Source organism: Coregonus lavaretus (genome assembly GCF_964263955.1).
Source record: "Coregonus lavaretus genome assembly, chromosome: 4".
Taxonomy (NCBI): domain Eukaryota; kingdom Metazoa; phylum Chordata; class Actinopteri; order Salmoniformes; family Salmonidae; genus Coregonus; species Coregonus lavaretus.
Window position 1 is genome coordinate 73,165,116 of NC_139991.1, and position 144,179 is coordinate 73,309,294.

The window sequence follows — 144,179 nt, forward strand, 5'->3', positions numbered from 1 at the left end:
TAATCTCTTGAGAGGTAGGCTGGTAGTCTTTTTCTGAAATCATTATTTTCACCTGATTTACAGTATGCCTGTCTTAACTGAAATGGTGCTCACATAACTTTCATTAGCTAGGTAAGATTAGCATGCTGTCTAGTTATACTGACAGCTGTCAGTCAGTGCTTTATTTGTTATAAACTGGGTGTTTCGGCCCTGAATGCTGATTGTCTAAAAGTTGTTTCTTATTGTCCAAGAAATACTAAAGAAAACAACTGTTCTTTAAAACAACTGTTCTTTATTCAAGTTAACCGGAACCATACAAGCATCGTGCATTGAGCTGGGATCTCCCACTCTTCTACGCGGGTTTCGCGTCCGCTAAGTGGTCACATGGCCTCTGTCGTAGAAATTCTAATCAAAGGGAAGAGAGACTGCAAAACAGATATTGGTCAGGAGAAATGCAGTATTATCATAAGGAGACGTATACTTGGATGAATGAGGAGGAATGGAGGGAAAAGGAGAGGCAGAGGATGTCTAAGAGAGAGAGAGAGGGAGGAAGACTGTGAGTTTGAGTCGGTAAAAAATGGCGGGGAAAAGGGAGAAGTTTGTTAAAGAAGAGTGGTAGGAAATGTAAGCAAAGTGAGCTGAAGACAGGAGTAGAAAAGGAAGAGGGTGAAGTATCGGAGGTGGTAGGTGTTGTTAAATTGTGTCAATTCAAATCTGGTATTGGGAACAAAAGAGGTGAACACACGTCTTCTAAGATTTACTAGTATTTTAATTAATGCAAAACACTTCAATGGTAAATATGATGTTCGTATATACGGGTCCACTGAAATACCACGCAGGGCACTCAGAGAACTGGTCCATTGTTATAAGTTCTTCTTAAAATACTCTGACAGAGATAGTTCCCGCTCCCTGCTGGCCTATCAGAGTAGAGACTGAGCGTGGTTTAGACTTACTCAGCCTATCGTTGGCACACAGGCTGGTCCCAGCCACTTTGCGCTTCACTGTTGCCAGGTGTCTAGTTGTTTTGCAACTTGTCCAGAAAGTCAGCTCTTTTGCAGTACACGTCCTCGAGCGTTCTAACAAAGAGGCTGTGTTTGTGTATGTGAGAATCACAAGTCTGTCTCACCCTACTCCCTAACATTCCTCACATTAATCACAGCTTGTTATATTAAACAGTCTATATCAGTACAGCACAAACCTTTTATGTTTAATCATTAATGCTTTCTTATTAAGCTAACAGCACATCTAAAATATAAGAGAATAATTCCCCACAATCCCCCTTTTCACACCCACTGGGTGTGAACCCAAGATAAGAAAACCCAAAATAAGACATTTCAGGGAAATTTAGGATTCCCCATTTTGACACCCTCTAGGGTGTCACTCATTAAAATACAATACAAACAAGAAGAATCACACTTTTATTAATAGGCAATAATGATAATAAAAAGGCCTTCAGTCCTTCCATCTACACCCAACTTGTACTAGGTTGGCTACCAGCCACCCAGGAACTTTAAACCTTCACATAAGGAAAGACAAACATTCACAATGGTTAACTTGATTAATAAAGCATAAAACACAGGATTAATAGAACACAAAACACAAGATTATTAAAACATAAAACACAAACAGGGAAGTAAATTTTGGCCCCCTTTAGACACCCTCTAGGGTGTCACTCCACCACCTCACCAATAGCAAACCAAGGGTCATCTTTTGTCAACCCCAGTTTCTTCCGAAACCTAGACTCAGTGTCTGCATCCCCTTCTTGAGCCCCTAGGAGGGGCATCATACCAGCCGTATGCACGACATCTGTAACAGACTTTCTCAGACAAGGAATTACACAGGCAGTACAGCACATTAATATTAGAAACACAACTACTAGGGTCAGAAATCCAGTAACCACCATAGTTGAATACTTGCCAAATCAGTCGTTCAACCAGGAGAACAGCCCACTACTTTCCATTCCAGCCATGCTCTTCATTTCAGCTGATAGTTTATCTAAACCAACTAGGGCTTTAGAGATACTCCCGTCAGGACTGTTAAAACTCCTCCTACATCTGTTTAATCCTTGGTTTCTGGTGACTAATTCTAACTAGCTGAACCAGTAGAACCAGGGCGCATGTATCTAGCCACCCCTTTGGAATTCTCTGCCTTACACTGCCTTTACTGGCACACGCCCACCACACATCGGTTACAGGGGCTGTAAGGTTTAGAATTCTCTCCTGTGCTTCCGAACTTAAGTCTCCAATTGATAATTGGTGATGTCTTTGTTTCCCTTTACCCCCCCTGGATGTTCAGTCCCCCTCGGTCTCATATCCCCATCCCCAAGTGTATTTAAACCCTTGAGTCTAGGAACAATCCGCCGTGGGGGCCGAACACGAATATAATAGGATTTTATAATCCCAATTTGCTTATTGACATGTACCCCACCCATTGGCTACATCCCTAACCCTTATTTTGAATCTGACAGTCTGCCCTTCTCTGACTCCCATTTTGTAGGCCACTCGTCCTTGACGGTCAGTATGTCGGGTCGCTTCTCTTCTCTTTTACTTCTTAACAATGGTAAGGGCATAGCATAATTGGTGGTGGATCTTGACATATCAAGACCATTGCCGAGACTATGATGCAACCCAAGTTATCCATATTCCCAAAAACCGCCAACCCTCTCCTGTCCTCAGTCTTTCTGCTTGGTACTACCCCATACTCACACCTCTATAAACACCCCACAGTGATGAAAGGTCGGGGTAGGGGATCTTCGTTAACAGAGTTTACCCCCAGACCCTATTGGTTCCAGTTCTTCTCTTTAACTCTGTGTGTGTTCAACGGTGTTGGTATGTGGGCCTACCTTTTTGCAGTGGGTAACGTTGACCCAAGTGGCTCTCTCAGCTATTCTAATGGCAAAGGCAGTGACCAATATAACCTGATAGGGCCCTTCCCAACAGGCCTGCTTCCAGTTTTTCTTCTTTAGGGACTGGATGCTCACCAGTCACCTGGTTAGATAGAGTGGGTCACCTTCTCCTTTAGTTCACCTGTGGGGCACAAAACCTCTGACATACGGGTGTGGTTAATAAACTACCTTCTCACATGTTCAGCTCTCAATTTCTATTTCTGACTTTTTTTTTTCTAGACTATCTAAACAAAATTTTTTTAAAAGTATTTTGTCCTCTCCTTCGTATATATTTATTATTTAATCCTACCATCTCCTACCATCCCCATTTTGACACATGATTTGCCCATGTGTCAATATTACCACCTACCTAAACAATCACTTAGGTAATATTGGTAATTTATCATCCAATTGCCATCCCTTATTTATTTTTGAGACTGTCCCTTGCTTCTTTATTGCTCCTATCTTCCTGATCTCATTACTAAATAAATGATCTAGGTAATAGCTGTTTCGCATTAGATTGTGCCTTCCTCTGATTACTGCAGCTCATTGCATTAATTTAGTTTCAAATACCAACTTGTTGTTTATTAAAGCATACTAAAAATGAAATTTAAATGACAACATTTGATAATACCTCAATTTACTTCTATCCAGTAAAAGTAATCCAAGATTAGTACAATTGACTAGCAACAGGTATCCCTCATTCAGGGAAAGCTCTCTCTCTCTTCTGTTATTTTATGGTTCAAATCATATATATTATTACCAAATTATAATCTTCTTCACACCTTTCACAGTATTATAAATTACCCTCAATTTAGTAAAATAAACTATCTTAAAGTCCTCCTCTCATGCCTTTAGAATTTACTAGTGTGGATGATTAATTAACACCAGAAAGTTAAAACTGTTCCATCCCATAGTATACCAAACATTACCATTATTCTAAATATTTCATAAATGTTACTTATCCCAAGTGTTCATTAAGTCCTCATGACATTCATTCTCATAAGAAATCATATATACCCCAAACTCAGCCAAAACCGAAAAACTCCATAAAATTCACTGTGCGTGCTCCTCCAAGACCTATCACCCTTGACCTGCTGAAAACCCCCCAAAATTGAAACAACAAGGCTTTATAAACATCATACTAGGTGTGTTGTTTTTTATTTGAAAAACCCAATTTGAAAAACAACAACCACAAATAGCCAGGCCTCACTTGATTTGGTAGCTCACTTTTATGACCTAAATACTGCCTAACTTCACTACTGCTCCCCCTAGCCCTGGGCAACATTCCAATGAGATAAGCTAATTATCTTTCTCCTGGTTATAATTTTTGTTAACCTTCAATTACCATCAGTAATCTAAAGATGGTAGTACACACAAAACATGATACAGATATCCCCAGTCCTAACCCATCAATAATTATTTGTATCAATCTAATTCCTCATAACTAATCCATAAAACCACTAAAAATTCCTCGAGAATACAATGATTATTTAATTGATTACCCTAAATCTGCTACATGTGATCTCATTCAAATGATCCATTATCAATTATTTGATCAACCCCCTAGGAAAATCTGTCTCCCCTTCTATTGTTCCTGTCCCCCCTGTAAATGTCATATTTCATTTTTTAGCCAATACAATCACGGTTACATCAAATGTTCCCTCCTTTGGCCATGATAATAACTGTAATAACTATTAATAATAATTGTAATAACTATATCACATTAAATTGTGCCTTTTTCTGATAATGTTATAATTGTAGCCTATTGCATTACTTTAGTTTAAAATATAAGTTTGTTTATTTAACAAATCTAGAATCCACCACAGGCTGGCGCTATTCCCCCAGCACAACAGCCAAAGCCACTTGCATCCCCTGGTCCCCGTAACGAAAATAAATTATCGTTCTAGAATTCACCAACTATTTGCATACACTACTGGTGTTAAGCAACCTATCGAATAAAGTAATAACAATTAGAATTTATCAAAGCACTGCCTTCCAGTCAAGCATTCAGACCTCCACTTGAAATCCCACAGCTCAACCCAACTCGCTTGACTGTCTCTATTTTTTTCTCCCGCTAACCAGAGCCATAAATTATTCTCCTTTGTCCTCAACTCAATTTTCACAGCTCTATCGCCATTTCAGTTTGCTATTCAATTTCTTTAACTGTTCTCTCTGATTAGGCCCTAATTAATAAAACAAATACTTGCTATCGTTGATAAGCATACATTTAATGATATTCCTATCATTTGAACTCTCTCACCCCTCCCCTTGCTCCTTCCTACACAACGGGGAAGGCGCGGGGACCTTGTAACACATCCTCATAGACCTTTCTAGAATACTTCTACTTAAGCTATCTAATTCAACCTTTCACATTTCTCAATCCACGTAGTAATCTAGGTCTATAGCCCCAATGCGAAAGCTTTACCCACTGTCCCTACCTGTGTTCGAACCAGAGACCCTCTCCATACATTGCCAGTCACCCCACACATTCCGCGATGCTTTCAAAGCACGCCAAACAACCACTTCCATGTCGCACAACCAGCCACGTCATCACTCCCGACTAGCCAGCCCTTTCATCTCAAACACTAAATCCCCTAGTAGCAAAAATAAAACACACTCTCAAACAGCGTTCTGTATTTACCTCTATCATCGGGTTTAAAAACTAACGTAACAACATTAACCATCCTCTATTGCTGTAGTAACGTCATGTTTGGTTCGGTTTATTTATTACGGAGTGTCCATAATACTATAATAATACATAATCGAATTCCCCTCATACATACAGATTTCACCTTATCCCATTGAAATGCCAAATAAACCATAATAGTTCAATGGAGCCCCCTATTGGCTCTCCACTATTTATACATTACTTCCATAACCACACCAGTTATGGTCCGATCACCCATCAAACCCCATCACATGATCAAACAACGGTATAACCTTAAACTCATATTCTCTACTTTCTCACCCATTACGTACGTCTACGTTCGGGTGAGCAAGTTCATACGTATATATCGTTAGAAATGTATAGGTACCTCTCAAATAATCACTTCGTGGTGTTTTTAGCCAATTCTTAATCGACACAAATCACCCCCTAGTCCTTCCTGACTCTCCAAAAGCCACACTCTCGCTGTCTCCAGCCCCTCCCCTCGCGGCTCTCCCTCCTGTGTCCAGTCAGAACAGGCCCCGTCTGTTCCTCGATCCTAATTTGTAATATACGTCCGTTATTTAATTATTTAAAGTACGTCTATCTATTTATTTAAATCAAATTATTCCCACCTAATTAGTTAAAGTCTGTGCATATTTATATTTCAACGATAAACCAAATTATTTCTGTCTAATTATTTAACCAGTATTTTGCAGGGTCAATCATCAACCGTTAAATTAAATAATAAACCAAATAGCTTCAACTTAATTATTTAAAACCAGTATTATGCTATGTCAAACATCAAATGCCACAGTTCAATCATATCAGCTCAAACGTTTCAGTTCAGTCACACTAGCCATTCATCACTTTACCTTTATGTTCCCAATTGTTATTAACGGGTTATAGGGTTTAAGCAACCACAAACCCAACAGTTATTCACAAATTATACAGTTTGGACAGCCACAGACGTCTTTAATTCCTAATTAGTTTTCTATCAAGGTATACAGGTTTATTAATTTTAGTAACCCGCATTCACTCTTTTATTTCGTCTGCAAACACTCTTTTATTACACTGGGATCATTCGCACTCTCATTCACACAACACCCCACACTCCAAGTGTCCCTCTGATCCTAGCCGTACCTAGCCCCCGGGTACGTGTCAGTAGTGCAACACTATCTAAAATTGTAAGTGTCCCTCTGATCCTAGCCGTATCTAGCCCTCTGATACGTGTCAATAGCGTAACACCTTTAACCAATAATTCCCTACGCCTCCAGTTCTCACCACTTGTGATCCTAGCCTGGAGTCGACTAAAATTTAAGTGTCCCTATGATCCTAGCCGTATCTAGCCTTCTGATACGTGTCAATAGCGTAACACCTTTAACCAATAATTCCCTACGCCTCCAGTTCTCACCACTTGTGATCCTAGCCTGGAGTCGACTAAAATGTAAGTGTCCCTATGATCCTAGCCGTATCTAGCCTTCTGATACGTGTCAATAGCGCAACACTTTTAAGCCAATAATTCCCTGTACCCCCAGTTCCCACCCCTGGTGGTCCTAGCCTGGGGATTTCAGTATTTTTCCCGATCCTAGCCGTACCTAGCCCTCTGGTACGTGCCGGTGGAACAATACTTTATGGTATCAAGGTTTAACATCACATTCACCACAGGTTTGCATGTCACAATATGGTGCTTATCTACTCATAATAATTTGTATAATAATTCATAAGTTAGTTCACTTACATCAAACAGGTGTTTCACAAAATTAATTTGGATAAAGCCAATGTGCAGAACTTTAGTTATATAACAATAGGTGTCTGCTTACCTGTTTTTAGTAGTCCGGACTCTTTGTGAAACACACCGTCCAATGACAGAGATGTCCAATGGGCCGGACAATACCCAGCGAAGTCCCTTCTACCAGATCACAGTCGGTGGTCACCAATTGTTAAGTTGCGTCAATTCAAATCTGGTATTGGGAACAAAAGAGGTGAACACACGTCTTCTAAGATTTACTAGTATTTTAATTAATGCAAAACACTTCAATGGTAAATATGATGTTCGTATATACGGGTCCACTGAAATACCACGCAGGGCACTCAGAGAACTGGTCCATTGTTATAAGTTCTTCTTAAAATACTCTGACAGAGATAGTTCCCGCTCCCTGCTGGCCTATCAGAGTAGAGACTGAGCGTGGTTTAGACTTACTCAGCCTATCGTTGGCGCACAGGCTGGTCCCAGCCCCTTGGCGCTTCACTGTTGCCAGGTGTCTAGTTGTTTTGCAACTTGTCCAGAAAGTCAGCTCTTTTGCAGTACACGTCCTTGAGCGTTCTAACAAAGAGGCTGTGTTTGTGTATGTGAGAATCACAAGTCTGTCTCACCCTACTCCCTAACATTCCTCACATTAATCACAGCTCGTTATATTAAAAAGTCTATATCAGTACAGCACAAACCTTTTATGTTTAATCATTAATGCTTTCTTATTAAGCTAACAGCACATCTAAAATATAAGATAATAATTTCCCACAGTGTGGTGAAGTACTCGGAGCCAGAGGCTTGCGCAGACGGTCAGGATAAAGATGAGTCTGTGACAGTAGGAGTGAAGTTTGTGGAAAAAGTGGATCCTTGCCTTTTGGCTGATCCATTTGTGGTTTCAAGATGGGTGAAAAAAGCGTTGGGTATAGTGGAATCGGTGATAATTGTTTGTTTTTCTGTTGGGCAGAGGGAGAAGGCGCTCAGAGTTAAACAAATGGGGGAAATAATTGTGAATTGTTTCGCTATTAAGAAAAGGGCGCCATTGAGAGGAGTGATTACTGGGGTAGCAGTAAATGTAAAAGTGGATCAACTGAAGGGGAAGATTCCCGGTGTGTGTGATGCTTGTCGTTTGGTGTGACGTAAACAGGGTGGCGAGAGTGGGGAAACAGAAGAGTCATTGTCTGTTCTTTTGACTTTTGAAGTTGAGTCTTTGCCTGATAAAGTGAAGTTAGGATATACAAGTTAAAATAGGGGGGTGCAAATTAAATTTCATCCATTAAGTTATCCTGTGCGAGCTTATGTGCCGAGTACATTACGATGTTACAGGTGTCAAATTTATGAGCATGTGGCAGCAGTATGTAGGAGGGAGATTCCAAGGTGTGAGAAGTGTGCAGAAGGGCATGAGACAAAGGAGTGTGAAGCAGTGGGGAAAGTGGTGGAATGTGCTAATTGTAGGGGTGGCCATGGGGCTGGGGATCAGACATGTCCAGTGCGAGAGAAGCAGGTTGAGGTTTCCAGGGTAAGAGTAGAGAAGAAGTTGTCATATGCGGAGGCAGTGAAGAAAGTAGAGGAAGAGGGGTCAAGGGGGGAGTGGTGAGAGTAGTAGATATGTACCAGTACAGTGGGATAGGCAAGCAAGTGATATATGTTTCAGTAAGATTGGGTTTTTAGTGTTTATAGCAATGGTTATTAATTGTACTGCAGGGATGGAACGCAAATCGAAGAAAATTGAGGTTGTGGTGGCAGCTGCAGAGAGATATTTGGGTGTGCGAGACTTGACAGCAGAAGAGTTACAGGGAGTGTTAAGTGGTGATGTCCCATCATTTCAGGTTAAGGGCATGAGGTTGGAGTGAGTATATTTAAATAGTGGAGAAGGGTGGGGTTAATTATTAATAGATGTTTTGAAGTTGTGAGTGTAGTGTTAGATGGTAGGATATTTCTTTGCTTTGTTTTATTTTATTTTTCAAGGAAATAAAAGGGAGTTGTACTCCAGTCTAGTAGGTGGCGGTAATGCAACAAATTGGATGCCAACCGCTGTTAAACCTCATTGAAGAAGAAGAAGAAGCTGCAAATTATTTTTGCTTGTGTCTTTCCGGAGTGATTATTTGTTATAATCTTTGCTAAATAAATAACGGAGGAAAGTGGAAAGCCTACTTGAGCGCACACGAAAAAATGTGCTGAATCAATCTCTATTTTTAATCTAATTTTTAATGGATGATGCGATGGAACTATCAAATTATTCGGAATTGTTTTTGACTTCCCAGAAAAGACAGTTGAAAGTTTGATTTGTTCAGCAAGTAAAGAATCGTAACGTGTAATTACCTCTGCAAGCTGCTTGTAGTTGCCCTTGTTTGGCGGAACTCTCCCTCTCGTCGTGTCCTCTAAAAGCAAATTCTTGCATGCCCAAAAACACAGTGGTGTTGATAAGCCACTTGAGAACATCCCTGTTTCTTCTTACTTTCTCGTCGTGTTGCGCAGTTTGAATACGCAGACCTTCGTCATAATCGATGCAGCTTTTTTCCCAGAAGCTTGAATCTGATGTGGGCATTTATATGCTCCCTGCTTTTGTTTTGCCGTTTATCTGAACGATCGATGTTCTTCAGGTCCCTGTACCCACCTTTCGACCAAGGCTCAGACTTTCCAAAAAGCAGGCAAGGCCGGCAACACAGGCGGCTTGATGAAAGGCTCCCTGTTAACCAGCTATACTGTTGATACCAGTTGGTATTGAACAACCTCACCTTTTCATCCTTCTTCATGAAACTGACCTCAGGCAGAGGTCGACCCTCGCTTTTAATATGCACCTTTACCGTGTACCCCAGAGAATGAACAAAAAGTCCACAACATTTTCGGCAGCGTTGGCCATTCTACCATTCTGGTGGAGAAAACTGCACATTCGAGCTGGTAGCTAGCTAGCTACTGAAGTTAGCAAGGCAAATTTAAATAAATTGCACTAACTGGACACAAAAATAAAGTTCTAAAACCAAGAAAACTATTTATAATATACTTCCTCCGTCTCCTGTAATTTGAAAAAACTGATTTGAATTGAATAATATCCCAAAAATGCTCAACTATCACTCTCTCTTAATCTCTATCCAACAATGTCACCAAGCTTCTCAACACATAGAACCCCCATAATGCTCTGTGGCACAACACACTAGGTTTGTTCTCTGATCTTAATTATATGATTGGATGGACAACATGTGTTAAGAGAATGTATTAACTAACAATTTCAGTGTCTCTGTGCGTCTCCCAAAAGGTTGTAAGGCTTTTGGATCAAGAAACGGACAGAGCTCCCAGTCTGCAATAGTCAGAGATCTTTATTCATTGAGAATTCTGTTATCACAATTTCAGAGTCAATCTTTTATACACACACGTCATACAAAAATCCCACCCGCTTTAGGCGGGCTGTAGTTTTCCACTGGAAAACTGCTCTCCTGACCATCTGGTCACACACACACACACACAAACAAACACACACACACACACACACACATACATACATACACACACACACATGTTCTTATCATAATCTACAACCTGCTAGGGCAGGCTGCATTCCAAAGTTATCGCCGTTCTCACAATATCCTGCAACATGTTTAACAGTTCTCCTTCTTCGCCGTCCGGCCCAACTCCCACTCACATTGCTAAACAGCAACACAATGTAATCTCAACTTGCCCTATGCTCACACATTACCAGGTAGTAGATTCTAACACATCTCACACAGTTTCGGAGTGTAATAATTAGTCCCTACTAAGAAAGTACTAATCATACTTAAAACAAGAACATTTCACAACTATATTTAAGGGTGGAACATTTAGTCATTACTTTTAACCTGTATATATTTTAATTTCTATATCAACATGTCAGTTCATACTGCAAAAGCTTTGATTGGTTGGAGGACGTCCTCCGGAAGTGGTCATAATTACCATGTATGTCTATGGAAGGAAGTAAGGCCTACGAGCCTCCTAGGTTTTGTATTGAAGTCAACGTAGCCAGAGGACGGAAGCTAGCTGTCCTCCGGCTACTCCATGGTGCTACCCCAGACAGTGCTGTTGAAGTTACTGTAGACCTTCATTGCAAAACAGTGTATTTTAATGAATTATTTGGTGACATATTAATATATTTAGTATAGTTTTATATAAAAAGGATAACTTTTTAAACGTTTCACTATTTTTATTGTTATAAAATTTCACTGAGGAGGATGGTCCTCTCCTTCCTCCTCTGAGGAGCCTCCACTGGTGTGTTGGTGTGTGTGGTAAAACGTAGGACAAAAACAAACAAACAAATGGCCAGACCTTACATATCTGGGAGCTCCCTTTAGGGCCGGATACGGATACCTTTATACATTTACATTTTTACATTTTAGTTATTTAGCAGACGCTCTTATCCAGAGCGACTTACAGTTAGTGAATGCATATGTATTATTATTATTATTTTAAAATATTTTTATTTCTTTCATACTGACCCCCCGTGGGAAACGAACCCACATCCCTGCCGGCCAAACCTTCCCTACCTTGGACGACGCTGGACCAATTGTGCGCCGCCCATGGGTCTCCCGGTTGCGGCCGGCTGCGACAGAGCCTGGACTCGAACCAGGATCTCTAGTGGCACAGCTAGCACTGCGATGCAGTGCCTTAGACCACTGCGCCACTTTATAAAACTGCAGAATTTCACTAACTGCTCTCCCAAGATAACAGTTTCGGAAACATTTCAAAGAGAGAGATAATGACACACCATCCTCTCCTGGAAGAGAAAGTGTACATTTCGGTAGTATTCACTATGCTACATCTTAATCAGCAACACAAAAGTTGTAATTCCAAACCAAACAAAATAAAGATAAGTCCACCGTCCTCCCTCCAATCATTAATCGTTTGTTTTAATCCACCCTAATGTTTATGTACCCTTAATTTAGCATGTACAGTTGTGGTCAAAAGTTTTGAGAATGACACAAATATTAATTGCTGCCTCAGTTTTTATGATGGCAATTTGCATATACTCCAGAATGTTATGAAGATTGATCAGATGAATTGCAATTAATTGCAAAGTCCCTCTTTACAATGAAAATTAACTTAATTCCAAAAAAACATTTCCACTGCATTTCTGCCCTGCCACAAAAGGAACAGCTGACATCATGTCAGTGATTCTCTCGTTAACACAGGTGAGAGTGTTGACGAGGACAAGGCTGGAGATCACTCTGTCATGCTGATTGAGTTAGAATAACAGACTGGAAGCTTTAAAAAGGAGGGTGGTGCTTGAAATCATTGTTCTTCCTCTGTTAACCATGGTTACCTGCAAGGAAACACGTGCCGTCATCATTGCTTTGCACAAAAAGGGCCTCACAGGCAAGGATATTGCTGCTAGTAAGATTGCACCTAAATCAACTATTTATCGGATCATCAAGAACTTCAAGGAGAGAGGTTCAATTGTTGTGAAGAAGGCGTCAGGGCGCCCAAGAAAGTCCAGCAAGCGCCAGGACCGTCTCCTAAAGTTGAATCAGCTGCGGGATCGGGGCACCACCAGTGCAGAGCTTGCTCAGGAATGGCAGCAGGCAGGTGTGAGTGCATCTGCACGCACAGTGAGGCGAAGACTTTTGGAGGATGGCCTGGTGTCAAGAAGGGCAACGAGGAAGCCACTTCTCTCCAGGAAAAAGATCAGGGACAGGCTGATATTTTGCAAAAGGTACAGGGATTGGACTGCTGACGACTGGGATAAAGTCATTTTCTCTGATGAATCCCCTTTCCGATTGTTTGGGGCATCCGGAAAAAAGCTTGTCTGGAGAAGACAAGGTGAGCGCTACCATCAGTCCTGTGTAATGCCAACAGTAAAGCATCCTGAGACCATTCATGTGTGGGGTTGCTTCTCAGCCAAGGGAGTGGGCTCACTCACAATTTTGCTTAAGAACACAGCCATGAACTTCTCCCAACCATCCAAGAACAGTTTGGTGACGAACAATGCCTTTTCCAGCATGATGGAGCATCTTGCCATAAGGCAAAAGTGATAAGTGGCTCGGGGAACAAAACATCGACATTTTGGGTCCATGGCCAGGAAACTCCCCTGACCTTAATCCCATTGAGAACTTGTGGTCAATCCTCAAGAGGCGGGTGGACAAACAAAAACCCACAAATTCTGACAAACTCCAAGCATTGATTATGCAAGAATGGGCTGCCATCAGTCAGGATGTGGCCCAGAAGTTAATTGACAGCATGCCAGGGCGGGTTGCAGAGGTCTTGAAAAAGAAGGGTCAACACTGCAAATATTGACTCTTTGCATAAACTTAATGTAATTGTCATTAAAAGCCTTTGACACTTATGGAATGTTTGTAATTATACTTCAGTATACCATAGTAACATCTGACAAAAATATCTAAAAACACTGAAGCAGCAAACGTTGTGAAGACCAATACTTGTGTCATTCTCAAAACTTTTGACCCCGACTGTACTACCCTTACACACGGCGACATTTATCTCGCCACCGAGTCTAACGATTTACTCCCGTATATGACTGGTCTCTCTCTTCCCCATGATTTTCCGTAACCACCGCACTACAAAGCCCTTCATGTTCATGAACAACCATTTTAAAAGGTAATTTTAGGTTTGGTAACCCCAATGATGTCGCTTGACAGAATTGTTTCTTTCAAAAGTCTACTAAAAATTACTCACAATATTAACTCCACTCTTAATTTCTCGTGACCCCCTCCTCCCCCTCCTCCCTTTCGTCAATTCTATAAATCTATTTCAGAATAAGAATAAATAAAATGCCTCACAAGATTTAAAAAACCTTGGTGCACATTTAGCCTCTTGTTTTGATAGTTGTGCTTTCTCATATGATGCTTCATGATTTGCTCTGCCACACTCATTTTTCCAATCACTACTTTCTCACCTATCGCCCTACGCGTCGGTATTCTTCTGCTACCCCTGCAATATTCGTTTTGATAACAGGTTTCAAACCTGCTATCAAAGCAGACGTACCCATTTTATCAATGTGCTCTGGCCAAGGAGCAGGGTTGATCTGAGCGTTCTGACCTCACAACAGCAGTCAAGCACCCATTTACATTTTTAGTCATTTAGCAGACGCTCTTATCCAGAGCGACTTACAGTTAGTGAATACATATTTTTTTATACTGGCCCCCCCATGGGAATCAAACCCACAACCCTGGCGTTGCAAACGCCATGCTCTATCAACTGAGCTACATCCCTGCCGGCCATTCCCTCCCTTACCCTGGACGACGCTGGGCCAATTGTGCGGCGCCCATGAGTCTCCCGGTCGCGGCCGGCTGCGACAGAGCCTGGATTCGAACCAGGATCTCTAGTGGCACAGTTAGCACTGCGATGCAGTGCCTTAGACCACTGCGCCACTCAGGAGACACCCAAGCTAACTGGCTAAAGTTTGGCTAGCTTGTTAGCTACTTCCAGACACAAATGAGAGAACACCTCATTCTGACCATTTTACCGCCCTAGCAGAGCTGGTTAGGCTGTTTTCATATTATCCAAAGCGTTGGTGACTATAACTGTGCTGCTGGCAACAATTTAATACAAATTAAAAAATCCAAGGTTTACTGACAACGGCCATATTCAACGGGTGTTGAGGGTTCGTAAATTCAACAGTTCCTCTGTGCCCTGGCACATTCAGACGAGTGCCTTGAAATCGGAGCAGATAGCCAGAGCGAATTTACGAAGCACCCGCTTTAACAATGTCCATAGATAACGCACAATGACTATACCATTTAGCTAAGCTAAGAATGACGTGAATAATTCTGTCAATAAACGTTGGGTAGTTGGATAGCATATAGTTAATATACTAGCAAGTTTGGGATATTAGTAGCCAGCTAACATATATTACCGGTACATACTACTGCAATGATATGCTATGCGGTTCATAAGGATGGCGTAACTAACAAATTGCCAGCCAAGTCATTACTTTATTACATTGCTCAACATTTTCTTAACATTTGTCATAATTAGTTAAAGCAATGAATTTGTATCTATAACCAATAAGCATACTACATACTCAATTTACGTCACAAATAGTACGGTTAGTGCGGTTATGCTGAGTACTAATTTTGGTTTTATCAGTTTTTCTTTTCTGTTGATAACATCAAAACGCTGGTGTATTGAGCTTTTGATTGTTATTTTATCTCATTGTGCCAACTAACAATAGCATCTCTGAATTCTATATTTGATTGGAACTTTCCGTCAGCAGGGAAATGCTGCCCAATTTTATCCATGATTAGATTTATTTTATTATATTCGAGACGAATTGGTAGAATGCCCTTGCGCTTTTTAAAATAATAATAATAATAATATGCCATTTAGCAGACGCTTTTATCCAAAGCGACTTACAGTCATGTGTGCATACATTTTTACGTATGGGTGGTCCCGGGGATCGAACCCACTACCCTGGCGTTACAAGCGCCATGCTCTACCAATTGAGCTTTTAATGCTTAAAGTTTACCTCTACTATGATGGTTATTTCTGCGCCTCTCTCAACGGTATCCAGAGTTTAGATTTCATCACTCATGGTTTTAATATATGCCCATTTTAAAAAAAATCCAAGGTAGTGACACCCACTTCCCCGGAGAGTAGTTATGGTATTTGTGACTTTTAATTGGTGACGGCACCTGATACCTTGTATTAGAACCAGTACTGAAGCTCTGCCAATTTACTATTGGAGAATATGGGAGACCTAATGTCTTATACCAGTCTCACGCTTCAAATATCACTGTTGTTGACAACACATATGAATAAATCAAAATTAGGGTCCATCGTCTGTCCATAACATAAATGTCTTGTCAATGGTGAGAAATTCGCGGTGCAATGTAAGCCAGTCTGTGACACAAAACTGCCTTTGTGTTTCCAACAACTGCGAGCAGTTGAGAAAATATATTGTACGTCCCATGCATAGTACCAATCACATGTAATCCCCAATTTACAGAGAAGATCTCTTCCTGCCAAATATACAGGACAACATGCAGAATAAATGAATTTATGTTTTATGCATGTGTTATCAACTTTAACAGGTAGGGGCATCGTGAGCAACTCTTTCATAGTCACTCCCGAGGCTCCGACAGTGCTGACTGACTGATTCATTTGACATGGGAAGGTTTGGACATTAGATTTAGATGTTAAGCGCTTCTGTCCGGCAACGGCGTGGGAAGTAGCTATCTAGTATCAGGGTGACAGTCACACTGAGCACACGCATACAATGCATGAAGCAACACAACGCATGAAGCAACAGTACACCCATCATCAATACTTAAATCAAAGATAAACAATCGTCAGTTTTATAACTGAAAATGTACAATTATTTGTGTAAAACTAACAGTGAAATACGACTCGGACTCTGGCTTAAAAACAGAAGTACGGTAGCTCAATGTACGGTAGTTGCATGGTAAGAAACTGAAGAAAAAAAACAGCTGTCTATAGCAGAACGCTTTCGACACACCCACTACTTTCCTTTCGACACACCCACTACTTTCCTTTCGACACACCCACTACTTTCCTTTCGGCACACCCACTCGCCCATACTCAGGTCGCCATATTGGGATGCAGCTACCCCCTTCTCCGAAATAGGTGCAGCAACTTCCTCTGAGGTGGGCCTTTTTAAGGGATGGGATGCATAGAAATTGTGCACATAGAATGGATCTACCGCATATCAGACTTGCTTTCAATGAGAATGACAGATCTGTAACTCTATAACATTTGGTCTGTCGCCCACAAAGGACCTTTTTAAAAGTGCAGAGTGAAGGAAAAATAAATAACCTGCACTTGTCCTTTCCTACTAGAGCTGACTTTGCTGATAACGTCTTTATTGAGAAACATTTTACTTACTAGGACTGTGATATGTCTCACCTACAGTTGTAGGATCTTCATTTTATCGCCCTGTTGTTGCAGGAAATGCAAACTTAGTGTATTCAAGGTTTAAAAAGGCTTTTTAATGTTAGTAATTTCCACTTTACATGTTCAGACATGATTTGCCCTAACAAATAATGTATCAACCCCTACAAAAATGTAAATTGAATTACACTCCACACAATAATTCACATTTCATGTTGCTGCAGGATTATTTTACTGCTGTGAGAAACTGGTCAAATCAAGATCCTACATCTGTAGTTATCTTAAGATGAATGTAAGTCACTCTGGATAAGAGCCAGTGGAAAGATTCTAGTATGTTCTACTAACAATATGGATGTGTTCATGTTCTTTGCTCAAATTATATAAGTTTACATGTCACAGACTACTCACCTGTTTTTGGTTGTTTTAGGGAACCACAATGCTACCTGCTAAGGAGCTGCTGCTGGCCACTCTGGAGGAGTTGGCTGAGGGAGGAGGAAAACTGGAGCGATTTCAGTGGTTCTTGACTAGTCTGCTGCCCATCTTTCCTCCCATCCCAGAGAGCCAGCTGGATGACCCTGACAGGCAGGACACAGTGGATGAGATGGTGCAGAGCTTCGGCCCTGAGGTTGCTGTGAAGATCACACTGAGGATCCTGAAGAATTTAAAACAGTTCCATCTCGCAGAAAAGTTAGAGATAAACTACGGACAGGTTACGCCATTCTTTAAATACTTACTGACTTCCCCTGGAGCAAGTGGAGACCAGGAGACCTATGATGACATTGAAGAAGGTGCAGGTGAAGAATATGACGTCATGTGCTATGATGACCTAATTTCGCGGTCAACACAAGCTCACATAAGCGTTCCTGAAGGAGAACATGAAGAATATGAGATCTGTGATGTCATAGACATTACCTCCACTTCAGCGCCACCGCACATAACCATTCCTGAGAGAGGAGCAGGTGATGAGCATGAGATCTATACTAACATACACTTTTGTCTGTCATTCAGCTTTATTTTCAACTGCTGAAATAGTATTTTATTTCTAAAACACCATATCCACCTATTTTTTCATCAGAAATGATTGCATATGGGTAACTTTATGTGTGTGTAAAATATTACTGTTCTTAGATCTTTAATTCAGAGATTTTAGATGTGTATGAAAACAAGTTTTTTTTGTTGCAAAACGCTATAGATCCATTGTGGAATGTTTGTATCCTGTATATTTGACTGTGATGTGGTTGTCTCACCTAGCTATCTTTGAAATAAATGCACTTACTGTAATTCGCTCTGGATAAGAGCATCTGCTAAGTGACTAAAATGTAAATTGTAAATGATTTACATACAGATCTCATTTGTACATTTATTTATAAAAGGTTTAGTTATTTGTTACATTTTACTGTGTAAAACCTAGCAGTACTACTTATTTATCCGAGAGTGAGACGGATATATATCATTTAGCAAAAAACATGATTATTTGTCTGTCTGAAATGAAACCATCAAGTGATAAGATTTTAAACAAATACATGTCTGTCATTGAATAACCCCATGCCATGATTTCTACTGATTATTCAGTAAGAAGACAGCTACTGTGAAATGATAACCTGTTCTCACTCTCTTTCTTGCTCACAGAAGGCCTTTACCCCGATATCAAACCTAAACTAAAAGGGATGTTGAAACGCAGTCTCTCATTAGACGATCTTCAAGTCAGAACACCATCCTCGTCTCACAGAGTTTCCGATGATCAAGGGGAATACATCAACATGAGTTCTTTGAGCCCCACAATGCCAACTGTTCCAGATCTGCTCCTCGCTACTCTAGAGATGCTAAACGCAGAAGAGTTTAAGAGATTTCTGAGTCACCTGGCTCACTGCCTGCTGTCCATATTTCCTCCCATCCCATGGAGCCAGCTGGAGAATGCTGACACAAAGGTCACAGTGGATAAAATGGTGCAGTGCTACAGCCTCGAGTATGCTGTAAAGATCACCGTGGTGATCCTGAAGATGATGAAGTGGTTTGATCTCGCTGACAAGTTAAGGAATAATTACAGACTAGGTAAAACAGCAAGACAAACCAATCTGTGCATTATGAGGACATTGTTACCAGCAAGCAACATTTGGCATAGGATGTCATGAGTGATTACAAACAGTTCAGAGGGAACAATCAGAAAATATGGAAGTTTGTAATTGTGGTAGATTTGAAGAAAAAAAAAAAAATCGCTCCTTTCCTCTTAAGCAGTAGCGAGAACCTCAAAACATCAATCAAAAAGGTTGGGGGGAATACTAGTCAGTTGCACAACTGAATGCATTCAACCTAAATGTGTATTCTGCATTTAACCCAACCCCTTTGAATCAGAGAGGTGCAGGGGGCTGCTTTAATCGACATCCACAGCACCCAGGGAGAAGTTTTTGGGGGTTAACTGCCTTGCTCAAGGGCAGAGCGGGAGATTTTTCCAACTTGCTGGCTTGGGGATTCAAACCAGCGACCAAGGGTTTTACTTTATTTTTACTATTTTCTACATTGTAGAATAATAGTGAAGACATCAAACTATGAAATAACACATAGTAGTAACCAAAAACGTGTTAAACAAATCAAAATATATTTTATATTTGAGATTCTTCAAAGTAGCCATCCTTTGCTTTGATGACAGCTTTGCACACTCTTGGCATTCTCTCAACCATCTTCATGAGGTAGTCACCTGGAATGCATTTCAATTAACAGGTTTGCCTTCTTGAAAGTTAATTTGTGGAATTTCTTTCCTTCTTAATGCGCTTGAGCCAATCAGTTGTGTTGTGACAAGGTAGGGGGGGTATACAGAAGATAGCCCTATTTGGTAAAAGACCAAGTCCATATTATGGCAAGAAGAGCTCAAATAAGCAATGAGAAAAAACAGTCCATCATTACTTTAAGACATGAAGGTCAGTCAATATGGAAAATGTCAAGAACTCTGAAAGTTTCTTCAAGTGCAGTCACAAAAACCATCAAGCGCTATGATGAAACTGGCTCTCATGAGGACCGCCACAGGAATGGAAGACCCAGAGTTACCTCTGCTGCAGAGGATAAGTTCATTAGAGTTACCAGCCTCAGAAATTGCAGCCCAAATAAATGCTTCACAGAGTTCAAGTAACAGACACATCTCAACATCAACTGTTCAGAGGAGACTGCGTGAATCAGGCCTTCATGGTCGAATTGCTGCAAAGAAACCACTACTAAAGCACACCAATAAGAAGAAGAGACTTGCTTGGGCCAAGAAACACGAGCAATTAGACCGGTGGAAATCTGTCCTTTGACTGATGAGTCCAAATTTGAGATTTTTGGTTCCAACCGCTGTGTCTTTGTGAGACGCAGAGTAGGTGAACGGATGATCTCTGCATGTGTAGTTCCCTCCGTGAAGCATGGAGGAGGAGGTGTGATGGTGTGGGGGTGCTTTGCTGGTGACACTGTTGGTGATTTCTTTAGAATTTGAGGCACACTTAACCAGCATGGCTACCACAGCGATATGCCATCCCATCTGGTTTGCGCTAAGTGGGACTATCATACGTTTTTCAACAGGACAATGACCCAACACACCTCCAGGCTGTGTAAGGGCTATTTGACCAAGAAGGAGAGTGATGGAGTGTTGCATCAGATGACCTGGCCTCCACAATCACCCGACCTCAACCCAATTGAGATGATTTGGGATGAGTTGGACCACAGAGTGAAGGAAAAACAAGTGCTCAGCATATGTGGGAACCCCTTCAAGACTGTTGGAAAAGCATTCCAGGTGAAGCTGGTTGAGAGAATGCCAAGAGTGTGCAAAGCTGTCATCAAGGCAAAGGGTGGCTACTTTGAAGAATCTAAAATCTAAAATATATTTTGATTTGTTTAACACTTTTTTGGTTACTACATGATTCCATATGTGTTATTTCATAGTTTTGATGTCTTCACTATTATTCTACAATGTAGAAAATAGTAAAAATAAAGAAAAACCCTTGAATGAGTAGGTGTCCAAACATTTGACTGGTACTGTATGTTATGTTCAAGGTAAAATTCTATGAAAATAAGTGTGTATGACATTTCAAAATGGTGCTGCTTTTGTGTGTGGTTGACTACCAAATGTTGCCTTTCCCACTCCCACTTACCTGTTATTAAATTGTTGTTATTATTGATACCTCTCTTCTGATACTACAGGAAGAAGAAGAGAGCAAAGTAAGACAGCATGTCACACGTCATCTTTGTCCAAGGGTAAAGAGAAAGAGGAGGATCTTTTTGTTTCTAGTCCCTCTGCAAAAAAAGAGGAGCAAGAAAAAGCTATTGCAATTCATAGCAACAGAGATGTCATGGTGAGAAGGAAAGGTGATGTTTTTGGTTCACAGACACAATCATACCTGGTTCTATCATTGGAACTCATGTATGCAGTTAACTTGTTATTGTGTGCAAAATATGAATGATAATACATTTGGTCTTGTCCTTTAGGCTCTGCTCTTTGGGGTGCTCCCCTCTTTGGGGTGCTCCCCACCCGAGAAAGATTCAAATCCTTCTGTTGTCTTTTTTTATAAAGGGACCCACAAAGCTGCCTGTTGCAGATCTGCTGCGGGCCACTCTGATGGAGCTGAGCAAACAAGTGCGGAGGAGATTTAAGTTTTTCCTAACTAGCAGCCTGCTGCCTGGCTTTCCTCCAATCCCAGCCAGCCAGCTAAGGTACGCCAACATAGAGGTCACAGTTGATAAAATGGTGCAGATCTTCGGCCCTGAGGGAGCTGTGGAGATCACACTGAAGATCCTGAGGGAGATGAATCAGCATAATCTTGCCGATGAATTAAAGAGAGAACACGGCAGAAGTAAGTGCAGGTTCTTAGTCAGTGTGTTCAAACAAAGAGTGCCTGAGCTTCTTTCATTGTCATTATAGAATGTTAATGAAGATGTAATGTTTATGCTCCAAGTTCCTCCTTGATAATGCATCTCAGAAGCACAGGTTTCACTTCTATAGAGGGTAACTACAGTGTTTGTAATTTAGAGGAAATGCGAAGTTCCTCATGTCATCATCCTGTTACCTCAGTTGCAGACTAATAACTAACTAAATGAAATGTGCACTCTTTGCTATCTGTTTGTAGATTCTCCTCTCTTCCTGAAACCCAAATATTCCTCTGTAGCCCTGTCAAGCCTTCCCAGTCGTCCCTCAACTAGAGAACGATCAAAGGAAGAGGAGAGCGAGGAACGTATCGAAGTCAATCCGTCTCAAAGCTTAACTGATACCAAGGAGCAATTATTAAGCAATGTATTCGGAAAGGTCGGCCAAGCTATGTGTATGACTGACCCTCTCCAGGTAATATACGATCCTCACTGGCAAGAAAGAAAGAGAGAAGTTAAATACATACACTACCGTTCAAAAGTTTGGGGCCACTTAGAAATGTCCTTGTTTTCCATGAAAACATACATGAAATGAGTTTGAATAGGAAAAATAGCAAAATGAATAGGAAATGTAGTCATTGACAAGGTTAGAAATAATGATTTTTAATTGAAATAATAATTGTGTCCTTCAAACTTTGCTTTCGTCAAAGAATCCTCCATTTGCAGCAATTACAGCCTTGCTGTCACGATCATTGAGAGACGGGTCAGACCAAGGTGCAGCGTGGTATGCGTACATGTTTATTAAGACGAATAAACACTTGACAAAATAACAAAACAACGAAAACGTGAAGTCCTATGGGCTATACACACAACAAGCCTAACAGGAACACAAACAAGATCCCACAACTAAGGTAGGCAACATGGCTGCCTAAGTATGATCCCCAATCAGAGACAACGATAGACAGCTGCCTCTGATTGGGAACCACACGCGGCCAACATAGAAATACAAAACTAGATATACACATAGAAATTCACACCCTGACCAAACCAACTAAAGACAACCGGGCTCTCAAGGCCAGGGCGTGACACTTGCAGACCTTTGGCATTCTAGTTGTCGATTTGTTGAGGTAATCTGAAGAGATTTCACCTCATGCTTTCTGAAGCACCTCCCACAAGTTGGATTGGCTTGATGGGTACTTCTTAAGTACCATACGGTCAAGCTGCTCCCACAACAGCTCATTAGGGTTGAGATCCGGTGACTGTGCTGGCCACCCCATTATAGACAGAATACCAGCTGACTGCTTCTTCCCTAAATAGTTCTTGCATAGTTTGGAGCTGTGCTTTGGGTCATTGTCCTGTTTTAGGAGGAAATTGGCTCGAATCAAGTGCCATCCACAGGGTACGGCATGGCGTTGCAAAACGGAGTGATAGCCTTCCTTCTTCAAGATCCCTTTTACCCTGTACAAATCTCCCACTTTACCACCACCAAAGCACCCCCAGACCATCACATTGCCTCCACCATGCTTGACAGATGGCATCAAGCACTCCTCCAGCATCTTTTCATTTGGTCTGCGTCTCACAAATGTTCTTCTCTGTGATCCGAACACCTCAAACTTCAATTCGTCTGTCCATAACACTTTTTTTCCAATCTTCCTCTGTCCAGTGTCTGTGTTCCTTTGCCCATCTTAATCTTTGATTTTTTTTGGCCATTCTGAGATATGGCTTTTTCTTTGGAACTCTGCCTTGAAGGTCAGCATCCCGTAGTCGCCTCTTCACTGTTGACGTTGAGACTGGTGTTTTGCGGGTACTATTTAATGAAGCTGCCAATTGAGGACCTGTGAGGCGTCTGTTTCTCAAACTAGACACTCTAATGTATTTGTCCTCTTGCTCAGTTGTGCACCGGGGCCTCCCACTCCTCTTTCTATTCTGGTTAGAGCCAGTTTGTGCTGTTCTGTGAAGGGAGTAGTACACAGCGTTGTAAGAGATCTTCAGTTTCTTGGGAATTTCTTGCATGGAATAGCCTTAATTTCTCAGAACAAGAATAGACTGACGAGTTTCAGAAGAAAGTTATTTGTTTCTGGCCATTCTGATCCTGTAATTAAACACACAATTGCTGATGCTCCCGATACTCAACTAGTCTCAAGAAGGCCAGTTTTATTGCTTCTTTAATCAGCACAACAGTTTTCAGCTGTGCTAACATAATTGCAAAAGGGTTTTCTAATGATCAATTAGCCTTTTAAAATGCTAAACTTTGATTAGCAAACACAACGTGCCATTGGAACACAGGACTGATGGTTGCTGATAATGGGCCTCTGTACGCCTATGTAGATATTCCATTAAAAATCAGCCGTTTCCAGCTACAATAGCCATTTACAACATTAACAATGTCTACACTGTATTTCTGATCAATTTGATGTTATTTTAATGGACAAAAAAATTGCTTTTCTTTCGAAAACAAGGACATTTCTAACCTGACCCCAAACTTTTGAACGGTAGCGGATATTTCAACTATGGGTTCAATATCTACTGGTGTTGTTACATTTTAGGCATTTCCTGATAACTTGGAAACAGAAATATATGACGAGAGCAGGGGAGCATACCGGTAACCTGTTCTTCTTTTCCATTTATGAGAGGATAACATGTTGAAATTGACACTTTAAGAATGTAAAATGAACATGTCATGATGCCACGTCATTGTCATATGCTCTACACTAGGTTCAAGTGCCCCTGTGCAGGTCTGTTCCCAAGTGGTGTAACCGGCCTGGGGTTTGGGATGGAGGGGGAGGGGGAAGTGCTCTATTGGACAGTCCCCTGGGACAGGAGGCTTCTAGCACAGAGAGGCAAGAGGCCTGCAGGACCCCTGTTCAAATTCACATGCCTTAAAGGGTCTGTCTGTCAACTACACCTCCCACACTGTGAGCTTCATTCTAGTGAGTGACGCTTTCATGAAAGTCATAGTGCTTCAAGACCACTGTCATTTCGAATGAGCCTGTCATAATTTATTGATCAATCTCATCATTTAGCTATTCTCATTACTAATCATCGATAATCAAGTCAGAGAAATAAGCTCCGCATGTTGTCTTTATTTCCCAGAGGGTGGATGTGACTTCCTGTCTGTAGCCCATGTGATGGATGACAGTTTGGAGTTTATCCGTGACGTTCAGATAACAGACAAACATGTCATATTAAACATCACTGGATTCTCTGCTTATGGCGTCGTCAAGGAAGATGACTCACCCACTGTTCCTATACGTGCACTTGTCTTGTTATTCTACAAACCCCCAGTTGTTCCTAAAAAGAGGTCCATCCTGAATGTGTTGTTGCTTCCCAGAAATGTTATGATCAGGGAGGTAGGTAAGCAGATCAGAGATGTCAAACAATACTTTGGCGGGAATATACTAAATGCATGTTTTGGTAACGTTATCACTCGGATAATGTTTTATAGTTTAAACATTGGATAACCAAAATGTGCTTTTATGAAAACATTCAAAGGTACAGGAGGAGTGGAAGAGAAGGAATGGAGATGAAGAAATCTACATTGAAACTAATGCTCACTGCCAACTAATCCCAAAGCAAGAATATACCCTCTCCACTGATCTTGTAGATGAACATCAAATAAGACCAAAGGTGATGAGTTAGAGAAAAATAATTAGATGAAAATCTATTTGCACATTAAAATTCTATAACCGACTAACTGTATTTTTCACCAGGATGCAGCATTCGTGGATTTCGAATCCTATGAAAACTACATCCCAACATTTCAGTTGTTCTTACAAACTGTCGTTGAACAAGTTGATCTCCTCCTGAAAGAAAATGGCGGTGCAGAGTCTGTGTGGGACAGACTTGTCTGGCTTCCAGGTAACACAAAGTTGGAGTACTAGTATTGCAGTTGTTGTTACTGAATTAGTATTATCTTTATATCATAAGTATTGGTTATAATGAACGCAGTCTTATATTAACGTTAATCAGACGGTCTTCTTTTCTCAGTCACAGTTTCACCAACAGAAGTCATCTCTATAGGTAACTTGAGATTCCTCTGAGATTTACCATTATAAACCTCACAATTTAATGATTTCACAATAATAAAAGAAGACATTATTGAAATAAAGAAATCTGATTCGTAGTGCTCCTGTGTAGTAAAAAATCATATTGACTTGAGGTCATAATTTATCTTCGATGTTTAGCATACATCTTGAGTTTATCATGCTAAACTGTATTTTAAAGATAGCATTTTCCCCTCTCTCAGCTTCCGGCCCTCTCTCTGTAGCCCCTCCTGCCGATCCTCCTACTCTCTCAGGAGAGAACTTCATAACAAAACAAAGAGTGAAACTGGAGGAACACATGGGTGAATTACAACCTATACTCCTCAAGCTCCAGGGATGTAAAGTACTGAACGATGTGGAGAGAGAGAAGATTGACAACATAAGTTCACGGGTCCAGAGGAACAAGGCCCTTCTGGAAATGGTTATGAGGAAGGGACCTCGTGCCCAGGAACAGCTGTACCAGGCCATAAAAAAAGGGGACCCTTACCTGGTGGAATACCTGGAAGAGGAGACATCCTGACCATAGATTGGTGTGTAAGGTAATCCAACGGTTCTGGACAAAAAATGACAACAAAGAAGACGTGTAAATGGACCAGGAGCCTAGAGACCGGGAAAGTGTTGCTATGCAACTCCAGGAAAGTGTTGCTATGCAACTGCACTGGCTGCAAACAGCAAGCTCAGGGACTTTGCTATTTAATGGCGTTATATATGTTTTGATCTCTGTATAAAATATATATGTAGATGGTAAGTATATATTTCCAAGCATTTATTTACGTTTTCATATGAGTATTTTATCCATACACATACAGATTTATGTATCAGTCATTTCTATAGTTGATCAATGTCGCTGCTATCCATGAATTTCTATCTGCACACTGATGTTTTTATTTGTCTCTTATTGTGATGGAGAGATGCTTGTATAAAAGGTTGCGTCACTCTTGTCCATATAGAATGTACTGTATGAAAATGACCAAAAGCCAGGCCTAGTCTGTTGAATGACATAGCTGTGGTCAAGAGATCAATGCTAAGTGGTGGCAGGCACCCTGTTCTACAAAACAAAAAATACAATGACAGTGTGAGGGCAATGTTCAGTGTTCATAATGCTCAATAGTGTCAAGTTATATTACATTTGATTAAACCTCTCTAGCTTATTTGAGTTGAGCTACTCCCCCCCTGTGTCAAGACATCCGGGGTGGGTCATGTTTGTATTGAATAGCAGCTCTACTTTAGCACGTTGTCCCTCGTTCCAAAATATAGTTCACACATTGAGGGGCCGCTTCCGGAACACAGATTAAGGGCTCTATTCATTCCGCGTCGCAGAGATTCATCTTTACAGCGTGATTGAAATTTAAAGGCAATGTTCCCGCTTTAGCGGAGTATGCGGTAAACGATGCCTAAGTTGGCTCAATTACCTTTACATTTCAATCAAATAAAATGTTATTCATCACATGCTTCATAAACAACAGATGTACACTAACAGTGAAATGCTTGCTTACGGGCCCTTCCCCACGATGCAGAAAGACAATAGAGAAATAATAGAAAAGTAAAAGACGTAATAATAAAACCGATAACTTGGCTAAATACACGGGCACCAGTACCGAGTCGATGTGCAGGGGTTCAAGGTAATTTAGGTAGGTACAGTGCCTTCAGAAAGTATTCACACCCCTTGACTTTTTCCACATTTTGTTGTGGTACAGTCTGAATTTTTTAATTGATTAAATTATATATTTTTGTCACTGGCCTACACACAATACCCCAGAATGTCAAAGTGGAATTTTTACAAATGAATTAAAAATGAAAAGCTGAAATGTCTTGAGTCAATAAGTATTCAACCCCTTTGTTCTGGCAAGCTAAATAAGTTCTGGAGTAAAGCTTTTCTTAACAAGTCATATGATACGTTGCATGGACTCATCTGTGTGCAATAATAGTGATTTTTGAATAACGTGATTTTTGAATACCTCATCTCTGTACCCAACACATACAATTATCTGTAAGGTCCCTCGGTCACGCAGTGAATTTCAAACACAGATTTAACTACAAAAATAGGTTTTCCAATGCCTCGCAAAGAAGGGTTCGTATTGGTAGATTGTTTATTTTTTTTAAAGCAGACATTGAATATCCCTTTGAGCATGGTGAAGTTATTCATTAAATTTTGAATGGTGTCACTACAAAGATACAGGCGTCCTTCCTAACTCAGTTGCTGGAGAGGAAGGAAACCGCTCAGGGATTTCACCATGAGGCCAATGGTAACTTTAAAACAGTTAAAGTTTAATGGCTGTGATAGAAAACTGAGGATGGATCAACAACATTATAGTTACTCCACAATACTAACCTAATTGACAGAGTGAAAATAAAGAAGCCTGTACAGAATAAAAATATTCAAAAATATGCTTCCTGTTTGCAACAAGGCACTAAAGTAGTACTGCTAATAATGTGGCAAAGCAATTCACTTTTTGTCCTAAATACAAAGTGTTATGTTTGGGGCAAATCCAGTACAACACATTACTAAGTACCACTCTGCACATTTCCAAGCATAGTGGTGGTTGCATTATGTTATGGGTATTCTTGTAATCGTTAAGGACGGGCATTTTTCAGGATAAAAAAGAAACGGAATGGAGCTAAGCACAGGCAAAACTCTAGAGGAAAACCTGGTTCAGCCTGCTTTCCACCAGGCACTGGGAGATGAATTCACCTTTCAGCAGGACAATAACCTAAAACACAAGGCCAAATCTACACTAGCGTTGCTTACCAAGAAGACAGTGAATGTTCCGGAGTGGCCGAGTTACAGATTTGACTGAAATCTGCTTGAAGATATATGGAAAGACCTGAAAATGGTTGTCTAGCAATGATCAACAACCAATTTGATAGAGCTTGAAGAATTTTGAAAAGAATAATGGGCAAATGTTGCACAATCCAGGTGTGGTAAGCTCTTAGAGACTTACCCAGAAAGACTCACAGCTGTAATCGCAGCCAAAGGTGATTCTAACATATATTGACTCGGGGTTGAATACTTATGTAAATTAGATGTTTTATTTTTCTTAAATTGTTTCACAAATATACTTTTTCTTCCCCTATGACAGAGTATTTTGTGTAGATCGTTGGCAAAAAAAATACTATTAAATGCATTCAGAAAGTATTCAGACCCCTTGACTTTTTCCACATTACAGTCTTATTCTAAAATTGATTTTTTTTTTATTCCCCTCATCAAGCTACACACAATACAGCATAATGACAAAGCAAAAACAGATTTTTCGATTTTTTTTGCAAATGTATTAAAAATAAAAAGCTGAAATAATACATTTACATAAGTATTCAGACCCTTTACTCAGTACTTTGTTGAAGCATCTTTGGTAGCGTTTACAGCCTTGAGTCTTCTTGGGTATGACGCTACAAGCTTGGCACACCTGTATTTGGGGAGTTTCTCCCATTCTTCTCTGCAGATCCTCTCAAGCTCTGTCAGGTTGGATGGGGAGCGTCGTTACACAGCTATTTGTAAGGTCTCTCCAGAGATGTTCGATCGGGTTCAAGTTCGGGCTCTGGCTGGGCCACTCAAGGACATTCAGAGACTTGTCCCGAAGCCACTCCTGCGTTGTCTTGGCTGTGTGCTTAGGGTCGTTGTCCTGTTGGAAGGTGAACCGTCGCCCCAGTCTGAGGTCCTGATCGCTCTGGAACAGGTTTTCATCAAGGATCTCTCTGTACTTTGCTCCGTTCATCTTTCCCTCGATCTTGACTGGTCTCCCAGTCCCTGCCGCTGAAAAACATACTTACAGCATGATGCTGCCACCAGCATGCTTCACCATAGTGATGGTGCCAGGTTTCCTCCAGACGTGACGCTTGGCATTCAGGCCAAAGAGTTCAATCTTGGTTTCATCAGACCAGAGAATCTTGTTTCTCATGGTCTGCGACTCCTTTAGGTGCCTTTTGGCAAATTCCAAGCAGGCTGTCATGTGCCTTTTACTGAGGAGTGGTTTCCGTTTGGCCACTCTACCAAAAGGCCTAATTGGTGGAGTGCTGCAGAGATGGTTGTCCTACTGGAAGGTTCTCCCATCTCCAGAGAAACTCCGGAGCTCTGTCAGAGTGACCATCGGGTTCTTGGTCACCTCCCTGACCAAGGCCCTTGTCCCCCGATTGCTCAGTTTGGCCGGGCGGCCAGTTCCAGGAAGAGTCTTGGTGCTTCCAAACTTCTTCCATTTAATAATGTTGGCGGCCACTGTGTTCTTGGGGACCTTCAATGCTGCAGAAATGTTTTGGTACCCTTCCCCAGAGCTGTGCCTCGACACAATCCTGTCTCAGAGCTCTACGGACAATTTCTTCGACCTCATAGCTTGGTTTGACATGCGCTGTCAACTGTGGGACCTTATATAGACAGGTGTGTGCCTTTCCAAATCATGTCCAATCATTTGAATTTACCACAGGTGGACTCCAATCAAGTTGTAGAAACATCTCAAGGATGATCAATGGAAACAGGATGCACCTGAGCTCAATTTCAAATCTCATAGCAAAGGGTCTGAATACTTACAGTACCAGTCAAAAGTTTGGACACACCTGCTCATTCCAGGGTTTTTCTTTATTTTTTACTATTTTCTCAAAACTATGAAATAACACATATGGAATCATGTAGTAACCAAAGAAGTGTTAAAGAAATCAAAATACAGTGGGGAAAAAAAGTATTTAGTCAGCCACCAATTGTGCAAGTTCTCCCACTTAAAAAGATGAGAGAGGCCTGTAATTTTCATCACAGATACACGTCAACTATGACAGACAAAATGAGAAAAAAAAATCCTGAAAATCACATTGTAGGATTTTTAATGAATTTATTTGCAAATGATGGTGGAAAATAAGTATTTGGTCAATAACAAAAGTTTCTCAATAGTTTGTTATATACCCTTTGTTGGCAATGACACAGGTCAAACGTTTTCTGTAAGTCTTCACAAGGTTTTCACATACTGTTGCTGGTATTTTGGCCCATTCCGCCATGCAGATCTCCTCTAGAGCAGTGATGTTTTGGGGCTGTCGCTGGGCAACACAGACTTTCAACTCCCTCCAAAGATTTTCTATGGGGTTGAGATCTGGAGACTGGCTAGGCCACTCCAGGACCTTGAAATGCTTCTTACGAAGCCACTCCTTCGTTGCCCGGGCGGAGTGTTTGGGATCATTGTCATGCTGAAAGACCCAGCCGCGTTTCATCTTCAATGCCCTTGCTGATGGAAGGAGGTTTTCACTCAAAATCTCACGATACATGGCCCCATTCATTCTTTCCTTTACACGGATCAGTCGTCCTGGTCCCTTTGCAGAAAAACAGCCCCAAAGCATGATGTTTCCACCCCCATGCTTCACAGTAGGTATGGTGTTCTTTGGATGCAACTCAGCATTCTTTGTCCTCCAAACATGACGAGTTGAGTTTTTACCAAAAAGTTCTATTTTGGTTTCATCTGACCATATGACATTCTCCCAATCCTCTTCTGGATCATCCAAATGCACTCTAGCAAACTTCAGACGGGCCTGGACATGTATGGCTTAAGCAGGGGGACACGTCTGGCACTGCAGGATTTGAGTCCCTGGCGGCGTAGTGTGTTACTGATGGTAGGCTTTGTTACTTTGGTCCCAGCTCTCTGCAGGTCATTCACTAGGTCCCTCCGTGTGGTTCTGTGATTTTTGTCACCGTTCTTGTGATCATTTTGACCCCACGGGGTTAGATCTTGCGTGGAGCCCCAGATCGAGGGAGATTATCAGTGGTCTTGTATGTCTTCCATTTCCTAATAATTGCTCCCACAGTTGATTTCTTCAAACCAAGCTGCTTACCTATTGCATATTCAGTCTTCCCAGCCTGGTGCAGGTCTACAATTTTGTTTCTGGTGTCCTTTGACAGCTCTTTGGTCTTGGCCATAGTGGAGTTTGGAGTGTGACTGTTTGAGGTTGTGGACAGGTGTCTTTTATACTGATAACAAGTTCAAACAGGTGCCATTAATACAGGTAACGAGTGGAGGACAGAGGAGCCTCTTAAAGAAGTTACAGGTCTGTGAGAGCCAGAAATCTTGCTTGTTTGTAGGTGACCAAATACTTATTTTCCACCATAATTTGCAAATAAATTCATTAAAAATCCTACAATGTGATTTTCTGGATTTTTTTTCCTCAATTTGTCTGTCATAGTTGACGTGTACCTATGATGAAAATTACAGGCCTCTCTCATCTTTTTAAGTGGGAGAACTTGCACAATTGGTGGCTGACTAAATACTTTTTTCCCCCACTGTATATTTTATATTTGAGATTCTTCAAATAGCCACCCTTTGCCTTGATGACAGCTTTGCACACTCTTGGCATTCTCTCAACCAGCTTCATGAGGTAGTCACCTGGAATCCATTTCAATTAACAGGTGTACCTTCTTAAAAGTTAATTTGTGGAATTTCTTTCCTTCTTAATGTGTTTGAGCCAATTAGTTGTGTTGTGACAAGGTAGGGGGTTATACAGAAAATAGCCCTATTTGGTAAAAGACCAAGTCCATATTATGGCAAGAACAGCTCAAATAAGCAAAAAGAAACAACAGTCCATCATTACTTGAAGACATGTTCAGTCAATATGGACAATTTCAAGAACTTTAAACGTTTCTTCAATTGCAGTTGCAAAAACCATCAAGCGCTATGATGAAACTGGCTCTCATGAGGACTGCCACAGGAATGGAAGACCCAGAGTTACCTCTGCAGAGTATAAATTCATTAGTTACCAGCCTCAGAAATTGCAGCCCAAATAAATGCTTCAGAGTTCAAGTAAAAGACACATCTCAACATCAACTGTTCAGAGGGGACTGTGTGAATCAGGCCTTCTTGATCGAATTGCTGCAAAGAAACCACTACTTAAGGACACCAATAAGAAGAAGAGACTTGCTTGGGCCAAGAAACATGAGCAATGGACATTAGACCGGTGAAACTTTGTCCTTTGGTCTGGAGTCCAAATTTTAGATTTTTGGTTCCAACCACTGTCTTTATGAGAAGCGGTGTGGGTGAACGGATGATCTCTGCATGTGTATTTCCCACGTGAAGCATTGAGGTGTTATGTGTTATGATACACCATCCCATCTGGTTTATGCTTAGTGGGACTATCATTTGTTTTTCAACAGGACAATGACCCAACACACCTCCAGGCTGTGTAAGGGCTATTTTACCAAGAAAGAGAGTGATGGAGTGCTGCATCAGATGACCTGGCCTCCACAATCCCCCGACCTCAACCAAACCAACAAGTGCTCAGCATGTGGGAACTCCTTCAAGACTGTTGGAAAAGCATTCCAGGTGAAGCTGGTTGAGAGAATGCCAAGAGTGTGCAAAGCTGTCAAAGCAAAGGGTGGCAATTTGAAGAATCTCAAATACAAAATATTTTGATTTGTTTAACACTTTCTGGTTACTACATGATTCCATGTGTTATTTCATAGTGTTGATGTCTTCACTATTAATCTATAATGTAGAAAATAGTAAAAATAAAGAAAGGGTCTCGTGTAGCTCAGTTGGTAGAGCATGGCGCTTGCAACGCCAGGGTTGTGGGTTCTTTTCCCACGGGGGGCCAGTATGAAAAAATGTATGCACTCATTAAGTCGCTCTGGATAAGAGCATCTGCTAAATGACTAAAATGTCAATGTAATGAGTAGGTGTTCTAAAACTTTTGACCGGTAGTGTACGTACAGTCACTGTGGGGACGACGTCGTGGATGCACTTAATGAAGCCGGTGACTGATGTGGTATACTCCTCAATGCCATTGGACGAATCCCGGAACATATTCCAGTGTGTGCTAGCTAAACAGTCAGTTTTACAAATAAATAAACCTAGTGTTGGTCTAATAAGCTCTTTTAAATAACATGTTTTTTAGTCTAGGAATAGTGGTTATGGTGTGTGAATTCATCTACCACTTGGTGAAGGATAACTCATTGGCACATGAGTTGGTCAAATGTGTCCTATACAAGTATTCGGTATAAAACTGGTGATTAAATCAGTTTGACAGTCCTCACCATCATAAAGTAATTTATACTTCGGGAGGATAACACAGTGGAGGCTCCTGAGGGGAGAACGGCTCATAATAAATGGCCAGAACGGAGAAAATGGAATGGCATCAAACACATGGAAACTATGTTTGTATTTGATACCATTCCACTGATTCCGCTCCAGTCATTACCCACAAGCCCGTTCTCCCCAATTAAGGTGCCACCAACCTCCTGTGGAGGATATGTGCATGACATTGAAACATGCTAATATCAGGTACTTTGACCTCCATTATTTATTGGTTAGAAAATGCTCAAGTTAGCTGTTGTTGACAGTAGCTAGGTAAACAAACCCAAATTGTGGATTGTATTCTCTCATAGTAAGGAAACAAAAGTAATTTGTTATTTGGGTGAATTATCCATTCAAAAACGACAGGCATGCCTCCTGTAGCTAGTGATAGAGCAACCACAGCTTTTACGCTGCCCTGGTCCATTGTCTCTTAAAATGGGTTGAGGGAGAGATGTATTCTGGGTCATAGCTTACTCCATTGTAAAAAACTGGCGACCACTGTTACCCGAGATCGTCTTTAAACCAAAGACAAAAAGGGGGATATTTGTATCCAGAATTCCAGTATTGTGACATCTGCACCAACACGAAGACCATTCCAGATTACAAGGGAGTACAGTGATTGAGTTTAATGACTTTTATAAACTATATAAAACAATTCTTAAAAATCCATGCATTTTCAGTGTAAATTCATTTTGAAATATAGAGGAAAATCTATGTACAACTGTGAACCGTAACAGCAGCTTCACTGTCAGGCTGTTCACCAGAAATACACTTGGCTGCATAGAAGATTTGACATTATTGCCTAATGTAAAAAAAAAAAAAGAAAAAAATGATTTCTGTAAAAAGACTAGTTTATTTGAGATCTTACAGGCGCTTGTATTTGATAAACCCCCTCTGCTACATGTTGTAGTAAAACTTGAGATCTTTCAACTCGTCGATTCTGACACGTATTCACAACAGAATTCACAAAATTAACAGAAATAAAACGAAGTCGCTCTAGAGCCCTCTAAACTCCACTCTGGGCCTCCAAGCCAGTTCCACTGCATTTTTTAAATTGTTCCCCTCTAATCAAGACTGATTTAGACCTGGGACACCAGGTGGGTGCAATTAATTATCAGGTAGAACAGAAAACCAGCAGGCTCTGGACCTCGTGGGGTATTGAGTTGAGTACCCCTGCTCTAGGGGAATAATACGACTAATATAATAATTTCCCCCTGTTTACCAAAGTTATTCTGAATAGCATTTATCATTAAAGTTAAGTGTCGTACGAAAACTGACTCATTTAATACAACGGACAAAAAAGCCTGAGTTGATGGGGAAGAGTTGTAATAACAAACCCAAGAGCCTGAGAAGAAAAAGCCCATTGATTTACTATTTTACAATAATTTACAGTAGTATAATTCGTGAAAAGGGACATTTTAAATTGCTCACAAAAAAAGAAATCCTGGTTATTTTTACAGCGGAGACAGAAATTAAATAATTAAAGCATGATACGAAAAAGAAAGAAAAAAACAGATCGTCAAGGTGGTCACTACAAACACTGTAAACGAGGTACTTTGGAAAGTGAACCCAAGTCATTCAGACTGCTTTTTGACGAGACCCTTACATCCACTCTTAGCATGATTATGAGAGAAATACATAAATGTTACTTTTCTTCTTGATTTAAACACTTCTTTAAATAAACGTGAGAACCACATTAAACGTGAGAGACAAACAGTCAATAGCAGGATCCAGTGTTGTGGGTTGGTGAGACAGCACTCGAGGGTATTTGTGTCCGTTTGAGTAAAAAAAGGCGTCCATTTTATAAAAATAATAAAAGAAACTATGCTGCGACACCTATGGCACAGTGCAGCTTTTAACTCTTAAATACAAAAATATGCAATTTGTCTGCCATCCCAACCCCGCTCCCACTGCCATCGTTCCTGGGATGTGGTCCACCGTTGGAGATAGGACACCACAGGTACGGTGAGGCCACAGATACAGTGCGCAGTACAGCTTTGTTGTCCTCCACAGTCCCCATAAGGCATTTCCTGTGTTCAACGCGAGTCTATGGCTGATACTCTGGTCGCTAGGCTAGCGCCTCCAGCCAGACGCTGGCGGTTATGTCTTGCGGCTGCTCCAGATCTGCTCCGGCGTGCTCTTGTGGTCTGACGAGTACTCGAAGGGCGACCGGTGGCCCAAAGGTGAGCGTCCGTCGTAGGGCGAGCGCTGGTCGCGTGGCGAGCGCTGATCGCGCGGCGAACGGGGCCCGCTGGCCGACGCCCGTTGGTCCATCTGCCAGTCTGCATGGTAGCGGTAGGAGTCACCTCGCGATAACGACTTGTGGTGGCCTGACGAGTAGTCGGAGCCCGAGTGGTGATCGGAATGGGAGCGGTGGTCCGAGTGGTGTTCGGAATGGGAGCGGTGGTCCGAGTGGGAACGCTCCTTGCTGTCCAGCCGTACATCTCGGCCTGACCGGTGCTCGTCCACCTTCCTGTGCTTACTGTCGCTGTAGTATCTGATTAATAGAGAACACCATGAGCAAGAGTGACTAACACAAAAACCAATATACAGAAATGATTAGTTACAGAATTAGTTGATCCACAATGGGACCAATTTGTTAAGCATCGAGTTGCACTAGATTCTAGAACTAATCAGTAGAACAATAATCCAGTCAGTAAAATAAATCAACATAAAAATGTCCCTTAATTGCCACCAACTTGAAAGGAACCCTTTACTAAAAACAGGGAAGCCTTTAAAGACGATATAGGTGGTCTTACCTGCTGTCCTGCCGGTCTGACCGATAGTGGTCTCGGTGGTCTTTGCCGTTGCTGAAGGACGAGTAGGGTCTCTTCCTGGAGTCCCCCCCGCTCCCCGCCATCCTGCTGTAGGGGTCGGAGGTGTGCCTGTCCCGGCTGTCGCGGTCCTCATGGTAGCGCGACGACGAGTGGTGCCTTTCAGAGCTGTAGCTGTCCCTGCTGCTGTCGTCGTGGTGAGAGTTGTCCTTTAGCCTCTCGATGTCTGGGCCAAGAGGAGAGGAGGAAGATCCGGGGTAAATAAGGCTACATAGAATTGCTTTTATCTCATTGGTCATTAATATTTGTTTGATGTATTCCTTCATTTAACCTGGTTAAATTAATGTCATTAAGACCCCCCCACCCCCCCCAAAAAATAGAAACTAGTGAACAAATAAATAAACAAAATAAAGACAGACTAAAATGGCAAGTGAAAGTTCATACCTGCATGCTTAAAGCCATGGGTATTTACAGTGCTAGTGATCACGTCCGCTGCCTGTAAAAGAGATCATCATAAAACACTGGCATTCAAATTATATTTGGAAAGGTCTGAAATGCAATCTACATTTGTATCACTTTATTACCAGTTAAACCTTCATGGAGTGAATTGTATTTTCATTTCCCCGACGCCCCGGAACAGTAACTCTCATCAGGGCTTATACATACCTGAGCATTCTCTTGTCTTTTCTTGATTGCGTGCTTATACAATTTATGCAATTTTCTTGCATCAAATTCTGTAAACTTTGAAACAAATATCCACAGGTTTCTGGAGAAGAGAAAAATAAATATACATTTAGGTCAACACTGGTCATTGATACAATGAGCCCCATAACACAGCCCATCTGTAATTAGCCCACCCAACTACCTCATCCCCATATGGTTATTTATTTTGCTCATTTGCACCCCAGTATCTCTATTTGCACATCATCTTCTATCACTCCAGTGTAAATTGTAATTATTTTGCACTATTTATTGCCTTACCTCCATAACTTACTACATTTGCACACACTGTATATATATTTTATATTGTGTTATTGACTGTACTGTTTTGCTTTATCTTGGCCAGGTTGCAGTTGTAAATGAGAACTTGTTCTCAACTGGCCTACCTGGTTAAATAAAGGTGAAACAATTTTTTTAAACAAAAATTAAGTAATGGTATGAATGCAGTCAATGGTAAAGGTACATAGCCAGCTCAGTTTGATTGCTAAAGGACATACATCTACATTCCCTGAGCTGTTGTTTCATAACCCCAGTGTTATGAAACGTTACATTCCGTCAGTTTGCCAAGGCCAGGCCTGTCCTATTTCCAAGGATGGGATGACCTCCAATGTTGTTTGTACTTATAAACAGCATTCCAGCCTGTGTGTATCTGTAATGGATAATCAACGAGGGGCTATGCGTTCTCTGGAAAATAATGAACGACGTGGAAGGTGTGTTCCACAACACGCTAAAACATAGAGCCCCGAGTTGATTATCCCCTTTTGGCTATAACTTAACACATTTACCACTAGAAATGTGTTCATTTGCCGGTAGAAATGTGTTCAACATCCACTGAAGTAGCTAGCAAGTTTACTAGACAGCGACAGTAGTTGCCGTGGTAACCAAACAAATAGTTTAGCTAACCAAATCAGTCCTAGCTTGCTATTATGAAAATCGAATTCAACAATGCCAATAATGTTTTCAATTCGACTATTGCTTTCAAAAGCAGCTCAAACATATACATTTGAACTACAGCCATTGAATTCTACCATGCCAATCGATATACAGTGTGTTATAGGGAAATAATGCACCGTCTAGAATGCCCTTCAAGCCAATCAGAACGAGTATTCAACAATCATGGTATATCAGACATTAAACTGGGTGGTTCAAACCCTGAATGCTGATTGGCTGACAGCCGTGGTATATCAGACCATATACCTTGGGTGTGACAAAACATGTGTTTTTACTACTCTAATTACGTTGGTAACCAGTTTATAATAGCAATAAGGCACCTCGGGGGTTTGTGGTATATAGCCAATATACCACAGCTAAGGGCTGTATTCAGGAATAGCCATATACCAAACCTCCTCGTGCCTTACTGCTTAAATATACCACGGGTAAATATCAGTATCATATACAGTTTTTCAGAGAGCTTGATCTTAAATCAGCAAATTGATTGTAACAAAACGTTGAATGTGAACTAATATCGAGCTCCTTACTTTCTCCACTGTTTGATCTGCTCGGGGTTGGAGTACTCCTTCAGACACTCGGTGATGTGGTCTCCGATCTTAATGAGGCACTGGCGCGTGTGCTCCAGCTGCTCGCGTTCCGACAGGCCCTTCTCTGGCCGGTCCAGCTGCTTCAGGGCTGCCTTGACCGGTCGCATCCTCTCCTTACACTGAGGAACACAGACAGGACATACACAGTGAATGGAGGGTCAACATTGGTAAGACAGTATTTGAGTTACCGTCTCGACCCGACCCCTAGACGTCTCGACCCGACCCCTAGACGTCTCGACCCACTGAGTGGACTTATTTGCATCACTGACACTATGACCAACTCGGTGTGACTCACCACACTGAAGGTCTTCTGGTCGAGTTCCTCCGACTCCTCCGAGATGTTCTCTCCCCCTGCTGTGATGTGGACCGGAGTGTCCGAAGTCTTCTTCACCTTCTCCCGTACCTCAGCCTTCACCTCGCTCGGCTGCAGGCAAAACAGTCACAATGAATGAATGACAATTGTTAAGATGTTACGTAGAGACATTATAAACCATCAAAGATCCTCCATGCTTACCACAACTAATAAAAGCATAATACATTTAACTAATAGTGCACAAAAATGAGTAAGAACCGCACACGGAAAAAGACAGGTGACCAACCTTGACTTTAGTGCTAATTAATTTTTCATATTTGCAGTGCAACGAACTGCACTGTACGTTTTTCAGTCCCTTCCAACTATTCCCAACTGGCGAGGTCTTACCTAGTCATGGCTAGAAGGGATACAGCTTTTGTCACAGTGTTTCCCCTACATTCATTTAGCAGCGGCGGACTGTTAAATTGTTTCCACCACTCCCCCCCCAAATGTTTTGGTTTTACCCCAACATTTTTTTGGGTCAACTTAAATAACTAAAACCAGATATAAAGTATATAGAAAAGATAATGGAGCTACATATTTTTTTTAAAATAAGATAATCTTTGAGAACTAACAAATCATCAAAATAAAAACTAGACAGTCAGGGAGAATCTAAAATAAAGAAAATGTGACGGCATTGGGCACCCACCCCCCTATTGATTTTGTTAGAATATGTTTGAGTCGCTCAGATAGCGAACATGGCAAAGGCCATGGCAAAATGTTTAGAATTGCAGGAAATTTGCTTTAAAACAGCAACATTGTCTATGCTGTCAAAAATTGGTTTGAGACTGAGCCATTCGCCACACCCACTACCTCACCCCCTCCTAACTTTGCCACCGCTACTGAAATAAATCTTAGGGGCAACACTGTCAAATTAACGTCAAACGCATTTTAGCTAACCCCAACCCCTTTCCTAACCTTAAACACATTTTCCTAACACGCTACAATAATTCTCCTAACCCGTTGTGTTAATTCTCTTAACCCTGCTACGAACAACCTAATCTTACAAAAGCTGTATCCCATCTAGTCAAAACCATCTTACCTTCTCCCCTGTGACCTCTTCCTGTTCCTGTACTGGCTCCACAGGCTCCTCCTCTTTCTTCTCCTTTTTAACCTCTTTCTTCATCTCCCTTTCTTTGGGCTCCTTCTCCTCAGGCGGCTCAGGCTCCTCCTCCGGCTCAGGCTCCTCCTTAACCACCACGCGCTCCGCTCGGCCCCTTCTGGGTGGCGCCTTTACCGGGACCACCTCCTGGGAGGTAGAGAAAGATGGTTAGAATAGCTAGACTGCCTCGATGCAAAATTACCTTAAAAACAGAATTCTGTAAGTATGCTTGTGGGCACATGGGTTTAATCACACTGCTATACAGAGCAGGCAATAAGCTTAACGTGCCACAGTACTGTAGGCCTAGTTATCTCTCCCTAGACAACTGATATATCCAAGGTGATTTTCAGACTGGGCCCATTCATTGAGTTTAGTTGACTGATTACTGAGGTTAATTTAATCTCTTACTCATTGCTATTTTATTAAGGGATCCCTTGTCTACTATCCACGGTGATAAGGAGCCTCCGATCATAGGGTAAAGTTGCCCCTAGATGCTGATCTCTGTTCCATTTGGCCTTTTCCCCACTAATGGTTAAGGTTAGGATTGGGGGAGGGGAGGCTGATCCTAGACCTGTACCTAGAGGAGCATCATTGTTCCACATACCTTTTCCTCCTCAATCTCGTCCTCTGAGGACTTGTCTGAGGGGGGCTCAGAGGACGGACTCTTCACCACTTCGTCCACCTTGGCTGGCTTCGCAGCTTTGGTCTTCTTACTCCTCGGTTTCCTCTTCCTCCAATTGGCCTACAACAACAACAACAACAAAAAAGGGACTTAATCTTTCTTTGCAACTAATTGAAAAAACACGTTGGCCAACTAAAAAGCGTGAAGAACAAGGCTAACCTTCTCCGCTGTTTTTGGTCCTGCAGCTATCACGTTGTTGCAGAGTGAAGCGCACCAGATACGCTGTCGGAGAGCGTCGTATTGTCTCGTGCTTCTCATATCGCAACAACGTATAGCTTCAAACCACAGTTAAAACTATACATTTTGATCTAATGGACTGTCAGTTATTGTATCTTGAGCACAGCCTATGAATTTAAAGAGCTACTATTCCCTCGCCTCATCTGTTTACCAAAACAAACAAATGGCAAGGCAGCCACTTTGTTTTTAGAATCCTAGACGGTAGCTTTAATTCTGGACTTTTTAGGTGTAAATTCGAGACTGAATTCAACACTCCACACATACCTGCATATAGCTAGGAATGAAGACAAAGGAAATAATAATCTTATTACAGTGGAACTGCCAATAGGAAAGGAGATGCACTATAGGACACAGACTATGTATTCACCTTACGTCACCTGGCAACAAGGGCGCATGCAATGTGTTGCAATTGTTTTCCTCCTTTCAGGTCCATTCAAACAAGCAAAACATTGTTAAATCCGAATAAAATTGGTCAAAACTTAAATAACGCGCACATAACTTGAAAAGGTATGCTAGTTCTATGTTGGCGAAAATATTAAAACGTTTGTTTTTATGTAGTATAAGCACTCAGAAGCCCACGTTCGTTAGCATTAGCATTCTTATAGGCTTTGACTGGCGTCGTTACCTAGTTAGCTTTGTGGCACAACAGATTACAATACACCTAGTGTTTTGGTCTTTTGTCATTGATGTTATGTCTAACATTTACAATTTTAAGCATTGATCTTCGATTAAAAAAGGATACAGCCTGTATGGATAACGACCATTAGATAGTCTAATATGCTAACTAGCTAACGACGCCTCTCAAAGCCTATGAGAATGATAATGCTAAAGAACGTGGGCTTCCAAGTGCTTATACTAAGTAAAAACAAGCATATATTTTTTTCAATAATCTTCCTCTACAAATAACATATTTTTCTAATTTTGTGCACATCATTTAACTGTTTTGACGAAGGTCATTCATATTTTCTTGCTTGGGAATGTTCTTGTTCAGGAGGAGGAAAACAATTACGTTTGAATTGGGTCAAGTGGGCAGGGCACCATAATAGAGTCTGAATAGTGTGATCCGGCCAGTCATGACCGCTTACCGTCCCTGCTTGCCTCTGCGCTTCCTTTTTGGCCAGGTCCTTGCTCAGTAATTTGATGAGATAGTCCGCTCTCGTCTGCAGTTGCTTGGCCTGTGGCTTCTTGTCAGGGTCGTCAGGTAAGAGCTGGTTCACACAAAGGAACGGATGTGTAAATTAATACAATTATAAACACAAAAGCTCTTACCCTTAACCTTGGTTATGACAGTTTCAGTTCCCCGTTATAAAAGTTAGACCCTGTCTTCTTAGAGCTGAGACGATGAACCAAAAATGACAGATACCGACCGAACCGATCACTTCACGATGACATTTAACTGTTATTGTTAATTACGATAATAGCCTATTCTAGAGAAATGTGAAGTCCGCTGATATGGGCGATTGTGAACCGGACAATTGATAGCTGCAACATTCAAAGTAGTAGTAGTAGTTGTTTTGAGAGTAATATAAATAAAAAAACTGGTGCACATAAACGTTATAAACGTATCATTCTATTCATCTTTATCGTGATATTCATCTTTATCGTGATATTCATCTTTATCGTGATATTTCAGTACATTTCTTGTGATATGGATTTTCTTCAGACTCACCTTGTGTGTCAGGTTGAGGTCAGGGTCCATCTTGATCATTTCCCAGCTGCCATAACCATACTCGTAGATTCCTATGAGCAGGCTAGAGTCGTCCTCCTTGCCCCAATCAATGTCAAAGTGTGCTGCCTTGGAGTGGCATGGGATTGTGTACCTAAGAAAAGAGAAGGGTTTGGATTCAGTAGTCAGTAAGAGTAGGTGGTGTCATTTCATATTAAGTAGTCCTAAAACTAGGCATGTGACAATCATATTTACATCAAAGTTACATTACATTTAAGTAATTTAGCAGATGCTTTTATCCAGAGCGACTTACAGGAGCAATTAGGGTTAAGTGCCTTGCTCAAGGGCACATCGACAGATTTTTCACCTAGTCAGCTCGGTGATTAGAACCAGCGACCTTTCGGTTACTGGCACAACGCTCTTAACCACTAAGCTACCTGCCGCCCCACATTGCAAGTACAGATTGGTTTCATAGTGCTTACAACATTGTCAAAGTCATGTCTGTCCTTTTTTTTAAAAAAAACATTTAATTAATTTTTTTCAATTAATAAATGTTGTGGTACTGCAGGGGGTCTGCGAAAATTAATAAATATTATATATAAAAAATAAGATCTTATTTATTTGTATTGAAATGTTTTTATGAATATAGTTAGCAACAACAGAAAACAATTTACTACATACATTAGAAAATATCATGTTTTTTCTATTGATGTCAACTTTATTTATCAACTCCTAATATTGAGCAAATTACACTCATTCAAGCCAATTAGACTTACTGGAGAATCTGACATACAGTAGGCTTTGAAAAAGCACCAGTTAATAGGCTACCAGTACAGTAAGTGCTGCTGGTAAGATTTCTTGACTTGGACATAATTATTTGCCAACACAAGACTAACCTTTGTTTAACCAGCTAAACAGCTGCTCTTAGCGAAAATGTTTTTGCCGTTACCGTTCTAGCTAATAGGCTATAATTTTTACATTTTAGTCATTTAGCAGACGCTCTTATCCAGAGCGACTTACAGTTAGTGAGTGCATACATTTTTTCATACTGGCCCCCCGTGGGAATCGAACCCACAACCCTGGCTTTGCAAACGCCATGCTCTACCAACTGAGCTACACGGGGCTATGTTAGAGTTTACACTTCCTCTTCCAATTAGAATGTGGGAGGGTGAAAATAATGAAAAATGATCTACCAAACATATTTATTGAAAAAACATGTATTACTTATTTTGCCATTATCATTCACCTGATAAGACGTGATTTCTTTTTTGCTAACGTATGATGGGGGTTCCTGGGTCACCAGTTTGCCAGGAAGGGGGTCCCTGGGCAAGAAAATGTTGAAGACCCCCAAGCTTTTTTTTACTATATGGTGTGGATTTAGATAGGCCTGTGGTATTTGTTATGCCAAGGGATTTCCGTTTGTATTGGCTGCTATGTGAGTGTAAAACATTTAACTGTTGTGTGATGGAGGAGTTGAGTAAAAACAGCATTGCTTTGACCCACATGGCCCCTGGTCAAAGGTAGTGCACTAAATAGGGAATAGGGTGTAATTTGGGACGCAATCCATGTTTGAGGTAAGAGACCGAGTGGCGAGACAGACCTCTTCCTCTCATCAGGGTCGGCAGGAATGGCTTTGTGGAGCGGTGCCAGCTCCTCCTCGTGGGAGATCACCAGCTTGGCATTCACCTGGACGCCTGATATCCTGAATGTAGGGCCTTTCACTTTCCCTCGTCTGCCTCCTGTTGGTGAGGCAGAGAGAGGTTTAATACTGGTGACCAGGGGCATAACAATACAGCCCACCTCTTCAGCAACTTTTGACATTGTTTGCAGTAGCAGTAGAGAGATGGACGGACAGATGGATAGAGATGGACTGGCGAGAGAGAGATGGATATATCGGGATGGAAGGATGGGACAGAGACACAGACAGACAAAGACAGATAGTGTAGTAGTACCCAGTGCTCGACTTTGGCAGGAGCTCACCACAGCAGAGTGCCTGCACCTCAAATTCTATACTGCTTGAGCTCCTGTTCCTTTTATAGAATATTAGCTCAAACGGTATTGTGGAGCTCCTGCACCTAAATATAAAACAGTAATGGCACCCAAAATTAGTACCGGTACCTATTTCAGTACAAATCGAGCACTGAAAGTACCTGACGTCTTCTCTGGTCCACAGGGGTTCTCCCGGAGAGTCTTCAGACAGCCGTTGTGAACCGTCTCCGCCAGGCGCTTCAGGTCGTACTCAGACTTATCCACCAGCTCGGCATCACGGGCGATAGCATCCAGTCTGAGAGAGATAGGAGGTTTTTTTTGGGGGGTCAAATAGCATGTTGAGAAAAGTTGTCAAAAAAAAAGAAACCACATTTTGTAGTTTTTGCCTGCATTTACCTTTCAAGTGGTCCACCAAACTTTTTGTAGCTCTTGATAAATCTGTGTAGAAAAATACAAAAAGTTGAGGTGTAGTCAAGGTAATGGAAGTGAGTGCATTTTCTACATCCCCAAAAGGTAGGTGTGTGTGGGGGACTTTTCAGGGACTTATTCCCACAGGATAGAAGACGTTTAACAACATCACAGGTGTTTCCTAAATGACACCCTATTCCCGAAAGTGATATAAAGAGAAAAGGGTCCATTTGGGATGCATCCCATGTGTAGTGATTACCTTCGTATCTCAGCATCGCTGAAGCCCTTGATGTTTTCTCGTGGAATGGTCCGAGGCCGTCCTCGTTTCTTGGGCCTCTTGCGATCCGAGACAGAGTCGCTGTCGGAGCCGGAATACCGTCTGTTTCTGCTACGCCGGCTCTCATTGCCGTTAAAATTGACCTGGAACCATAAAACAAACAAACATTTTATTTTTTAGAATTAGAACCATGTTCTGAGGGTTTCAATGGGACCACCTGCACATCATCCACTAAAAGGGATGGGACTGTTTAGCACAACATATTAATTCAGAAGACAAAAAAACTACCAGTCCATTATACTGCTAAGATACAGAAGATTTCTGAAAAATCTGGCATTCCTGTTTTGATTCATTGATAAACCCAATCTCTGTATTGGAGAGTACTGCTGTGTGTGTGTGTGTGTGTGTGTGTGTGTGTGTGTGTGTGTGTGTGTGTGAGAGAGAGAGAGAGAGGGCCCCCTAGCTAACCTGTTTGGCACAGTTCCTCATGCGGGGCAGCAGGTAGATCTCTTCCAGCTCCTTCTGTCTCTCCTCCTCCTCCATCCGCCGCCGCTGCTCCTCAGGGATGATGTCGTCCCAGCCCCGATGGTGGCGCTCAGAATCCATGACGATCTCCTCCTCCTCCATCATGGAGAAGTTGGCCACCTGGCAGGGAGGGGTCAAAGTTAGGTTGAGAGGTCACAGAGGCTCAGCGGATTGACTTAAATATTACTACTTTTTTCAGCGCCGGTTTCCTGGACACCGATTTAGGGCCGGTTTCCTGGACACCGATTTAGCCTAGTCCTGTACTAGAAAACGCATGGTAAATATATATATATATATATATATATATATATATATATATATATATATATATATATATATATATATATATATTAATTTTTTAAACACTGTGGTACTTCTTTTCACTCTTACTAGTGCCGTTCTTTCCGTTAGCGGTTCTTTTGAAAAAGCCTTTATTTGCGATGAACGTGATATATACCTTGAACTGTGAGAGCAGCTCCTCTCCAACAGTGGAGGGGCCGGGGTCGTTCTCTCTGGTCTCGGCTCTCTTCAGGATATCATCGATGTCCATATCCTGCCAGAGGGAAACCAAACAGTCAGTTTATGAAAAATTTATCAACTTTATCGATCAACAGGAGGGGAACCTGGATTTCATCAGAAACACAGGTACAATATAGGTCTACATCAGAACAAACGCAACAGGAGAGATTAATAGTAACTGCAAAGTTCCACACTTAGGACACACAATGATCAGCATTAGGGTTGTCAGGATATCAGTATCGCGATACTCATTAGTATCATGGCAAGTAAACAAAACATGATGCAGAATTAATATCTTGTCAAAAACGTTGAAAACAAACAGCCTTATGTTTTCACCCCCAGACACTTTTGTTTTCCCCTCACCCCATGATATAACACACACTACTTTAGATAAAGCGGGTTTTTAAAGAGTTTAGTCTGCTTTTTTGCCACAGAAAATGAGTATCGTGATAGTGATGAGGTGAGTGACAAACCTGAGGCTCCTGTTCCTCCCCCTCCTGCTCCTTGAACAGCTCCTCAGCACCAAACTTCAAAATGGCCGACAGCTCCTCCTTGTTGAACGGAGTGGCACTGCAAGTGATGGAAGTTCCAAATGAGAACACAGAAAACCTTGCAGGTGTGTGTGTGCATGACCGTGAACACCTCAAAAGGATGGTACGTGTATTTGTGAGTAAGCGTCTAGAGGGTATAGGGTTGTGTCTGCAAAAAGACTGTAAGCACACTGAGGAAGTGTGTGTTTTGTTGATGTAGTTGAGAGAGTAAGGGGGGGGGGGGGGTGTAAAGCAGCAGGTAGCCTAGTTAAGAGAGTTGGGCCAGTAACCGAAAGGTCGCCGGTTCCAATCCCCAAGGCACTTCACCCCAATTGCTCCTGTAAGTCACTCTGGATAAGAGCGTCCGCTAAATGACTAAAATGTAAAAATGTGTGCACGCTTGCATGTGTACTTGCGTGAGTTTGTAGGCCCTTGCCTGTATGTAAGCACCTAGAGATTTGAGAGAGTGAGTGTGTTTTCGGTGTGTGTGTGTGTGTGTGTGTGTGTGTACCTGGAGGGGGCGGTGCCGGTGTGTAGGACCGTCTTGCCCGTGGTGTCCATCCTCTGGATGACTAGATGATCCAGCACCATCTTCTTTTTGGCCCGCTCAATGATCTCCTCCTCCACCGAGCTCTTAGTCACCAGACGGTAGATGTTCACCTGGGATACACACAGGTTTCATGTTGTGTTAAGTTATGTCCACAACTCTGTAATCCTTTATTTCAGACGTTTTGTTCCCACTGGGAAAGCATGGTTGTTTAGGATATAGGGTGAATATTTAAAATCATAGGAGATTCACAGCAATAGCTTTACAATACGATTCACTACAACCTGGACCATGTATCTTGGTCTTGTGCCTGCTGTCATTGGGTATCAATACAACTTGACAACACGTGTTGTGCAAACAAATTGGCCTGTTGTTTTTTTTAAAATCTTTATTTTGACAGGGAGTCATGCTGAGACCAAGGTCTCTTTTACAGATGAGCCCTGTATACACATCAATATACACCACTACACATCACTAGACACATAAAATGGTAAGACAGACGACCAATGACCAATAGCTCTAAAACCTGTATTAATCTATGCCATTTTGGTTTGTTAACCGCTTTGTCATTGGGTAACAAAACTTGAACGCGAACGCAAGTCAACTTGACAAAGTGATTGGTTGCGTACCTGTCTCTTCTGGCCAATCCTGTGGGCTCTGGCCTGGGCCTGCAGGTCATTCTGAGGGTTCCAGTCCGAGTCGAAGATGACCACCGTGTCGGCCGACGCCAGGTTGATGCCCAGACCGCCCGCCCGTGTTGACAACAAGAAGCAGAAATCCTGGGTAGAGGAAGTGAGATGTAATAACGTTGAGTGTAAGACGGTTCATTACAGTAGATTTCCAATTCTATATTTCACCCCATGAGTGAACTTGATTGGACTATTGAGTAAAATTAGCAGGGTTGGGATCAAGTCAGTATTCAATTCAGTCGATTCAGGAAGTAATCTGATTTGTCCCCAATCCTGGCTGTTAGTGCAGCAGTAGATATTATGATACATTCATTCCACACTTACCTCAGAGCCCTCAGCGTTGAAATGGTCCAGCGCCTGTTTCCTCATCTCTCCCTTGATGGAGCCGTCCAATCTCTACAAAGACAAGACACATATAGTCCTCGTCCCAGCGACAGCAAACTCTCCTCAATGTTCTTGAACGTTGAAATGTTTTTGCATTTTGCTTATCTTTAGGGGTTTAAGTATGGTAACACTTAAGGAGCCTCTAGATACTTTGCTTAGATAACCACCGAGCTGAATCCTGACTAGGAAAGCACCTTACTTACCGTTTTTAGTAAGCCATCGTGCCTATTTGCACAATAAAATGATGTAGTGAAGACTTCTTTAGGTAGGATTCAACCCACACATCACTTTTTTTGGTTCTTTTTCTGGCCCTTGTTCTACTTACCCAGAGGCAGATGAACACGTGGATACCATTGTTATGTCTCTGCATGCCGTATGAAGGAAGTTAGCGGTAGTTTCGGGAAGCCAATGCTAACTAGCGTTAGCGCAATGACTGGAAGTCCACAGGTACCGTAGCGATGCTAATTTCCTTCATACAGCACGCAGACATAAAAATGGTATCCACGTGTTCATCTGGGTAAGTAGAACAAGGGCTTAAAATGCCTGAATCTCACAGTGTCCCTTTAAAACCACAGCCCTGGTATACCTGTAGCGGGAGAGGCCTGTATATGGAAAGGACATGGGAAAGGGAATGTGGTGAAGTTGCCCTTAGGGCACTGATCCTGGGTCAGTTTTGCTTTTCTCCCGCTAATGGTTAAGTTTAGGATTAGGAGAGGGGAAGCTGATCCTAGATCTGTACATAAGGAGCCAGTGAGCTGCTGACCTGGAAGAGGAACTGGCGGCTCTTCAGGTACTCGGCCAGGATGTCCAGCATCCGGACCATCTGGGAGAAGATGAGCACACGGTGACCTCGCTCTCGCAGGCGCAGAAGCAGCTTGTCCAGGAGCACCAGCTTCCCACTGCTCCGGATGAGGTGCTGCAGGGGGAGAGAGATTAGTGTGCGTCTATGCTAACTCTGGAAATAATTACATTTACATTTTAGTCATTCAGCAGACGCTCTTATCCAGAGCGACTTACAGTTAGTACTGACAATATTCCATGTAACTCTTTTGCAGAGAAATCTTTCAGCCCCAGGAACCGCTCCGCCGCTCCCACAATGATTTATATCTTCCTATATCTTTTCTCCACCTTGGCAGTGCCATTAATCACCATTGCAATAAAGGCCACAAAGTCCACCTTTTTAACCTTTAAAATGTCAGGATCATCTTGTTGTAAGGCAACCTCTGCAGCTTGCATTGAAGGCCTATCCACCACCATTATATTTACTGTAAAGATAACCCCCAACAACTACAGTGATTCAGTAGAATTCAACGCAAATAATAAATATCCTGAGATATGGATATTGGACTAAACTCAGCATTACCTAGCTAACCCTTCTTATCAAAGAGGCCTACAGTAACTACAGTGAGCAGACTTATAAAAGAGTGTGCTAACCACCGTTCGTGCTATGAAACACAAATACTGCACTCTGACCCACAAAACATTTTTTGCTAGATTCACGATAGTGTCGTTGGAAAAGCAAGGAAAACTTCAAAACGTAAATGTAGTTTTATTGGAATTTGCAGCTGTTGTTGGTAAGTAATTACTCTGCTAGCGTAATATAATTTTTCAAAACCGAAGTGTGTTAGGTGCAGCTACATCCCCACATTTAAAACTCAATTTAAGCTTCAAGTCAGTGGACGTGCTCTCGGCCCTCCAGAATGCCTTGATGCCAAGGTTTGACAATTGAGTGAGTAAGGAGTGTCACACAAATAATAATAATATAATATGCCATTTAGCAGACGCTTTTATCCAAAGCGACTTACAGTCATGCGTGCATACATTATATTATATATTTTTTGTGTATGGGGTGGTCCCAGGGATCGAACCCACTACCTTGGCGTTACAAGCGCCGTGCTCTACCAGCTGAGCTACAGAGGACACAAATAATTATAAAGTTTGTACGCACATTTATTTACCCCCCCCCCCCCCCTCACCTGTAAGGCCTCCTGTTTATTGTAGAACTCGCTGTCCTCTGGTGGCTTGATGAGGTAGCAGTGGTTGCAGCACTTCTTCAGCTCCATCATGATGTTTAGGAAGCCAGACGTGCTGCCCTTGGTGCCTTTACTCAGGGCCTTGTAGTTCCTTGTCAAGATCCACCTGTTTGACCGAACACACACAGGGTTAGTAGTTTTTTATTATACTTTTTTTTTATACCCCAATACAGCTTGATTTCATAAAAAAAAACTACATTAATTTATTAATTCTGGATTAACTAATTTGGAAAAGGAGCGCTCCAAATTAACTTCCAACTCAGTCAGGATAAACAGGAAACCTGAAGTTAAACCCACCTCCTAGGTTTAGTTTATACCCATAAAGACCTAGAATAGCCCTAATTTCCATCCAGATTAATGAAGGTCTATTTTATACCATGTTCGAGAAGTTCACATTTTCATTAGTCCAGTTTGAAAGAGCAATTTAGTCCAAGATTAGGCTTAATTTCTGTCTGGGAAACAGCTCCTCAGTGTTATGGAGCCATATGCCTGTTTACAACTATTGAGGCGAGGTGGCTGATCGGTTTATTTATACAAAAGGTGAAGCACATCTTCGATATCTAGCTGTACGTTTTGGAACATTGCACACTCCTGAAGAAGCCCCCAAAGTCTCAGTGGAACTAAAAAAAGGGTGTGTTGTCCAACCCCCCCAGCCAAGCTGCACTGGTAGATTCACAACAGTAGAACTGAGAGTTGCCAGTGCAGAAGGGGGACTGAGGAGACCGGTAGACTGCTCTCACACGCCAACGAGACCGGTAGACTGCTCTCACACGCCAACGAGACCGGTAGACTGCTCTCACACGCCAACGAGACCGGTAGACTGCTCTCACACGCCAACGAGACCGGTAGACTGCTCTCACACGCCAACGAGACCGGTAGACTGCTCTCACACGCCTCCAACTGTACAGCCAGAAAGCTGCTGAGAGCCTCTGGGCTGAAGCTGCAGCACTTGGAGAGAGACGACAGCACCAGCACAGGAGCGTCCTCCAGAAGTGCATCTAAGAAGTGTTCAAATCTTCCTAAAACGTTATACCAGAGGTATTCCTTCGATTTATCAATATATTCTGTTAAATGAGGCCAATTGGGTCTAAGCCGTGGCACTGAATATCTGGAGATTGTCCTTGATGTGCATAAACATTGATCTTGTCTGCTCCCATTGTTAGTTTCTATTGGCTTCATGGCTCTGGTAATTTGCATTGCAGGATATGGCAGAAGGCAATACGATGTTACTTTTAGTTCTGTTCACAATGAGTAGCATCTAGTAGAGCTGGGACGATTAACAGAAAATTACAGACACCGACGTTGCCTTCCTCTTACCGAAGCATTTTGCTTACGTCGATTATCTTCGGTGATTTTTCTACACAACGTTCCTGTAGATTGTTCTAGAACCATTATTTGGTCAACATTAATACCCTATGCATTATGGTGATTCCTGCTATGAAAGTACCTGCCTGTCCCTGTTTCGCTATCAGCTGCTGACTCTCACTGCCTCTCCCCACTGTGCACACAGAGGAGGGAGAGATGCATTCTGAGAAGCACAAGCATATGACCGTTGCCCAAAATTGCGGGAAAAATACAGTTTTCAAAAGAAACTACTGTTCTAGTTACAGAGAGGAGAGTCACAGCTTGTTTCTCACCTCTTAATATTGAGTTCATGGAACAACTTGAGTAGGTGCACCTACATCAAGTAGCCTAGTCCTAGTGTTGGAAAGTTTTTGTAGGACATTAGCCTACATTTACTGATAGATTAATCAAATGAGCCTACACAGCCAAGAGTGTGCAAAGCTGTCAATGCAAAGGGTGGCTACTTTGAAGAATCTGAAATATAAAATATATTTTGATTTGTTTAACTTGTTTGGTTACTACATGATTCCATATTTGTTATTTCATAGTTTTGATGTCTTCACTATTATTCTACAATGTAGAAAATAGTAAAAATAAAGAAAAACCCTTGAATGAGTAGGTGGCCTATATATGGAGTTCTCCCCATATCGCCAAGCTCTAGTATCCATCTGTTCTTACCTGTAGTACGGTTTCTGAATAAATAGTAATTTAGACAGCTTTTTTTATTGTTAAAATAGGCCTACCGGTACATTTTTTATTCTCAAAATGTTTACACTCACTCAAGTAATCAAATACTAACGTCCTTTCGGATATCCGGATATTCGCTTAACCGTGCCCATCCCTAGTAGTATCCATCTGTTCTGACTTGTAGTACTGTTTCTGAATGAGTACTAATTCTCTGTTCTTGTTCATAGTACTGTTTCTGAAAAGAAGACATTATCTGTTCTTACATGTAGTACTGTTTCTGAATGAGTATGGATGATTAGTATTTCTGTTCTTACGTGTAGTACTGTTTCTGAATGAGTATGGAGTAGTATTTATGTTCTTACGTGTAGTACTGTTTCTGAATGAGTAGTATTTATCTGTTCTTACTTGTAGTACTGTTTCTGAATGGCGCTCATCTCCACTCTGAGGATCTGCTCTACTTTAGCAGGAAGAGACTTCTCCACATCCTTCTTGACTCTACGCAGCAGAAAGGGCTCCAGCTCCTTGTGTAGACTGGTGTAGCCAGAGTCCCTACCCTTCCCATGTTCCTCCTCAAATATCTCCCACGAGTGGAACCTGAAAACACACACAAACACGGGAATACGGCCAGATATCAGCACTGCTCTGAGGACCGAAAGCTCCAGAACAAGGACAAAGAAACATATTTCAACCAGCTTGGTACCTTGATTCCCAGCCACCCCATGAGATCATATAGGACTGTTCTCACACATTCATACACACCATTAACTCATATAGGACAGTTAGTCTTCACACAGAGCGTTGGGCCAGTAACCGAAAGGTCGCTGGTTCGAATCCCAAAGCCGAAAAGGTGTAAATTCTGTCGCTGTGTCACTTGAGCAAGGCACTGAACCCCAATTGCGCCAGGGGCGCTGGACAATGGTGACCCTGGCCATGACCCCACTCGCTGCTGGTGTCAGGGGAATTTGGGATATGCAAGAAACATTCCCAATTCACACTTGTATATGTAACAGGACCAATATAAGCACCCTCCACATTATTATTACACACAAACACACCATTAACTCATGGCTTTGGCTGCGGATCCGCTTCCGAGCTTCCCGAAGCCTCTAGGCATGTGTATATTCTGTACATCACATAGCGACCAGGCTACTCAGGAGAATGGTTATCTTTTAATGAAGTTAGATAAAAGCTGAATCACTGTCTACAAGATCACATAATGATAGTACTCTACATAACAGAACCCAATATAATAGCATAGTATAAAGTTCATGTAAAACAATACAGCATTCAAACATGAATGACAATTCTTAAAGTTTTACCAGTGCAACATCCATTCTGCAGAGTAACCATTTGATCATGGGGACATGCATTTAGATCTTCTTGAGTTATAGTGCTGTTTCGAATGATGGCCAGTGGACACATTTTTGAGCAGATGGTGTTAAACTGTAGCATAGCCTACCTGTGTATTTTGCTTAGTTGTGTTCGCTGTTGAGTTTTGGCCACATGAAAGAAAAACGGTTGTTTTTGTCTTACAGTAACGTTATACTATGCCATTATATACGATTCTGTTACGTAGAATACTGTTCAGACATTGATTCAGCTTTGATCGGACTTTATTAAAAACGAGCACCATCGGATCCGCAGCCACTCCGTTAACTCCTATAGGACTGATGGCCTTCACACCACACATACACACCGGCGAGGTAGCCAGGTGACCTACTTTTCGGGCATGATGAAGTGTAGCAGGGACCAGAGCTCTTTGAGTGAGTTCTGCAGCGGCGTGCCGGTGATGAGCAGCCGGTGGTTGGACTTGAAGTCCATCATGGTCTTATAAAGCAGCGAGTCGTCGTTCTTCAGCCGGTGGGCCTCGTCCACGCCGATGAAGGCCCATGGCACGTTCCCCAGGAATCCCTGCATAGTGGACACAGAGTGGTAGTTACAATGTGGTGTCAATAGCTAAGTGGGTTAACGCATGGTGATGGCCACAACAGGGTTGGGAATTCCATGTTAATGTTGACAATAAGTCACTTGGGCAAAAGCTAAATGACTATATTAAAGGGATATTTCTGGACTTTGGCAATGAGGTCCTTTATCTACTTCCCCAGAGTCAGATGAACTCGTGGATACCATTTTTTTCTCTGTGTGCAGTTTAGCTCAGGTTTTATTGTGTACATCATTAATTGATTAATGACGTTTATTGCCCTTCAAGAGTAAATTCTTTCAACAACTCACACGTTACAAAGATCTAAGAAACCTGATCTTACCTTATCTTTTAGGAGAATTTCATATGTTGTTAGCAGGATGTTAAACTTGAGTCTCTTGTTCTGAACGTGCATCCATTCATGTGTTCTGATCTAAAAAGTAACGAAGAGGAATTCATAATTAAATGCAGCCTTAATTCAAGAAAAGTCAAAAGTCTGGAAGTGGTGTCTCGATCTTGAAATAGCAACGTCGCAGTAAACACTCTTCTTCAAATATCAAATGCCAGAAACCCCAATGCAATATCGGCAGTATGAAAAACCCTGCAACTTATTCTCTCATCTGTTCTGAATCATTAAAAATCATCTATCATATCCATCACTACGACTGTAGCCTACCATGTCATCTATCATATCCATCACTACAGCTGTAGCCTACCATGTCATCTATCATATCCATCACTACGGCTGTAGCCTACCATGTCATCTATCATATCCATCACTACGACTGTAGCCTACCATGTCATCTATCATATCCATAACTACGACTGTAGCCTACCATGTCATCTATCATATCCAGCACTACGACTGTAGCCTACCATGTCATCTATCATATCCATAACTACGACTGTAGCCTACCATGTCATCTATCATATCCAGCACTACGACTGTAGCCTACCATGTCATCTATCATATCCATCACTACAGCTGTAGCCTACCATGCCATCTATCATATCCATAACTACGACTGTAGCCTACCATGTCATCTATCATATCCATCACTACGACTGTAGCCTACCATGCCATCTATCATATCCATCACTACGACTGTAGCCTACCATGTCATCTATCATATCCATAACTACGGCTGTAGCCTACCATGTCATCTATCATATCCATCACTACAGCTGTAGCCTACCATGTCATCTATCATATCCATCACTACGGCTGTAGCCTACCATGTCATCTATCATATCCATCACTACGACTGTAGCCTACCATGTCATCTATCATATCCATCACTACAGCTGTAGCCTACCATGTCATCTATCATATCCATCACTACAGCTGTAGCCTACCATTTCATCTATCATATCCATCACTACGGCTGTAGCCTACCATGTCATCTATCATATCCATCACTACGACTGTAGCCTACCATTTCATCTATCATATCCATAACTACGACTGTAGCCTACCATGTCATCTATCATATCCATCACTACGACTGTAGCCTACCATGCCATCTATCATATCCATCACTACGACTGTAGCCTACCATGCCCCGGCTGCTAATGTCTCCCAGGTAGACCACCACGTTCATGAGGGGGGCCCACAGCTGGATCTCTCTCTGCCAGGAGACGAGCGTGGAAAGGGGCACCACCAGCAGGAAGGGTCCGTACAGCTGGTGATCGTGGAACAGGTAGTTGAGGAAGGAGATTGTCTGGATGGTTTTGCCCAGACCCATCTCGTCTGCCAGGATGCAACTGTTCCCCCTGGGGAAAGACGAGAGGATGGTGAGAAAAGTGTTGGGAGCATCGACAGGATGATGAACAGTATTTTGTACAAAGATAATATATATATTAACAGCCAAAGAAACTAAATGTGGCAAATTGTATTTTTTGTCCTCAGTAAAGTTATTCTGAGTAACTTTTTATTGTCTGGTTTCAGATAGTGAAAAGTGAATCGCAATGAAATTCAGGATGTCTGGGGTTCGAACAGTGATATTTAATTTGAATTATGAAACACCCAAATGCTGAGTTTAGCAAAAAATAAGAAAATAATTCAAAATAGTCTAAATGTAACACAACAACCACGGAAGCTCAAGAATACTATGACATACTTGCACCAGGAGTGAGCCATCCAGTTCAAGCTGTCCAACTGGTAGTCTCGGAGCTCCAGTCCTTCTCCTCCGATATAGGATGGCTGTTTCTTCATGGGAATAAACCTCGGCCTCTGTTTCAACACCTGACGAGGAGACAGGAGAGAGTGAGATGGGAGGAAAGAGAGAGAGTTTGAAGTTCTAAATTAAAACAAGTCATTCCAATGACAGTTCTCTCTGTCATTCCAAAAGGGACGACTGCTGTAAGTCAAATACTCAAACTACCGCCGGCTCCTAAAACGATCCCAAGTCTCTACATCTGGGTCCTTGCCAGGTCCTCAGTTTTTAAAGGGAATGGATAGGTAACAGAAATAGGACAACATTGCTGATTTCCCCTTTCCAATCCATTCAGATGTGCTATGCAAGGACAGACCAAGGGGGGCCTTAAGTGGAGGAAATTGGTCAAATTTTTTATTTATTTTTTAAAGACAAAAATATTTTTTGGGATGAATTCTTGGTTAATTTAGGAAATCTGTACTCAAGAAAAAATTAAATACACTGCTCAAAAAAATAAAGGGAACACTTAAACAACACAATGTAACTCCAAGTCAATCACACTTCTGTGAAATCAAACTGTCCACTTAGGAAACAACACTGATTGACAATAAAATTCACATGCTGTTGTGCAAATGGAATAGACAACAGGTGGAAATTATAGGCAATTAGCAAGACACCCCCAATAAAGGACTGGTTTTGCAGGTGGTGACCACAGACCAATTCTCAGTTCCTATGCTTCCTGGCTGATGTTTTGGTCACTTTTGAATGCTGGCGGTGATTTCACTCTAGTGGTAGCATGAGACGGAGTCTACAACCCACACAAGTGGCTCAGGTAGTGCAGCTCATCCAGGATGGCACATCAATTCGAGCTGTGGCAAGAAGGTTTGCTGTGTCTGTCAGCGTAGTGTCCAGAGCATGGAGGCCCTACCAGGAGACAGGCCAGTACATCAGGAGACGTGGAGGAGGCCGTAGGAGGGCAACAACCCAGCAGCAGGACTGCTACCTCCGCCTTTGTGCAAGGAGGAGCACTGCCAGAGCCCTGCAAACTGACCTCCAGCAGGCCACAAATGTGCATGTGTCTGCTCAAACGGTCAGAAACAGACTCCATGAGGGTGGTATGAGGGCCCGACGTCCACAGGTGGGGGTTGTGCTTACAGCCCAACACCGTGCAGGACGTTTGGCATTTGCCAGAGAACACCAAGATTGGCAAATTCACCACTGGCGCCCTGTGCTCTTCACAGATGAAAGCAGGTTCACACTGAGCACGTGACAGACGTGACAGAGTCTGGAGACGCCGTGGAGAACGTTCTGCTGCCTGCAACATCCTCCAGCATGACCGGTTTGGCGGTGGGTCAGTCATGGTGTGGGGTGGCATTTCTTTGGGGGGGCCGCACAGCCCTCCATGTGCTCGCCAGAGGTAGCCTGACTGCCATTAGGTACCGAGATGAGATCCTCAGACCACTTGTGAGACCATATGCTGGTGCGGTTGGCCCTGGGTTCCTCCTAATGCAAGACAATGCTAGACCTTATGTGGCTGGAGTGTGTCAGCAGTTCCTGCAAGAGGAAGGCATTGATGCTATGGACTGGCCGGCCCGTTCCCCAGACCTAAATCCAATTGAGCACATCTGGGACATCATGTCTCGCTCCATCCACCAACGCCACGTTGCACCACAGACTGTCCAGGAGTTGGCGGATGCTTTAGTCCAGGTCTGGGAGGAGATCCCTCGGGAGACCATCCCCCACCTCATCAGGAGCATGCCCAGGCGTTGTAGGGAGGTCATACAGGCACGTGGAGGCCACACACACACTACTGAGCCTCATTTTGACTTGTTTTAAGGACATTACATCAAAGTTGGATCAGCCTGTAGTGTGGTTTTCCACTTTAATTTTGAGGGTGACTCCAAATCCAGACCTCCATGGGTTGATAAATTTGATTTCCATTGATCATGTGTGTGATTTTGTTGTCAGCACATTCAACTATGTAAAGAAAAAAGTATTTAATAAGATTATTTCATTCATTCAGATCTAGGATGTGTTATTTTAGTGTTCCCTTAATTTTTTTGAGCAGTGTATATGTGATCGTGTCTCTGTGTATGTAATGATTGTTATTTTCAAAAGACCATTTATTTTGGGGCTTAGTTATAATATAATAATAATAATATGCCATTTAGCAGACGCTTTTATCCAAAGCGACTTACAGTCATGCGTGCATACATTTTTTGTGTATGGGTGGTCCCGGGGACCGAACCCACTACCTTGGCGTTACAAGCGCAGTGCTCTACCAACTGAGCTACAGAGGACCACTGTAGTTGTGGTCAATTTGCAGTGTATCAATTATTATAATTATGTTCCTGCCCCCGACCATCCTCTTCGACAAAAATCTGCCCGCGGCTGAATCTAGTTGCCTTTCCCTGGTCTAAGGTCAATATCACCCTACTCCTTACCTTGCAGTCTCTTGAGGGAATGGACTTGGACTGGTTTCTGCGCATGTAGTCATCTATACTCTTCTGGTACTTTCTGGAGATGAGGGCTCCATCCTCCCAGCTGCACTCAGAGTACGACAGGCCCTGCCACTTGCAGAGGTAGTCCGGGAAACCCGCTGCCGACTTCTGATTTGAATGCCCTGGGTGACATCAAATCAGAACATGTTAAAAGGGTGCGATTCCCGATCAAAACTAAATATTCAGGCAATACTTTAAGAATGTTATTTATAGAACTACCACAAAACGGACTCTGCATAAAGTAGTGTAGTCTGCTCTATACATCTCAATCCTATGTCCCACCCCAAACTGTAAACAATGGAAGGAACGCCTGGGCAGTAGGACATCTCACCAATTATCCTCTCCACCAGCTGATATTGTGAGTGTAAGTCGTCCATGAGCTCCTGTTGACAGTTGAAGTATTCCACATCCTCTGGTGAAGAACATTTTATCCTGGAGAAGGAAAACAATATAATAGCAAAAAAATCATACCCAATCTAACTCTTATCTGGCACTCAAAAACACCTCTTCCAACCAATAGCCAAGGCCACAAATGTTGACTTCTGTTTTTTAATATTTGTATTATTGATAGTTTCTTTCTTTTGTGACTATGATTGACAAACACATTTCCCATCTCTGATTAATGATTTATTATCTTACCATTTCTTCTTGTCCGATTCCTTCTTCTTGAAGTTGTCTAGTTTCTTCATGCCCTTGACGTTCTGCAGCTTGAGCGTCTCCTCCGTCTCCCAGGTGTTGTGGATGTGGGACCAGCCTTTCCACTTGAACAGGTACTGCTGCTCGCCAGCCTCCTTGTTGGGGTTGAAGTTGGCGTTGGGGTCTCCGTCTGCCTCCACTGCGTACACTGTGGTGGTGCCTCCCGTCGCTGCGGGGGAAAAATAACAACCTGTGTTTAGTATGGGAATAATAAGAATTTATAAAAAACCTCAAAGCGCTTCATAAGCAAATAACTAACAAACAAGCAAGCAATATATCATGACAGGTCAGGCCAACCAAAAGAGGCCAAGTCTTTGAAAGCTGCATCCTCTGCAGATGTAGAGGGTCAGTTCATGGCGTCAGCGTAGGGAGCTGGTCAAAGGATGGTAAATGATGCTGATGATCTGGTACAGGGCCAGTCTGGGAACCAGCGTGAGTCTTATAGCCACTGGACTTCTCCTCTTCCACTCTGTGAAGCACCCACTTGGGGGATGCCTTGGCAGCTCTGGGCGCCAAAACGCTCAACACACAAAGTTCAGAGGAGTATTCAGTCGTCCTCACTACGAGCCCTCTGCCTCACCACTGCTGTAGTCCTCTATCTCCCATTCCTCTCAAGCTTCAAGCAGCCAGGTGGAAAAAAATAAATAAAAATGGTACTGTGTCCAGATGCATTTTTCAAACAAAAACATGTTCTAGCTAGCCAAGTCAAAAAGAGTTGACTTGTCAGTCAATCTGCAAATCTGTGGCTCAAAACAACCAAATATATGCAACAAAAACTCATTATCAAAACAAATAAAATGTTGGTTCCTAAAAATAATGAAAAACACTTAAAAATAACTAAATATGTAAACATGTTCAGGAGCTCTGTCTAGGTTGCTACCAGGGCGTCATGGCAACTATCAACTTAGTTAAATGGGTACTTTGACTCTTATGGTTCTGTCTCTTTACCTCCCCTCCTCCCTATCCGCGTCTCCATCACGCGCTCCAGGGTCTCAAACTCCTCCTCGTCCGGCGGGGGCACGTCCTCCCCGCACACCTCCACCAGGTCGTCAGAGTCGGTCTTCGCCTCGTCGTCCTCCTTGTAGCTGACGTTCTGCGTGGCCTGGCGCCTGGGCCCCTGGTTGGACGACGACTTCTTACCGTCGTAGTCCTCGTGGTCCGAGGACGAGCCCGCCGAGGGCTTTTTCCTCGGCACGTTGCTCTTCTTCCCGTTTCTGGCGTTGGCCCTGAAGGGAGAAAGTGAACAGGAGAGTAGCACAGTACAGTTCAGACAGTGAACAGGAGAGTAGCACAGTACAGTACAGACAGTGAACAGGAGAGTAGCACAGTACAGACAGTGAACAGGAGAGTAGCACAGTACAGTTCAGACAGTGAACAGGAGAGTAGCACAGTACAGTTCAGACAGTGAACAGGAGAGTAGCACAGTTCAGACAGTGAACAGGAGAGTAGCACAGTACAGACAGTGAACAGGAGAGTAGTACAGTTCAGACAGTGAACAGGAGAGTAGCACAGTTCAGACAGTGAACAGGAGAGTAGCACAGTACAGACAGTGAACAGGAGAGTAGCACAGTACAGACAGTGAACAGGAGAGTAGCACAGTACAGACAGTGAACAGGAGAGTAGCACAGTACAGACAGTGAACAGGAGAGTAGCACAGTACAGACAGTGAACAGGAGAGTAGCACAGTACAGACAGTGAACAGGAGAGTAGCACAATACATACAGTGAACAGGAGAGTAGCACAGTACAGACAGTGTTTCCTCTCCTCCACCCTTAGAAAGGTCATTTGATCTTCAAATCAAATTGTATTTGTTTATTACACAGATTAGCGCAGGTATAAAAAGGTGCAGTGAAACGCTTACGCGCTAGCTCCCTCAACAATGAAGCACATCTTTAGTGCCATTGACAGTCTAGTGATGAATTGTGGTGGCTGAGCATCCATTCTAAAATGATTGGTTTGCATCCAGAAATAGTTACCATGCCGATACTACTGCTAAATCAGACTGAGCTGTCATCAGTGGACCTAATAGGTATGAGGCGATAAAGGACCTTCCTTTGGATATTGACTATATCCACAGTGTAATGGTGAAAATGAGGAGTCTTAATGTGAAGGTATAAATAGTCATCTATTGGCATACAAAAAAAACGAACTCTTACTTGGTTGGAGGCTTCCTGCTTTTGACTTTGTGACTGGGCTCGTAGTCATCCGACTCCTCGCTGTGCTCCTGTTCCTGTGCTGACGAGTCAGAACCGGAACCACTCCCGGACCCCGACCCAGACCCGGAGGACGATCCAGAACCCGATCTAGAGATGGACAAAGGGGAGCATTATACAAATAGTATAGCAACATAGTCAGGGTGTTTGATATCACCCACTGAACGATGTCGGGGAGTACAACTCACTTCCTTCTCTTTCCACTTGAGTCGTCATCTGAATCGTCACTGCTCGACGAATCCTGAAAAACATCAGATTAGAAACTAAGTCCCAAATAACAAACATGTTCTAGCCTACCTGTGTGTAATAATGTGTGTTATAACCTATATACTACCAAATCAATGAATGACAGAACTAATTACCACCAAACACCAAGCTATAAAACTGAGGGAATATTTTATTCAAATTTTAAGATGAATAATCTCCCATCTTTACTGAATTTGAGCCTTAGAATACACCTTGAATAACGATGGAAGTAAAATGATTGATAACGCCACCTACCGATCCACTGTTAGAAGAGCTCTGTTGTTGTTGTTGCTGGAGTTGCTGTTTCCTTAGCATAGCTGACCTTTGCACTGCTAGGATACTGGGGTTGGACTTCCAGAACTGAGATGAAGATAGGACAGAGTTAGCTACAAGTCAAGGACAGTTCCCCTGTGGACAATACACAGTTCTTGTTCATCAGAAATACAAAATGGGGCTGTTGACCAGGGTCGTATGTATCAATGGTCTGATTTAGGTTCAATTTAGCCTTTTAGATAGCAATGAATAAGATGACATGGTAAGGAGAGACTTGATACTGGATCAGCTCTCCTACTCTGAAATGCTTGACACATACAGCCCCAGATCTTTTGATTAGATCTCAAATCTTGTTTGAACTATCCAACCTATACTCTTTCACTTCAACCTGGCAATATCATGTAGTGCTAACCCCAGTGAATCAATCTCAAAATGACATGTAATGTAGTTTCAGTTGAATGTCGGTGTTCCTACCTCGGCCCCGTCGATCTTGGCTTTGTTTACTGGTTCGTTCTTCTCCTTGGATTTCTCAGAGTCGGAATCGGACTGGCTGCCGGAGTCCGAGCTGCTTCCTGAACCGCTTCCTGAACCGCTTCCAGAACCACTTCCAGAACCGCTACTGGAGCTGGAGCTGGAGCCGGAGCCAGACCCAGAGCCCGACCCGGACTCATCGTCCGAGTTGCTGCAAGCAAACACACCATTTCTTAGACTAAGATCAACACAATAACCTATGCTTGAAGTGGACTGAAATAGGTGTCTGGACTCTGTACTCATTTTGGGTGCCGGTACTGTTTACATTTAGGTGCCAGAACTCTGCAATGTTTTTTTTTTTTAACGCCTATATTCTAAGAGGTGCCCGTACTTAAGCAGTAGAAAATTCTAGGTGTGTTCCGGGCCCAAGTCTAGCACTGATAACAACTAAAACACTCATAACTCTTAGGAAATCCTAGAGCCATGTCTAACGAGGTTTCATTTTAGATTACTCAGTTGAGAGCACACTGCTTTCCCTCCTGCGTGCGAACGTGCATGTTTCACACAGCCTCAAAACAACAACAGAAAGCATATGTGGTGCCTCAGCCCCTAAAACAACACGGCTAAACTTGAGTATGGAGGCCGTGTGTAAGGACTAGGTACAAGCTAAATAACTTGTTAATGGTGATGCAAAACATCTCTATTCTCTACGTGAACATGTAAATAAATAATTATGCCATGTTTTGGTTAACAAAAATATAAATGCAACACGCAACAATTTCAAAGATTTAACTGCATTGCAGTTCATATAAGGAAATCAGTCAACTGAAATAAATTCATTAGGCCTTAATATATGGATTTCACATGACTGGGAATTCAGATATGCATCTGTTGGTCACAGATACGTAAAAAAAAAAATATATATATATAAAAAAAAATTGGTGCGTAGATCAGAAAACCAGACTACCATTTGCCTCATGCAGCGCGACACATCTCCTTAGTATAGAGTTGATCAGGCTGATGATTGTGGCCTGTGGAATGTTGTCCCACTCATTTTTACATTTACATTTTAGTCATTTAGCAGATGCTCTTATCCAGAGCGACTTACAGGAGCAATAAGCGCACATCAGATTTTTCACCTAGTCGGCTCGGGGATTAGAACTAGCGACCTTTCGGTTACTGGCACAACGCTCTTACCTTACTAAGCTACCTGCCGCCCACTCCTCTTCAATGGCTGTGTGAAGTTGCCGGATAATGGTGGAAACTGGAACATGTTGTCATACGCGTCGATCCAGAGCACCCCAAACATGCTCAATGGGTGACATGTCTGGTGAGTATGCAGGCCATGAAAGAACTGGCCAATTCAGCTTCCAGGAATTGTGTACAGATCCTTGCGACATGGGGCTGTGCATTATCATGCTGAAACATGAGGTGATTGCAGCAGATAAATGGCACGACAATGGGCCTCAGGATCTCGTCACGGTATCTTCGTGCATTCAAATTGCCATCGATAAAATGCAATTGTGTTCGTAGCTTATGTCATACCATAAGCCCACCATGGGGCACTCTGTTCACACCGTTGACATCAGCATTACTCCATACCATACGACGCCATACACGTGGTCTGTAGTTGTACGTACTGCCAAATTCTCTAAAACAACATTGGAGGTGGCTTATGGTAGAGAAAGGAACATTAAATTATTTGGCAACAGCTCTGGTGGACATTTCTGTAGTCAGCATGCTTGAGATATCTGCAGGATTGTGTTTTGGCAAAACTGCTCATTTTAGAGCGGCCTTTTATTGTCCCCAACACAAGGTGCACTTGTGTAATGATCATGCCGTTTAATCAGCTTCTTGATTTGCCACGCCTGTCAGGTGGATGGATTATCTTGGTAAAGTATGAAAAAAATGTATGGATAAGAGCGTCTGCTAAATGACTAAAATGTTTTAGTTTTTTTTATGTAAAGGAGAAATGCTCACTAACAGGGATGTAAACACATTTGTGCACAAAAGTTTAGCGAAACATTACTTTTTGTGCGTATGGAAAATGTCTGGGAAATTTTATTTCAGCTCATGAAACATGGGACCAACACTTTACATGTTATTTTTGTTCAGTATATATATTGGGATCCTATAAAATATACTATATTTTACATGCCTGAATCTAATATACTACATTTTACATGCCTGAATCTTTGACCAGATTCTGTGCCTCAACAAGACAAGGGCTCCCGAGTGGCGCAGCGGTCTAAGGCACTGCATCTCAGTGCATGAGGCGTCACTACAGACCGAGTGGCGCAGCGGTCTAAGGCACTGCATCTCAGTGCTTGAGGCGTCACTACAGACCGAGTGGCGCAGCGGTCTAAGGCACTGCATCTCAGTGCATGAGGCGTCACTACAGACCGAGTGGCGCAGCGGTCTAAGGCACTGCATCTCAGTGCTTGAGGCGTCACTACAGACCGAGTGGCGCAGTGGTCTAAGGCACTGCATCTCAGTGCTTGAGGCGTCACTACAGACCGAGTGGCGCAGTGGTCTAAGGCACTGCATCTCAGTGCTTGAGGCGTCACTACAGACCGAGTGGCGCAGCGGTCTAAGGCACTGCATCTCAGTGCTTGAGGCGTCACTACAGACCGAGTGGCGCAGCGGTCTAAGGCACTGCATCTCAGTGCTTGAGGCGTCACTACAGACCGAGTGGCGCAGCGGTCTAAGGCACTGCATCTCAGTGCTTGAGGCGTCACTACAGACCGAGTGGCGCAGCGGTCTAAGGCACTGCATCTCAGTGCTTGAGGCGTCACTACAGACCGAGTGGCGCAGCGGTCTAAGGCACTGCATCTCAGTGCTTGAGGCGTCACTACAGACCCCCTGGTTCGATTCCAGGCTGTATCACAACTGGGAGTCCCATAGGGCGGCGCACAATTGGCCCAGCGTCGTCCGGGTTTGGCCGGTGTAGGCCGTCATTGTAAATAAGAATGTGTTCTTAACTGACTTGCCTAGTTAAATAAAGGTTAAATAAAAAAAGGGAAAGACTAAATAAGATCCAGAACAGTACCAAGCCACGCTGGTACTGTCACTACGGAAACTACAGAAACTCTAGTTTCTCTTCAATGCTTTGGCTTTAGTGACGGCGTTGTGCAGAAACAACTCAACAAACATCAGGGTGTGAGATATCGCCAAAAAAATAACATTCAAAACAGCCTTTTGTGTTGTGAACAAATTGACCATTTCCATGTCTCTACATTACTCATTAAAAGACAACGGTAGCCAATGGATTGACACCGACAATTGTGAAACAAGAAAAGCATGACGACTCAAAAAACTATGTCGTCATGTTGTTTTACGTCACACACATGCCTGCACGAACACACACATCCACTGTTTGTTTGCTGTTGTATTTGTGCTGTTGCCAGTGTCTTCTGTCCGATTTGTCTTGCACCGTTTTTGTTTTTATCCAAGCCCCCGTCCCCACAGGAGGCATTTGCCTCTTGACGTCATTACAAATAAGAATTTGTTCTTAATTGACTTGCCTGGTCAAACAAAGGTTAAAGAAATAAAAATATATAGTGCCAGCAGTAAAGGTTAAAGAAATAAAAATATATAGTGCCAGCAGTAAAAATTACAAATAACACAACTATGGTTTGCCAACTTCCAGGTAACATCAAGAAGCACACAGTGGTCTCATTTTATGTTCATATCAACAAGGATGCGAAACAACTTGCATATTCTCTTGGAGCATCCAGTAGAGCGATTGCTCCAAAACAATAACTGCTCATCAACATATCGGCTAGCCCACACACAAACCTTTGGATGGTTCATATATATATATATATATATATATATATATATATATATATATATATATATATATATATATATATATATATATATATATATATATATATATATATATATATATATATATATATATATATATATATATATATATATATGCAACATGTAGTGTTGGCCCATGTTTCATGAGCTGAAATAAAATATCCTATTCCCTTCCAGGCCCGCCCCTGCACAGTCATGTGAAATCCATAGAATAGAGTCTAATGTATTTATTTATATTGACTGATTTCCTTATATGAACTGTAACTCAGTAAAATCTTTGGAATTGTTCCGAGATATATATGCACACACACATATAATCATCAGCTAGCAAGCTCCAATGTAACAGTTTGTCCTCAATGAAAAACCTGGGATGTAGGCTATTCTCTAGGAACCAAACAGAAGCAAACAGGCTGGAACGGGAAGGGATCTACCTGAACTTGTCCAATAAGAAACGTTCAATTTCATTGCAAAATGTTTTTGCACTAATGAATAAACCCTGGACCATTTGTCGGTCACAGCACTGTCTGTCATATTCCCAAACAGATGGAGAGACACATTACCTTGACTCCCCACTGCTGTTGCTCACACCCTCCTCTTCACTTCGTCCAGCCATCTCTTAGTCCCAGATATGAGTTTTGGAGAAAATGCTATAATCCAAGCTGCCCTGGTTTACGTGTTGGATGCAGTTCACCTGTAAAATTAAAAGCACAAAAGTTGCAAAAACTAAAAATACAATTTTGAAGTGATGAGTATTTGTGTACATTCAGTGTATTTAAATGAGATGGGCATGCTGTCAATAGTGCTCAAAACTTTTAAATAGCTGCATGTGTTTTAGATTTAAAACCTCCGTCAAAACGTAGAGAAACCACCAATTTGATAAATATATCCTTAAATTGATAAACATTTTCTGATTATGGTTTGACTGCTTCCTAGTGACTGTTTGCCCTGACTGCTTCCCATGTCAGATAGCTACAAGAAGAACAGTATTCTATAAACCCGGTGTGTCGTTTATAGCGATTCGAAACTTGTTTGTTTAGCCTTATATGATGTTAGCTAGTTAGTAGCTAGAACTACATATCAAAATAGCTAACAATACATACAGCCTGCTGTTTTGTTTTCATCCCTGTCACATTAGCTAGTTTCCTTCGTCTGAATGCAAACGGTAGCGGTAAGTTAGCAGCCAGCGCTTTTCCGACCGCACAGGCCTGTTGTGAGGCCTGCACAGCATGTGAGTTTCGCGCACTGTCCTAGACAATGCGCCGCACTCTAGATCTCTTTCGTAGGAGGCCCGAAGCAAGATAGTACCACGCCTACAGTATTCTTCTCTCTCGCATACATCGACAACCAGAGTTGCGCAGCAAGCCAGTAAACTAGCAATGGCAAAGCACGCTCTGTCTGTGTGCAGAATACAGATTTATTTCTGAGATGTTTAGCATTTAGCGCACCATTTCAGCTGCTAGCTATTGGCGGTACACTATCAGACGATGAACCACACTGATGCTATCTACCTAGCCATTAACTAATATATAGCAATCCGTCTGTGAGCTAGCTACATTTAAATCCATATTTTTCTCTCTAGCCCTGAAAAGTTGTTTGCTAACCTACCTAGCTAGTTGCTAGCTAAACAGTAAACTGAAGTCAAGACCACTAACTAGCTAGCACACTGGCCTGGAAAGAGGAAAAAGCAACTAACGTTAAGCCACGTGAAACAATATTTTGTTAACAGTAGCTAGTTAGGGACGTTCAGCAAAATATTTTCCACTTGTGGCAAATATGTACCCAGCTATACTTTATTTGTTCATGTGGCCATCTGAATGACCTAGTTAGCTTACTAGCTACCTTACACATTTTAGCAAACAAACTAGCTACACTGTAGCTGACAAGCTAGCTAATCTAACAAACCAGGTCATGGGGAAAGTGTTTGGTAGTTTTTACATAAAACGTGTAGCCAATTGTGATTGTATCATTGTTTCTAACAGTCTTCTAATCAATATATGCATATTCCCATGACCTCAAACACATTCACATACCCATCACGTTTTATAATCATCCTTTTCCCGCACTCCCAAGCTAGCTCCCTCGTTGCTAATGGATAACGTTAGCTAACAAGTGTTGTTTTCATCAGTCGCTTACTTCCCAAAATCTAGCTAGGTGACAGGCTCCTTGCTTTCTATTTAACTATTTAACTAAACTAAGCAATCATACTCATATAGATGCCTGTCTTTTAGTAAAAATAAAATGGGCTTTGTTTAGTCTTTTAGGCTACCTTGATAGCTACGGCGAACTGCCAGTCTGATTCTGCCGTCCGACTTCAGTGGTCCTTTTTTCTTATTTTCTTTGGCTAGCGAACTAGCAGCTAAAGATAGCTTGCTAGCTAGCTCCCGGGCCGGGGAGAGCAGCCCCAACGATCTTACTGGAATTCGAGCCAAGTTTCTTGATTTCTTCCTCCAGATGCGTAAAATAGGTTCACCTTTTAATTTTCCGTTTTCAATTCGAAACAAACTATTCTTTGATTGACAGCGATTGTAGATAACGTTTCAGCTGAGGGTCCTACTACAGCCGGTCTCCGCCATGACGCCGTCGAGTTCACACTGTAACATTAGCGATGTAGAGCGTGGAAACCCCGGGTAGTGACGTAAAGACGATGCTTTTCGGTCTCCTACAACTGCAAACTACAATAGACGAAAGTTGACAGTAGTAGGCCTAATATGTGAAATATGGTTGTAATTATAAAACAGGGGAAGCTAGTAGTAAACATGAGAAGTAAATAGCATTGGGTTGAGTGCTGATTAGTGTCTGATTAACACCCTTCACTGCAATGCTTGCTTCAACCAAGCATTAACCTGCTTCAAATCATTTAATCCCAATTTACCTATTTGGACAAATACTTTAAATTACCCTCTAGCGTACATCTCTTACAATGGTCATCATCACCACATTTGTATCTAGATGCTGTAACCGTTTCTAGGACTCCCTCTGCCAGAGGAGGAATACATTATTGGGTAAATCAGGCCTCCTGAATCTCAATAAAAAAAAGGACAAAAACAAACAATTCAACACTATAAAGGACAATTTTCTACATATTGAATGATTATGGAATTGAAATTAGTGCAGATTTCAACAGGTTATTGTCAGGGATATCTAGCAGAATCACATGAGATAATTGGTAAAAATTCAACTGTGGTGGTAATTAGGGCTGGGAATTGCCAGGGACCTCACGATACAATATTATCACGATACTTCGGTGCAGATACCATCTGTATTTGCGATTCTCACTATTCTATATGTATTGCGATTCAATACTGTGATTTTATTGCGATTCCATGGTCCAAACATATTGCTCACCATATGTCTGCTGTAAGAGAGAGCCATGAGAAAACGAGTTTTGATCAGTCATGGAAATAAAAGTGCTGAAAACAAATTGGAACCCTATTTAAAAAGAAGATGGAGAACAAGCTATGAAGGAAAAATACTGACGTTTTGGTCTAGGTACCAACTAGCGCAAAATTAGCGATACGATATATATTGTCAAAAATAATATCACGATATGTAACTGTATCGATCCCCCCTCCCCATCACTAGTGGTAATACAACTGGTGCTGGTGTGCTTTTATAAGGACTTAAAGGACCAAAAGGCTCAGCCCAATGGCTGTCAAACCTAATTTAGGTCTGGCGGTAAGTAAAATGATAGAGGAAAATGAACGAACAAAGATGATCAGCACAACTGTGCGGCATATTATCTCGGGGCCTCCATCCACTATTGTTATTCAGACAACAGGTCATGTGACATGACCTAGATTTCTTAGGCTCCCTCAGCTCCCCTTTTAGTTGTACGTCTGTAGCGACTTTTGCGTATTGCCCTCTGGGGGAAACTTTAGAAAGTCCATTTAGTTTGAATCATTTCATGTTCTAGTCATCAATATGGTGTAACAAACAGGTCTGGTACTTTTGGGGAATTGGTAATACATTCATTGAACTTTGGCATTGACTTAAGTTTCCATATTTGAAGTGTACACAGATGCACTTGGATTGAACCAGGGAGTTAAGCCCCACACAAAGCAGCTCAGTGCTACAATGTCCTCCAAGACATTAAGTTGAGTTTTAATGCTACATTTTTGTAATGCAAATACATCAACTGAAGCTAATGCTTTTATGAATGAAGCAGTTCTCTTTTCAAAGGGAATTATGCAGAGATGTTCAATTTCCAAGACTGTCTGCTTAGGTTTCGGAACACAGTACCTTTAACACATTTGGGGGGTAAAAATACCATAAATATACACTACCAGTCAAAGGTTTGGACACACCTACTCATTCAAGGATTTTTCTTTATTTTTACAATTTTTTACATTGTAGAATAATAGTGAAGACATCAAAACTATGAAATAACACATATGGAATCATGTAGTAACCAAAAAAGTGTTAAACAAATCTAAATATATTTTATATTTGAGATTCTTCAAATAGCCACCCTTTGCCTTGATGACAGCTTTGCACACTTTTGGCATTCTCTCAACCAGCTTCATGAGGTAGTCACCTGGAATGTATTTCAATTAACAGGTGTGCCTTCTTAAAAGTTAATTTGTGGAATTTCTTTCCTTCTTAATGCGTTTGAGCCAATCAGTTGTGTTGTGACACTGTCCTCCCGAGTGGCGCAGTGGTCTACTAGAGATCCTGGTTCGAATCCAGGCTCTGTCGTAGCCGGCCGAGACCGGGAGACCCATGGGGCGGCGCACAATTGGCCCAGCGTCGTCCAGGGTAGGGGAGGCAATGGCCGGCAGGGATGTAGCTCAGTTGGTAGAGCATGGCATTTGCAACGCCAGGGTTGTGGGTTCGATTCCAGTATGAAAAATAAATAAAAATGTATGCGCTTACTAACTGTAAGTCGCTCTGGATAAGAGCGTCTGCTAAATGACTAAAATGTAAATGTAATGTAAATGTAGGGGTGGTATACCCTATAGCCCTATTTGATAAAAGACCAAATCCATATTATAGCAAGAACAGCTCAAATAAGCAAAGAGAAACGACAGTCCATCATTACTTTAAGACATGAAGGTCAGTCAATACGGAACATTTCAAGAACTTTGAAAGTTTCTTCAACTGCAGTCGCAAAAACCATCAAGCGCTATGATAAAACTGGCTCTCATGAGGACCGCCACAGGAATGGAAGACCCAGATTTACCTCTGCTGCAGAGGATTAGTTCATTAGAGTTACCAGCCTCAGAAATTGCAGCCCAAATAAATGCTTCACAGAATTCAAGTAACAGATACATCTCAACATCAACTGTTCAGAGGGGACTATGTAAATCAAGCCTTCATGGTTGAATTGGTAGAGCATGGCGCTTGCAACACCAGGATTGTGGGTTCGTTTCCCACGGGGGGCCAGTATGAAAAATGTATGCACTCACTAACTGTAAGTCGCTCTGGATAAGAGCATCTGCTAAATGACTAAAATGTAAATGTAAACAACTACTAAAGGACACCAATAAGAAGAAGAGACCTGCTTGGGCCAAGAAACACGAGCAATGGACATTAGACTGGTGGAAATTTGTCCTTTGGTCTGGAGTCCAAATTTGAGATTTTTGGTTCAAACCACCATGTCTTTGTGAGACGTCCTGTGGGTGAACGGATGATCTCCGCATGTGTAGTTCCCACCGTAAAGCATGAAGGAGGAGGTGTTATGGTGTTGGGGTGCTTTGTTGGTGACACTGTCTGTGATTTATTTAGAATTCAAGGCACACTTAACCAGCATGGCTACCACAGCATCCTGCAGTGATACACCATCCCATCTGGTTTGGGTTTAGTGGGACGATCATTTGTTTTTCAACAGGACAATGACCCAACACACCTCCAGGCTGGGTATGGGATATTTTACCAAGAAGAAGAGTGACCTGGGCTCCACAATCCCCCGACCTCAACGGATGGCAGAGTGAAGGAAAAGCAGCCAACAAGCATATGTCGGAACTCCTTCAAGACTGTTGGAAAAGCATTCCAAGTGAAGCTGGTTGAGAGAATGCCAAGAGTGTGCAAAGCTGTCATCATGGCAAAGGGTGGCTATTTGAAGAATCTCAAATATAAAATATATTTTGATTTGTTTAACACTTTTTTGGTTACTACATTATTCCATATGTGTTATTTAATAGTTTGATGTCTTCACTGTTATTCTACAATGTAGAAAATAGTCAAATTAAAGAAAAACCCTTGAATGAGTAGGTGTGTCCAAACTTTTGACTGGTACTGTATATTTACTTGACCAGTGGTAGTTGTCATATGTTTGATTTTTCGTAGTTAAGCTAGAAGAAGCTAGCAATTATTATTACTGTGTAATCGTTATGTAATCAAAACAAAAAGTAGACAGTAAACATTAATGACTGAACAGACGCATTATTGCAATGAAAAACTGGGTATTATTTGAGATATGGACGATACATACATAACACAGAGAACATCAAAGTAAAATAAAAAACAACATAAATAATACTTGTATTATACTTTCTGCATGTAAGTAAATGTCCAAAACTTATTTTTGTATCTGAAGAGACCTGTGAGAAACAAAAATAACAATTTCCGTTAAGACTGCAATATAAACCAGCATCTGGAAGCACTGTAAGAAGTCAGTTTGTCATGTTCACATACCGGTGTCTATTAGGCTCTCCATTTCAAACCCCGCTGTCAAAGGCCTTAAATTTCAGCTTGAGCTGTGTCCCCTCCTTTGGAATCCCGCCTTTGCGTTGTCGTGTCCCAAGCCGATGCCTCTCAATCTGCACTTCCAGACCGTGTGTGATTACAAGGGCCAGCCAGAAGGGGTCTCCCATGACCCTGCATATCACGCCGTACCACTCCAGTACACTCAGCTCCAAACCCAGTGCCTGCATCTGCCTCTGGAGCAGGCAAGTGACCACCAACAGAATCACGTCGTACAGCGTCAGCCAGACCGCAAAGCCCAGGATGCCCTTGTGCTGCTGGGCCCAAACTGCTCCGAGCATGCACAGGGTCAGCAGTAGGGTGATGCCACCCAGGACAAGCAGGGAGTAGTAGTAATCGAAGGACACCTGGGGCAGAAGCAGAGAGCCTGTGGCGTTGTTGGTGCTCTCCCTGGCTGTGCGCAGATGGCCAAACTCAAAGACCATTTGCATGATGCCCACCATCAAAAAATAGAGTCCTCCTACTATGGAGCCCTGGTAAGGGGTCATGCCACACATGCCTGAAGACAGAAGTAGCTTCATAGTGACAGTCACAGTCCAAGGGGCCAGAGGATAGTGAGATGGAGAGAATAAAATAAAACAAGGAGTCAGATGGTGAACGGGTAAAGGAGTTCTAGAGGTTGAGAGGCAGAATTGGAAAATAAATATTTAAAAACACAGAGGAGAGGAGACAGTCAGATTTGTTATCATTCCATCACAATGTCTCATTGAAAGAGGTCAGAACTCTTCTCGCTTAATATTCACAGTGGATGGCAGAGATATGCAGAAAAACCTGTTCACTCCTGGAAGAGAGGGGAGTCCACAACAGCACCTGAAGGGAGGAATCAGAAGACTGCATTATGTTTGAAAACAAAATATTGGAGACTGGCATGATGATAGATTATTATTGCATTAAAACTGATCTCACACTGACAGCAAACCTTAGGCAGGTAGCTACTGTAGTTACAGGATATCACTGACACTGAAAACTGCTGAGAGAGACGTCAGCTGTCATGAGGATGACTTTGTGTAAAATAGGCCAGTCTGTTATTAAATTGAAAACTGTCTGTAATGTTAGCTAGCTATCTGATAGTGATCCAATTGACATTTTAGTCATTTAGCAGACGCTCTTATCCAGAGCGATTTACAATTAGTGAGTGCATACATTTTTCATACTGGCCCCCTGTGGGAACGCATAGAGACCAATATTATATCCAACTGTATGAAAATAGGTGAGGAGGACAAATATCCATTTAAATATAACCACACTGGTTGTTCAACGTCAACAGAAACAAAAAATAACATTCAACCCAGCCCAGGCCCAGCTAGCTTGCAAACGTTAACTACAGTAGATAACTTAACGTTAATAATAGTTGCTAATGTCACATCAGCCGATATATACACTGCTTTCCAACAAAGGTGACGCGAAAATATATATTTTTAAAACCATAAATATTATCTGTGTGGCTCGACTCACTTGCTGACGGGACGTTTGTTGAAATTGGGCCCTTTGTATTGACACCTTGTTCTTTTTCACACAAAAACAATTGCTAGCTAGCTTAGCAATCAACAGGTTGATCCGTTGGCGTTGCCATCCAGATGATGAGCGAGGCCAGCAACAGTTGAAACCCCCTAGTGACGCCGCGCGCTCGCACTAATTTCAGCGCGCGAAATTCACACCTTGCCTAGCACTGTCGGATTTACCATTAGGCAGAAGAGGCAATTGCCTCAGTCCCCACATCATCATGGGCCTCATGAGCTTGGCAAAAAAAACAAAAAAACTATACATTTACATATTCAAATTCTTTCTCCACTTGAGGCTCCCCCATACTCCGCTTGAGGCATAATACATTCAAATAAAAAATCCCCATCAAAATCTGTCTGTCAGAGATTTTTCTGCATGGGATGCGTTTCAATCCACCACACCCGCCAATGTTGGCCTTCCGCATCTGCGAGCTACAGCGTGTTTGGCAGATCAGGAGACATCTCGAAAATCGGTCTTCTCACGAAAACGTCTGTAGCGTCCGAAAGTCGTGGAAAAATTACACATTTGTCATAACTGAGTAAAAGTAAGGATACCTTAATAGAAAATGACTAAAGTAAAAGTGAATGTCACCCAGTAAAATCCTACTTGAGTAAAAGTCTAAAAGTATTTGATTTTAAATATACGTAAGTATAAAAAATAAATGTAATGGCAAAAATATACTTAGGTATCAAAAGTAAAAGTAAAAGTATCAATCATTTAAAATTCCTTATATTAAGCAAAGCAAACGGCACCATTTTCTTGTTTACAGATATCCAGGGGCACACTCCAACACTCAGACATCAATTACAAATTATGCATTTGTGTTTAGTGAGTCCGCCAGAACAGCAGCACTAGGGATGTTCTCTTGATAAATGCGTGAATTTGACCATTTTCCAGTCCTGCTAAGCATTCAAAATGTAACAAGTACTTTTGGGTGTCAGGGAAAATGTATGGAGTAAAAAGTACATTATTTTCTTTAGGAATGTAGTGAAGTAAAAGTAAAAGTTGTCAAAAATAGAAATAGTAAAGTAAAGTACAGATACCCCCCAAAAATACAAAAGTAGTACTTTTAAGTATTTTTACATAAGTACTTTACACCACTGGGAAATACACATGCAGAGATCGTCCATTCACCCACACCGCGTCTCACAAAGACACAGCGGTTGAAACCAAAAATATCAAATTTGGACAAATTTGGATGGTCTAATGTCCATTGCTCGTGTTTCTTGGCCCAAGCAGGTCTCTTCTTCTTATTGGTGGCCTAAAGTTGTGGTTTCTTTGCAGCAATTCGACCATGAAGGCCTGACTCACACAGTCCCCTCTGTACTCCTGAGTGGCGCAGTGGTCTAAGGCACTGCATCGCAGCGCTAACTGTGCCACTAGAGATCCTGGTTCGAATCCAGGCTCTGTCGCAGCCGGCCGCGACCGGGAGACTCATGGGCGGCGCACAATTGGCCCAGCGTCGTCCAGGGTAGGGGAGGGAATGGCCGGCAGGGATGTAGCTCAGTTGATAGAGCATGGCGTTTGCAACACCAGGGTTGTGGGTTCGATTCCCATGGGGGGCCAGTATAAAAAAAAAAAAATTTATTCACTAACTGTAAGTCGCTCTGGATAAGAGCGTCTGCTAAATGACTAAAATGTAAACAGTTGATGTTGAGATGTGTCTGTTACTTGAACTCTGTGAAGCATTTATTTGGGCTGCAATTTCTGAGGCTGGTAACTCTAATGAACTTATCCTCTGCAGCAGAGGTAACTCTGGGTCTTCCTTTCCTGTGGCGGTCCTCATGAGAGCTAGTTTCATCATAGCACTTGAAGAAATGTTCAAAGTTCTTGAAATGTTCCGTATTGACTGACCTTCATGTCTTAAAGTACTGATGGACTGTCGTTTCTCTTTGCTTATTTGAGCTGTTCTTGCCATAATATGGTCTTTTACCAAATAGAGCTATCTTCTGTATACTCCCCCTACCTAATTGGCTCAAACGCATTAAGAAGGAAAGAAATTCCACAAATTAACTTTTAAGAAGGCACACCTGTTAATAGAAATGCATTCCAGGTGACTACCTCATGAAGCTGGTTGAGAGAATGCAAAGAGTGTGCAGAGCTGTCATCAATGCAAAGGGTGGCTATTTGAAGAATCTCAAATATAAAATATATTTAGATTTGTTTAACACTTTTTTGGTTACTACATGATTCCATTTGTGTTATTTCATAGTTTTGATGTCTTCACTACAAAGAAAAACCCTAAGATAGAAACGGACATTAAGGAACTTAAAAAGGAGAACAACTTTCTGAGAGAAGCCTTACTAGACATGCAAACTAGATCGATGAGAGAAAATCTAGTACTTATGGGTATCCAGGAAAAAGAGGGAGAGGTAACCAAGACTATTGTGATGGACTTCTTTCTAACAGCGCTTCAAATCCCACTCGAGGCTGTCGATAAAATCCAACTCGAACGTGTACACCGTTTTGGACAAAGAGGACAGAGATATGAGCGTCCAATCGTTGCCAAATTAGCTTTTTTTTAAGGATAAAGTAATGGTTAAAAGCCTAGGTAAAATACTTGCTGGCACCAAAATAGGAATTAATGATCAGTTCCCGAGGGAGATTGCAGAACGGCGCAAAGTTCTGTACCCAATCTTCAAGGAAAATAGATTAAAAGGGAAGCGTGTTGCTCTCGTTGTCGATAAACTGTATATTGACAACCATGGCGCCGGAGAAGATGGCTGCCGTTTTACAGCCCTCTAACCAATTGTACTATTATGTGTTTTTCCGCGTTATTTGTAATTTATTTTGTACATAATGTTTCTGCCATCATCTCTTATAACCAAAAAGAGCTTCTGGATATCAGGACAGCGATTACTCACCTCGTATTGGACTAATATTTTTTCTTCAAGAGGCGGCCGCAAAGGATATCCTACAGACACCCGACAAGGCCCAAATCCCCGTCATTCGCATGAGAAAGAGATATCATGGACATAGGTCGGGGTGCCTTGTAAGGATCCGACGGCGAGCGAGTAAACTGCCTCTCCCATCAATCCTATTAGCCAATCTTCAATCATTTGAGAATAAATTGGATGACCTAAGATTACGGTTTAATCTTCAACATAGGAATGCTACCAAAAATAACTTAATGAAACTGGTTACAATTGACGGAGTCACCCATAATTCACCAAATGATATTTTGAAGGAAGAAACAAAGTACTTTAAGCATATGTTTTCTTTTCAGTCGCCTCCATCTCCTCTAACTGAAGCTAATTGTAGAGAATTTTTTTCTATTGATAATGTCAAATTAACAGCCACACAGAAAGACTAATGTGAAGGTGAAATTACAGAGGAGGAACTTCTGGATGCAATTAAATACTTTAAGTCCGGGAAAACTCCAGGGTTGGATGGCATACCAGTCGAGGTATACCAAACCTTTTTTGATATACTAAGAGGACCGTTATTAGCATGTTTTAACCACTCCTATGTAAATGGTAGATTATCTGACACTCAAGAAGAAGGTCTGATCTCATTATTACTGAAACAGGATACAAGTGGAAAATATAAAGATCCAGTCCATTTACAAAATTGGAGGCCCCTTACACTTCAGTGTTGTGATGCAAAAATCCTAGCAAAATGTATAGCGCATAGAATTAAAAAGGTATTGTCGGATATTATTCATTCTAATCAAACAGGTTTTTTACATGGAAGATACATTGGAGATAATATAAGGCAAGTATTGGAAACAATAGAACACTATGGAAAATATGGGAAACCAGGCCTGCTATTCATAGCAGACTTCGAAAAGGCATTTGATAAAGTTCGACTGGGGTTTATATATAAATGCCTGGAGCATTTCAATTTTGGAGAATCTCTTATAAAATGGGTCAAAATCATGTATAGTAACCCTAGGTGTAAAATAGTAAATAATGGCTATTTCTCAGAAAGTTTTAAACTGTCAAGAGGAGTGAAACAAAGTTGTCCACTATCGGCATATCTATTTATTGTGGCCATCGAGATGTTAGCTATTAAAATCAGATCCAATAATAATATCAGAGGATTAGAAATACAGGGCTTAAAAACAAAGGTGTCATTGTACGCTGATGATTCATGTTTTCTTTTAAATCCACAACTAGAATCCCTCCACAGCCTCATAGAGGATCTAGATACATTTTCTAACCTCTCTGGATTACAACCAAATTATGACAAATGTACTATATTACGTATTGGATCACTAAAAAATACAATTTTTACATTACCATGTAGTTTACCAATAAAATGGTCTGATGGTGGTGTGGATATACTCGGAATACATATCCCAAAGGAAATAAATGATCTCACTTCAATAAATTTTAATAGAAAGTTAGAAAAAATAAATCTTACTACCATGGAAAGGAAAATACCTGTCAATTTGTGGAAAAATCACCCTGATTAACTCTTTAGTATTATCCCAGTTTACCTATTTGCTTATGGTCTTGCCTACGCCTAGCGAACAGTTTTTTTAATTATATGAGAAAAAAATTTTTTATTTGATTTGGAACGGCAAGCCAGACAAAATTAAAAGGGCATATTTATATAATGAATATGAATTCGGAGGACAGAAATTATTAAATATTAAAGCATTAGACCTATCACTAAAAGCTTCAGTCATACAAAAGTTATACTTAAATCCGAACTGGTTCTCAAGCAAATTAGTAAGATTGTCTCACCCAATGTTCAAGAAAGGCCTTTTTCCCTTTATTCAGATTACAACCTCTCACTTTCAGTTATTTGAAAAGGAAATAATCTCCCAAATATCACTATTTCTAAAACAAGCCATAGAAAGTTGGTTGCAATTTCAATTTAATCCTCCAGAAACGACAAAACAAATAATGCAACAAATATTGTGGTTCAATTCAAATATACTAATTGACAAAAAACCTTTATTTTTTGACAGAATGTTTAAAAAAGGTATAATCTTCATAAATGATATCATCGGTAGGACTGGTGGAGTTATGTCGCACATGCAGCTAACAAAAACATATGGAAATGTCTGCTCTACCCAAAATTACAACCAAATAATTGCAGCCTTACCGCAAAAGTGGAAGAGGAAAGTGGAAGGGGGAGAAAGTAAGGAACTTGTCTGTCGGCCTTGCATTAAAGAACATAATTGGTTAAGGAAAACTGTGATAAAAAAGTATATCAGTTTCACTTAAGGATCAAAGGATTGACAGCCGTCCCATATAGATTGCAAAATAGTTGGGAAGAGATCTTTGACGTACCGATCCCATGGCATAGTGTTTATGAACTGACACGCAAAACGACACTGGATTCAAAAATTTGAATCTTTCAATATAAATTATTATATAAAATTCTTGCTACCAATAGAATGTTATTTATATGGGGGATACAATCTTCCCAGCTCTGCAGATTTTGCTGTGAAGAGACAGAATCATTAGATCATTTGTTTTGGTTCTGTCCATTTGTAGCTTGTTTTTGGACACAGGTCCAGGAATGGCTAAAGGATTGCAATATTTACCTGGAGCTAACCTTGCATATAGCATTACTGGGTGATCTGAAAAGTCATAGTCAATCGATCAATAATATAATAATACTTTTAGCAAAAATGTTTATTTTTAATTCACAATCTGTAGAAGCAATGAGAATAGAAAGGTTCAGAACTTTTGTAAAACATCACAGTACGGTTGAAATATATATGGCAAATAGAAATCCTATATGGATGGTGTTAAGAGATAGATGGGAGGTATTGAATAGAGTTGAAGGATGGGACTAATAACAAATAACAACAAATAATAACAAAGATAGCTAATAATGTAAGCATACTGTGTCCATAATAAGTATATAGGTTGTATGTTGGGAGCTTTTGGGAAAGAGCACAGTTAGAAAGATATGGCATATAGAAGCAAACCGGATGGACATCATGAAAATGATCGGAGAGGTTGAGAGTAGAAGAAGTTCAGGAGCAAAAAATAAATAAATATATATATATAATAGAATTATTGTAAAATTAACTCTGTCCATAAGGTGTAGATAGTAAGTATAGACCGGAAGTAGAGGCCAGGGCATTGTTGTTCACTAATTTACTCCAAGTAGGGAAAGGATGGTGGGGTTGAAAAGTAATAAAGGGGAGTATATATATAAAAAAAAAAAACATGGGGGATTGGAAGTGATGCAGACAATTACATTGATAGAAGATACAATCTATCTGCAATATTAAGCTGATCCACCCCCCCCCCCCCCAATTTTTTTTTTATAAAAAAATAAAAAATACATAAAATACAAAATATATAAAAAAAAAAAAAGATTACGGTTATCCTACCAACGGGACATTAAAAACTGTAGTATATTATGTTTCACCAAGTCGTGGCTGAACGACGACATGGACAACATACAGCTAACGGGCTATACGCTACATCGGCAGGATAGAACGGCTGACTCCGGTAAGACAAGGGGTGGCGGTCTGTGTATATTTGTAAACAACAGCTGGTGCACAAAATCAAATACTAAGGAAGTCTCTAGGTTTTGCTTGCTTGAGGTAGAGTATCTTATGATAAGCTGTAGACCACACTATTTACCGTGGACCACACTATTTACAATATTCACAGTGGGATGGCAGAGACTATGCAGAAAAACCTGTTCACTCCTGGAAGAGAGGGGAGTCCACAACAGCACCTGAAGGGAGGAATCAGAAGACTGCATTATGTTTGAAAACAAAATATTGGAGACTGGCATGATGATAGATTATTATTGCATTAAAACTGATCTCACACTGACAGCAAACCTTAGGCAGGTAGCTACTGTAGTTACAGGATATCACTGACACTGAAAACTGCTGAGAGAGACGTCAGCTGTCATGAGGATGACTTTGTGTAAAATAGGCCAGTCTGTTATTAAATTGAAAACTATACACCCCATCTTTTTACGCTGCTGCTACTCTGTTAGTTATTTATGCATAGTCACTTTAACTCTACCCACATGTACATATTACTTCAACTACCTCAACTAGCCGGTGCCCCCGCACATTGACTCTGTACCGGTACCCCCCTGTATATATAGCCTCCCTACTGTTATTTTACTTCTGCTCTTTTTTTCTCAACACTTTTGTTGTTGTTGTTGTTGTTTTATTTTACTTTTTTATAAAAAATAAATGCACTGTTGGTTAAGGGCTGTAAGTAAGCATTTCACTGTAATGTCTGCACCTGTTGTATTCGGCGCATGTGGCCAATACAATTTGATTTGATTTGATTTGAAATGTACCGCGACACAAAGACTACTCCATGGCTATTCTGAAAGTTCTAATAGAGGAGTCGAATAATGGAGCACCCAATACTAGCCATGGTAGTGATTGTAATAATAAAGAACATTTATAGTATGTATAGTATTTTATAAAAGGATAAAACGGTATTACAAGAAAAGATAACAAGCAAAATAACTAATTCAAATACAACTAATTAGAACACATGTACTCAATCAACATAGTGGAGATAAAAACATAGCAAACAGAAGACATAGAAGGCACAGTATGTGGGTATGTGTGGATGAATTGTGATGGAAGGTGTGGTGTCCGTTTTTGTGTTTGAATAAGTGTGGCGTTAAGTGAGTGAGAAAGGAAATGGTTGCATATCCCAGAACCAACGTGTGTCTGTGAGCAGGGGTTGTGAGAGAGAGCTTTCAATGTTGTGCAGATGAGGGATATACATTTTAAAATATAGTATACATCTAATTTATTTTTTTATTGTCCTATCATGATGGAACGATCCCCAACCCTATATCCTAGACACCCACCTGAGTGACCAATACACCAAAGAGAAGTCCCCATCTGTTTTATGGACCTGCTGTGAGTTGCCTATATGCAGCCTAAACAGAAAAATAAATGCGGTCAGAAACCTACTCGAGCAGCACCGTCCCCTCAAGATTCTGAGCCTGCCTGGCAGGGTTGGTCCTACAAAGCCAGAGCCCCGTGATGGGAGAGCATAATATACAAGGAAATTCTCTGCTGCTAATGAGAACCTTGACGACCTTGTACCTAGCCGGTGGGGATTCCGGTGGGGTACCCCCACCCAGGTAGTGGCAGTGCTGGCAACACTGGCTGCAGTAACCCATGGGGAGGGGGTCACACTCGGACAATCAAAGAGGGGGCTTATTATTGTGGCCCAAGTGGCACAAAATAATCAAAGATCTGACTGCACGGAGATGCTTGGGAAAAATGGTTACAACGGGGTATCAGAGTGTTGGTGTCTCAGGTGAAGAGGGTGGATCTGATCTCCATCACCTAGGACTTGACATAGATTAAATAGATTAATCAAATCTCACATTGTTGTCCATTTTTGCTCAATCTTGCATGCTTTCTCAAACAGCTGTAACTGTATATGCATTCGTAAATCAGGTCCTTTCTTGAGTTGGGCTCTGGGATGTAACAACCGTTGAGCATCTGATCTTATGGTTGGTTGTGGAGGAAAGGGGTTGCGTGTGTTAGAGTATGTGCGTGTGTGTTTATCCCACATCTGTTGCAAGGGGGTAAGGATGTTAGAGAGAATATAGGATGAACCACAATAATTGTTTGCTAAAATAATAATTGCTTGTCAAAAATGTAATGTAATACAATGGCAATCCGGGTTATAGGTTAAAATCCTACGCATGAACTGCCAACATTATTACGCATATTAATCGATAATGATGGGAAATAAGATATGCAAGATATTTGAATGGCTATATATATATATATATATATATATATATATATATATATACAGTGAGGGAAAAAAGTATTTGATCCCCTGCTGATTTTGTACGTTTGCCCACTGACAAAGAAATGATCAGTCTATAATTTTAATGATAGGTTTATTTGAACCGTGAGAGACAGACAGAATAACAACAAAAAAATCTAGAAAAACGCATTTCAAAAATGTTATAAATTGATTTGCATTTTAATGAGGGAAATAAGTATTGGACCCTCTCTCAATCAGAAAGATTTCTGGCTCCCAGGTGTCTTTTATACAGGTAACGAGCTAAGATTAGGAGCACACTCTTAAAGGGAGTGCTCCTAATCTCAGCTTGTTGCCTGTATAAAAGACACATGTCCACAGAAGCAATCAATCAATCAGATTCCAAACTCTCCAAGGCCAAGACCAAAGAGCTCTCCAAGGATGTCAGGGACAAGATTGTAGACCTACACAAGGCTGGAATGGGCTACAAAACCATCACCAAGCAGCTTGGTGAGAAGGTGACAACAGTTAGTGCGATTATTAAGAACTGTCAATCTCCCTCAGCCTGGGGCTCCATGCAAGATCTCACCTCGTGGAGTTGCAATGATCATGAGAACGGTGAGGAATCAGCCCAGAACTACACGGGAGGATCGTGTCAATGATCTCAAGGCAGCTGGGACCATAGTCACCAAGAAAACAATTGGTAACACACTACGCAGTGAAGGACTGAAATCCTGCAGCGCCCGCAAGGTCCCCCTGCTCAAGAAAGCACATATACAGGCTCGTCTGAAGTTTGCCAATGAACATCTGAATGATTCAGAGGAGAACTGGGTGAAAGTGTTGTGGTCAGATGAGACCAAAATCGAGCTCTTTGGCATCAACTCAACTCGCCGTGTTTGGGGGAGAAGGAATGCTGCCTATGACCCCAAGAACACCATCCCCATCGTCAAACATGGAGGTGGAAACATTATGATTTGGGGGTGTTTTTCTGCTAAGGGGACAGGACAACTTCACCGCATTAAAGGGACGATGGACGGGGCCTTGTACCGTCAAATCTTGGGTGAGAACCTCCTTCCCTCAGCCAGGGCATTGAAAATGGGTCGTGGATGGGTATTCCAGCATGACAATGACCCAAAACACACTGCCAAGGCAACAAAGGAGTGGCTCAAGAAGAAGCACATTAAGGTCCTGGAGTGACCTAGCCAGTCACCAGACCTTAATCACATAGAAAATCTGTGGAGGGAGCTGAAGGTTCGAGTTGCCAAACGTCAGCCTCAAAACCTTAATGACTTGGAGAAGATCTGCAAAGAGGAGTGGAACAAAATCCCTCCTGAGATGTGTGCAAACCTGGTGGCCAACTACAAAAAACGTCTGACCTCTGTGATTGCCAACAAGGGTTTTGCCACCAAGTACTAAATCATGTTTTGCAGAGGGATCAAATACTTATTTCCCTCATTAAAATGCAAATCAATTTATAACATTTTTGACATGCGTTTTTCTGGATTTTTGTTGTTGTTATTCTGTCTCTCACTGTTCAAATAAACCTACCATTAAAATTCTAGATTGATCATGTCTTTGTCAGTGGGCAAATGTACAAAATCAGCAGGGGATCAAATACTTTTTTCCCTCACTGTACAGTGGGGAGAACAAGTATTTGATACACTGCCGATTTTGCAGGTTTTCCTACTTACAAAGCATGTAGAGGTCTGTAATTTTTATCATAGGTACACTTCAACTGTGAGAGACAGAATCTAAAACAAAAATCCAGAAAACCACATTGTATGATTTTTAAGTAATTCATTTGCATTTTATTGCATGACATAAGTATTTGATACATCAGAAAAGCATAACTTTAATATTTGGTACAGAAACCTTTGTTTTCAATTACAGAGATCATACGTTTCCTGTAGGTCTTGACCAGGTTTGCACACACTGCAGCAGGGATTTTGACCCACTCCTCCATACCTTCTCCAGATCCTTCAGGTCATTGACCAGGTCCTGCCGTGTAGTTCTGGGCTGATCCCTCACCTTCCTCATGATCATTGATGCCCCACGAGGTGAGATCTTGCATGGAGCCCCAGACCGAGGGTGATTGACCGTCATCTTGAACTTCTTCCATTTTCTAATAATTGCGCCAACAGTTGTTGCCTTCTCACCAAGCTGCTTGCCTATTGTCCTGTAGCCCATCCCAGCCTTGTGCAGGTCTACAATTTTATCCCTGATGTCCTTACACAGCTCTCTGGTCTTGGCCATTGTGGAGAGGTTGGAGTCTGTTGGATTGAGTGTGTGGACAGGTGTCTTTTATACAGGTAACAAGTTCAAACAGGTGCAGTTAATACAGGTAATGAGTGGAGAACAGGAGGGCTTCTTAAAGAAAAACTAACAGGTCTGTGAGAGCCGGAATTCTTGCTGGTTGGTATGTGATCAAATACTTATGTCATGCAATAAAATGCAAATTAATTAGGTGAGGGATCAGCCCAGAACTACATGGCAGGACCTGGTCAATGACCTGAAGGATCTGGAGAAGGTATGGAGGAGTGGGTCAAAATCCCTGCTGCAGTGTGTGCAAACCTGGTCAAGACCTACAGGAAACGTATGATCTCTGTAATTGAAAACAAAGGTTTCTGTACCAAATATTAAGTTATGCTTTTCTGATGTATCAAATACTTATGTCATGCAATAAAATGCAAATGAATTACTTAAAAATCATACAATGTGGTTTTCTGGATTTTTGTTTTAGATTCTGTCTCTCACAGTTGAAGTGTACCTATGATAAAAATTACAGACCTCTACATGCTTTGTAAGTAGGAAAACCTGCAAAATCGGCAGTGTATCAAATACTTGTTCTCCCCACTGTATATATATTGAGGTGAGAGCATTGGAAATGCTTTTGGCGGTTGACCTGCTTCTGTTTTGTGGGTGGCACTGTGTGCTGTTTTCGATGGATGGGTCCTGGCCTCTCGGGGGCCTAGGGATTCGGGGGGACGGGGGTGGTATGCTGAACACTGGGATGACGGCCCAACTTGTGATGGGGAGGGGCTTTAGCGGGGGAATTAGTGGAGAACAATTGGAGGGTTACTTAGTAGCAATGCAAATATCATGGTACAGCTATATGGACAGTCAATCGCTATGGTATTTTTTATTGGTAAATTTACAAACATATATAATGATAAATAGATTTGAAACTTGTATCCCATTATGGTATGTGGTGAAATAAGTATAGCCAGTTATAATTGTAATGGCTTAGCAGATAATAACAAAAGAATAACAATATTTACATGGCTCCAAGAGAAGGAATATAATCGAGGTTGAGGTATACCAAACCTTTTTTGATATACTCAGAGGACCGTTATTAGCATGTTTTAACCACTCCTATGTAAATGGTAGATTATCAGACACTCAAGAAGAAGGTCTGATTTCATTATTACTGAAACAGGATACAAGTGGAAAATATAAAGATCAGTCCATTTTAAAAATTGGAGGCCCCTTACACTTCAGTGTTGTGATGCAAAAACTCTAGCAAAATGTATAGCGCATAGAATTAAAAAGGTATTGTCGGACATTATTCATTCTAATCAAACAGGTTTTTTACATGGGCGATACATTGGAGATAATATAAGGCAAGTACTGGAAACAATAGAACACTATGAAAAATGTGGGAAACCAGGCCTACTATTCATAGCAGACTTCGAAAAGGCATTTGATAAAGTACGACTGGGGTTTATATATAAATGCCTGGAGCATTTCAATTTTAGACAATCTCTTATAAATTGGGTTAAAATCATGTATAGTAACCCTAGGTGTAAAATAGTAAATAATGGCTATTTCTCAGAAAGTTTTAAACTGTCAAGAGGAGTGAAACAAGGTTGTCCACTATCGGCATATCTATTTATTATTGCCATCGAGATGTTATCTATTAAAATCAGATCCAACAATAATATCAAGGGATTAGAAATCCAGGGCTTAAAAACAAAGGTGTCATTGTACGCTGATGATTCATGTTTTCTTTTAAATCCACAACTTGAATCCCTCCACAGCCTCATAGAGGATCTAGATACATTTTCTAACCTCTCTGGATTACAACCAAATTATGATAAATGTACTATATTACATATTGGATCACAAAAAAATACAATTTTAACATTACCATGTAGTTTACCAATAAAATGGTCTGATGGTGATGTGGATATACTCGGAATACATATCCCAAATGAAATAAATGATCTCTCTCCAATAAATGTTATTGCTACCATGGAAAGGAAAGTTAGCAAAAATAGATCTTACTACCATGGAAAGGAAAATACCTGTCAATTTGTGGAAAAATCACCCTGATTAACTCTTTAGTATTATCCCAGTTTACCTATTTGCTTATGGTCTTGCCTGCGCCTAGCAAACAGTTTTTAAAATTATATGAGAAAAAAATATTCCATTTTATTTGGAATGGCAAGCCAGACAAAATTAAACAGGCCTATTTATATAATGAATATGAATTCGGAGGACAGAAATTATTAAATATTAAAGCATTAGACCTATCACTAAAAGCTTCAGTCATACAAAAGTTATACTTAAATCCGAACTGGTTCTCTAGCAAATTAGTAAAATTTTCTCACCCAATGTTCAAGAATGGCCTTTTTCCCTTTATTCAGATTACAAGTTATTTGAAAAGGAAAAATCTCCCAAATATCACTATTTCTAAAACAAGCCTATGAAAGTTGGTTGCAATTTCAATTTAATCCTCCAGAAACGACAGAACAAATAATGCAACAAATATTGTGGTTAAACTCAAATATACTAATTGATAAAAAAACCTTTTTCTTTTGACAAAATGTTTAAAAAAGGTATAATCTTCGTAAATGATATCATCGGTAGGACTGGTGGAGTTATGTCGCACATGCAGCTAACAAAAACATATGGAAATGTCTGCTCTACCCAAAATTACAACCAAATAATTGCAGCATTACCGCAAAAATGGAAAAGGAAAGTGGAAGGGGGAAAAAGTAAGGAACTTGTCTGTCAGCCCTGCATTAAATAATATAATTGGTTAAAGAAAATTGTGATAAATAAAAAAGTATACCAGTTTCATTTAAGGACCAAAGGATTGACAGCCGTCCCATATAGATTGCAAAATAGTTGGGAAGAGATTTTTGACGTACCGATTCCATAGCATAGTGTTTATGAATTGATACGCAAAACGACGCCGGATTCAAAACTTAGAATTGTTCAATTTAAATTATTATATAAAATTCTTGCTACCAATAGAATGTTATTTATATGGGGGATACAATCTTCCCAGTTCTGCAGATTTTGCTGCGAAGAGACAGAATCATTAGATCATTTGTTTTGGTACTGTCCGTTTGTAGCTTGTTTTTGGACACAGGTTGTCACGCCCTGGCTCTGGGGACTCTGAAATGTTGAGCCAGGGTGTGGATTTTCTATGTTTAGTTTCTCGGGGTAGCTTCTATGTTGTGTTTTCTATGTTTTGGGTTTTGTTCTAGATCATATAGATCTATGTTGGTCAGGGTGGTTCCCAATCAGAGGCAGCTGTTGCTCGTTGTCTCTGATTGGGAGCCATACTTAGGTAGGCTGTTTTCAGCTATTCTTTGTGGGATCTTGTTCTGATTTGGTTTGTGTTATACCGTAGACGTCACGTTATCGTTTTGATCGTGTGATCATTCTAAATAAATAATATGTTCACCTTCAACGCTGCGCCTTGGTCCGCTTCATCATGTGTCAACGATCGTGACACAGGTCCAGGAATGGCTAAAGGATTGCAATATTTACCTGGAGCTAACCTTGCAGATTGCACTACTGGGTGATCTGAAAAGTCATAGTGAATCGATCAATAATATAATAATACTTTTAGCAAAAATGTTTATATTCAATTTACGATCTGTAAAAACAATGAGAATAGAAAGGTTCAGAACTTTTGTAAAACATCACAGTACTGTTTAAAAATATATGGCAAATAGAAATCCAATATGAATGGTGTTACGAGATAGATGGGAGGTGTTGAATGGAGCTGAAGGATAGGTCTAATAACAACAACTAATAACAACAAGATAACTAATGTAAAGCATACTGTGTCCATAATAAGTATATAGGTTATAGGTGGAGAGCTTTTGTGAAAGAGCACAGTTAGAAAAATATCGCATAGCCAGATGGACAACATGAAAATGATCGGAGGAAGTTCAGGAGTAAAAACAAACAAAATATAATTATTGTAGAATTTGACTGTGTCCATAAAATGTATTTAGTATGTATGGACTGGAAGTAGAGGCCTAAGCTTTGTTGTTCACTAGTTTACTCCAATTGGTGAAGGGGTGGTGGGGTTGGAAAGTAATGAAGGGAAATATAATTTAAAAAAGGATATGTGTGTGTATGGATGTACAGTGGGGAAAAAAAGTATTTAGTCAGCCACCAATTGTGCAAGTTCTCCCACTTAAAAAGATGAGAGAGGCCTGTAATTTTCATCATAGGTACACGTCAACTATGACAGACAAAATGAGATTTTTTTTCTCCAGAAAATCACATTGTAAGATTTTTTATGAATTTATTTGCAAATTATGGTGGAAAATAAGTATTTGGTCAATAACAAAAGTTTCTCAATACTTTGTTATATACCCTTTGTTGGCAATGACACAGGTCAAACGTTTTCTGTAAGTCTTCACAAGGTTTTCACACACTGTTGCTGTTATTTTGGCCCATTCCTCCATGCAGATCTCCTCTAGAGCAGTGATGTTTTGGGGCTGTCGCTAGGCAACACAGACTTTCAACTCCCTCCAAAGATTTTCTATGGGGTTGAGATCTGGAGACTGGCTAGGCCACTCCAGGACCTTGAAATGCTTCTTACGAAGCCACTCCTTCGTTGACCGGGCGGTGTGTTTGGGATCATTGTCATGCTGAAAGACCCAGCCACGTTTCATCTTCAATGCCCTTGCTGATGGAAGGAGGTTTTCACTCAAAATCTCACGATACATGGCCCCATTCATTATTTCCTTTACACGGATCAGTCGTCCTGGTCCCTTTGCAGAAAAACAGCCCCAAAGCATGATGTTTCCACCCCCATGCTTCACAGTAGGTATGGTGTTCTTTGGATGCAACTCAGCATTCTTTGTCCTCCAAACACGACGAGTTGAGTTTTTACCAAAAAGTTATATTTTGGTTTCATCTGACCATATGACATTCTCCCAATCCTCTTCTGGATCATCCAAATGCACTCTAGCAAACTTCAGACGGGCCTGGACATGTACTGGCTTAAGCAGGGGGACACGTCTTCCACTGCAGGATTTGAGTCCCTGGCGGCGTAGTGTGTTACTGATGGTAGGCTTTGTTACTTTGGTCCCAGCTCTCTGCAGGTCATTCACTAGGTCCCCCCGTGTGGTTCTGGGATTTTTGCTCACTGTTCTTGTGATCATTTTGACCCCACGGGGTGAGATCTTGCGTGGAGCGCCAGATCGAGGGAGATTTTCAGTGGTCTTGTATGTCTTCCATTTCCTAATAATTGCTCCCACGGTTGATTTCTTCAAACCAAGCTGCTTACCTATTGCAGATTCAGTCTTCCCAGCCTGGTGCAGGTCTACAATTTTGTTTCTGGTGTCCTTTGACAGCTCTTTGGTGTTGGCCATAGTGGAGTTTGGAGTGTGACTGTTTGAGGTTGTGGACAGGTGTCTTTTATACTGATAACAAGTTCAAACAGGTGCCATTAATACAAGTAACGAGTGGAGGACAGAGGAGCCTCTTAAAGAAGAAGTTACAGGTCTGTGAGAGCCAGAAATCTTGCTTGTTTGTAGGTGACCAAATACTTATTTTCCACCATAATTTGCAAATAAATTCATAAAAAATCCTACAATGTTATTTTCTGGATTTTATTTCCTCAATTTGTCTGTCATAGTTGACGTGTACCTATGATGAAAATGACAGGCCTCTCTCATCTTTTTAAGTGGGAGAACTTGCACAATTGGTGGCTGACTAAATACTTTTTTTCCCCACTGTATGTATATATATGTGTGTGTGTATGTATGTGTATATGTGTATGTGTGTATATATATATGTATATATATATTTGCGAGAAAAAAAGTAATGCAGACAATTACATTGATGGAAGTTACAATCTATCTGAAATATTAAAGCTGATCTACCCCCTAAAAAAAATAAAATAAAAAAAAAACCTTGAAAGATTAGGTGTGTCCAAACTTTTGACTGGTAGTGTATATATATATATATATATATATATATATTAATACCATTAGGGGTCCTAAAATTCAGACATCAAATAGCAAAATTATCCTTGGTATGACCATCTTAAAACAATTCCATATGTTAGCTTAGTAGTAGTCTTGCGTTGCCATACCTCAAAAATCACATCGTTGTCAAGACTCCCTTGGAGGTCTGGAGAATTTTGTATTGCAAAAACGATTTTGATGGTCCGCTTGCTCCCAGCGGCAAGATTTGGATTGGATGTTACTTGTTACAGGAGTGGGTCGCGACCCACTAGGTGTCATCATCCGACAACCATAGGCACCTCCTCACTCACAGTCGGGACTAATTATGTGCCTATTGGTGTCACCTGTGGCTATCTGATTCACCTGTGTATTTATGCCCTCACTTCCCTGTGTTCCCTTGCTCAGTTTTCTCTGCTAGTTCCTTGATGTCAAGCAGTACGTATTAGTGTCGGATCACGTGACGGAGTTACAGGTACTCGAGAAGTGTTCTCCCTGTGTCATTGTGTTTTTCCAGTCAGAGTTAGTATTTCGTATTGTTTGTTGTCGGTCTGTTTTTTGGAGACCTATGTGCTCCTCATTTGTTTTTGTGTAGTCTGTTGTTTTGTATCCTGGCTTTTGGACCACAAGTAAAGATCCTTGTTTCACCATCCTTGCCTACTGCCTACTGCATATCCTGCACCGCACCTGGGTCACACCTCACACCAACCCTTACAGAAAACTGAGCACATATGGACCCAGCGGAGGCAGCACAGTATCATAGCGCATTTGCAGCGCAGGGAGCCATGCTGGATCAGCACGACTGCAGCCTGCAGCAGATCATCGAGAATCTCCGCCAGCTGACGATCGCCGTGCAGAGCCGGGTGGACACCCGACCAGCCCCGGCAGCCGGCGGAGTGGAAGCCGCAGCAGCGGCGTCTCCAGTCTCGCCTGCGACATCACGGGAACCCCGCCTACCACCTCCGGAGAGGTACGACGGATGTCCAGAGGGCTGCAGGGAATTCCTCACCCATTGTTCCCTGATGTTCAGCCTGCAACCCTCCTCCGTCCCGAAAGAGCAGGCCGGGTGGTCTACATTATCATTCTGTTGACAGGTCGGGCCCTTTCCTGGGTTACCGAGAAGTGGGAGAGCCAAACTCCAGCGTGCTCCGATTCCTACCAATTCACCCTGGAGTTACGCAAGGTGTTCGACACCTCTCGGGTGGTGTTGGGGCACGAGGCCGGGAGGCGGCTCACGGCTTGTCGGCAGGGTGACCCTTCAGTGGCGGACTATTCTGTGGAGTTCCGGACCCAGGCTCGAGAGGCAGGATGGGAGGAGGCCGTCCTGGTCGTCCTGTTCGCGCAGGGGCTATCGGAGGGGATGAAGGCGGAACTCTCCTTCAGGGAGCTGCCTGAACAACTGGACGGCCTCTTCGACCTCTCGGTGCGGGTGGACAATCGGCGTTGTGAGAGGGCGTACGAGAGAGGCATGACGCAAGGCTCGCCTCCGCGTCTCCCTATCAGCCCGGAGGCTTTTCCGCCGATTCAGGGAGGAGACGCCTCAGGAGGAGGCTATGCAGCTGGGTGTGGAGCACTTGTCCCGGATGGAGAAGCAGAAGCGTCTGCCCCAGGGACGTTGTCAGTACTGCGGCCACGCAGGTCACCACGGCGACTCATGCCCGGAGAAGCCGGGAAAATGGGAGGGCTCGCTGGTACCTCGGGCACCCCTGGCTGGCCGCCCACAACCTCCGGATAGACTGGTCCACGGGGCGGCTCATCCTGGAGGGAGGCTCCACCCCCGTCCTGTTCCGGTCGTCACCGACCACTCATCAGCCTAAACCACCGTCCCAGACCACCTACCAGTCCTCACCTCTTCCCCAGGAGTATTGGGATCTGGGGGAGGGGTTTAGTAAGAGGCGTGCCAAGGGCCTACCTCCTCACAGGCCTTATGACTGCGCTATCGATCTCCTGCCGGGCGCCATGCCCACACGAGTGCGATGGCTTTCCTTGTCCCAGCCGGAGACGCTGGCCATGAGGGATGACCCCATTGTCCCCAACGCCCTGATGGCTGCCCCAGTTTCGTGGGGAATCGATAGGCTGGTCAGAGCAGCGCTACGGCGGGAGCCCGATCCGGGCGGAGGTCCATCGGGGAGGATGTACGTACCCAAGGCTGCTCGCTCGCGACTGCTTCAGTGGGCGCACGCGTCCGACCTCACCAGCCACCTGTGTATTTATGCCCTCACTTCCCTGTGTTCCCTTGCTCCGTTTTCTCTGCTAGTTCCTTGATGTCAAGAAGTACTTATCAGTGTCGGATCACGTGGCAGAGTTACAGGTACTCGAGAAGTGTTCTCCCTGTGTCATTGTGTTTTTCCAGTCAGAGTTAGTATTTCGTATTGTTTGTTGTCAGCCTGTTTTTTGGAGACCTATGTGCTCCTCATTTGTTTTTGTGTATAGTCTGTTGTTTTGTATCCTGGCTTTTGGACCACCAGTAAAGATCCTTGTTTCACCATCCTTGCCTACAGTCTACCCTGCACCGCATCTGGGTCACACCTCACACCTCACACCAAGCCTTACAGTTACTGTGATGGAACATGTTATGTTGGTGCTTTTCTATTTCATACATTTCCGTGTTCTATGTTTGTGCTTTTCTATAAACCAATTTCTGTGTTCATGCAAGTGACTGATTGAACGAATCCTCACTATCAGTGACCTAGTTTAGAGAAAGGATATCTCAGTTTCAAGGTCTCAGCTTAGAGAAGAATCCTTGTGAGGTATTGGTCTGTCACATGCATGACCCAGTATTGGTCAGTCACATGAATGAAGCAAACGTTAATGATTAATGAATTATGAATAAGCTAAATCATGCACATATAACTTGTCAGTATATAAGGGAACTAACGGGACTGACCCGTTAGAGCTTCTGACAGATGTTCACTATGGTGCATTAAAGTTTGTTGGAACCTCTCCAGCACACTGACAATAAACAAGGATTCATTTAAGATTGACTTCGAATGTCCCTGTGTAAGAATTTCCACGACATTATATTTCAAGAACCCTCTCCCCACATGCCCATTGGTACTGTGTGTTATGTACGTCACTGTTTTCAGACCGGGAAGGACACATTTTGCGGAGAGTTGTTTCCATATGCTAGTTTGGAACATTGCAGAAAATGGAAGAAAAACCTGGAGGAAAAAACAAATTCTGTTTTGTCAGAAGTGTGATCTATACACAAAATCAACAAACATCAACATATTTTGATGAGATTTTAAATCGGTGATTTCCCGGTCCATCCTTACCATAGACTGTAAAAATAATCGTCACGCACTGTTGCACCAACGACACTAATCTAGTGAGCACTATTGGAGCTCCGCCCAAGCAAGGCGTTTGATTGGTTTGACGTGTAGCAAGTCGTCACTGATTTAAACCTGGTCTCAACCCCTATTTAGCTATTTTTCTGCCATTAACTTCCCAAGGCTTACCCGTATTAGGGGAGCCTGGTTCTCGACAAGGCTAGCTTAGTAGAAACCCAGCCCCGGAACCTTAGACTCTATGATATTGCCAGAGAAGTCAGTGTTTGGAGGATATATTGGCACGGGGGTGTTGTTAAGCTCGAGACTTCGTCAATATATCCTCCAAACACCGGCTTCGAGGGCATTATCACTTTTATACAATGGTTGACATATTTTTATTAAAAACGTTATTTTGATAAATGTATTCATACTATTTCATCCTTTCACAAGATATAGCCCTGACACAAATCTAGGGTTGCTACCCAAGCCGGCTGGTCGTTCGTTCTATCAGTTCGGTTGCCAGAGACGTGACCCAGTCGTTCAGTGTTTTTGATCTGTATCTATGGACGATCGTTCTAAATGTTCCATTGCCATACCGGCTGGCAATGTTCTTATCCCTTGCTTGCTAGCTAGCCAACTACGGCCAACTTACAGTCATGTCAAAAAGTGCAGCCAGAAGAACCTTAGACTCTACGGGGATACAATAAGCATGTATTTAGTAAAAAGACAGGTGCTGCTGATAATACTGCCATCGTCGTGGAGACAGAGGACATGTATGTGTAGCCCATGTATCTGATGCTGTCTGACCAAAAATAATATGGCATGTCATACTATTTTTGGCCAGACAGCATCAGATACATGGTCTACATATAGTAAGACAGAGGGGCGCTGTTTCGCTCGCTCAGATGCTTTCTCCGGTGAGATAGTTTCAGCCACTTAACGAATGGAAGGAAAGTTGGCTAATGCGCTGTTCAGATGCTGGAATTATTTTGGATGAACGATCGTCCAACTTTTTTAAAGAGATTTTTTTTGACAATCAGATGAAAACATCATGACTGGTTGTGTTCATGGCACATTAAAAGGTAATACATTTGTAAAGTTAAACGACATCTTTACTATAAAACCCATTAAAAAGACTGGCCTCTGCCTGGGGCCTCCAAATCACAAAGTCCGCCCCTGCAAGGACATCGCACCTGATCACTGTGCAAGTACCTACTTCTTCCTCCTGAATATGTGAAATATGCATTTCTCTTAATGAGTAAATGGTACACTCTGTATAATGTTCTCACCACCAAAGAGTGTACCACCAACAAGGATAGGTTAAACAACATTGAAGGAAGTGTAGCCTACATCCCATTGATTTCTAATGGTAGGCTTAGTGCTCTTGGAATGACATTCCATAAAAAGCAACATTACATTAGGGCCTATTTTTTTTAAATCAGGTAAGACGTTGCAGGTTATTAGACTATTGCCTTAAAACACATTGGTTAAAATCTAGTGTTACATTTTGACTAATGGAAATTACTGGTGTAATCGAGAAAGGGAGAGCTGCAACGGGGGCTCAAACTGTAGTTCCTACCGTGCAGAGACGAGCGTCAAACAGACTGCCACTAAAGCCCCGGGCCTTAGGGCAGACAATGCAATGCTGACAAACACAGTGTTACAGTATTCCCCCTTCGCTCAAGCAGCATCCTCACCAAGCCACAAAAGCGTAGAGAGAGAGAGAGAGCACGCTTTTCCCAACTCCACGTGAGACCACTGGAGTGATCCCACCACTGCCATCAGTGTAGCGGGAGAAAGTGAGCTGCAACAGGGACTCGAACCGTGCCAGTCTCTGGGCAGAGGCAGAGCAACGCTCACATACACTGGGTTACACTGGTAATCTTACAGACTGTGGCTATCATCTTTGTGTATTAGGCATTTTCTATTATGGCCCCAGTGATTTGGACAATCGTGTCACGTGACCTGGATTTTAACCTTTATTTAAAGCTTTTTCATCAAACAGTCCCCTTTTCTTCTCATGTCAGGTGGTCCAGCTCCATCCTCAGTCAATTGCTTTTGTTCTTGGTGTAATTCTAATTTCTTGAAAAGGATTAAAATAAAATGTTAAATCTAGGTCATGTGACATGATAGCCCAAAACACAGGGCCCTAGATTGACGTTTAAACCACCATGAATAATTACCCTATCAAATGATTACTTCAATTTACAAAGTTTATTAACTTTTCTAAAACGCATTTTCACAAACATAGAAACCTGACATATAAAAAAGAAGCTGTAAAACAAAAGGTATCAAATTTTCCCAAAAAGGATGGAAATCTACCACGACATTCAGCACCTGATCAGATTGACTCAAACTACAGGTTTTACAATATTAAACATCACACAAGAATTGTATAAATTACAGATGTATGAACAGTCAAAAACAGACACATGGTGCAACAAAGCAGACGAGGCGTAACAATTTCCGTCATATCAAAAGGCTAGTGGCAGTATTGAAGAAGAAAGTCATTCCACCTTATGTCTCATTATAATGGTTAGCCTACGATGAATGAATTAACGTTCATTGTTTTCCTTATTCAGTGTTACCATGTATATACATTTTCACATTCTATCTAGGTCATTGTCAATGACAATGGAACGTTTACAAATGACCTGCCACATACCCAATTACATCAGTGCTATTCATATTATTCATTACAAAGCAACGTTTTTGGACATTTTACATAATTTATGCCACCATATACCGGAACTTGGTGTCTTGCAGTGGAGGCTGGTGGAAGGAGAAATTAGTGGTGTCCAGGGCCCCGAATTAATGAAGCAGCTCAGAGAAGGAGTGCTGATCAGTTTAGGATCAGTTTAGCCTTTTAGATCAGAATAACATTACATGGACATGGAGGACATGGTCCCAGATTAGCACTATTACTCTGGGAAGACGTATGAATACGGTCCCAGGCTTTCATATATAGGCCCCTAGATACATACAATCTTTTAGCTGTAAGCAATTGGATTTTCTTAATACTGACAGTACCCCAAAAAAAATGATATTTTTAATTTCACTTGGCAGGTAAAGAAAATTCAATTAACAATTCCTTGAGCATACAATGGCTCTTCGAGGCAGATCTTTTAGAACATTCGTTAGCATTTGCATGACATCATCCATATTGTGAGATAAATGCATTACATTCAAGCCTATTAAAGAAACTGGGAAAGGGCAGTTGTCTTGACATTATGTAAATACAGGACATAAATTGAAGTTACTACAGGATAGCATGAGCATGCAGTAGTTCAAATATATCAAATATCTAAGAGGTACTTCTGTGTGATTTGAAAGAGATTCAACAGTGAAACAGACTGACGTTGAATCCTGTTTCTAAGAACAATCACAGAAAGATCTGATCGCTAAGGAAGAATTCATAGGCTTACATAAAATTCCATACGTCCACTTTCCTAACATCAGCTTTTTTCTTATACATTTTTAGACTTGCAATGGCTACATAGGCCAATTGATCCAATGGCATTGGGCTGTGTTTACATTCAGCTCTGTTTAAAAGGGAATGGTAACGTTTAATTAACTGGATCAGATTAATCAGTTAGTGGAGATTTATACTCCCCCAGGGGTCCTCTGTAGACGCTCTGCAACCGCTTTGTGACCTCACAACGCACCGCAAGGTGAAAAAAGTGCAGCCAGAATAACAGTGAAGTATCTGTATTTGCATTTGTTTAAGCTGTTTTCTAGTGACATTTATTTGGATACATACACAACAATGAGCTAATGAGGCGCGATTTAGCCTGGCATAGAAAATGTGCTCACTCGTCAGGACACTGTTGTTCATGATTTGACTGGCTGAGAAACGCTGCCTGCCTGTCTGTCTCATCCCGACTCCCAACACGTTCATTACTATGGGACAGCTGGAGATCAAATTTGAATACTGAAACAATGTTGCGAATGTCGGAGAAACAGACAGCAAGGTTTATATAAATCTCCGCTGTTGAAAACTAAATGTTAGTCTAAAAGAAATGTGAGATAATGTCTAGATGCTTTTTATATTGGAGATCAAGTTTATAAATTGCCTGGCTGGGCTGATGAGACAGTGGATTGCGCAGTCAGATGGAACAGAGTAAATAGGCATTTTAATGTCATAAATTTAGCCAGTGGTAACTCGTGGAATAGACACCGTCTGGAATGCGGTTTTAACCAATCAGCATTCAGGATTAGACTCACCCGTTGTATAAAGTCCAATAATGCATACTAATGAATAACAATTGTCTAAAAAGGCCTAACTTGATGTACGTTTCCATTCCCCTTTAACATACAAGTTTACAAAAGGTGTGTTCAGATAACATGAGATGAATCACTTAGAAACAGCATACATATTGAAAATGTATAAATTAATCTGACATCTAGACAAATATAAAAATAATTCTGCCCTGAGGCTTCTAATTCTTAGAAAGTTCAGCTGTGAAGAACAACACCTTCTTTTGATAAATGAGCATGGGATCTTTGGAATTAACTTTTCTGGGCACATTATTATTTTATTTTTTTATATCCAAAAATCTAATTTACTGAGCAGAACCTGTATTCTCTGCTTTCTCTTACTGACAAAACATCATGACGACAAAAATGGTTGAAACCAGCGGGTTGCCCAGCAAACATGCCCACATTGGCATGATGTGGGCCAAAATATTGGCCCCCTGTAGGCTGCCCACATTGGGCCGATGCACCTTTGCTGGCTCCCAAGGCATTGGCCCAGTGTGGGCAGGCCATATCTGGTGAAGGCAGCCCTCCCTTTGGATCAGCTGCCCATTCAGGCTCCAGTATTGGCCCTGACAATTTATCAGTTTTTTTTATATTATTTAATATTAATTAAATTTATGTATTATTTAATTATTACAATTCAACTCAATGCATACATATTATCATTTTCAAGCCTTAAAAGGTATTTAGGTTACATTACATCAGAAACACTAGTTTCTCATGTCACTCATTAAAGTTTTTCTTTTAAGACAGTGTCCAAGATCTGGTGGGCTGGTATGGGCTAGCCCTGCATTGGGCTGGTGTGGGAAAGCCCTGCATTGGGCTGGTGTGGGCTTGTTGTGGACTAGACTGTGTTGGGCTGGTGCAGGCTGGCCTGTGTTGGGCTGATGTGGGCTTGGTGTGGACTAGCCTGTGTTGGGCTGATGTGGGCTTGGTGTGGGCTAGCCTGTGTAGGGTATCTTGTTTTGGGCTGATGTGGAATAGTTGTGGACTAGTCTGTGTTGGACTTGTTGTGGGCTAGCCCGTGTCGGGCTGATGTGGGCTTGGTGTCGCCTCTGACCAGAATATCACCTCAGACAGTCGTTTTCTGTTCATTTCCCGACGGTTTCACATGTTGAATCACCACCGTTGGTCTACACCCAGCAGGTAATCGCTAACACACCGCAGCCACCGGTCTTCGTGCTTTGTCTATTAGACAACTACTGCAATGACCAGTGTAGAAATCCATGGTATTGTAATCAATCTGGTCGTCTCTGATGCTCCATCCAAAGGTTTGGTTTCCTGATTTCTCAGCCATGATGCTTACAATGCCAAACCTGACATTTAGATAAGACTAATCATTTTTCAATTACATTCTTTGTTTTGTACCTTTACATTGTTCATTTAAAAAAAGGCACGCTCACTTTTACTTGCTACTTTTGCAATTATTCATCATCAACTGTCCTCCGTAGTCAACTCAGCAGTCATACAGCCTTGTGTGCTTTCTAGTAACGCAAACAAAGTGTCCGTTTATGCCACAAAATGGCACTCCGTCGAGGAAGAGCACTTTAAGATTCGCACTTCGAAGTCGTCAACTTCAGAGCTCCTTTACTGTGCAGCATTTTCAGCGTTTTGAACTCCAGTGGCATCCTGTGAGGGCCTGCGTTGGAGAAGTATCGATACTTGAGCAAGTCGTAGTAATGGTACTTCACCACATTTCCATTTGAGTCCCGCGGAAAGGGCCAGAATCCATACAAGTGAATCTCGTCGCAGAAGCGTGTGGCCAAAGTGTACATCAACAATCCGGTGCTGGGCCGTTTGATATTGATCTTGTTTGTCAGCCAGTACCTGGAAAACAAGAACAAATTGTTTTACTAAGCCTTGCTCAGACTTACAGTAACCTGATTCCATCACTGATACAGATGGCTACAAACATCTCACCGCTGTTATCTCTAGTAATCCACAATACAACAGCAGAGTGCCAGGTACGTATTCCCTAAAACACTCAAAATGGCTCCAATTCTCTATAGTAGCCTAAATAATGCTGGCGGCAACGTTGTTTTGTGATAGAATAACAGCTCAGACTACTAATTGAATGGAATGACAGCTCCTCCGTACTCAAGTTATATTCATGCCGAAGGCTTATGGGCTGCATCCTCGGAGGCTTCAACACGTCAATGGATTCGAAACAGAAAAGGGAAATTTTTTGAGAGAGACTCCCAACAACTGATGAATTAAAGAACAACCGACAGTTTTCAATTCCCAAGACAGACGTGTGTGTCGAGGAGAATTATAATTTGGATTGGATGAAAAAAAGAGCACATTCTCCAGATGTCATGCTGGGGAAACAAATCCAAGTCCTTTTTGCTATTGACCAAATAAACACAGACATACGTAAATCATTATTTGCCTCTGCACTTGATCTTTTTACAATAACACAATGCACTGTCCAGTGAACTGAATATTGAGCCTGAAGTGTGGGGGATAAAAATATTATTTGCAGTGGGTCAGCGCCCAGTAAACACGTACACGTCTGGCTCAGCTGACATAAGAAATTGCGTTGGGAATATGTAATGTGGAAAGCGTTTGCACATTGGGAAGACATCACAGAGATATTAGAATAGAAAGTTGATGCCTGTAGATTTTAGAATGTAGGCATTCGAAATACATCGTCAATACTCTTGCCAATGTTTAAAAGATGTCTAAACTACATATTCCTGATGTATCCTGTACACATCGTACCTATGTTGAGGTTTGTGTGCTATCTGGGTGGCTAGCACTTGATCCCACCCAAATGATCACAGATAATGGTAATTATAAGGGCCAGTGCCGTCCTAAACATATATATATATTTGTTTTACTTTAAGCCACAATCTTTATTTTTCAGTCATGGTTTGCTATAAAGCCGGGGGATGGGGCTTGAGAAATGTAACGACTCTCCATTTAATGGATGCAAGGACTGACAGTCCATGAGGTCAACATGATAGTTTAAACCACATTTTGTAGCTATACACATTGTTTGTTTACATAGACAATTGAGAAAGAGACAGTTGAACTATAAAAAGCCAAGAGGCATTTATAAGTAATATTCTCTAGAATCACTCGGTGTACTGTATATATACAGTATATATCATTAATTTAAACAATCAAAAATGGCTGTACCTATCACAGGTTGGGCCTTTAAATGAAGACAATTTAGATAGGTCTGTCCCGTGGACCTGTTAGCCATGTCCCTCCTTCAACCGAACTATATTTAGCAGCGAGGCAGGGCAGCAGAAAACTCGAACTGAAAGAACACGGTGCTTGGCTGCTATGGCAACTCACAAGGACATTGAATGTGCCCATAAAATCAGACGGTCACAACGCGTGCCCCTGGGGGAACTGCACGGCTAACGATCAACCCACAAAACAATTAACTCATCAACCAGTCAATTGGACAATTAATACATTGCTGTGTTTTTGGCCGGGGAAAATGACGACCGTCACAATTACCCTCTCTTTAACTCCTACGGAGAAGCTTGAGCTCCTAAACCGTATGTTCGTGATAACAACGTTTCTAAATAAGGTCTCACACACTTTCTCCTTTCAAATACGTTTTTCTCATCACTCCTTTCACGGCCTCTATCCTTTCCTCTGTGGCTCGCAGAGTTCTAAATTGGAATTGAATTGAAGCCAATCACATTGGACATTGTCTTATACCTAGCAATCTATCTGCGTATGAAGACATGAGCACAGACTGAAATGTAGCCTGATGAGAACGCATGTGGAATGGCGTGCTGATTGTGGCGTGGGGAGATGTGATAGGCGGGTTGCCCGGTTACTTTACCATGCTGCGTGAAGCAGTGCACACTAACACGACGCACCGCAGGTAGCTCCTCCTAGCTCCTCGCCCCTTTTAGAGATCACCCCAGGTAGCTCCTCCTAGCTCCTTGCCCCTTTTAGAGGTCACCCCAGGTAGCTAGCTCCTAGCTCCACGCCCCTTTTAGAGGTCACCCCAGGTAGCTAGCTCCTAGCTCCACGCCCCCTTTAGAGGTCACCCCAGGTAGCTAGCTCCTAGCTCCACGCCCCCTATAGAGGTCACCCCAGGTAGCTAGCTCCTAGCTCCATGCCCCCTTTAGAGGTCACCGCAGGTAGCTAGCTCCTAGCTCCACGCCCCCTATAGAGGTCATCCCAGGTAGCTAGCTCCTAGCTCCACGCCCCCTTTAGAGGTCACCCCAGGTAGCTAGCTCTTAGCCCCCTTTAGAGGTCACACCAGGTAGCTAGCTCCTAGCTCCATGCCCCCTTTAGAGGTCACCCCAGGTAGCTAGCTCCTAGCTCCACGCCCCCTATAGAGGTCACCCCAGGTAGCTAGCTCCTAGCTCCATGCCCCCTATAGAGGTCACCCCAGGTAGCTAGCTCCTAGCTCCACACCCCCTTTAGAGGTCACCCCAGGTAGCTAGCTCCTAGCTCCACGCCCCCTATAGAGGTCACCCCAGGTAGCTAGCTCTTAGCCCCCTTTAGAGGTCACCGCAGGTAGCTAGCTCCTAGCTCCACGCCCCCTATAGAGGTCACCCCAGGTAGCTAGCTCCTAGCTCCACACCCCCTTTAGAGGTCACCCCAGGTAGCTAGCTCCTAGCTCCACGCCCCCTATAGAGGTCACCCCAGGTAGCTAGCTCCTAGCTCCACACCCCCTTTAGAGGTCACCCCAGGTAGCTAGCTCTTAGCCCCCTTTAGAGGTCACCGCAGGTAGCTCCTCCTAGCTCTACACCCCCTTTGATGCTGGACGACAGCAGTGGGGGGCAGTTGCTATGGCGTGACTTCCCTCTGACTGCATTCTAAATGGCACCCTATTCCCTATATAGTGCACTACTTTTGACCAGAGCTCACTATAGCCTGGTCTACGATCTGTTTGTGTTGTCTTGCCAACTGTCACGACAACATGTGACATTGACCATAGGAGTTGGTAAGACAGCACAAACAGATCTGGGACCAGGCTAGTTTCAATCAATAATTTGAAATGTTTTTCTCCCAACAAAATGAACAATGAATGGCACATTGATAGAATGCATTAGACCTCAGATCTCAGACCTCTAGGGTGCTTCCCATATGGTACCCTATTCCCTACATGGTGCACTACTTTTGACCAGGGTCCCTCCATTATATAGGGAATAGGGTGCCATTTGGGATGCATACTATAACTTTACTTTGTCAACATTAAGGGGCTCTAATGTTGTATTAGTATGAGAGCTGTACCTGTATAATGATATCATCTTTAATTTACTGAGTTGTAAAGTGCTACCAATTGTATTATATGCGAACACTTAATTAATGTCCCATAGCAGACTCTCTTTATGAAGGTAAGAAATACTGTTCTGTTAATTAAGAGTATCATGCTAAAGCACCTTTAATTTGGTGTGTGTGTGTGTGTGTGATATGTGGTGTGTGTGTGTGTGTATGTGCATGGCTTACTTTATACTGAGCTGTAAGATGCAACCAATTGTATAATAGGCAAGCATTTAATGGCCCATAACAGACTCTTTATGAACAGCTACCTGACTGTGTGTGTGTGTGTGTGTGTACTGTAGTGTATACCGTATGTGAGAATGTGTGTCAATGTGTTCATGCATATAGTACACGTGTGGCAAAACTCAACTCACCCTCTCACCGCGTGGATGAGCCTCAGCGACGGGTAGGCCGTCCTCACCCTCAGCTTCCTCTTGACGATGAGCTCGTTGACGCTCTCCACGTGCCTCTCTCCTCCCTTCACCATGAAGGCCGGAATCCACAGCACGCTGTCGTTGAGCATCTGCAGGCGCTGGACGAACCTCTCCGTGTCCGTGGCGTTCTTCAGGCCGCCGTACACCCTCTGGATGACAGAGGGGTTCATGGTGGTGAAGTCGGACCGCAGCCCCACGTCCTCGGCGAACTCGGCCAGCGGCGCCAGGTTACAGCTAAGTCAACAACGGATAGAGAGAGAGCCATTAGAGAAAGAGTACGACCTCGACCTCAACACACTTTCAATACCAATAAGCTTAAAGAGGGGGAGAATAAATGCTGTTCTTTGTAAGGGTGGTCGATCTTCAGAGTCTTCACTCCCGGGTCCTGGAAAAGCTCAGTGTTAATGCTAATTTTTGTTCCAGCCTTGCACTTACAGTGGCTTGCGAAAGTATTCACCCCCCTTGGCATTTTTCCTATTTTGTTGCCTTACAACCTGGAATTAAAATTGATTTTTGGGGGGTTTGTATCATTTGATTTACACAACATGCCTACCACTTTGAAGATGCAAATTTATTTTTTGTGTGAAACAAACAAGAAATAAGACAAAAAAAAAACAGAAAACTTGAGCATGCATAACTATTCACACCCCCTCCCCCCAAAGTCAATACTTTGTAGAGCCACCTTTTACAGCAATTACAGCTGCAAGTCTCTTGGGGTATGTCTCTATAAGCTTGGCACATCTAGCCACTGGGATATTTGCCCATTCTTCAAGGCAAAACTGCTCCAGGTCCTTCAAGTCAGACCACAGATTCTCAATTGGATTGAGGTCTAGGCTTTGACTAGGCCATTCCAAGACATTTAAATGTTTCCCCTTAAACCACTCAAGTGTTGCTTTATCAGTATGCTTAGGGTCATTGTCCTGCTGGAAGGTGAACCTCCGTCCCAGTCTCAAATCTATGGAAGACTGAAACAGGTTTCCCTCAAGAATGTCCCTGTATTTAGCGCCATCCATCATTCCTTCAATTCTGACCAGTTTCCCAGTCCCTGCCGATGAAAAACATCCCCACAGCATGATGCTGCCACCACCATGCTTCACTGTGGGGATGGTGTTCTCGGGGTGATGAGAGGTATTGGGCTTGCGCCAGACAAAGCATTTTCCTTGATGGCCAAAAAGCTAAATTTTTGTCTCATCTGACCAGAGTACCTTCTTCCATATGTTTGGGGCGTCTCCCACATGCCTTTTGGCGAACACCAAACGTGTTTGCTTATTTTTTTCTTTAAGCAATGGCTTTTTTCTGGCCACTCTTCCGTAAAGCCCAGCTCTGTGGAGTGTACGGCTTAAAGTGGTCCTATGGACAGATACTCCAATCTCTGCTGTGGAGCTTTGCAGCTCCTTCAGGGTTATCTTTGGTCTCTTTGTTGCCTCTCTGATTAATGCCCTCCTTGCCTGGTCCGTGAGTTTTGATGGGCGGCCCTCTCTTGGCAGGTTTGTTATGGTGCCATATTCTTTCAATTTTGTAATAATGGATTTAATGGTGCTCCGTGGAATGTTCAAAGTTTCAGATATTTTTTTATAACCCAACCCTGATCTGTACTTCTCCACAACTTTGTCCCTGACCTGTTTGGAGAGCTCCTTGGTCTTCATGGTGCCGCTTGCTTAGTGGTGTTGCAGACTCTGGGGCCTTTCAGAACAGGTGTATATTACATTTACATTTAAGTCATTTAGCAGACGCTCTTATCCAGAGCGACTTGGTGCATTCAACTTAGGATAGCCAGTGGGACAACCACCACTGGGGGAGAGGCGGGTGTAGAAGGATTACTGTTAGACTATTCCAGGTATTCCTTAAAGAGGTAGGGTTTCAAGTGTCTCCGGAAGGTGGTCAGTGACTCCGCTGTCCTGGCGTCGTGGGGGAGCTTGTTCCACCATTGGGGTGCCAGAGCAGCGAATAGCTTTGACTGGGCTGAGCGGAAATTGTGCTTCCGTAGAGGTAGGGGGGTTAGCAGGCCAGAGTTGGATGAACGTAGTGCCCTCGTTTGGGTGTAGGGTCTGATCAGAGCCTGAAGGTAAGGAGGTGCCGTTCCCCTCACAGCTCCGTAGGCAAGCACGGTAGATGCGAGCTTCAACTGGAAGCCAGTGGAGTGTGAGGGGGAGCGGGGTGACATGAGAGAACTTGGGAAGGTTGAACACCAGACGGGCTGCAGCGTTCTGGATAAGTTGTAGGGGTTTAATGGCACAGGCAGGAAGCCCAGCCAACAGCGAGTTGCAGTAATCCAGACGGGAGATGACAAGTGCCTGGATTAGGACCTGTGCCGCTTTCTGTGTAAGGTAGGGTCGTACTCTGCGAATGTTGTAGAGCATGAACCTGCAGGATCGGGTCACCGCTTTGATGTTAGCGGAGAACGACAGGGTGTTGTCCAGGGTCACGCCAAGGTTCTTTGCACTATGGGAGGAGGACACAATGGAGTTGTCAACCGTGATGGCGAGATCATGGAGCGGGCAGTCCTTCCCCAGGAGGAAGAACAGCTCCGTCTTGCCGAGGTTCAGCTTGAGGTGGTGATCCGACATCCACACTGATATGTCTGCCAGACATGCAGAGATGCGATTCGCCACCTGGTTATCAGAAGGGGGAAAGGAGAAAATTAATTGTGTGTCGTCTGCGTAGCAATGATAGGAGAGACCATGTGAGGATATGACAGAGCCAAGTGACTTGGTGTATAGAGAGAATAGGAGAGGGCCTAGAACTGAGCCCTGGGGGACACCAGTGGTGAGAGCACGTGGTGCTGAGACAGATTCTCACCACGCCACCTGGTAGGAGCGACCTGTCAGGTAGGACGCAATCCAAGAGTGAGCAGCGCCGGAGATGCCCAACCCGGAGAGGGTGGAGAGGAGGATCTGATGGTTCACAGTATCAAAGGGAGCAGATAGGTCTAGAAGGATAAGAGCAGAAGAGAGAGAGTTAGCTTTAGCAGTGCGGAGAGCCTCCGTGACACAGAGAAGAGCAGTCTCAGTTGAATGACCAGTCTTGAAACCTGACTGGTTTGGATCAAGAAGGTCAGTCTGAGAGAGATAGCAGGAGAGTTGGCTAGAGACGGCACGCTCAAGAGTTTTGGAGAGAAAAGAAAGAAGGGATACTGGTCTGTAGTTGTTGACATCGGAGGGATCGAGTGTAGGTTTTTTGAGGAGGGGTGCAACTCTCGCTCTCTTGAAGACAGAAGGGACATAGCCAGCGGTCAAGGATGAGTTGATGAGCGAGGTGAGGTAAGGGAGAAGGTCTCCGGAAATGGTCTGGAGAAGAGAGGAGGGGATAGGGTCAAGCGGGCATGTTGTTGGGTGGCCGGCCGGCCATCACAAGTCGCAAGATTTCATCTGGAGAGAGAGGGGAGAAAGAAGTCAAAGCATAGGGTAGGGCAGTGTGAGCAGGACCAGCAGTGTCATTTGACTTAACCACCGATGATCAGATGTCGTCAATCTTCTTTTCAAAATGGTTGACGAAGTCATCCACAGAGGGGGGGGGGGAATTCAGCAGGGAGGAGAAGGTGGCAAAGAGCTTCCTAGGGTTAGAGGCAGATGCTTGGAATTTAGAGTGGTAGAAAGTGGCTTTAGCAGCAGAAACAGAGGAAGAAAATGTAGAGAGGAGGGAGTGAAAAGATGCCAGGTCCGCAGGGAGTCTAGTTTTCCTCCATTTCCGCTCGGCTGCCCGGAGCCCTGTTCTGTGAGCTCGCAATGAGTCGTCAAGCCACGGAGCAGGAGGGGAGGACTGAGCCGGCCGGGAGGATAGGGGACATAGAGAGTCAAAAGATGCAGAAAGGGAGGAGAGGAGGGTTGAGGAGGCAGAATCAGGAGATCGGAGGGAGAAGGATTTAGCAGAGGGAAGAGATGATAGGATGGAAGAGGAGAGAGTAGCGGGAGAGAGAGAGAGCGAAGGTTGCGACGGCACATTACCATCTGAGTAGGGGCTGAGTGAGTAGTGTAGGTGGAGAGCGAGAGAGAAAAGGATACAAAGTAGTGGTCGGAGACTTGGAGGGGAGTTGCAGTGAGATTAGTAGAAGAACAGTATTTATACTGAGATCATGTGACAGATCATGTGACACTTAGATTGCACACAGGTGGACTTTAGTTAACTACTAATTATGTGACTTCTGAAGGTAATTGGTTGCACCAGATCTTATTTAGGGGCTTCATAGCAAAGGGGGTGAATACATATGCACGCACCACTTTTCCGTTATTAATTTTTTAGAATTTTCACTTCACCAATTTGGACTATTTTGTGTATGTCCATTACATGAAATCCAAATAAAAATCCATTTAAATTACAGGTTGTAAAGCAACAAAATTGGAAGAAACGCCAAGGGGGATGAACACTTTTGCAAGGCACTGTACACACTAACCTTGATGAGTTATATCAGGTGTGTTAGTGCTGGGCTGGAACAAAACCTTGTGTACACCCTGTAGCATTCCAGGTCCAGGAATGAAGAGCGATGTTCTAGAGGCTACGATTCAACTCCACTCAATACTCTGCAGACAATAACTCTTGGCCCTCGTCAAAAGAAGCCCACTATAGGGGATAGCGTGCCATTTGGGGCATCATCATCATTATGTCTGTACTGGGCTGACGGCACAAATGGAAATATTGGTGGAATGTATTTCCTTCCTCTTTACTGTGCTTCAACAAGTTGTGGTATTGCATCATGAGGCAGACTATTCAGAAGTAGCATCTTTGATCAACACTAACAGTATGTGCTTCTGGCTTTGTCTGTTTAATATTCACAACAACCATTTATGAATCATAACACAATCTTCTTATCGATGTCACGTCATACAATATGACATATGAACCTGACTGTTATAAATGCTAAGGTAATTTAAATTCTTATCATCTAGTAATATTTGTATGGAAGTGTCACTAAGCTAGAGGCAAACCCAAACACTAGACAAGAGAAGAGTGATGCTATTTTCCTGATTTAATTTAATGTGGCCCGCATGGGCACATAAACCCAAGAACCGCTCATTAAATGCAGACGGGGGAATAATTTGACCAAGCTTCTGGCTAAGATCTCCTTATGTGTTGATCCAATATGTGGCTTCTATCCATGAGATAATTACAGCTAATATTGTCATTACCTTGAGTGTTTTCTATGAACATATACGTTCTGGAAGGGCTAATGATAGCGGAGCAAAACTGCATTACGTATTTTTTTGCCGGGCAAAAAAGATCCAACCTTTTCTCATAGAGTGTCAGAGAATTTCAATGCCTTAACGGCGTTAAGAAGTCCTAACCCTTGGCTAATAAAACATAGACCAGACATTGTAGCCTTAAAAGGGGTCATTCATATCATATGATGCAAAACGCATCAGCAGTTTGTGCTCTGTACTGAAAGTACTCTAGCTGCATAATTATTTCGGATTGTATAAACAGTGAACTATCCTTTTGAGAGGCAGCAGCAGTACCGTATGACAAAGTCATGCCTGTCGATTTCCTTGCCACATCCGCTGTTGAGAAGCACGCCGGAGTTGCCCACCACTGCGCATGTCTTGAAGCGCTTGTTCTTGAGCGGAGAGACGTCCGGTAGCAGGCTGTGCAGCGTGTGGGAGATGTTGAGCGTTCGGCGTCTGTCGAGGACGTAGTGGATAGTGTCGCCTGGTTTGAAACTGCTCTTCACCACTGAAACGTCCCTCTCAGCATCCAGGAAACGCAGCACGTCCTTCCTGTATGTTAGTCAGAAGAGAACAGCATTGTACTGTAGTGACCTAAGTAAACTCTTTATTAATGTCTGATTTCCCAGAGACAGATTAAGAGTAGTATCGGACTAAAAAGCATTCACAATGGAGAACCTCCATTAAAAGGGCTTTTTAGTCCAGGTTTGGGTTTGGGCTCCCGAGTGGCGCAGTGGTCTAAGGCACTGCATCGCAGTGCTAGCTGTCGTAGCCGGCCGCGACCGGGAGACCCATGGGGCGGCGCACAATTGGCCCAGCGTCGTCCAGGGTAGGGGAGGGAATGACCGGCAGGGATGTAGCTCAGTTGGTAGAGCATGGCGTTTGCAACGCCAGGATTGTGGGTTCGATTCCCATGGGGGGCCAGTATGAAAAAATAAAATAAAAAATAATGTATGCACTCACTAACTGTAAGTCGCTCTGGATAAGAGCATCTGCTAAATGACAAAAAATAAATAATAATAATAAAATAAAATAAATAAAAAGTAAAAAATAAAATAATAAAAAAGATACCCTTATCCCATTGGCCTACTGTATGTTAAACTTATCCCATAGGCCTACTGTATGTTAAACTTATCCCATAGGCCTACTGTATGTTAAACTTATCCCATAGGCCTACTGTATGTTAAACTTAACCCATTGGCCTACTGTATGTTAAACTTATCCCATAGGCCTACTGTATGTTAAACTTATCCCATAGGCCTACTGTATGTTAAACTTATCCCATTGGCCTACTGTATGTTACATTTATCCCATAGGCCTACTGTATGATAAACGTATCCCATAGGCCTACTGTATGATAAACTTATCCCATAGGCCTACTGTATGTTAAACTTATCCCATAGGCCTACTGTATGATAAATGTATCCCATAGGCCTACTGTATGATAAACTTATCCCATAGGCCTACTGTATGTTAAACTTATCCCATTGGCCTACTGTATGTTAAACTTATCCCATAGGCCTACTGTATGATAAACGTATCCCATAGGCCTACTGTATGATAAACGTATCCCATAGGCCTACTGTATGATTGACTTATCCCATAGGCCTACTGTATGATAGACGTATCCCATAGGAATACTGTATGATAGACTTATCCCATAGGCCTACTGTATGATAAACTTATCCCATAGGTCTACTGTATGTTAAACTTATCCCATTGGCCTACTGTATGATAAACTTATCCCATAGGCCTACTGTATGTTAAACTTATCCCATAGGCCTACTGTATGTTAAACTTATCCCATTGGCCTACTGTATGTTAAATTTATCCCATAGGCCTACTGTATGATAAACTTATCCCATAGGCCTACTGTATGTTAAACTTATCCCATAGGCCTACTGTATGATAAATGTATCCCATAGGCCTACTGTATGATAAACTTATCCCATAGGCCTACTGTATGTTAAACCTATCCCATTGGCCTACTGTATGTTAAGCTTATCCCATAGGCCTACTGTATGATAAACGTATCCCATAGGCCTACTGTATGATAAACGTATCCCATAGGCCTACTGTATGATTGACTTATCCCATAGGCCTACTGTATGATAGACTTATCCCATAGGAATACTGTATGATAGACTTATCCCATAGGCCTACTGTATGATAAACTTATCCCATAGGCCTACTGTATGTTAAACTTATCCTATAGGCCTACTGTATGATAAACTTATCCCATAGGCCTACTGTATGATAAACTTATCCCATAGGCCTACTGTATGTTAAACTTATCCCATAGGCCTACTGTATGATAAACTTATCCCATAGGTCTACTGTATGTTAAACTTAGCCCATTAGCCTACTGTATGATAAACTTATCCCATAGGCCTACCGTATGATAAACTTATCCCATAGGCCTACCGTATGTTAAACTTATCCCATAGGCCTACTGTATGTTAAACTTATCCCATAGGCCTACTGTATGATAACTTATCCCATAGGCCTACTGTATGATAGACTTATCCCATAGGCCTACTGTATGTTAAACTTATCCCATAGGCCTACTGTATGTTAAACTTATCCCATTGGCCTACTGTATGTTAAACTTATCCCATAGGCCTACTGTATGTTAAACTTATCCCATAGGCCTACTGTATGTTAAACTTATCCCATAGGCCTACTGTATGTTAAACTTATCCCATAGGCCTACTGTATGATACACTTATCCCATAGGCCTACTGTATGATAAACTTATCCCATAGGCCTACTGTATGTTAAACTTATCCCATTGGCCTACTGTATGATAAACGTATCCCATAGGCCTACTGTATGATAAACGTATCCCATAGGCCTACTGTATGATAGACTTATCCCATAGGAATACTGTATGATAGACTTATCCCATAGGTCTACTGTATGATAAACTTATCCCATAGGCCTACTGTATGTTAAACTTATCCCATAGGGCTACTGTATGATAAACTTATCCCATAGGGCTACTGTATGATAAACTTATCCCATAGGTCTACTGTATGTTAAACTTAACCCATTAGCCTACTGTATGTTAAACTTATCCCATAGGCCTACTGTATGTTAAACGTATCCCATAGGCCTACTGTATGTTAAACTTATCCCATAGGCCTACTGTATGTTAAACTTATCCCATAGGCCTACTGTATGTTAAACTTATCCCATTGGCCTACTGTATGATAAACTTATCCCATATGCCTACTGTATGATAACTTATACCATAGGCCTACTGTATGATAGACTTATCCCATAGGCCTACTGTATGTTAAACTTATCCCATAGGCCTACTGTATGTTAAACTTATCCCATTGGCCTACTGTATGTTAAACTTATCCCATAGGCCTACTGTATGTTAAACTTATCCCATAGGCCTACTGTATGTTAAACTTATCCCATAGGCCTACTGTATGTTAAACTTATCCCATAGGCCTACTGTATGATAAACTTATCCCATAGGCCTACTGTATGTTAAACTTATCCCATAGGCCTACTGTATGATAAACTTATCCCATAGGCCTACTGTATGTTAAACTTATCCCATAGGCCTACTGTATGTTAAACTTATCCCATAGGCCTACTGTATGATAAACTTATCCCATAGTCCTACTGTATGTTAAACTTATCCCATAGGCCTACTGTATGATAAACTTATCCCATAGGCCTACTGTATGTTAAACTTATCCTATAGGCCTACTGTATGATAAACTTATCCCATAGGCCTACTGTATGATAAACTTATCCCATAGGCCTACTGTATGTTAAACTTATCCCATAGGCCTACTGTATGATAAACTTATCCCATAGGTCTACTGTATGTTAAACTTAGCCCATTAGCCTACTGTATGATAAACTTATCCCATAGGCCTACTGTATGATAGACTTATCCCATAGGCCTACTGTATGTTAAACTTATCCCATAGGCCTACTGTATGTTAAGCTTATCCCATTGGCCTACTGTATGTTAAACTTATCCCATAGGCCTACTGTATGTTAAACTTATCCCATAGGCCTACTGTATGTTAAACTTATCCCATAGGCCTACTGTATGTTAAACTTATCCCATAGGCCTACTGTATGATACACTTATCCCATAGGCCTACTGTATGATAAACTTATCCCATAGGCCTACTGTATGTTAAACTTATCCCATTGGCCTACTGTATGATAAACGTATCCCATAGGCCTACTGTATGATAAACGTATCCCATAGGCCTACTGTATGATAGACTTATCCCATAGGAATACTGTATGATAGACTTATCCCATAGGTCTACTGTATGATAAACTTATCCCATAGGCCTACTGTATGTTAAACTTATCCCATAGGGCTACTGTATGATAAACTTATCCCATAGGTCTACTGTATGATAAACTTATCCCATAGGTCTACTGTATGTTAAACTTAACCCATTAGCCTACTGTATGTTAAACTTATCCCATAGGCCTTCTGTATGTTAAACGTATCCCATAGGCCTACTGTATGTTAAACTTATCCCATAGGCCTACTGTATGTTAAACTTATCCCATAGGCCTACTGTATGTTAAACTTATCCCATTGGCCTACTGTATGATAAACTTATCCCATATGCCTACTGTATGATAACTTATCCCATAGGCCTACTGTATGATAGACTTATCCCATAGGCCTACTGTATGTTAAACTCATCCCATAGGCCTACTGTATGTTAAACGTATCCCATTGGCCTACTGTATGTTAAACTTATCCCATAGGCCTACTGTATGTTAAACTTATCCCATAGGCCTACTGTATGTTAAACTTATCCCATAGGCCTACTGTATGTTAAACTTATCCCATAGGCCTACTGTATGATACACTTATCCCATAGGCCTACTGTATGATAAACTTATCCCATAGGCCTACTGTATGATAAACTTATCCCATAGGTCTACTGTATGTTAAAATTATCCCATTGGCCTACTGTATGTTAAACTTATCCCATAGGCCTACTGTATGATAAACTTATCCCATAGGCCTACTGTATGTTAAACTTATCCCATAGGCCTACTGTATGTTAAACTTATCCCATAGGCCTACTGTATGATAAACTTATCCCATAGGCCTACTGTATGATAAACTTATCCCATAGTCCTACTGTATGTTAAACTTATCCCATAGGCCTACTGTATGATAAACTTATCCCATAGGCCTACTGTATGATAAACTTATCCCATAGGCCTACTGTATGATAAACTTATCCCATAGTCCTACTGTATGTTAAACTTATCCCATAGGCCTACTGTATGATAAACTTATCCCATAGGCCTACTATATGATAAACTTATCCCATAGGCCTACTGTATGTGCTGCTGCCATCTCTTCTACATAACATGGCAATGATATAGGAGTTGGCTTCAGCACGTGGTAAGGGGTTTAGACATGACAGGTTTATGCAACCTCTCCAAAGTTCCATTGTCTGATCAATTCAGTTCTTCTGATGTTGGGGGATGAGGAGGCTACACACCTCTGTTCTATATTTGATGAAAATATGTCACAGTTCTCTGATTGTTAATGATGAAATCTTAATGGGGATGCTCTGTTTTGATTCATTACAGGTCTCCTGTTGTGACAGATGTAAGCATGCTTCCAACATGACAGCGACAAACAGTATGGTGTCTCAAAAACGTCTAAAGGTAAGCAAGACGATGAAGCAAAAAAATTAAAATAATAAGAAAGAAAGAAAGAAAGAAAGAAAAGAACTACAGTATACCAGGCTCCCTAAAATGCTGGTGCAATGTGTTCCAGTCAACCAGCGGTAAAGCTTGAAACATTAGGTGGGTAAGAAAAAAACCAAGAAGATAAATGGCCTACATTTTTCACAGCGAGTCAAATAGCAATATCTTGATTGGCTTCGTAATTACAATATGCAGCGTGGGGGAAAAAAAAGAAGCACGGAAATAAGTCCCTGAACAAAGGCTCGGCTAAATGAGCAAAAAGCCTCTTAAGTCGTACAGTAATGAGACTTTTGCAGTTTGAGCAACTTTTCCGTCTCTTTTTCGCTGTCTCAGAGGGCTATGTGTTCTACTGCAGTCCTACTTAGACGATTCCCCAGACACGGAGACAGAGGGGCGGGCTGCTATTCTTAGGCATGGAAGGCACATTTGCCCAATAAAAAGAAAAGTTGTCTCACCGTAATTTAAGCACATACGCAGTGGTGTAGTCAGAAATTAGCTGGTGGTCGTGCTTGCAGCTAACTTCCTTAAATGTTTTGACATTTTGCAATGGGGCAAAGAGAAGAAAAAAAAAATCAGACAAATAATGTTCTATTTGGAACACTGACAAGTAAAAAAAAAATCTGATTGGGTGGGCTTGGCTCCCAACTGGGTGGGCGTGGTCAGACACGACTGACCCCACCAGAGGGAATACTGAAATATGTGTATTTCTGGTGGCTAAAAAAGGATGACAACCTCCCCAAAGTTACTATATAATACAACAGTGTTGTTGGGAGTATAATGACATAACTATCTCAACTCCTTTATGATATACTGTATAGAATTAGTACACAGACTTCTTCAGAAGCAGTACATAAGTAGCATAGACTTATTGACTAGGTTGTTTGTAATGAAAAAAGAACGGCCTTCGGTATATAGATTCTTATGCCATTCAATGCAGTCAAATTCGACGTGGTGACACTGTGGTTGAACTGTGATGTAATGGAGTGTAAAAAGCAAAGCAATGAGCTTGAGTTAATGTTGACCCTGGCCATGAGTCATCCTCCTCATGAGTCTCCAGTGGTTTCCTACTGTATATCTGCGTCCCAAATGGCACCCTATTCCCTATACAGTGCACTACTTTTGACCAGTGGCTTATAGGGCTCTGGTCTAAAGTAGTGCACTATATAGGGAATAGGGTGCCATTTGGGACGCATCCCAAATCGCTGGGTGCTGTTGTACAATTGTGGTGGATGAGGTTAGTAATCCTCACACAATAATAATAATAATAATAATAATAATAATAATATGCCATTTAGCAGACGCTTTTATCCAAAGCGACTTACAGTCATGCGTGCATACATTTTTGTGTATGGGTGGTCCCGGGGATCGAACCCACTACCTTGGCGTTACAAGCGCCGTGCTCTACCAGCTGAGCTACAGAGGACCACACACTGTAATGTGCTCTGGGAGCTGGTGGTGTAGAGAAGAGCTCCATTGTTTCAATTCAAGCCTCTTCTAATCCAATGTCAATAACTGGCCAAGCAGTGACTCACCTTATCATGAGAACTAGTGACGAATTGAGCCGCCATCCTTCGACCGAGTGCTGGAAAAAGGAAGGACCACTCCTGCTGCTTTTCTCTGAACTATTGACCATAAGTCTTGAAGTGTCGAGTTCACTGTCGCTGGAATGAGAAAAGAATAGAAAAAAACATTATTGTCCAAATGTCCCAATGGGGACAGGATCAATGGCATCGCTAGACGAGTGCGTCCCAATGGGGACAGTAGCAATGGCATCTCTGGACGAGTGCGTCCCAATGGGGACAGTAGCAATGGCATCTCTGGACGAGGGCGTCCCAATGGGGACAGCAGCAATGGCATCTCTGGACGAGTGCATCCCAATGGGGACAGTAGCAATGGCATCACTAGACGAGTGCGTCCCAATGGGGACAGCAGCAATGGCATTTCTGGACAAGGGCATCCCAATGGGGACAGTAGCAATGGCATCTTTGGACGAGGGCGTCCAAATGGGGACAGTAGCAATGGCATCTCTGGACGAGTGCATCCCAATGGGGACAGTAGCAATGGCATCTCTGGACGAGTGCGTCCCAATGGGGACAGTAGCAATGGCATTTCTGGACAAGGGCATCCCAATGGGGACAGTAGCAATGGCATCTTTGGATGAGGGCGCCCAAATGGGGACAGCAGCAATGGCATCTCTGGACGAGTGCATCCCAATGGGGACAGTAGCAATGGCATCTCTGGACGAGTGCGTCCCAATGGGGACAGTAGCAATGGCATCTCTGGACGAGTGCGTCCCAATGGGGACAGTAGCAATGGCATTTCTGGACGAGGGCATCCCAATGGGGACAGTAGCAATGTCATCTTTGGACGAGGGCGTCCAAATGGGGACAGTAGCAATGGCATCTCTGGACGAGGGCGTCCAAATGGGGACAGTAGCAATGGCATCTCTGGACGAGGGCGTCCCAATGGGGACAGTATTAATGGCATCTCTGGACGAGGGTGTCCCAATGGAGACAGTATTAATGGCATCTCTGGACGAGGGTGTCCCAATGGGGACAGTAGCAATGTCATCTTTGGACGAGGGCGTCCAAATGGGGACAGTAGCAATGGCATCTCTGGACGAGGGCGTCCCAATGGGGACAGTAGCAATGGCATCTCTGGACGAGGGTGTCCCAATGGGGACAGTATTAATGGCATCTCAGGACGAGGGCGTCCCAATGGGGACAGTATTAATGGCATCTCTGGACGAGGGTGTCCCAATGGGGACAGTAGCAATGGCATCTCTGGACAATGGCGTCCCAATGGGGACAGCAGGAATGGCATCTCTGGACGAGGGCGTCCCAATGGGGAGAGTAGCAATAGCATCTCTAGACGAGGGCTTGATCCTTGAGGGCACACACACATAACCGGTCCAGGTTCTTTGTTTCAATGTTATGATGTTATGACGAATGTGATTTCTCATTGAGGCGATTGAACTGGTAATAACTAAGTAATTACATTGTAATGAATGGCAGAAAAGGGTACTAGAGAGGTAGTGGACTAGAAAAGAAGGCTGGAGTTGTACAGCAGTACACCCCGAGTTCCATATGCATCCAGTTTTTTGTCCTTAATATGAAAGCTCTGTTGTTTAATGAAAGAGACACCTTGAACACACTGTCAATTTGCCATTGTTTTTCATCCATCACACTGTACACTCATAAAGGTCTATTGTCCTTGCTTGGGCTACACCTACTCTTGGCAAGCTCAGTTGATTTTGCAAAGGTTATTTATTCAACTTCCTGTAGAGACGTGCTCTACAGAGGAAGTCATTTCAGAGTCTTCCAAAAATAATACTTTAACACGTATGTATGTATGATTAGGGTGAAACACCATTCACAAGAATACTTTTGTCTTTCTGAAAGAGCTACTCCCAGTCCATTCCCCTACCCTACCCTAACATATCTATGCACAGTTGCCCCAGTGAACAAAGCCCAGAGCCCCGGACATTCTCAAATGTTATTGCAAAAAAAAATCCCAATTGGCCATATGACTCACAGCATCTGCCAGGGTTGCTTGTGGTCATTTGAGGCAAGGTTGTGTGAGAACTGACCTTCTTCTTCAACAGATATACGTGGAAACAATGGAAAATACCCTATTGCTGGGACTTAGTTGTTCACACGCATAACGACCACTTAAGTTACTTCCTATTTGTTGTAGCAACCCGATTAAACTATTGTTTGGCTTAAAACAAAGAGCTTGGAAATTCAAATGTGTAACCTTGTAGGCTAGCTGCAGTGGTGGTTCAAGGGACAATCATCTATAGTTTTTCTAAATCCTAATTACATTTTGAACAGTGTTAACACTCATGAATGGATATGACAACACTTGTTGCCATCACATCAGTTGATAGATGACAGCTCAGCGTTCAACACCATAGTGCCCACAAAGCTCATCACTAAAGCTAAGGACTCTGGGACTAAACACCTCCCTCTGCGACTGGTACCGGAGCGCCAAGTCTAGGACCAAAAGGCTTCTTAACAGCTTCTACCCCCAAGCCATAAGACTGCTGAACAATTAATCAAATGGCCACCCGGACTATTTACATTGACACCCCCTTTGTTTTTACACTGCTGCTACTCGCTGTTTATTATCTATGCATAGTCACTTTACAAATTACCTCGACTAACCTGTACCCCAGCACATTGACTTGGTACCCCCTGTATATAGCCTCGTTATTGTTATGTCATTTTCTTGTGTTACTTTTTGATTTGATTTGTTTTTTTTAACTTTAGTTAATTTAGTAAATATTTTCTTAACTCTACTTCTTGAACTGCATTGTTGGTTTAGGGCTTGCAAGTAAGCATTTCACGGTAAGGTCTACACCTGTCGTATTCGGCGCATGTGACAAATACAATTTGATTATAGCTGTGTTGTTTTCGTTTGACACTTCCTGCTTAGATTGGAGAAAAGGGAACCGCAGGTCTCTCGCATAGGCTCATAGTCTACTGCTCAGTGGTACGCACGCACACACACACACACACACACACACACACACACACACATAACCTTCTTGTCTTCAGTCCAGTAGTATAAAAACTGAAACAAAGCACGTCCTTTCTTTGATAGTATCATCCTACTACTGGTGATTGTGGGCCGTTCTGGCTCAGACAAGGCAGCTTACTGACTGGTGATTGTAACCTAATTATTACAATAATTCAAACCTCACTTCTCTTTAACGCTCAAATGAACCCTTCAGCGTTAACTTTAACTGAGTGGAAAGAAATGGGAATCTCTCCAATTTAGGCTTGTTCATACAAGAAATCACTTTTTCAGTTCCTGGTAAAGATCTAAGACTTTTTTTGCGTCCTCAGAGCATGTGCAGACCAGCTGGCTGGAGTGTTTACAGACATATTCAATCTCTCCATATCCCAGTCTGTTGTTCCCACTTGCTTCAAGATGTCCACCATTGTTCCTGTACCCAAGAAAGCGAAGGTAACTGAACGAAATGACTATCGCCCCGTAGCACTCACTTCTGTCATCATGAAGTGCTTTGAAATGACTATCACCTCCACCTTACCTGACAAACTAGACCCCACTACAATTCGAATACCGCACCAACAGATCCACGGATTACGCAATCGCCATTGCACCGCACACTGCCCTATCCTACCTGGACAAGAGGAATACCTATGTAAGAATGCTGTTCATCGACTACAGCTCAGCCTTCAACACCATAGTGCCCTCCAAGCTCATCATTAAGCTCGGGGCCCTGGTTCTGAACCCCGCCCTGTGGAACTGGGTCCTAGACTTCCTGACGGGCCGACCCCATTCTTCCATGGGAAATTCCATCATTTGGTGTTTTGTTGATGGTGGTGGAAAACTCTGCCTCAGGGAATATGTTGTAATTACAGACCGCAATTCGGGTGTTTCTTGATGTGGGTGTTTCCCTGATATAAGGAAACGCCCATTGATACCTGCCATTGGTCAGTTCTGGTGGTATGAGACTGATGATTTCTCGACACAGATTATTTATTTACATAGCAGGTTAGGGATAACTAACGTGGCAGGTTAGGATAATTAACGTGGCAGGTTAGGTTAATTAGCGTGGCTGGTTAGGAGACTGAGGTTAAGGTTAGGAAAAGGGTTAGGCTACAATGCTACAGTTGTCAAGAACTGTTGTCCCGACGCAAAAGAGACGGCCAAGGACCAATGGCGAGCATCAATGGATGTACTTGATATCAAGAAACGCCTATATCAGAAAACACCCCTAATTGCGGTCTGCAATTACACCCTTCTCATCTCAGGAGCAACCACCGACTGTTTCATTGCTGAGATTCAATTGGCAAATGCGGATTTGCGCTGAGTTGCCATCTACAAGGAACAGCAATGAGGAAACACTCAGTGGTTGTATTTGATTAACGTTTTATAAAAAAGTATGGATTTCAGCAAACAAAGAAAGGCACACAGCTACAGAAGACAAACTTAGGTACACGGCAAGGGTTTAAGAATTTACATTTTCAGAAGTATCAACGCATAGTGACTCGAAATAGTCATAGTGACTCGAAAGAGTGGGAGGTTAATTTTTTAAAACTCTAGTCTGCACTCAACTCCATGGAGGAGTTGAGGTACTTGGCAACCTTCACCTGTACTCAAGAGTCCCAAATATAGTCTCCCTGAACTAGCCTTGATGGTTCAAACACACACAATATTGTAATGTATAAGATTTGATTGATTTTGTTTGCATTCCAGTATTTTGAAAAAAGTGAAATCCTATCAACTACAAACTATATTTCTCTGTATACTGAGATTTTGCCCCAATTTGTGTGGCCGAGGCTCTGAAGGAGAGTCTGTCAGCATGCCTCATTGTCTCTGTAGTATTCAGAGAGAAATTTGTAAAATCTCTGAAGAATCCACTCACATGCCACAGTGAATATGATATCAGGCAATTAAATAACTAGAAAATACTGAATATCAGCACTAATTGCGACTAAGTGTCGTTTTGACATTGTGTTCACCGGTTCAGTCCAAACAAAGGAGAATTAAGCGTCCATCCCAATACAATTGCTATGGGCTGGACAATGGCAGAGGTGTCCAATTGCAGGACACTGGCACAGATCTACCAATATACATCTAAACAAAGTCCTAAAAATGAAAATGGATGCTTTCATTGACCAAGGATGCTTTCATTGACCAAGTCTCAAAGTAGAAAACCTCTGCAGCCCGCCGTATGGTAATCCCTGTGTCCCCCAACCGTGTTCCAGCTATTCTATTGGCCATATCAATGGCAAAAGAACGTATCATACCCAGTGACTTGAGCTTCCTGATGTTCTTCACTTCTAGTTATTTCTTTCGTCTTGTAGAAGATCACCAGGATGCTTATTGTGCAAATAGTCCAGCGTTTCCGTGAGAGACGCATCTCGCAAAGAGTGAGTGACAGAATCCTTTGCGATAGATTCCCCTTTAGAATCCTTTATTGGTCAGATTTGTCCCCCTTCCGAAGCGCTTGACTCCTTCTGCTGCGTGCATTACCATGACTTACAGCAGCTACACCATATCCATCCTATGAAGCCCAGCCTTGTGATGGAAAGGCAACGGGGCCAATCATTTCACTCCGTTTTGCCAATGCAAATGTTCGTGGTTCTCTAAACCAATGGTTATTGGGAAGGGCGTCAACTTTCACTTTGAAGTTATGTTAGAGATCTATAGCACACTGAGCGTGGCCAGACGGAAAATTAAACAGATAGAAAGAACGTAGACGCTGAATGGGCGGAGGAGCTCTGGCCGCCTTGCTGCCTATCCCAAAGACCAGGCCGGCAGCACATGTGCCCCCCATTTTCTGTTCAAACATGGTAACAGTTTACCTTTAACCTGCGGGTATGAAACATTAAGATGCAGTTATAACTCCTTATACTTACATTTTAGCTGACGTTCTTATCCAGAGCAATTTACAGGAGGGTTAAGTACCTTCCTCAAGGGCACATCGATAGATTGTTCACCGAGTCGGCTAGGGGATTCAAAGCAGCAACATTTCGGTTACTGGCCCAACGCTCTTAACCGCTAAGCTACCTGCCGACTTCATGAGCATGCATGACCACTTAAAATGTGTTATTATCAGGTCTAAATCCGGATTAGATGGGAGGTTTGAGGGCCCTGCGGCCTACGACTGCCACAGGATACACCACTTGGTGGAAGTCTGAGCATTATCAAATGGAGGGTTAAGAAAAATGAACGACCAATCAGATGTTGAACTGTCAGGATATAACTGTTTATCTCTTGAAAGACACTACATAGTCAGAAAGGATTCTAAACATCAAGTAATAAGTTCAGAGAAATGCCAGGATGGAAGAAAACCCTGCTGTCGAGAAGTGAGACAAGGATGATGCAAGTGAGAAGATGAGGATAAAAAACGGGTGAGCAACCAAGAGAATGATAAGCTTATTATATTCATAAGAGACAAATAGAGAATGATAAGCTTATTATATTCATAAGAGACAAATAGAGAATGATAAGCTTATTATATTCATAAGAGACAAATAGAGAATGATAAGCTTATTCTATTCATAAGAGACAAATAGAGAATGATAAGCTTGTTCTAAGTCCCCTGTAGCTCAGTTGGTAGAGCATAGCGCTTGCAACGCCAGGGTTGTGGGTTCGTTTCCCACGGGGGGGCAGTATGAAAATGTATGCACTCACTAACTGTAAGTCGCTCTGGATAAGAGTGTCTGCTAAATGACTAAAATGTAAAAAATATTATATTAATAAGAGACAAATAGAGAACGATAAGCTTATTCTATTCATAAGAGACAAATAGAGAGTGATGAGCTTATTCTATTCATAAGAGACAACTAGAGAATGATAAGCTTATTCTATTCATAAGAGACAAATAGAGAATGATAAGCTTATTCTATTCATAAAAGACAAATAGAGAATTATAAGCTTATTCTATTCATAAGAGACAAATAGAGAATGATAAGCTTATTCTATTCATAAGAGACAAATAGAGAATTATAAGCTTATTCTATTCATAAGAGACAAATAGAGTGTGAAAAGCTTATACTATTCATAAAAGACAAATAGAGAGTGATAAGCTTATTCTATTCATAAGAGACAAATAGAGAATGATAAGCTTATTCTATTCATAAGAGACAAATAGAGAATGATAAGCTTATTCTATTCATGAGAGACAAATAGAGAATTATAAGCTTATTCTATTCATAAGAGACAAATAGAGAATTATAAGCTTATTCTATTCATAAGAGACAAATAGAGAATGATAAGCTTATTCTATTCATAAGAGACAAATAGAGAATTATAAGCTTATTCTATTCATAAGAGACAAATAGAGTGTGAAAAGCTTATACTATTCATAAAAGACAAATAGAGAGTGATAAGCTTATTCTATTCATAAGAGACAAATAGAGAATGATAAGCTTATTCTATTCATAAGAGACAAATAGAGAATGATAAGCTTATTCTATTCATAAGAGACAAATAGAGAATTATAAGCTTATTCTATTCATAAGAGACAAATAGAGAATGATAAGCTTATACTATTCATAAAAGACAAATAGAGAGTGATAAGCTTATTCTATTCATAAGAGACAAATAGAGTGTGAAAAGCTTATTCTATTCATAAGAGACAAATAGAGAGTTATAAGCTTATTCATGGTGAAAGCCCCATGATGCAACATTACATTTTTGAACTGGAACAAAATGACATTCTGTGAAAACTATGGGGGATCAAGTTCAGAGGTCTGTACCCTCTCAGTATCATACCCCGGTAGTATAGTTACTGTAGTACAATATTTTGTTATCTTATCTAGCCCTTCAAAAATGATGCCTATTAAACTAAATTCATGACTGACAGGTGATTAAATTTGAAGAGAGCCAAGAGCGAGTTGAAGTGACATTCCTTTTATTTGAAATCTTTTGGTAAAAATACTTGTTGGAAAGTGATCAAGAAACCATATAATATACAACCCCACTCAGATCTGCTCCCATATTCATAAAGCGTCTCCGAGTAGCATTGCTGACTTAAGAACAGTTTTGCCTTTAAATCGTGATAAATAAGATTACATGGACATCAGGGATCTGATCCTGGATCAATACTTCTCGAGACGCTTTTTGAATACAGGCCCAGGTATAGCCTAGTGGCATGGAATGGAAATAATATATACTTCATTCATTTTGGGATTTCACATCCCTTTTCCACTATTATTTGTCACGGGGAAAGAAAATAAACACAAGATGCTCTCGGGAAAGAAGAAGGAAATGTCACACTTTTCACAAAAGATTGTTTACTCCTTACTCAGATGATGGCAAAAAATAGTTGAAGCTTCCTAAGTCTTTTAATTGTTTCCGTGGACCTAATGTGATTGCTGATATTCCCTCTAACTGAGCTCTTTACTAATTAGAGGTGCAGATTTAAATTCTCATCAAACTGATTAAAAATGGATTGGGTAAGCTAGAACATGTCCATTGTCTCTCTATGATGAATTAGGCAACATCAGCTTTTCAATTAATCAAAATTCATCTAAATTAGTTGCACTAATTATTTTCAGGTCAAGACAAAACGTGGCAGATGATAAATAAGTGTGTGAGAAGACCATTCCTTCTTTATATCATTAGTGTTCACATTCCTACAACATTGTTATTTCAAAGACTTCAGACAATATTTGAGATTCAAGTGAATAGTTACGAAACAGAGAAATCAAACGTGTCTGCTTGGTATGCACAGCAGCTGTAAAAAAAAATAAAAAATAAACAAAAAGAGCAACACTGCTTCCTGACAGTAGACAAAGTGTGAAGAAGAAAAAGTGTCCGGACTCCAGACCTGGGTTCAAATACTATTTTAAATCATTTCAAATACTTTAGCTGTGCTTGATTGAGCTTGCCTGTTGCGATGGAACCAATAGAAAAATCCCAAAAGTGCAAATCCTGCCCACCTGGCACTCCAGGCAGGCTAAAGCAAACGTTGAAAGTATTTGAATGATTTCAAATAGTATTTGAACCCAGGACTGCCGGACTCGAGTCAAAATGGCGTAGGCGAGACAAATCAACAAATTGCGTAGGCAGGAAATATTAGGGAGCAGAGAAGCCAGATGTGATCCAGGACATAGATCATAGATAAAAGGTTGCAGCGGAAGGCGACAGAGGAAACGGAAGAACATTTGAGATTGAGGAGAGCCAGGGGGATCAGATTAGAAGAGACAACGGCTATAAGGCTATAGATGTCAAACAGCTCCAAGCAACAGTAAAAATATGGCCAGCTTTTTAGGCCCTGGGGCGAAAAACGGAATATGGCAGAAGAGACGAACACATCGGGAGGTTAGGGAAAGTTCCTGAAGATTCATTTTGAAATCTGAAACAATAGATGGAAAGAAAGAGGGAGGTAAAGCAGGAGAGAGAGAATCAAATTGGATTAAGGAGATAATGGACAGAACAGGTTTAGGGAGAGGGGACTAAAGGATACCAGAGAGAGAGATAGACAGAGAGAGAACGCAGAAAGGTGGAGACATAAATATCTAATAATAGTCGACTGGGTTCACATTCAGGAAGAGGACTGCAAGAGGTGTGTAATTGAACAAACACAGATAGTTGAGAATTAAAGTGCTGGCGCGTTTCGCACCAAGTATTTCACACTTGGTGAAAGGCTGTTCAGTCCCAGGAGTACATGTGATATGTTTTTTTTAATAGAAATGTTATCGTTGAGAACTCTTTCTCTTACCCTCAGCCAGTTCCAAATGATGAATGTGTTCCAGAGCTGACACCTGAATCAACTGATCAAGAGCTTGATGATTAGTTGACCATTTGAATCAGTGAATCAGTGAATCAGGTATGCTTGTACTGGAATACATGAAGTAAGTGGAACTGGAACTGGCTGGGGATACTGGAGGAGAGGTTTGAGAAACACTGGGTTAATGCAACCTACATGATGAGTGTTCTTCAGTGCACTTGTCGAGCTTTCAGCAGGGGCAAAGTGAGTGACGAGAGACAGAAGGCAAATGTACACACAGTATGTAGAGCAGACTGTAGTCCGTTTAGAAAAGCATTAGCAGACCTGTGTGGTGCAGGTGGAAAGCAGGTGTTCAGATTACAGTAAATCCAGCACCATTCAGGGAGCCTTTTAAAGAAATTGGCGTCTCGCCCGAGCCTCCTAATGTGAAACCTGAGACTGCATAAGGCTGTTTAGAATGTCATGCACCACAGCACGTGGTCAAGGGAAGCAGCTGTTGTGATGTGCTATCAGAAGGGAAGCAGCAGTTGTGATGTGCTATCAGAAGGGAAGCAGCTGTTGTGATGTGCTATCGTGGTCAAGGGAAGCAGCTGTTGTGATGTGCTATTAGAAGGGAAGCAGCTGTTGTGATGTGCTATCGTGGTCAAGGGAAGCAGCTGTTGTGATGTGCTATCGTGGTCAAGGGAAGCAGCTGTTGTGATGTGCTATCGGAAGGGAAGCAGCTGTTGTGATGTGCTATCGGAAGGGAAGCAGCTGTTGTGATGTGCTATCGTGGTCAAGGGAAGCAGCTGTTGTGATGTGCTATCGGAAGGGAAGCAGCTGTTGTGATGTGCTATCGGAAGGGAAGCAGCTGTTGTGATGTGCTATTAGAAGGGAAGCCGCTGTTGTGATGTGCTATTGGAAGGAAAGCAGCTGTTGTGATGTGCTATTGGAAGGAAAGCAGCTGTTGTGATGTGCTATTGGAAAGGAACCAGCTGTTGTGATGTGCTATTGGAAGGAAAGCAGCTGTTGTGATGTGCTATTGGAAAGGAACCAGCTGTTGTGATGTGCTATCGGAATGGAAGCAGCTGTTGTGATGTGCTATCGGAAGGGATGGTAAATATATTAATCTGTTTTGCGGATTCGGAGTTCACCGAACTGTTATTAGCAATAGGTTGATGCTTTGAGTGAAATTTGGAAAAGGAAACGGAATTTGCATTGGGTTTCTACATTCAGCAGAACAAATGTGTTGGGTCTTGTTGTTGTCCAGCGGTTCTCCAATGTCACGCTCTGGCTCCGGGACTTTGTATTATTGAGCCAGGGTGTGTTCATTTTTGTTGTGTTTGGGGATTAGTTGGGTTGTTATTGGTTGTTTCATTGTTTGGTCCAGTGACTCCCAATCAGTGGTAACGAGTGTCAGCTGTCGGCTCGTTATCTCTGATTGGGAGCCATATTTAAACTGTCATTGTTCACCTTGGGGTTGTGGGTTTTTGTTCTATGTTCAGTCGTTGTCACTGAGGACTTCATGATCGTGTTTTGTTTTGTATTCTCGTGTATTGCATTAAAGTCAATATGTTCGCTACCAACGCTGCGCTTTGGTCCTACTTCATAGACGATCGTGACAGAAAAACCCACCACAACGAGACCAAGCAGCGTTTCCAGGAGTTGGATGACGAGTGGTGGAGACAGAAGAGCGAAGGTTGGGAGAGGACTATAGAGGCCTGGTCCACGGAGAGGAGAGACCCCCAGAAAATTTTTAGGGGGGGGCTCACGACGTCGGGGCAGCAGGAGTACGGGTTAGAGGAGTGCAGTAGGTTGGCAGAAAAGGCCGCCAGGTTAAGGGGGCCACTGGTCACGAAGGGGAAGGAAGGTGTGGAGGCACGGCGAAGGGTACTGGGGTGTGTTACCAGTCCGGTCCGGCCCGTTCCTGATCCCCGTGTAGGGCCAGGGGTGTGTGTCCTCAGTGCGGTCCTGTCTGTTCCTGTTTCTCGCATGGAGCCTGTGGTGCGCGTCGCCAGCCCGGCCCGGCCTGTTCCTTCTCCCTGCACCAAGTCTGTGGTGCGTCTCGTCAGCCCTGTCCGGCTCGTTCCTGCTCCCCGCACCAAACCTGTGGTGCGCGTCGCCAGCCCGGCCCGGCCCGTTCCTGCTCTCCGCACCAAGTCTGTGGTGTGCGTCGTCAGTCCGGCACGGCCCGTGCCTGTTCCCCGCACCAGGTCAGGGGTGCGCTTCGACGGCCCGGCTCGGCCCGCTCCTGCTTCCCACACCAAGCCAACGGTGTGCGTCGCTAGGCCAGCTCGACCTGTTCCTGCTCCCCGCACCAAGCCAATGGTGCGCGCCGCCAGCCCAGCCCGGCCTGTCCCTGCTCTACGCACCAAGCCAAAGGGGTGCGTCGCCAGCCCAGCCCGGCCGGTTCCAGCTCCACGCATCAAGACTACGGTGTGCGTCGCCGGCCCAACCCGGACTGTTCCTGCCACTCGCACTAGGCTAAGGGTGCGAGTCGTCAACCTGGGTCAGCTCGTTCCTGCTACGCGCACCAAGCCAGGGAGGCGAGTCGTCAGCCTGAGGAGGTCCGTTCCGGCTCCACGCACCAAGCCGAGGATGCGTATCGTCAGCCAGGTCCGGTCCGTCCCTGCCTCACGTGCCAAGCTAGGGGTGCGCGTCATCAGTCCGGATCCAGCCAGCTGGGTGGGATCGGACCGGGGCCATTACGGGGGGATGGATGTAGGATGGTGGTCAAGCCCGGAGCCAGAGCCGGAGCCGCCTCCGAGGAGCAACACCCACCCAGCCCTCCCCTATTTGGTTTTTTTGAGGCGCGGTCGCAGTCCGCGCCTTTAGGGGGGGGTACTGTCACGCTCTGGCTCCGGGACTTTGTATTATTGAGCCAGGGTGTGTTCATTTTTGTTGTGTTTGGGGATTAGTTGGGTTGTTATTGGTTGTTTCATTGTTTGGTCCAGTGACTCCCAATCAGTGGTAACGAGTGTCAGCTGTCGGCTCGTTATCTCTGATTGGGAGCCATATTTAAACTGTCATTGTTCACCTTGGGGTTGTGGGTTTTTGTTCTATGTTCAGTCGTTGTCACTGAGGACTTCATGATCGTGTTTTGTTTTGTATTCTCGTGTATTGCATTAAAGTCAATATGTTCGCTACCAACGCTGCGCTTTGGTCCTACTTCATAGACGATCGTGACATCCAAAGGGCTTTCTTAGTGAAAACCCGTAGAGCAGCGGACCCAGATGAAATCCCAGGCAGACTAATAAAAGAGTTTGCATATGAACTGAGCAGACCACTGGCTTACATTCTTAACCTATGTCTACAAGAGGGCATCGTTCCTGATGAATTAAAATAAGCTATAGTGGTCCGCTTAACAAAACATTAAGCCACCCTCCATCAGTGAAATACGGCCTTTCTCACTAACTGAGCAAAGTAGCTTAGAGCTCGATCACTGAATGGGCTCTGACTGATATCCTACCCCAGATTAACACCCAGCAGTAGAGATGTCTTCTAGGCCGATCAACAACACATTGTCTGGTGGATCTAACCAACAAGCTCTTCAAGTCCCAGGATAAGAATGGTTCCATCTGCTCCCTGGTGAACACTGACTTGAGTAAAGCCTTCGACCGTGTCTGCCACAACCTCGCCATCACCAGGATGTTAGGGCAGGAATGGAAGTTTGTGGATTACCTCAATTTATTACGAACCAGAACACTAACATCACCTTCCACCATCCAAGAAGACCTGTCTGACCTGGAGAAGTGGTCAGTGGGGAGACACATGGTCAGTGGGGAGACAGGTCGTTCAAAAGGAATTAAAGACATGGGTGACTAGTTAACGTTAGCTTGGCTCTCTGTGTGTGTTTCATACCGTGGGAGGAGGGGTTGGTTTGTTGACAGAGAGCAATGGCTAGCTAATATGCTAACTATTCTAGCTAGCTAACTAACTGTCTGAATAAGTTGACGACGTACTCACTCAAACTGTCAAAACAAACCCAAAACTTTACACAACGTTAGACACGGACACGAATGATCTGTTTAGCGTGTTAACACACTATTGGTAGTTTGTTGTAACCGAGTATTGGTGCTAAACCGTGTTATTGGAAGCTAGCATGCTAGTTAGCTATGGCGTCATAGGATACGGTGCCCTGGGCGGTTTTCACGGAAGAATACTGAACCAAGTTAGCTAGCTGAATAAACTAAGTTAGAGTCTATTCCTAGAAAACATTGAACCGCTGTAGTTTACAACAATTATAATTTCTAAAGTGGAAGTTGGGAGAGTTATATTTGAGTGTTTCAGTGAAACGTAAGTGAGAGAGGCCCCGCTCTCTCGCTTTCCCGGATGTTTAGTCAATTTCATTCCGATCTCCTTTGCATTATTGTAGCCTTTTCTGTAGCCTGTCAACTATGTGTCTGTCTATCCCTGTTCTCTCCTCTCTGCACAGGCCATACAAACGCTTCACACCGCGTGGCTGTTGCCACTCTAATCTGGTGGTCCCTGCGCGCACAACCCATGTGGAGTTCCAGGTCTCCGGCAGACTCTGGAACTGCCGTTCTGCGGCCAACAAGGCAGAGTTAATCTCAGCCTATGCTACCCTCCAGTCCCTTGACTTCTTGGCGCTGACGGAAACATGGATTACCACATAAAACACTGCTACTCCTACTGCTCTTTCCTCGTCTGATCATGTGTTCTCGCATACCCCGAGAGCATCTGGTCAGCGCGGCGGTGGCACAGGAATCCTCATCTCTCCCAAGTGAACATTCTCTCTTTTCCCCCTGACCCATCTGTCTATCTCCTCATTTGAATTCCATGCTGTCACAGTCACTAGCCCATTCAAGCTTAACATCCTTATCATTTATCGCCCTCCAGGTTCCCTTGGAGAGTTCATCAATAAGCTTGACGCCTTGATAAGTTCCTTTCCTGAGGATGGCTCACGCCTCACAGTTCTGGGTGACTTTAACCTCCCTACGTCTGCCTTTGACTCATTTCTCTCTGCCTCCTTCTTTCCACTCCTTTCCTCTTTTGACCTCACCCTCTCACTGCCCCCCCCCCCCCTACTCACAAGGCAGGCAATACGCTTGACCTCATCTTTACTAGATGCTGTTCTTCTACTAATCTCACTGCAACTCCCCTCCAAGTCTCTGACCACTACTTTGTATCCTTTTCTCTCTCGCTCTCCTCCAACACTACTCACTCTGCCCCTACTCAGATGGTAATGTGCCGTCGCAACCTTCGCTCTCTCTCTCCCGCTACTCTCTCCTCTTCAATCCTATCATCTCTTCCCTCTGCTAAATCCTTCTCTCTCCGATCTCCTGATTCTGCCTCCTCAACCCTCCTCTCCTCCCTTTCTGCATCTTTTGACTCTCTATGTCCCCTATCCTCCCGGCCGGCTCGGTCCTCCCCTCCTGCTCCGTGGCTTGACGACTCATTGCGAGCTCACAGAACAGGGCTCCGGCCAGCCGAGCGGAAATGGAGGAAAACTAGACTCCCTGCGGACCTGTCATCTTTTCACTCCCTCCTCTCTACATTCTCTTCCTCTGTTTCTGCTGCTAAAGCCACTTTCTACCACTCTAAATTTCAAGCCTCTGCCTCTAACCCTAGGAAGCTCTTTGCCACCTTCTCCTCCCTGCTGAATCCTCCTCCTCCTCCCCCTCCCTCCTCCCTCTCTGTGGATGACTTCATCAACCATTTTGAAAAGAAGGTTGACGACATCCGATCCTCATTTATTAAGTCAAATGACACCGCTGGTCCTGCTCACACATCCAGGCACTTGTCATCTCCTGTCTGGATTACTGCAACTCGATTTTGGCTGGGCTCCCTGCCTGTGCCATTAAACCCCTACAACTTAACCAGAACGCTGCAGCCCGTCTAGTGTTCAACCTTCCCAAGTTCTCTCACATCACCCCGCTCCTCCGCACACTCCACTGGCTTCAAGTTGAGGCTCGCATCTACTACAAGACCATGGTGCTTGCCTACAGAGCTGTGAGGGGATCGGCACCTCCTTACCTTCAGGCTCTGATCAGACCCTACACCCAAATTAGGTTACTACGTTCATCCACCTCTGGCCTGCTAGCCCCCCTACCTCTACGTAAGCACAGTTCCCGCTCAGCCAAGTCAAAGCTATTCGCTGCTCTGGCTCCCCAATGGGGGAACACGCTCCCCAAGGACGCCAGGACAGCGGAGTCACCGGAGACACTTGAAACCCTACCTCTTTAAGGAATACCTGGAATAGTATAAAAGTAATCCTTCTACCCCCCCCTCCCCCACCCCCCCATAAAGAAACAAAAAAACAAGTGGTTGTCCCACTGGCTATCATAAGTTGAATGCACCAATTTGTAAGTCGCTCTGGATAAGAGCGTCTGCTAAATTACATAAATGTAAATGTAAATGATTCTGCACCCTATGAAGTGCAAAGTGCTCCATGTGCACTCCACCAAGTCACCACCCAAACGACCACCCCTTTCAATTAACAACACAGAACTCCAGAAGCTAGATCCTAGGAATCTTCATCCAAGGCAATCTGAGATGGACAACACGGTCGACGTCTGTTCATCCAGCGATGCCTTAAACACTTCCCTAAGGAGGACCTAGTAACGGTATTCACCACCTACGTCCGACCAACGGTGGAATATGCTGCCCCAGTGGGGCATGCTGGCCTAACCAAGAGAGTCCAGAGAAGAGCAGTATGTATCCTCATGGGCACAGACTGCACCTCCTACTCAGATGCACCAAACTGGACCTACAGTTGAAGTCGGAAGTTTACATACACCTTAGCCAAATACATTTAAACTCTGTTTTTCACAATTCCTGACATTTAATCGTATTAACAATTCCCTGTCTTAGGTCAGTTACGATCACCACTTTATTTTAAGAATGTGAAATGTCAGAATAATAGTAGAGAGAATGATTTATTTCAGCTTTTATTTCTTTCATCACATTCCCAGTGGGTCAGAAGTTTACGTACACTCAATTAGTATTTGGTAGCATTGCCTTTAAATTGTTTAACTTGGGTCAAATGTTTTGGGTAGCCTTCCACAAGCTTCCCACAATAAGTTGGGTGAATATTGGCCCATTCTTCCTGACAGAGCAGGTGTAACTGAGTCAGGTTTGTAGGCCTCCTTGCTCGCACACGCTTTTTCAGTTCTGCCCACACATTTTCAATAGGATTGAGGTCAGGGCTTTGTGATGGCCACTCCAATATCTTGACTTTGTTGTCCTTAAGCCATTTTGCCACAACTTTGGAAGTATGCTTGGGGTCATTGTCCATTTGGAAGACCCATTTGCGACCAAGATTTAACTTTCTGACGGATGTCTTGAGATGTTGCTTCAATATATCCACATAATTTTCCTTCCTCATGATGCCATCTATTTTGTGAAGTGCACCAGTCCCTCCTGCAGCAAAGCACCCCCACAGCATGATGCTGCCACCCCCCGTGCTTCACGGTTGGGATGGTGTTCTTCGGCTTGCAAGCAACCCCTTTTTTCCTCCAAACATAACGATGGTCATCATGGCCAAACAGTTCTATTTCCTTGCTTAGCAGCCTTTCAGGTTATGTCGATATAGGACTTGTTTTACTGTGGATATAGTTACTTTTGTATCTGTTTCCTCCAGCATCTTCACAAGGTCCTTTGCTGTTGTTCTGGGATTTATTTGCACTTTTCGCACCAAAGTACATTCATCTCTAGGACACAGAACGCGTCTCCTTCCTGAGTGGTATGACGGCTGCATGGTCCCATGGTGTTTATACTTGCGTACTATTGTTTATACAGATGAAAATTGCTCCCAATGATGAACCAGACTTGTGGAGGTCTACAATATTTTTTATTATTTTTTTTATTATTTTTTTTGTAGTCATTTTAGCAGACGCTCTTATCCAGAGCGACTTACAGTTAGTGAGTGCATACATTTTCATACTGGCCCCCCGTGAGCTACACGGGACTACACCTTTTTCTGAGGTCTTGGCTGATTTATTTTGATTTTCCCATGATGTCAAGCAAAGAGGCACTGAGTTTGAAGGTAGGCCTTGAAATACATCCACAGGTACCTCCAATTGACTCAAATTATGTCAATTAGCCTATCAGAAGCTTCTAAAGCATGACATCATTTTCTGGAACTTTCCAAGCAGTTTAAAGGCACAGTCAACTTATCGTATGTAAACTTCTGACCCACTGGAATTGTGACACAGTGAATGATAAGTGAAATAATCTGTCTGTAAACAATTGTTGAAAAATTACTTGTGTCATGCACAAAGTAGATGTCCTAACCGACTTGCCAAAACTATAGCTTGTTAACAAGACATTTGTGGAGTGGTTGAAAATCGAGTTTTAACGACTCCAACCTAAGTGTATGTAAACTTCCGACTTCAACTGTACCATCCCTACACACACGCATATGCTCCCAGTCCAACGATCGTCTGTTAGTTTACACCAGACCCACTCCTCAACAATCATCTGTTAGTTTACACCAGACCCACTCCTCAACCATCATCTGTTAGTTTACACCAGACCCACTCTTCAACGATCGTCTGTTAGTTTACACCAGACCCACTCCAACGATCATCTGTTAGTTTACACCAGACCCACTTCAACGATCATCTGTTAGTTTACACCAGACCCACTCCAACGATTGTCTGTTAGTGTACACCAGACCCACTCCAACGATCGTCTGTTAGTTTACACCAGACCCACTCCAACGATTGTCTGTTAGTTTACACCAGACCCACTCCAACGATCATCTGTTAGTTTACACCAGACCCACTCCTCAACGATCGTCTGTTAGTTTACACCAGACCCACTCCCCAACGATCGTCTGTTAGTTTACACCAGACCCACTCCTCAACGATCATCTGTTAGTTTACACCAGACCCACTCCTCAACCATCATCTGTTAGTTTACACCAGACCCACTCTTCAACGATCGTCTGTTAGTTTACACCAGACCCACTCCAACGATCATCTGTTAGTTTACACCAGACCCACTTCAACGATCATCTGTTAGTTTACACCAGACCCACTCCAACGATTGTCTGTTAGTTTACACCAGACCCACGCCAACGATCGTCTGTTAGTTTACACCAGACCCACTCCAACGATTGTCTGTTAGTTTACACCAGACCCACTCCAACGATCATCTGTTAGTTTACACCAGACCCACTCCTCAACGATCGTCTGTTAGTTTACACCAGACCCACTCCCCAACGATCGTCTGTTAGTTTACACCAGACCCACTCCTCAACGATCATCTGTTAGTTTACACCAGACCCACTCCAACGATCATCTGTTAGTTTACACAAGACCCACTCCAACGATCATCTGTTAGTTTACACCAGACCCACTCCAACGATAGACTGTTAGTTTACACCAAACCCACTCCAACAATCATCTGTTAGTTTACACCAGACCCACTCCCCAACGATCGTCTGTTAGTTTACACCAGACCCACTCCCCAACAATCGTCTGTTAGTTTACACCAGACCCACTCCAACGATCGTCTGATAGTTTACACCAGATCCACTCCAACGATCGTCTGTTAGTCTATACCAGACCCACTCTTCAACGATCGTCTGGTACACTCTTACAAAAACAACTAAAAGGGTTATTCGCTGTTCCCATAGGATAACTCTTTGGAGAACCCTTTTTTGATTCCAGGTAGAACCCTTTTTTGGTTCCAGGTAGAACCCTTTTGGTTCCAGGTAGAACCCTTTTTAGGTTCCATGTAGAACCCTTTTCACAGAGAATTCTACATGGAAAAAGGGTTCTACCTGGAACCAAAAAGGGTTAAATCTGGAACCAAAAAGGGCTCTCCTATGGGGACAGCTGAAGAACCCTTTTGGAACCCTTTTTTCTAAGAGGGTAGGCTACACTAAACCCAAACTGGAACTGAACATTTATTTTGCAGCGTCATCCCAGCCATGGTTCGCCTGCTGTTGATGATTAACATTATTGTCACGACTTCCGCCGAGGCTGCCTCCCCTCCTTCGGGCAGGTTTCGGTGTTCGTCGTCACCGGCTTACTAGCCGATCCCATTCTCATCACTCCACTTGTCATGTCTTGTCTTGTCAATCACACACACATTTATATATTCAAATGTAAGTTGTACAATTCAGCATGTTGCTGCCACTTGTGTTCTGTACAAAAACAGTAAAAAAAAAAAAACATTATCTCTGTCACAGGGTTGTCCTTTGTTGTGTCTTGAGTTGTCCCGGTGGTTGGTGGTTATCATACAGGTGCAAGTCAGGTGTGATTCACCAGAGCACAGCTATAGTATGATCATTAGATCTTTAGTTTGATCATCATATAGGGCTTTGTTCAGAAGGTTAAAAAAGAGCAGCTTGGCTCCTATCTTGATTAGTTATCGATGTACTCACACTACACTTTGATCCCCATTTACTAAAGGCTGCACCTGTTCTTTTCAAAGAGGATTGAAAGCAAAAAATTAATGTAATGTAAAGTTATAATTAATGGCTTTATAAACCCGTAATGTAACGTTATAATTAATGGCTTTATAAACCCATAATGTAACGTTATTATTAATAGCTTTATAAACCCATAATGTAAAGTTATAATTAATGGCTTTATAAACCCGTAAGGTAAAGTTCTAATTAATGGCTTTATAAACCCATAATGTAACGTTATTATTAATAGCTTTATAAACCCATAATGTAAAGTTATAATTAATGGATTTATAAACCCATAATGTAAAGTTATTATTAATGGCTTTATAAACCCATAATGTAACGTTATAATTAATGGCTTTATAAACCCATAATGTAACGTTATTATTAATAGCTTTATAAACCCATAATGTAAAGTTATAATTAATGGCTTTATAAACCCGTAATGTAAAGTTCTAATTAATGGCTTTATAAACCCATAATGTAACGTTATTATTAATAGCTTTATAAACCCATAATGTAAAGTTATAATTAATGGATTTATAAACCCATAATGTAAAGTTCTAATTAATGGCTTTATAAACCCATAATGTAAAGTTCTTATTAATGGCATTATAAACCCAAAATGTAAAGTTGTTATTCTTCTCTTGATCTTTCTCTACCTTATTTAGCTACATCTGATAATGTATTCCTTACTCAAAATCACTAGTGCAAACTTTTACTTTGTACAAATGAAAACGTACAGTAGAGTGAATTAGGTCCTCATTGACCCCATCCCAGTTACGTGACCAGACGAGAGGGTGAAACAGGAGAGCAGGTTAGGACAAAGAGACACACACTCTAGGATCCAGCCCAATAGTTTTAAATTCACCATATACAAGCACTCACTATAGTTACCCTGCCTAGATAGATAAACAACAACAACAACAACAACATAAGGCAGTCAAAGGGCACACATTTCCTGAATTCATTAACCAGCTGAGCACGATTGTGTGTCTTGCAAATCTCGCCCCCAGAGTTTACGTAACCCAGGCAATTACGACGCAACACCTTTTTCTCCTCCTGTTTCAATGCACACACTAAAATGCTTCATTATGTGGACTCTGACAGTGGGTTGCTCTGGGAAATGTTTTTTTTTCTGACACACTGTTTATCTAATGTGATTTATTCTCATTTGGTTCCATTTGGGGCAGCCTTTTCTGCCTTCGTTTTGGTCATGTCTTTTTCGACAATTCTGGCGGTATCAGTATGAATACGTACAGTGGAGCGCAGGTTGCATAGAGTGGGATGTCACTATTTGGGGTTTTAGGCTGGGTTTCTGCTGATGTAAAAAGGCTTTATAAATACATTTGATTGATTGATGACTAGTAGACAAGTTGTGGTATTATATTTATTCTCTTCTATTTAATACTACAGTCGTGGTCAAAAGTTTTGAGAATGACACAAGTATTGGTCTTCACAAAGTTCGCTGCTTCAGTGTTTTTAGATATTTTTGTCAGATGTTACTATGGTATACTGAAGTATAATTACAAGCATTCCATAAGTGTCAAAGGCTTTTATTGACAATTACATTAAGTTTATGCAAAGAGTTAATATTTGCAGTGTTGCAGAGGTTTTTCAAGACCTCTGCAATCTGCCCTGGCATGCTGTCAATTAACTTCTGGGCCACATCCTGACTGATGGAAGCCCATTCTTGCATAATCAATACTTGGAGTTTGTCAGAATTTGTGGGGTTTTGTTTGTCCACCCGCCTCTTGAGGATTGACCACAAGTTCTCAATGGGATTAAGGTCTGGGGAGTTTCCTGGCCATGGATCCAAAATTTCGATGTTTTGTTTCCCGAGCCACTTAGTTATCACTTTTGCCTTATGGCAAGGTGCTCCATCATGCTGGAAAAGGCATTGTTCGTCACCAAACTGTTCTTGGATGGTTGGGAGAAGTTGCTCTCGGAGGATGTATTGGTACCATTCTTTATTCATGGCTGTGTTCTTAGGCAAAATTGTGAGTGAGCCCACTCCCTTGGCTGAGAAGCAACCCCACACATGAATGGTCTCAGGATGCTTTACTGTTGGCATGACACAGGACTGATAGTAGCGCTCACCTTGTCTTCTCCGGACAAGCTTTTTTCCGGATGCCCCAAACAATCGGAAAGGGGATTCATCAGAGAAAATGACTTTACCCCAGTCCTCAGCAGTCCAATCCCTGTACCTTTTGCAGAATATCAGTCTGTCCCTGATGTTCTTCCTGGAGAGAAGTGGCTTCCTCGCTGCCCTTCTTGACACCAGGCCATCCTCCAAAAGTCTTTGCCTCACTGTGCGTGCAGATGCACTCACACCTGCCTGCTGCCATTCCTGAGCAAGCTCTGCACTGGTGGTGCCCCGATCCCGCAGCTGAATCAACTTTAGGAGACGGTCCTGGCGCTTGCTGGACCTTCTTGGGCGCCCTGAAGCTTTCTTCACAACAATTGAACCTCTCTCCTTGAAGTTCTTGATGATCCAATAAATTGTTGATTTAGGTGCAATCTTACTAGCAGCAATATCCTTGCCTGTGAAGCCCTTTTTGTGCAAAGCAATGATGACGGCACGTGTTTCCTTGCAGGTAACCATGGTTAACAGAGGAAGAACAATGGTTTCAAGCACCACCCTCCTTTTAAAGCTTCCAGTCTGTTATTCTAACTCAATCAGCATGACAGAGTGATCTCCAGACTTGTCCTCATCAACACTCTCACCTGTGTTAACGAGAGAATCACTGACATGATGTCAGCTGGTCCTTTTGTGGCAGGGCTGAAATGCAGTGGACATTTTTTGGGGGATTAAGTTCATTTTCATGGCAAAGAGGGACTTTGCAATTAATTGCAATTCATCTGATCACTCTTCATAACATTCTGGAGTATATGCAAATTGGCATCATAAAAACTGAGGCAGCAGACTTTGTGAAAATTAATATTTGTGTCATTCTCAAAACTTTTGACCACGACTGTAGATAAGAGGTGAGAACATTATTCATTTTCTACAGCAATCACTTACAAAACGAAATGCGTTTAGAATACTCTCGATCAAATCAAATCAAATCACATTTTTATTTGTCACGTACACGTGTTTAGCAGAAGTTATTGCGGGTGTAGCGAAATGCTTGTGCTTCTAGCTCTGACAGTGCAGTAATATCTAACGAGTAATATCTAACATATCACACCCCTTTACTGTAACAATTTGCTGTAACAATTTACTGTAACAATTTACTGTAACAATTTGCTGTAACAATTTACTGTAACAATTTACTGTAACAATTTGCTGTAACAATTTACTGTAACAATTTACTGTAACAATTTGCTCTTACACCTTTATGTACACTTTGCTCTATAACATTGTATTCACGTGTGTTTAGTGTTTGCTGTGGAGTTGAGCGGATGTGGTTGTTACACAAATGGAGTAAGGACTGTTCCACCGTCCACTTGTGTAAAACTGCTGAACTGCATAACAAAGCGATTACTAAACATGTGATACAATGTTGTTATTGCAGTGTTATAGTCGTTTATCACGTATCGCCTTGCTCCCTGTTTAGTGCACTACTTTTGAGTTTGGGCTCTATGAGCCCTGATCAAATACAGCGTAGCATACAGGGAATAGGGTGCCATTTGTGATACACGCTCTATCCCGTGGCACGTATAATTGACATCCATTTACAAAGTTCCACGTAAACACTGTTTTCATTTCAGAACTACCGTATGTAGGCCAGACGGACAACCTTAAGGCTCAGCTTATGGCTATCCTCGCCCTCACTCAACTCTTCGCCCAGAATCCGACCCTCTCTGGCTGTAATCAATCGAGGGCTCGAGTCACTCACTCCCCGCTCGTTACTCCGACACTCTGTCCATCACTTGTCAACAATCATTCCCTTTTAGAGGAGGATGAGGAGGACAACTTCAGTCTGCGTCCCAAACGGCACCTCTAGCGCTATACTTTTGTCCAGAGCCCTATAGGAATAGGGTGCCGTTTGAGACACAGCATGGACTGCATGTAAAAGAGGCTTTTAGTTTATTTTCTTTCAAAATGGTCATGTGAATGTAAATGTCTAGGTTTCCTTAAGATTAATAGTTGTATTGTTCCGGACAGGATTGAGAAGTTGAGGGTATCTTTTGTCAATGTGATTGTAAATAGATATTACAACCACCATATATAATCTGGGTAGTGCCTCTACTTTAGTTTTTTTGGGGGGGCTGGATAGACCAGATCTATCTTAGTTCACAGACCTGGCCGCAATTCAGTACAAAACTAAAGTTCAACATTGCTGCTGTGTTGGGGAAAACACATGTTTTTTGACCATTTTCAAAAGGGTGAAATAAAGCTAAATTACATGTAATTTTACTAATGCACCTGTTCCCTAGCCTAGAAAATATGTGAAGAACAAATATTGAATATCATCATGGGGTTACCGAATAAAACACAAATAAATGTGTTCCTCTTCCAGAAGAGTCCTGCTGTCTCTCACTAGAACCATCTCTGCGGTTCTGGTTACCTGTGGTTCTGTTTTTGCACCTGTTACCAGTGAGTACAAGGCTCAGTTCAAGCAAAAACATACACGTCAACATCTCTGTTTCTCTGGACCTCTAGGGTCTGGCAAAGACTCCCACCTCTCAGCTGATGCAACACCACTTTGCACGTCATGTTTGTTGACATCAGTTGGTATGGTAACAACAGCTGTACACACACAGTACAGTATCAGATGCAAAACACTGTGGGGCCGTCCCAAACGACACCCTATTCCCTATATAGTGCACTACTTTTGACCAGTAGTTGTCAATGTAGGGAATAGGATGCCATTTGTGACGCAGTCTGTCCGTCCTAGCACCCCCTTCAACCCCCACAGGTTTGACTGCTCTTCATCCTGACTGGAGCCCTTATCCTAACATTGCACATCAGGGGGAAGTTGTTCCGTTCTTCTTTCAGGCTCCCATCTAGTTTATTTTTTTTGGAGGGGGGGGGGGGGGGGGGGGGGGTGGGGTGGGGGGGGGGGGGTGGGGGGGGGGCAGTGAAGTGAGCTGTCAGTCTCTGAAGTGTTTCTCTTACCCATTCTCTACTGCTTAACTCACTTGACAGTAGCACAGTGTCCCTGACTCGTGTAATCCCCTCTAGAACATTTCCAACTACCATAGGTACCTTATCCTCTCCCTGTTTATAGACTAGTCAACTGTATAGTGTATTGATTCTATATTGTAAAGTTGTATGTTTGTTCTGTGTCACAATGTGTGTTAAGTCTCAAGCATTGCACTAGGCTGCCCAAGGTAAGTTAGAGTAGCATCAGAACACAGTATGGTGTTCTCCTTTTGAATATATACGAAAATCAACAACACCTTCTTGACCTGCTCAGCAAAGAGTCTAGTATATTCTCACCATCCTTTGTAAATATAATAATGTGATTTATGCCATTTAGCTTTTATCCAAAGTGACTTACAGTCGTGTGCATAGATTTTACGTACAGTACCAGTCGAAAGTTTGAACACACCTACTAATTCCAGGGTTTTTCTTTAAAAAAAAAACTATTTTCTACATTGTAGAATAATAGTGAAGACATCAAAACTATGAAATAACACATATGGAATCATGTAGTAACCAAAAAAGTGTTAAACAAATCAAAACATATTTTATATTTGAGGTTCTTCAAAGTAGCCACCCATTTCCTTGATGACAGCTTTGCACACTCTTGGCATTCTCTCAACCAGCTTCATAAGGTAGTCACCTGGAATGCGTTTCAATTAACAGGTGTGCCTTGTTAAAAGTTAATTTGTGGAATTTCTTTCCTTCTTAATGTGTTTGAGCCAATTAGTTGTGTTGTGACAAGGTAGGGGTGGTATACAGAAGATAGCCCTATTTGGTAAAAGACCAAGTCCATATTATGGCAAGAACAGCTCAAATAAGCAAAGAGAAACTACAATCCATCATTACTTTAAGTCAATACGGAACATTTCAAGAACTTTGAACGTTTCTTCAAGTGCAGTCGCAAAAACCATCAAGCACTATGATGAAACTGGCTCTCATGAAGACCGCCACAGGAAAGGAAGACCCAGAGTTACCTCTGCTGCAGGGGATAAGTTCATTAGAG

General features: G+C 42.3%; 4 protein-coding genes across 4 annotated transcripts; 1 reads left to right on the forward strand and 3 right to left on the reverse strand.

Moving 5' to 3' along the window:
• The first annotated feature begins 17,349 nt into the window (after positions 1 to 17,349).
• LOC311128002 (uncharacterized protein) lies at positions 17,350 to 27,769 on the forward strand. The gene is made up of 13 exons (XM_084159929.1): positions 17,350 to 17,386; positions 17,522 to 18,053; positions 18,724 to 19,146; positions 21,262 to 21,413; positions 21,632 to 21,911; positions 22,185 to 22,396; positions 24,468 to 24,523; positions 24,637 to 24,851; positions 25,015 to 25,271; positions 25,414 to 25,548; positions 25,632 to 25,779; positions 25,909 to 25,941; positions 26,168 to 27,769. The coding sequence occupies exons 1-13, from the start codon at positions 17,381 to 17,383 to the stop codon at positions 26,482 to 26,484; spliced, it is 2,766 nt and encodes a 921-aa protein (XP_084016055.1). The 5' UTR covers positions 17,350 to 17,380; the 3' UTR covers positions 26,485 to 27,769.
• A 6,839-nt stretch (positions 27,770 to 34,608) lies between these two features.
• On the reverse strand, positions 34,609 to 69,932 carry chd1 (chromodomain helicase DNA binding protein 1). Its single transcript, XM_084159930.1, has 37 exons — positions 69,575 to 69,932; positions 67,869 to 67,999; positions 63,481 to 63,688; positions 62,989 to 63,093; positions 62,676 to 62,728; positions 62,431 to 62,577; positions 61,223 to 61,500; positions 60,218 to 60,443; positions 59,910 to 60,010; positions 59,522 to 59,700; positions 57,042 to 57,166; positions 56,478 to 56,694; positions 55,265 to 55,354; positions 54,721 to 54,911; positions 53,406 to 53,594; positions 50,913 to 51,075; positions 49,700 to 49,852; positions 48,877 to 48,948; positions 48,493 to 48,642; positions 47,828 to 47,976; positions 47,260 to 47,356; positions 46,725 to 46,820; positions 46,211 to 46,387; positions 45,725 to 45,885; positions 45,454 to 45,495; positions 45,219 to 45,352; positions 44,669 to 44,807; positions 43,072 to 43,222; positions 42,488 to 42,610; positions 41,088 to 41,225; positions 40,424 to 40,630; positions 39,325 to 39,453; positions 38,970 to 39,148; positions 37,438 to 37,537; positions 37,216 to 37,267; positions 36,757 to 36,997; positions 34,609 to 36,494 (listed from the first exon to the last, which is right to left on the reverse strand). The coding sequence occupies exons 2-37, from the start codon at positions 67,919 to 67,921 to the stop codon at positions 36,098 to 36,100; spliced, it is 5,412 nt and encodes a 1,803-aa protein (XP_084016056.1). The 5' UTR covers positions 67,922 to 67,999; positions 69,575 to 69,932; the 3' UTR covers positions 34,609 to 36,097.
• A 4,032-nt stretch (positions 69,933 to 73,964) lies between these two features.
• On the reverse strand, positions 73,965 to 74,531 carry LOC311127265 (transmembrane protein 217-like; the record flags this gene model as incomplete). Its single annotated transcript, XM_084159068.1, has 1 exon — positions 73,965 to 74,531. The coding sequence occupies one exon, from the start codon at positions 74,529 to 74,531 to the stop codon at positions 73,965 to 73,967; it is 567 nt and encodes a 188-aa protein (XP_084015194.1).
• Positions 74,532 to 101,309: 26,778 nt separating this feature from the next.
• On the reverse strand, positions 101,310 to 123,518 carry st8sia4 (ST8 alpha-N-acetyl-neuraminide alpha-2,8-sialyltransferase 4). Its single transcript, XM_084159455.1, has 5 exons — positions 123,286 to 123,518; positions 118,036 to 118,164; positions 111,071 to 111,328; positions 105,561 to 105,854; positions 101,310 to 101,772 (listed from the first exon to the last, which is right to left on the reverse strand). The coding sequence occupies exons 1-5, from the start codon at positions 123,396 to 123,398 to the stop codon at positions 101,493 to 101,495; spliced, it is 1,074 nt and encodes a 357-aa protein (XP_084015581.1). The 5' UTR covers positions 123,399 to 123,518; the 3' UTR covers positions 101,310 to 101,492.
• Between the last annotated feature and the right edge of the window lie 20,661 nt (positions 123,519 to 144,179).

What these genes read in the sequence shown, in the direction of transcription:
- chd1 (XM_084159930.1), bottom strand. Translation starts at nt 67,921, where the DNA reads ATGGCTGGACGAAGTGAAGAGGAGGGTGTGAGCAACAGCAGTGGGGAG. An exon ending in AGCAGGAAGCCTCCAACCAA is followed by an intron (nt 61,501 to 62,430) that starts GTAAGAGTTCGT and finishes TTCTCCCTTCAG; the next exon opens with GGCCAACGCCAGAAACGGGA. An exon ending in TGGACCAGAGAAGACGTCAG is followed by an intron (nt 44,808 to 45,218) that starts GTACTTTCAGTG and finishes CCTCACCAACAG; the next exon opens with GAGGCAGACGAGGGAAAGTG.
- LOC311128002 (XM_084159929.1), top strand. An exon ending in CATTCCTGAGAGAGGAGCAG is followed by an intron (nt 18,054 to 18,723) that starts GTGATGAGCATG and finishes TCTTGCTCACAG; the next exon opens with AAGGCCTTTACCCCGATATC. An exon ending in GTATGACTGACCCTCTCCAG is followed by an intron (nt 22,397 to 24,467) that starts GTAATATACGAT and finishes GTTACATTTTAG; the next exon opens with GCATTTCCTGATAACTTGGA.
- st8sia4 (XM_084159455.1), bottom strand. Translation starts at nt 123,398, where the DNA reads ATGCGTCTCTCACGGAAACGCTGGACTATTTGCACAATAAGCATCCTG. An exon ending in CAGGAAGCTCAAGTCACTGG is followed by an intron (nt 118,165 to 123,285) that starts GTATGATACGTT and finishes TTCTCATTCCAG; the next exon opens with CGACAGTGAACTCGACACTT. An exon ending in CTCATCCACGCGGTGAGAGG is followed by an intron (nt 101,773 to 105,560) that starts GTGAGTTGAGTT and finishes CTTGTTTTCCAG; the next exon opens with GTACTGGCTGACAAACAAGA.